Raw genomic sequence first — 121,896 nt, 5'->3', positions numbered from 1 at the left:
CCTAGGCTGCGGGTATCATAAAGTTTGGAGGTCGGCATCCCTAGTAGAAAATGGTCACATCTTTTTAGCGTGACCTTTGTCAGATCCACACTCTCTCCTGCCAGCCACCTTTTCGCTGAGACTCAGCGGCCATAGCTAATGGAAGTCCAAAGTGACGCCGCCGGAAGGACCCTAGAGAAGGACCTTCCCTTGCTTTTCTTCTAACTCCCTAGGGCGCCGCTTGGCGGAGTCCCCAGGGCGGTCGGCAGGCGGCGCTGTGGGGCGGAGCGGGCCGGACCAGCGCGCAGCTCGCCGCGGAGGGTGGACGGCCAGGGCGCCCTATGCTGTTAGGGACCAGGCTCGCCAAGGACAGGAAAATGGCGGCCTTGGGGTCCCCGGCGCGCACTCTGCGAGGCCTTCTGCGGGAGCTGCGCTATCTAAACGCAGCCACCGGGCGACCGTATCGCGACACAGCAGCCTACCGGTACCTGGTTAAGGCTTTCCGGGCACATCGGGTACGGAAGCCGCGTCCAGCGGGCTCCAGGCAGGGAAGATGAGGGGGCGGCCTCGGCATGGGGGCCGCGGGGGTCTCGGGGCAAACGTATCTGCTTTTTTAATCACCTAATCCAGGCCCTGGGCTAACCTGTGGTCTCATCCTCTACTGACCCAGGAGCCGCGTGGGGTGCACCTTCCCAGGGACTTCGTCTCTGCCACCCACCAGGGTGGAGCTGTCTCTGACGATTTCATTGGTTTGTCTGGTACCCAGGGTGTGGAATTAGTTAAGGGGCGGGCGTTGTGTGCAGTCGGCCCTAGGGGTCGTCACGCTTAAAGGGAACCCTTTCCACTTTAAAGTGTTTGTAGGAAGCGAAGGTTTTGTGTGATGGGAATTGGGGTGGGGTGGGGTGTGTGTGTGTGTAGGGGGGTGAGTATAGAGAATTTCACGATTACTCTGGCTCACCTGGAATTTGCTATGTAGACTGGATTGACCTTGAGCTCACATCTGATTGCCTCTGTCTCCTGAGCGCAGAGATTAAAGACAAAATCAATTTTAAAAGGCAGTTTAGTGGGGGAATATTCGAGAGTTCTCAAGAGTAAGTACTGTGTTTTGTTCTCTACATGATTAGCTTGCTGTAAAGCAGGATACGTTTTACTGCTGTAACGAATATAAACATACAGGATGCTAGCTGTCCTGGGGGATACTGTTGTAAAATCCACAGTCTATACCCTCTCAGTCAGAAGGCAATGGAAGATGGGTAATTTTCCAAATGGAGTGGTGATCAATTCTCTGCCTTTTGGACAAGATCAAATGAAAGTGGGGCAGCTAAGGCTCAGGCACAGTTCTGCTTCAGTTTAGGGGAAGGAAACCTAATGTCCTTGAACAACTTTTTTTTCCTCAAGACAGGGTTTCTCTGTGTAACCTTGGCTGTCCTGGAGTCTCTTTGTTGACCAGGCTGGCCTCGAACTCATGGAGATCAGCCTGTTTCTGCCTCCTGAGTGCTGGGATTATTACAGTTGTGGGCCACAGTGCCTGGCAAACAATCATCTTAACTGCTGAATTTGAGCAATGCAAAACCTTAGAACTAAAATTCACTTAGCTTTTAAAAAGTCAATGTTAGTATATGCACACTTATAATTAGGCACTAGCCCAAAAGGCATGTCCCACGAAAGGCTTCACTTACCAGGAGATTGGGATGGATGTGAGGACATCCTACTGAGACTCTAGGTAAGACAAATATAGGAGATAGGGAAATAGAAGGATCCAGAGGGTCCTAGAAACCTACAAGAACATCAAGGCCCACGGGGTCTGCCCAAACTATTGCACTAACCAAGGACAATACAATAGTAAACATTGAACCCCTACTCTGATCTAGCCAATGGACAGGACATTCTCCACAGTTATATGGAGAGCGAGGACTCACTCTGACATGAACTCTGGTGCTCCATATTTGACCACCTCCTCTTGGTGGCGAGGCCTGCCTGATGGCACTGAAAGGAAGAATAATCAGGCTACCAAGATGAGACTTGATAGCCTGTGACCATATAGTGGGGGAGGAGGTCCCCCTCAGTCTTAGACCTAGGGGAGGGGAATAGGGTGAAATCAAGAAGGAGGGAGGAACAGGAGGATACAAGTGATGGGATAATAATTGAGTTGTAATCTGAGTAAATTAATAAAATTAAAATTTTTTTACAAAGTCATGACATTAGGGAATGTGTACTACGAACTTGGGCCAAATATCAAGAATAAGATGTGCCAGGAGGTGGAACACGCCTTTAATCCCAGCACCTGGAGGGCAGAGGAAGGTGGATCTCTGAGTTCAAGGCCATCCTGGTCTACAGATGAGTTCCAGGACAGCTAGGACTGTTACACAGAGAGAACCTGTCTCTGAAAAACAAAGATGTACATGGGCCGCATCTTTTAAGAGGCTACAGTCTACCTGAAGAGCTGTGAAGCAAGACCAAGCTTAGCGTAAATAAGCATCAAGGGTATGGAACCAGTGGACCGTGGTATGAGGAAGAGGTGGTTAGGAAAATCTAGTAGGATCTGGAATTTCCACGTGAATGGAGGAAAAAATAAGAAAATGCATAATTCAAAGGTAAAACCTACAGTTTCAAATAGTTGATAGGAGTGCTGTGGGGGAAGATAAGGTATATACGCCTGCCGTTGTCCCTTACAGAGGTGACATTTTAGTGCCCCTGAAGGGGACTTTGTAGTGGTTTTGAGATTGTTAAAAAGCTGTGTGTGTGGTGGCCCTGCCTTCACGCCCAGCATTTGGGAGGCCAGCCTGGCTTAGAGTTGAATCCCAGGACAACTAGAGTTCCACAGCGAAACCCTGTTTTGAAAAAAACAGTAACAAAAGAAATACCTCAGGGAAACACCATAAATTCGTGTTCAAAAGGTCAGGACTGGGCCAGCCAGGATGTCCCACACATTTCATCCCTGAAGCACAGCCAGGCAGATACATGAGTTCAAGGCCAGCCTTGTCTATAAAGAAAGTTATTAGCCAGCCAGAGCTTCCTTGTCTCAAGAAACCCACCCAAAACAAAACAAAAACAAAAACAAAAAAAACCCCAAACAGACAAAACAACAAAATCAAACTCCCAAAATGCCAAGGCTGATTGTAAAAGGCAGCGGGACAGTACTTGTGTGGCATGCCTGAGACCTGGGCTCCATCTCTAGGGCTGGGGAAAAAGGAAATTTAAGTAATCCCATTTCAGGAGTATGGTGGCGTGGGCCTGTAATCCTAGCACTTCGGGAGGCAGAGGCAGGAAGATCGCAAAAGGGTTCCAGGACAGCCAGGGCTACACAGAGAAATATTGTCTTGAAAAACAATGTCCTGGAACGGCGGGCATGGTGGTGCACGCCTTTACTCCCAGCACTAGGGAGGCAGAGGCAGGCGGATCGCTGTGAGTTTGAGGCCAGCCTGGTCTACAAAGCAAGTCTAGGACAGCCAAGGCTACACAGAGAGACACTGTGTTGGAGAAAACAAACAAGCTGTTTGTGAGGCTGCTCCCCCTTCACCACCATGCCAAGCCCACCGAGGCGCCACCGTGAGCAAGGCCCTACCCTCCTGAACTGAAGGAATTTATCACTGTGATTGATGAGTGTGTGGAGATGGCAGCCAGTGGGCAATAGAACAACATTGGGATGGTGGTCAGACGGGGAAGCAGCATCGTCGTGTGAGAAGCCTTGGAAAGAGCGTAAACAATGTCTGTGCAGCAGAGGTACCCACATCCCTCCACAAAGAGCCTGTTTGATTGTGATGTAGAATTGAGTCGTGTACATTTTTGTGGCACTCAAAAACAAAACCAAACCAACAAAGTATATAAGGCAGGTTTATTCAGGGCATCTCTGGGGCAGGTTGCCTGATCTCACAGGAGGTCAGAGAAGTCACTGTGCAGACAGGGAAACAGAAAAGCTGGGAGTGGGGCAGTGAGTGGCGGAGGGAGGGTGTTTCAGAGAGAGAAAGATAAACAAAATGTGTGGATTCTAGAGTGCAGAGTCTCTGGGGGAGAGGAAGTTTAGGGAGGGGCTGAGGGATGCTGGAAAGAACCTGGTGGCCAGGTTTTTTTTGGTATGGTAAACAGGCACCTTACTGCCTGTCCTGGGTCTGCGTCCTAGCACTGCTGTAGTAAGTACAGCAAATATTACACACTCTAGTGTTCAGATTTTAACCTTGGATATTCAGACTGAGAAAAGGAATTAAGTATGCAGTGGTGCCCAGGGACTAATCTGTGTTCAATTCTTGATGTTCCTGTTCTTTCTCACAACCGTGGAACCCCAAAGTAGTTAAGGACAGAGTGCTAAAACTGAAGCCGACAACAACCATAATTTGGAGTCATCCTGGACACGGATATGGACTTTATAGCTTTTCCCCCTTGGTTTTTCGAGACCATATAGTGGGGTCTGTGTAGCCTTGGCTGCCCTGGACTTGCTTTGTAGACTAGGCTGGCCTTGAACTCACAGAGATCCTCCTGCCTCTGCCTCCCAATTGCTAGGATTAAAGGCGTGCGCCACCAATACCCAGCCAGCATAGGTTCTTAAAGTCATTAGGATCCAGACTTGGCAGATGGTTACATTGTAAAAACAAGTTTAAATAATATGAAAACGTACTTATTTCATATATTTGCATATATTATCTTCATTACTATTGAGTACAAAGCCTTTTTGTTTGTTTGTTTGTTTGTTTGTAGACAGGGTTTCTTTGTGTAACAGAGCCCTGGCTGTCCTAGACTCATTTTGTAAACTACCCTGGCCTTGAATTCACACAGATCCTGCCTCTACCTCCCCAGTGCTGGGATTAAAGGTGTGCACCACTGCTCCAGGTCTAGAGTCATTATTTTTTAGATAAAATCGGTTTCTGATTTTGGAGTTAGGTCTCAGGAAATCCGTATATGCAGGAATGAGCTGACGCTGGAAGTGGGACGATGTCTGGAGGTTATACAAAGCCAGTGCTCCTCGGGGACTTGTGAAGCAGAAGGAGTCGTTTCCCTTGCTCTAGAACAAGGGACTGGGCTCTACAATGAACTGTATCTGTGGTTGCACAGCAAAGTCTACGCTAGCCTCCCTGCTCTCCGGCCCCTAGTCACAAGTACTTGTTAAATATTTCAAAGCCCCATCCTGGCTCCCCTCCTCTTTACCTGCCCCCCCCAACTTCCAGGCCTGTTCCAGCTCACTCAGTTCCTTCTCCTCAGCTACTCATTCTCCTTAAAATCCACTCTCTCTTGCTCTCTCATGGCCCTGGCCATGTCCAATCTGCTACTATTTCCCCCTTCTCTGTTCTAGAGTGTTCCAGATGCCTTCTGGATGTATTCTCTCTCTTAGTCACAATAAAAACCACATGAGGGATATGTGTGTGTGTGTGTGTGTGTGTGTGTGTGTGTGTGTGTGTGTGTGTGTGTGTGTGTGTGTGCGCGCGTGCGCGCGCGCTGGAGAGATGGCTCAGAGGTTAAGAGCACTGACTATTCTTCCAGAGGTCCTGAGTTCAATCCCAGCAACCACATGGTGGCTCACAGCCATCTATAATGAGAACTGGTGCCCTCTTCTGGCCTAGAGATGTATGTGTAGGCTGAACATTGTATACATCATAAATTAAAAAACAACCAACCAACCCATACCATGGAGCGGTCATTTCAGTGCTTTCTTCAATGCACCCTATCACATACAAAAGATTTATAGCATGTTCAAGCTATAGAATACAAAGCAGCCTTAATTTATTTTAAGGGAGGAAAAGCATGCATTCTTTATGTGACAAAACAACAAAGCTGGAGGTCAGCTTTCCTAATTATATGGAGCTCCTAAGAAGGTATTAAATAGAGACCTATGCGCTGGGCGTGGTGGCGCACGCCTTTAATCCCAGCACTCGGGAGGCAGAGGCAGGCGGATCGCTGTGAGTTCAAGGCCAGCCTGGTCTACAAAGTCAGTCCAGGATGGCCAAGGCTACACAGAGAAACCCTGTCTCGAAAAACCAAAAAAAAAAAAAAAAAAATAGAGACCTATGCATATTTGTATTGTTTACTTTGTAGAGAACACATCCTTATTAACTTTTCCTCTGTGGGCATGTGGGTACACTGGGGTGTTGACAGAGGTTCTGACTCTGCCAATTACTTTCTTAGGTCACCAGTGAGAAGTTGTGCAGAGCCCAACATGAGCTTCACTTCCAAGCTGCCACCTATCTCTGCCTCTTGCGTAGCATCCGGCAACATGTGGCCCTCCATCAGGAATTCCATGGCAAGGGTGAGCGTTCGGTGGAGGAGTCTGCTGGTTTGGTGGGCCTCCAGTTACCTCGTCAGCCTGGAGGGAAAGGCTGGGAGCCATGATGCAGAGGCCTCACATGTCCCTTCATTCAAGAACTTAACCGTTTTTACTAGTATGTATTTATCATTAAAGATGTTTAAAGTGTAGCTTTTCGTGTTTATTTGGTTTTTCTTTTTTTTTCTTTTTGCTTTTTGAGACAGGGTCACTCTGTGTTAGCCTTGGCTGTCCTGGACTCGCTTTGTAGACCAGGTTGGCCTCGAACTCATAGCAATTCACCTGCCTTTGCCTCCTGAGTGCTGGGATTAAAGGCGTGCACCACCACACCCGGATTTTTATTTTTTGTTGACCGATTGGCTAGGGAATTAAAATTGGAAATGTTCAGCGAAACCCTGTCTCGAAAAACAACAACAACAAAATTGGAAAAGTCTGCAAGTGCATTTGCTGAGCTTTTTGCATTGGGTTCATTGACACAGGCGCACGTGTGTGTGCTTTTTTACACATGATGGTCCATGTGGAGGTTGACAAAGGGATCTCTTCCTCAAGTGCTTCTCTGCTTTATTTCTTGAGACAATGTCTCTCACTGTTCTGGGAGCTCACTATTTTGAGTTCAGTGGATCTATCTGCCCCTGCTCCCAGCTGGGGTTGGAACCATGCCATGACTATGGCTGTGGGTGCCAGGATCCAAACTCAGGCCCTTATGTGTGCACACTTTTCCCAGTGAGCCTGCCCCTAGTCCCTGCTGTGCTTGGTCTAATTGTATAACTTAGGTGTCTTTTGTTTTGTTTTGGTTTTGGTAATAAAAGGAGAGACAGGCTTAGTGGTCAGGAGTGTGTCTGCTGCTGTAGAGGGCCTGCGCTTGGTTCCCAGCACCTGTCAGGTAGCTACCAGACACCTTCTTCAAGGGGCACAACCCCTCTGCGCGTTCTCTGCAGGAAGCTACACTCAGTGCACCTCCCCCCCACATATAATTAAGACATTTAAAAAAATTATTTACTTATTATTTATATAGCATGGAAGAGGGCACCAGATCTCACTATAGATGGTTGTGAGTGCTTGGGATGGCTGGGAACTGAACTCAGGACCTTTGGAAGAACAGACAGTGCTCTTAACCTCTGAACCATCTCTCCAGCTTCTTAAAACATAAATTTTTGGTTTTTTGGTTTCTTGAGATAGGGTCTTACTATGTAGTCTGACTGGCCTGAAACTGGTGTTGAGCTCACAGAGACCTGCCTGCCTCTGCCTCCATAGTGCTGGAATTAAAGCACTACCATGCTGGGCTCTTAACACAGTTTTTTTTTTTCTTTTTGGTTTTGGAGACAGAGTTTCTCTGTGTAGCCTTGGCTGTCCTGGACTCTCTTTGTAGACCAGGGTGGCCTCAAATTCACAGCGCTCCACCTGCCTCTGTCTCCTTGAGTGCTGGGATTGCAGGCATGTGCCACCAGGCCTCACTTAACGTAAATATTTTAAAATATAAAAATAAGTAATATAAGCCTGTTGACTTATTCTAATGCCATAAATATAATACCCATATTTGTCCTTTGTATTGTCTCACATTGTCATTACTATTGGTAAGCATTACTAAGTTTACTTGTATCTTTCTATATATTTTGTATGCCTAGACAAATAAATAAATATATGGATGGGTATCTTTCTAAAATTTTTACTTTCTTTTTTTTTTTTTTTTTTTTTTTTTTTTTTTTGTTTTGTTTTTTGAGACAGGGTCTCTCTGTAGCCTTGGCTGTCCTGGACTCACTTTGTCGACCAGGCTGGCCTCGAACTCACAGTGATCCGCCCGCCTCTGCCTCCCGAGTGCTGGGATTAAAGGCATGCGCCACCACGCCCGGCTAATTTTTACTTTCTTATTGTATGATATACATGAGTGAATATATTTGTGTGCCACTGTGCAGGTGGAGGCCAGAGGATAGTTTTTGGGAGTCAGCTCTCTCCTTCCAGTGTGATCCAGGGACTTAGTCCTCTGTTCCAAGTAGCTGGCCTACTTGCTGGTCCAGTGTGTCTATCTCTCATAAAAGTATATGGCAAGATGTGGTGGCGCACGCCTGTAATCTCAGCACTCAGGAGGCAGAGACAGGCCGATCTCTGTGAGTTCGAGGCCAGCCTGGGTTACAAAGTGAGTCCAGAACAGCCAGGGCTACACTGAGAAACCCTGTTTAAGGGTTCAATTCCCAGCAACCACATGGTGGCTCACAACTATCTATAATATGATCTGATGCCCTCCTCTGGCCTGCAGGTGTGCAGGCAGGCAGAGCACTGTAGATGTAATAACATAGTAAGATTTAGTGCCCTCCTCTGGCCTGCAGGTGTTCATGCAGACACAACATTGTATACATAATAAATAAATAAATCTTTAAAAAATATTTTGCTTGATTCAAAAGTGTAAAAATATGGGAGATTGAGAACAGGAAGATACAAGTGAGGGGATAACAATCGAGATGCAATCTGAGTAAACTATAGTAAAAAAGAATAATTCCCTGCAAGAAAATATATAATATCCCTGCAAGAATTTCATATGTAACTATACTTAACAAATAAACTGCATAAATAGAAAAACAAAAAAACAAAATGTAAAAATATATACTACAAAAGAGTATAATTTTACTTGATTAAAAAATATGAACAAAGCTGGGAGAAACGGCACACGCCTGTAATTCTAGCACTCAGGGAGGCAGAGACAGTTGGACCTCTGTGAGTTTGAGGCTAGCCTGGTCTACAAAGGACAGGACAGGTAAGGCTACATAGAAAACCTCTAGAAAAACAAAAACAAAAACAAAAAAGACAAATTTTCACATCCTGTTTGTGCAGTGTGTTCCAGTTTTAGTGTATGTGCTGCAGAAGCAAGCACCGCTGACAATCTTTTGATTGAACTAATAAAGCATCCTAAATGATCCTTTCACTTTGAATGTCCTTAATTCCATAAATAGTTATTTTCTATAAACCACTAACTCTTCATGTCACTTGTGCTGTGCTTCTCTCTCGCGCGTATGTGAGGGGTGTCCGCACCCCCACAAGGAAATAGACATAACCTTAGACCGAAGCCATGTCTCAGTCCTCTTTGTATTCTTCAAAGCACTTTCTACTCACATAGCATGTATTCAGTTGGTACTATTGAATTCATGGCCCAGTTACCTCCACTCATTAGAACTGCAAACTGAATAACAACCATTCTAAGGCATTTTCCCTTCTTTTTTGGTTGGGACTGGTCTCATATAGGCCAGGTTGGGCTCAAACCTGAGTCAATGCTCCTGCCTCAGCCTCTTCATGACTGGGATTACAGGCTTGAACCATCATGCCTGACTTAGTTCCTTAGGTTTTGCTCTTACTAGTTATCCCCTGCACAGACTTCAGATATTAATGCCAATTTATTTTCACTAGAACTGAGGTATTTCTGCTCTAAAGCATTGAGTAATAACTTTGCTGTTATTTTGAATTACAAATAAAATCATGTAGCAGGAACCAGATGTTTACCTTTTACAATTATATGGAGGGGGAAAATGCAGTTTTGAACTATAAGCAAGTTAACTTGGGTTAATCTGTTTTTTTTTTTAAGTACGTTTTGTTTTCCTTTGTATTTCTTGTGGTACTGGGGATTGAATCCACTAACTAAACAGGTGCCCTACCACTGAGCCACATCCTTTTTGTTTCCTTTTTTTTTTATTTAAAGGTTTATTTATTTATTACGTATACAGTGCTCTGCCTGCTTGTATCCCTGCAGCCTAGAAGAAGAGGGCACCAGATCACATTATAGGTGGTTGTGGTTCACCATGTGGTTGCTGGGAATTGAACTCAGGACCCCTGGAAGAGCAGCCAGTGCTCTTAACCGCTGAGCCATCTCTCCAGCCCCTTCGTTGAAACAGCGTCTGTCGCTTTCTTAGTTGTATTTGCGTGTGCGCACGCACAGATGTGGAGGTCAGTTCCTTCTGCTTCCAGCCTTGGTTCTGGGACTCAACTCAGGTTGTTAGACTTACACAACAGCCACTTGTACCCACTGAGCCCCTTTGCCCACTTTCAAAACATGGCCTTGTTCAACTTGTTGGTGCTGGCCTTTAACTCAGTGTGACACCCAAGCACTCTGGATATTTGTTCATCTTGCCTCAATTTCCCAAATAGCTGGGATTTCAGGACACCACCACACAAATTGTAACTTCTTTTTTGTTAGGGCACGTTCTCATATAGCCCGGGCTGGCTGACTTATGTGAGACAAAGCTGGCTTTGAATTTCTTCATGCTATTCTCAAGTGCTAAGGTTACAGGCATGTGCCACCAAAGTTGGCTATATATACTTCTTTAATGTTATGAATTCTCAGTGAAAAATTGTCAGTGAGCTTCTACCAGAATGAAGAAAATCTGTATCTAAAACCCCCAAAATTTAAGCAGCTAACATCAAGGAATGAGGACAAGCAAAGCTAACTTCTTGGAAGTAGTAGAATAAAAAACGAATACGACAACATAATAAAGTTCTTTCCAGATGAGCAAAAAATAGAATTTACTAACAGGCTAAACCACAAGCAAACTCTAAAGTAAGCAAGGTAAATTTCTTTCTTTTTTGTTTTTTTTTTAAATTTTACTTTTTAATTAATTGACTCAGATTACAACTCAATTGTTATCCCATCACATGTATCCTCCCATTCTTCCCTCCATCCCACTTTCACCCTATTCCTCAAGGTACGGTAAATTTCTTTAAAAAAAGTAACCGAGGCTGGGCATCAGTGGCACACTCCTTTAATCCCAGCACTTGGGAGGCAGAGGAAGGTGGATGTCTGTGAGTTTGACGCCAGCCTGGTCTACAAAGTGAGTTCCAGGACAGTCAAGGGATACACAGAGAAACCCTGACTTGAAGAACCAAACAAACCAACCAACCGGATTCTTAGTTGGGTAGTGGTGGTGATGGTGGTGGTAGCGGCAGTGGTGGTGATGGTGGTGGTGGCGGCGGCACATGCCTTTAATTTAATCCCAGCATTTGGGAGGTAGAGGCAGGTGGGTCTCTGAGTTCAAGGTCAGCCTGGTTTACCAAGGGAGTTTAAGGACTGCCAGGACAGAGAAACCCTATCTCAAAAAGCAAGCAAACAAACAGACAGCTGGGCGTGGTGGTGCATGCCTTTAATCCCAGGACTTGGTAGGCAGAGGCAGGTGGATCACTCTGAGTTCGAGGCCAGCCTGGTCTACAGAGCAAGTCCAGGATAGCCAAGGCTAACACAGAGAGACCCTGTCTTGAAAAACCAACCAACCAACCAATCAACAGAATAACTCTCGCAGGCCATAGAGTATAGTGTTATATACCTTACAACTCTTGGTTAAAGGGCAAAAGCAGCTGTAGAGAGTAGAATACGTGTGTCTGGCAGTATTCCAGTGAAACTTGAAAGTAACAGTGCTGCTGAGCTGTAATCTCTCAGTACTTGAGAGAAGGAGACAAGATGGCTATTTCAAGGTTATCTTCAGCTACATAGCAAGTTTAAGGCCAGCCCGAATTATATGACACCGTGTTTTCCAAAAGCTAAAACCAGCTGGGCATAGTATTGAACACCTTTAATCCCAGCACCTGGGAGGCAGAGGCAGGTGGATCTTTGAGTTTGAGGGAAGCCTGGTCTACAGAGCGAGTTCCAGGCCATCTGGGGATACACAGTGAGATCCTATTTCAACCTAACCAGCCAACCAACCAAACCAAAAGAGCAACGCTCCTCACCTCAAACCAAACAAGGCAGTGGTGTAGGCTCAGTTGGCTGAACCCTAAACTCAAGAAAACTTCAGGGGCTGGAGAGATGGCTCAGGGGTTAAGAGCACTCTCTGCTCTTCCAGAGGTCCTGAGTTCAATTCCCAGAAACCAGTGGTGGTCACAACCATCTATAATGTGATCTGATGCCTTCTTCTGGCCTGCAGCTGTACATGTAGGCAAAGCATTGTATACATAATAAGGCTGGGCGTGATGGCACTTGCCTTTATGCTGAGTTCCAGGCCAGCCTGGTCTACAAAAGGAGTCCAGGACAGCCAAGGCTACACAGAGAAACCCTGTCTCACCCCCCCCCCCCAAGTTATGTTAAGCATGCTCAAGTCACTGGATTTGGGGCAGTAAGATGGCTCAGCAGGCTCAGACACCTGCCACCAAGCCTGACAACCTTAAGTCTGGCCCCTGGAATTAACATGGTAGCAGAGAATCAGGTCGGAAGGATGTCTTCCAATCCTACACCCACAATGTTGCACAAAAAAGAAATGTTTTTGTTTTTTAATTGAATTAAACCTCACAAACCAAAACACCTGGTCTTTGCCTTATAGGCCAGCTTGGTCTGCATAGTCAGCTCTAGACCAGTCACAGTTACATGGTGAGGCCCTGTCTAACAAAAACCACAAAAAACCATTAACATTCAAACAAGATTACTCAGCATTTAGTATACTTTTCTAAGAATGTGTTTCTCAGAATAGTACTATAATAGTGCATCTCTCTAGAACATAATTAATTTGTACAATTTAATGTAAATAGTTACATTAATTTCCTTAAACATTCTTTTTTCAAGACATTGTTTCTCTGTGTAGCCTTTGCTGTCCTGGACTTGCTTTGTAGAGCAGGCTGACCTTGAACTCAGAGATCTGCCTGCTTCTGCCGCTCAAGTGCTGGGATTAAAGGTGTGCGCCACCATGCCTGGTTAATTTCCTTTTTAAAAAACATTTTTATGTATATAAGCGTTTTACCTCAATGTATTATGTATGTACATATGTGTGGAGGGTGTTCTTTTTTTTTTTTTTTTTTGGTTTTTTCGAGACAGGGATTCTCTGTGTAGCCTTGGCCATCCTGGACTCACTTTGTAGACCAGGCTGTCCTCGAACTCACAGCGATCCGCCTGCCTCTGCCTCCCGAGGGCTGGGATTAAAGGCGTGCACCACCACGCCCAGCTAGTGGAGGGTGTTCTTAAAGGCTAGAAGAGAGAATCAGATCCTCTGCACTGGAGTGAGAGTGCTGAGCTGTCATGAGGGTGATGAGAACTGAAGAGCTTGGGCCCTCGGTAGGCAGTGTTCTTAGCCTCGAAGGCTCTCTCCAGCTCTTGTACAACAGTTTTCAAAGGGATCTCTACGTAGCTGTTTGGAATTGTTTAGAATTTTAGAGTGGTACATGCCTAACCCTAGTGTAGCTGAGGCAGGATGGCAGGTTTCAGGGCAGCTTGAGGTACACAGTTTAAGGAATGTCATTCCGTCCACTGTCAGGTAGCTGCAGTTAGGTAAAGCGCATTACAGAGTCACAGACAAGGAGGCCTCACTAGGGCGCTCTATTCGCTGCTTTGCAGCTGGCTGCTGCTTCAGGCCTTCTCAGCTGATCCAAGGGTTAAAATGGTATAGGTTGTTGGCAACCCCACTGGGCTCACACATCAGAAGAGGGAATAATCTCGGGTCCCAAGACATTCACTGGATAAAGTTTTGTGTGTTGAACCAAAGGGTGAGGAATTTGGATAGGGAGCAGTGTTATAAATTGGGAGGATTTTATGTCCCTAAAGAATCCAGCCAGTTAAAACTAAAGGGTGGAGAGACATGCAATGAAAACACAAACAAAACAAAAACCCCGAGCATCATGACAAATTGGCAAACTTAGTTGGCCTTTGGTGTCCGTCTGCCTAGCTTTGGCAGAACTGACAAATATCTTATTCCCATCCTATGCCGTGTCTCCAGTGTTATGTTTAATATTAAGAGATAAGGCAATAAAATAATAAGATGTCAGGCAACAGATTTATATGAGGTTTATTAAATGAGCACGGGGAGAGAAGAAAAGGGGGAGGGGTACCCCAGAGAGAGACAGAGTAAGAGAGAAAGAGGTAGAGGGATAGCAGTGAGGGGGTAAGAGAGGGAGGGGTGAGGTCTGTCCTTTTATATATTGGGGAAGGCCACAGCCCGTGGCAGGTAAGCAATGGCATCACAGGTAGGCAGACTGAAGCAGAATTCTAAAATTCAGCACTCACTTATTTAACGAGGACAATTTTTCACACAACAGTGACACCCTGTCTCAAAAACAGTCCTCTGAATAGTTGATTACTTAAGATACCATGACTACAATTTGCATTAATTCAGTATGTACTTACATTTACCTTGTAACTGTGATCTCCCATTATTATATTATCATCGATCTGGCATTAGACTAGTTAGGAATTTTAACTCCCCAATCTATGTGCAATTATAACGAAACAGCAAAAACAAAACAAAAAACCTTCCCATTATGTAGAAAGTAGCGACATTTCAGCTTAAAAGAAGCACCGGTTTCGAAAACCAGTATACAGCCTCGGCCTAGGTATTTCTCGTTGGCTCACTTGGGCCTCACGAGGCTGTTATTCGGTTACACCCACCAGCCGTGAGGTTGAGAAATCAGTTATCCAGGGAAGGTCGTAGTTAGCAAGGGGTCGCAGTGCGGGACGACAAGCCCGCCGAGAACCCACCCACGAGGCTATCTATCCTGTGTCCCCAGCCCTGCCGCCGACACGCCGCTCTGCCACACTGGCCTGCCCCAAGTGCTCACTGGCACAGGTTAGAATTTAGACCAGCAGCTTCCAGCTGTCCTCAATGTAGCGAAAGGGTCGGGCTGCCTGCTTTCCAGTGTGCTCATTTCGCGCGTTACTTCCTGGACCTATCGTGTCCCAGTTGGGACACAGTTGGAGAGGAGGTGATCATAAGCCTGAGGTTATAGTTAGGTGTTCTCGGCTCGGGCTGGGGCCTCTCACGGGCTCGCGGCTCCGCCAGCATCGGACCGTCCTTGAGAGCTTCCGACGAACTACTTACTCCGACTCGCTCTAGGCCTGGCACTTGCTAATTTGGAGCTGGGCAGCCAGGGCGACAAGCAGCCCGCAGCGTAGGCTTTGGCGCCTGGGGCCGACTAGGTTCTAGAGTCGGCGAAAGAGCGACATTCTCGCGAGATCTGGGCGCGGGGCGGGGCCGGCAGGCGTGCGCGCGCTCGCCGGCCGTTAAGGCGGGACCCTTCGCGGGAGAGGAAGGGCGGGGCGGAGCCCGCTGGCTGGCGATTGGCCGAGCCCACGGGAAACGACGCGGCGCGAGCAGCGGGCGCGCTCCCGTCGAGGCGACGGCGGTGGCGAGCGGCGTCAGAGCTCGCTCGGGGGGGTGTTGACGGCTTCTGGCGGGTGTCGGTGTCGGGAGGAAGGCGAGAGTCGGCTTAGCCGCTTGTCGCGTCTGTCTCAGGAGCCGGACTGAGAGCGAGGGCGCGAGGGCTCGCTCTCGAGGGGGCTGCCACCTTCCACGTCCACGCCGTCGTGAAGAGCGCAGCCCGGACTCTTCCCCGCGACCCCCTCCGACTCCCCATTAGCAGGGCCTCGAGGCCGCGGCGGCCACCGAGACAGCGCTGCACCTCCCCCACCCCTTCCCCTAGTCCCCCCGCCCGCCAGGGCCCGGTCAGCGCCCCACCCCCGCCCGCCTGCCCGCCCGCCGGCTCCGCCGCCGCCATGTCGGCGCAGGCCCAGATGCGCGCGATGCTGGACCAGCTCATGGGCACCTCTCGGGACGGTAAGTCGCTGCCAGATCCCTGGGGGTGGGGGAGGGGACGGGGCCGGTGTGGGGAAGGCCTCCGAGTGAGCACCGGGGTGCGCGCGTGCGGTCGCGTAAGGGGGGCCCCCCCAGATGGGTAACGTGAGGTTTCCCCCCCCCCACCCCCACCTCCGGCTCTCGTCTCGTCCAATCAGGGCTTGGCAGGCGGGCTTGGGGGCGGTGACCGTGCGGATTGGCGGGAACTCCTGCCAATGGGGCGAGGCGGGGCCTGGAAGCAGAAAGGAGAGTTGGTGCTTTTTGGTGTTGACTTGGCCCGGGGTTGGGAGAGCCCAAGTCTGTCTCGCGTAGTGGGGCGGTCAGGATGGCTGTTGAGTAAGGGACCTGCGGGGCGCTAAGGCCTCCGCCCCCAGCTCTAGCTCCTTCACCCTGGGTTTTCGGATCACCCCTTGCCGCCGACCTCTAGAGTGGGTAGAAGCACCCCCTCTCCCGGGTCTTAAGGAAATTTTCCTTCACTACTAACCCCCAGTTCCAGGGACGCTTCGTCGAGCCCTACAGAATCTTTTTTTTTTTTTTTGTGGAAAATCTGACCCAAACCATGGTTTCTTAGAGTGGGTGTGTTTGGCCCCATTTTGTAGACGTGTTTAGGCCTATTTTTCTCCGAGAGACCTCCATTTTGTAAGACAACTTAATAAAGGTTTTCTTGAATAAATACTGACAAATTTTTACATGTGCCCTAACCAGAACCATTTTGGAAATATGAGGCCCATTGAAATAGAATTGAAGGAAAGAAAGGGCTTTTAAAAATGCAGTTAGAGTTCTTATAGGGCTCTATCTACGTGTTGGATTGTCCTTTGTTCTAGATAGTTTAGTGATGAAATGTAGCTTTTTGGGGATGATTAACCATGTAATTTCAGATTAAAGTCCAGCACTTTCTTAAAAACAAATCCAAATCCTGACTTGTAGAAACTCGTTTAGGCAAGTTTCTTAGTGATTTAAATGCTGAGGTTTTTTTCTTGGACACGATTGAGTTGCAAGAGAAGACATGTAAATTTAGCTTAATTTTAAATCTGTTAATTTGCTTGAGTGCTTTGCCGAAAAAAATACAGGAGACGATAAAATCTATTTCAGCTCTTTTTAGCAACAAGTACAGCCTTCAGAGTATGGTTACGCTCTAATAAAAACTGAATGGGAATTTTTCTTAATAGAGCAACATTAAGATAAATGGGGTGGGTAACAGATTTTATTTATTGTTGTGTAGAGGAGGGAAAATAGGAAAGAAAATAAGATTTGTGTGTAGTAAGTAATCCCTTGAAAGTTAACATTAGAGCCAAGTGCTGTGATGCACACCTTTAATCTCAGCCTTTGGGAGGCAGAGGCAGGCGGATCTCTGAGCTCGAGGCCAGCCTGGTCTACAAAGTGAGTCCAGGACAGCCAGGACTAAAAGAGAAACCCTGTCTGGAAAAGCCAAAATAAAATAAATAAATAAATAAATAAATAAATAAATAAAAACAAAAAAAACCCCTTAACATTAATTTAAAACACCACTGGAATGACCTAACCTTTTATATTTGAGTAAGAATTTTATAACTGCAGCCTGTCTTAACTTTGTTCCTTTTCTATTATGAGTGAGGGTATTTAGAAGGGGCTTCATATAGGAACTTAACAGTTCAATCTTTGTAATAACATTTTAAGAAATCTTTAAGGTTTACTTATGTAGTCCTTTTAATTTGGATGGATGCCATTATTGGTATCTTCTGCATAGATAGGATTTACTTATACTACTGGGTATGTAGTTGGATCAAGGTAACTATGACCTGACAGTTTTCTGAAAGCAGCCCCCTCTAGTATTGTAAAACTGAACCTTTGTAATATGTACATATGCCTATAAATTTCTGTGTAGTCCCAGCAGGAAGCTGGATTTTTAACATTTATTGTTTTGTATTTAAATTATATTTGTGTCTCTGTCCCTTTATTTTTTTTTTGTTCTCCATACCAATTCAACTTATGAATGAGCTCATGTTTATGAGTAAACAACAGTATTTAGTTGAAGTGATTTGATATTCAGTGCTACACTGATTCAGAAGAACTATCAATTTTGGCTTGGTAGGATGCTGAGGCAGGAGGAATTTCAGTTAGTTCAAGGCTAGCCTATGAAACATAATTCTAGGGTAGTCTGAGTTAAGGCAAGACCTTGCCTTAACAAAAAAATATAAAAGGAACAACAACATTTATGGAAATGTGGAGTAAAAGGTTGAATATTTATTCAGGTGTGGTAGTGCACTGAGATCCTAGCTCAATAAAACAGAAAAACCTACTTTTTAGATACCCATATTAGTTCTTTCGTATATGTAAGATAACATAATACATTTCCTTCTTACTGCATATTTAATGAATTTGTAATCTAGGACCTTGAAATTAAATCAGAATAAAAAGTTATCTATGGAAGCTGGGCATTGGTGGCGCACACCTGTAATCCCAGTACTCAGGAAGGCAGAGGCAGGTGGATCTCTTTGAGTTTGAGACCAGCCTGGTCTACAGAGTCCAGGACAGCTAAGCCTACACAGAGAAACTCTGCCTCAAAAAACCAGAAACCAAAAAACAAACAAACAAACAAACAAAAAAAGAAATAATAGTAGTAGTTATCCAAGGATAGGGAAACATAGGTATATCACTGAAAAACACCATGTAATTTGAACCATATAATGAGAAGCCTTGTGTTACACAGACAGCTTACAAAAATGCTGTTTGTTTGGCATCAAGAGGTGGAATTGGGGATCCAGAAAGTGGGAGAGAAATGGAAAAGGTAGGTAAGGGTGGATATTTAAAAGAGCTTTGGTTGATTGGTTGTCCTTGTAGACTAACTGTGAAAACAGCCAAAACAGCCACGACAATTTTGTGTAGTGGTGCCTAAGACAGCAATTACCCCAAAACCTTTATATTGTATTTGTGAAGGAATCTGAAATGGTTAAGGAATTCTGGGGCTCTGGGAAAATGTTGCTCCCCCTTTCCAAAGATTCTTCCCTAACATTTCTAAGAGTTTTTAATTTTAAATTGCTTGGAGATGTAAGTTTGTTGGTTAAGTGTATAATCAGTTACTTAAATCAGCTAATTGTTGTAGGTAACTTAAATCTCGCTAGAAACCCTTCGGAATAGGAATTGCAGTGGTGGGAAAATAGGTCTTGGATTACTAGGCAGTTCAAGAAAGCACAGTCCTTGTTGTGTGGGGGCTTGGACAGTTAGAGGGGCAGCATGGTGGCATTGGGAGGTTGGGCAGGGGGTTGACTAGGAGGTGGGAGAGAAATGCATAAGGGAGATGGGAGGGCCAAAGACAAACTTTGCCTTCTTTGCAATTTTGCCTAGGGCCCTGGTGGTGGCAACCGCCTGTGTGCCACTGAAAATCGTGCCGATGCCTGGCATACTGCATAAATGGAAGCAGGGTACCGCGTGAGTTGAAACATTGGTCACACTATATAAAGTTTGTATATGTGAATCAGTGTAACTCAAACCCATGTAACTGGGGGTCTGTCTATATTTGGAATTTTCTAATAAGTCACAACTTAAGTTAAGGAAAAGAACACTGGGCTGAGACTCAGGAGACCTGGTTTCTAATTAGAAGCTTGGGTAAGTCACATAACCTTTTTGCCTCAAATTAAGTTTATAATTTGTTATATGGGAAGCCAAATAATTTCCTATGTTATACTAAAAATGTTGAATAAATATAATTAGGGTTTTTATTAAGAAAAAAATCACAACTACCCATTATGATGTTTTATCTTAAATTTAAGATTAATTACTTTTAAAATTTTCTTAGAAAAGAGACAAGTAATTTGTTTTTCCTGAACATATTTCAGATGGTAGCAGGAAAGGCCACAAAGGAGTTTAAACTATTTATTTATTTAAATTTGGCGGGGGTGGGGTGGGGGGCGCGTTTCGAGATAGGGCTTCTCTGTGTAGCCTTGGCTGTTCTGGACTCATATTGTAGACCAGACTGGCCTTGAACTCACTGAGATCTGCCTGCCACTGCCCCCCTGACTGCTGGGATTAAAGGTGTGCGCCACCACACTTTGCTCACAAAATTGTAAGAAACATTTTGAGAATTGTTTTTGTGACAGTTTAGAGAAAGCAGTCCAATGTTCTCAGATGGACCATGGTCGTTTTGACTACATTGGATTAATTGTAAAACTGTCCATTGGCACAAAGCTTCTTTGTGAGCACATACCTCTGGCTATGATTCCAGAAAAACTAAGGAGGGTACAACTAATATGAATTAAACAAAATTAGGGTGAACTGGAATACGACCACCTCCCCAGTGATAGGGATCAAACTTGGGGTTTTGCATATGCTAGGGAAGCTCGGAATCACTAAACTGTATCGTTAGGTCTAGGACCTAGACCTAGATTATATCCTAAATTTAGAAGTTTGAAGTTCAGAAAGTTGTTCTGAGGGTACTGTGCTTTAAAATTGTTTTAAGTGGGAGCACAAACCATTTCTGAAAGGTTACAATGAACCAGGAATGATAGTGTATCTTCAAATGTATCTTGGAAACCAACCTAGACACTCAAAGTGTAGATTATAGAAATAAAAATGTGTATTATCATCTGTGATGATGGACTGTTTTGAACAAGCTAAAGTTGGCTACAGCTGGGGATATGTCTCAGTGGTGGTGCACTTTCTTATCATGTGTGTAACAACTTACTGAGTCAACCTTCAGTACTCCAGCCATCACTCCTGCCTCTCCTGAGGGACAAAGGCACTCTAGCGGTTCTTTATCTCCAGCAGGGCTCTGCTGTGCCTGGCAGGAGTGTCAGTCAATTCTCTGGAGAAGTAGGTCATTATTGCTGTGTATGGGGCTTTCCTCTGATCCCAGCATTTGGGAGGTGGGGGCAAGAGGATCAGGAGTATCCCAGACTCAGCTAACAGTTAATTTGAGGTAACCCTAGGCTGCATGAGACCCCATCTCAAAAGGCCAAATCAACAAAACACCTAGAACATATATACATTTTTGAGATAATTTTAGTTGTTTGGGGTAGTAATTTTGCTGAGCTGTACGGTACATCCACAGATAATACAGGATGCTAATCTTTTTTTTTGTTTTGTTTTGTTTTGTTTTGGTTTTGGTTTTTCATGACAGGGTTTCTCTGTGTAGCCTTGGCTGTCCTGGAGTCACTTTGTAGACCAGGCTGGCCTCGAACTCACAGCGATCCGCCTGCCTCTGCCTCCTGAGTGCTGGGATTAAAGGCGTGCACCACCACGCCCGGCCAGGATGCTAATCTTAAGTGCCAACTAATGCGTAGTGTGTGATAACATGTACAATTGAAAGGATAGTCATTTTAGGTAATACCTTAAGAAATGCAGCTCAGAAAGTAATTTACCTATTACTAGTACAAATTTAGTAATATATAACTAACTACATCTTCATTTGTGTAAAACATTACTGCCTTTCTACAAAATTACTGAATCAAAGATTTTTAGTAGTGTTTTTCTTCCCTGTGGATTGTCTTCATTGTAAACTCATCTTTATTGTAATTTGTGTTTCTTGACTTGTCATCAACACATGTATTTTAATTTTCAACTTCATCTTAATGAATCATACTTATATCTTGGTCAGTTGTAAGCTATCCTTTTACTATACTTGGCTTATTTCATTTTAAGTAAAATAGGTATAGCCTTTAATGTACAAGTGCACACTTTTAAAAGGTACTTTTAAAAAATATTTATTATGTATATAACGTTCTGCCTGCACACCAGAAGAGGGCACCAGATCTCATTACAGATGGTTATGAGCCATTATGTGCTTTCTGGAACTTGAACTCAGGACCTCTGGAAGAGCAGCCAGTGCTCTTAACCTCTGAGCCATTTCTCCAGCCCCAGTAGTGCACATTTTTAAAAAAACACAATAATGGGATATTTCTTACGGTAGAACATGTACATCTAAGGCCAGTTCTCCTGTGTGTCTGTAACTATTGGATTTTGTTAGTGTTCAGGCATCTCTAAAACATTAAAAGCTCTGTTAGCACTTGAATAGTGAATCAGTTAAAGTTTCTCACTCATTTTGCATTTTGAACTCTAAATATTTCTATCTACAGAGCAGCCCAGAAAACTAAAATTTTCACCTCATAGAACCCTGTTATCTTGGAATCTCTGCAGTTGTTTAGCACTCAAGTAAGCCTATGTTTCTGAGACAATATTTCAGGTAAAAAAATTTTTTTTTGGTGTATATGCAAGTTCTGTAAGTGGCAAGTATGTTTCTAGTTAAAGTAGGATGTCAACTAAGGATTAAAACAATGTTCAGGATGGGACTACAAAAGCAAGGTGTCGTGGTCATGCTAGGAGTCATTGAATCATCGTTTAGTAGCATGCTTCTTACAGACAGTGAAACCTGAAGTTAGTGAGGGTTTAGATAAACAATGGGGTTCAGCACACCTGTGGTTTAACAATAAATGAAGGTTACTAAATGTGGCTAGACTACATAAATGAGATGGATGCTTCTTAATGAGCTTCCAGATGGACGTGGCGACACATACCTGTAATTCCATCATTTGAGAGGATTACACAGGAGTACCTAGAATTCCAGGTTGGCCTACAGAATAGTAAGAGTTTGTCTCAAACAAACAAAAAATGAACTTGAAAATCTGGAAGGATTACACTTGTAACCCTGGCATTCTACCTACCACTTGGGAGGCGAAGCAGGAAGATGATGAGTTTGAGGTCAGCTTAGGTTATAGATCAAAGAAAAAGTGCCTGAAGCATGTGAAGAAATTATAGACTAAGAAGATGAAAGAAGTTGCAACATCTTGTTGGAGAAAAAAATGAGGGAGTGAAACAGGGTAAGTTTCTGACCGGAATCTTTAGCAGTGTTAGCACACAAAGAGAAAACGATCTATTTGTTTTGGGTGTGGTGGGTGTGGGTCTGTGTATGCAGGTATGTATGCGCAGAGAAGGAAGACCACAGCTTCTGTGTTGTCATCCTGACCACTGACCTGTGTCTACCTGCCTGTGTCTCTGTGCAGGCTGGCAGTATAAGTGTGTTCCAGTGTGGACAATGTTCTTCACATGGGTTCTAGAGCGCAAACTCAGGCCCTTGTGCTTGTAAGAAAAGCACTTTAGCAATGAAGTTATTGCTCCAGCTGTTTTTTGTTTTGTTTTTTAAATCTTGTCTCAAGCAATTCTCTAACCATAGCTTCCCAAGTTGCTGGGACAACAGACATGTACCACTGTTCTATTCCTGTTCTTTTGCGTTTAAATGATCATTTATTAGTAGCTGTTTGGGTAAAAAATGGGAAGGCAAGGCTAAAATAGATGTATCAGTTTTGTAGGATTATTGAGCATAAAAAGGAAAGTAACTTTTTAAAATTAAAGCTTACATGTTTTTTGTTTTAGCCGAATAAGTTAAAGGAATCAGAAAGTAACATGTAGTCCAGTCAATTGAATAAATGTCATATCTTGTTTCTTAATATTTCCCAGAGAAAGAACTTAACTTCTTTTTTTGTAGAAAACACTCCATTGACACATTCTAATTTAGTTGTGAACCATATACAACTGATGTTTGACATATTTGAATCAACGTGAAAAGAATTTAACCAGCTGCCCTTGCTGAATCTTTTGTCCTGTCTCAAGAATATGGTAAATTGTTTGTTTTTATTTTCTTGAGACCTCTGTAGGCCTCAATTTTATATTTTAGAGTTAAACTATCCAAAGCCTTGCTTTTTAGTTAGGGTGGGTGGATATTTATGGAGGATGTATATTGTACCAAGTTTTGTGTTGAATTCTGTCCTGTATTAGGCCCTTTGCAGTTAGTGCTTGAAGTAGGAATCCTATATCTACCAGGATGACCTTCCTGACTTGAGAATGTTAGGATTACAGGCATAGACTATCTCACTTAATTTTATGTTGTGCTGGGTATCAAACTGAGGGCCACATGCAAGCACTTTATGAATAAACACTTATTTGACCAGATATAGGGGCTCATACCTGTAATCCTGCCTAGTGAGAGGCTGGGACAGGAGAATTTCTGTGTTTGAGGCCATCCTGAGCTACAGAATGAAACTGTCTCAAACTCTAAGCACGTGCGCCCCCCCCCTCCCCATTTGTTGGCTAATGTTCTGGGTGTGTCCCAACAGCTGCATTCCTGTGGTTTTTTGAAATTCAAATGCTTATTCTTTAGATGGAGGCCAACAATTTGTGTTAAAGAAGTCTTATGAAATTTCTTTGAATTTTTGTTTGTTTTAGTTAGTTTGTTTGTTTTTTCCTCCCTGAGGCAGAGTTTCTTTGTGTAGCCTTGGCTGTCCTGGACTCACTTTGTAGAACAGGCTGGCCTCGAACTCCCAGTGATCTGTCTGCTTCTGCCTCCTGAGTGCTGGCATTAGAGGCGGACGCCACCACTGCCCAGCTTACTTTAGTTTTGTTTTGTTTTTGAGACTGAATCTGTCTGTATGGCCCTGGAACTTTTTATGTTGACGAGGCTGGCCTGGAACAGAGGTATAACTCTGCCTGTGTCCTTAGTGCGGAGATTGAAGATATTCAGCACCATGTTTGTCTCTCAAAGTTTTGCATACTGAAAATTGAAGAAACCGTGTTGTAGATAAATGTTTCTACTCTTTCTTCCCCCTCCCAGACAGAATTTCTCTGTGTAGCCTTGGCTGTCCTGGACTCTGTTTGTAGACCAGGCTGGCCTCGAACTCACATCGATCCACCTGCCTCTGCCTCTAAAGTGCGGGATTAAAGGCGCAGTGTTTCCACTCTTAACTGGGTTATTTTATTGTTTTCTTGTAGTATTTTTTTTCCTTTTTCTTTTTTGGAGGCAGGGCTTCTCTGTATAGCTCTGGTAGTACTGGAACTTGCTCTGTAGACCAAGTTGACCTTGAACTCAGATCCACTTTTCTCTGCCTCTTGAGTGCTGGGATTAAAGGCATGCACCACCACCACCTTTTCCTCCAACTAATTTTATAAAAATTTTAAGTTGTGTATATACACAGTCTTTTTGTGGGGTGGTGCTTGATATTGGATCCATGGTTTTCTACAAACTGTAGGCAAGTACTCTACTATTTTTGCTATATTTCAGCACCTTTTTTTAAGACAAGGTTTCAGTGTGTATTACCAGTGTGTATATCATCTTATGTAGCTCTAGGCAGACTTTGAATTGTGATCCTGCTTCTCTAAGCAGTTGCCCTTACAGGCTTGTTTCTCAAAGCCATGTTTAAGTTGATTTTAAAAAGATATTTGTACGGGGGGGGGGGGGCGATGGTGGTGCGCTCCTTTAGTCCCAGCACTCGGGAGGCAGAGGCAGGCACATCTCTGAGAGTTCGAGGACAGCCAAGGCTAACTCAGACACTGTCTCAAAAAACCGAGGAAAAAAAATCAATAAAACAGAAAGGTATGTTATAATGATACAGCTAGATTCTGGGTTTGTTTGTTTGTTTGTTTTGAGACAGGGTTTCACAGTGTAGCCCTGGCTAGTGCGGAACTGTCAATGTAGAGCAGGGTGGCCTCAATACAGAGATATGTCAACTTCTGCCTCCAAGTACTGGGGCTAAAGGGGCACACCACTATACCCAGCTTACACTTTTTTTTTTTTCAAGATAAGGTTTCTCTGTATAACCATGGCTGTCCTAGACTCGCTTTGTAGGCCAGGCTGTCCTCAAACTCACAGTGATCCGCCTGCCTCTGCCTCCTGAGTGCTGGCATTAGAGGCGGGCGCCACCACTGCCCGGCACAGCTTGCACTCTTGTCACTTATAATTCTGTATGTTTAAGGTTAGAGTTTGTCATATATACTAAATAGATAATTGCCAAATAGATAACTTTTTTCTTGAGTTAATGTTTCTTACTGTGTGGTAAGTATCTTGTTGATTAAATTGAATGACACCTCAGATCATCTTGTGCCAATTCCATATTCTGGAAAATACTGTTCTAGGTATTCATATATGATGTGAAATTATTTGCCAGTATATATAGCCAGTGTATATCCATGCCCATGAGTAGAAATAACTAACCAGAAATAACAACCATGCCCATGAGTAGAAATAACTAACCAGAAATAACAAAACTTGTGAAATAGGGAGTTTTTGGCTATCTCTAGGGAGATGATCTAGACCTGAAGAATTAAATTACTTTATTTAACTTGGCTTCTCACTTTTCCTTTAGTGTTTTGGTTCATGAGAGTCACCAGGTCTGCAAGCTATCACAAACACAGTGGCAGTGTGAAATGAGAATGCAGCACTAGAAACCCTAAAAAGACCATTATTGCAGTTAATGGGAGGAGACAGGGAGGGTGATTTATCTGAGATCCTAGAAACTCTTAATAATAATGAGGAATTTGTGTCACAATTTAATTTGTAGCATAGGGAATATTTACTACAGTGCTGTTTTGTTTTGCTTTTTTGTTTTAAAATTTGTGTGTGTATACCTGCTTGCCTTGTGTGTACCATATGTGCAGTGCCAGCAGAGGCAGAAAAGGGAATTGGATCCCATGGAAGTGGAGTCACAGGTAGTTGTGACTGCCTGGTGTGGCGTGGGGCATCAAGCCTAGGTTCTCTGCTGGAGCATCCAAGTTCCTTTAACTATTGGGCCATCTTTCCACTCCCCACAGTAGAGTTTTATTTAGTTAATTGTTGGTTGACATACTTTAGGGTACAATTAGTTGATCGCAGTAGAATCTCAACTAATTTCCTTTGTATCCCCAATTCTCTTTAGTCTTTTTTGTTTTTGTTTTTGTTTTTTTGAGATAGGGTTTTTCTGTGTAGCCTTGGCAGTCCTGGACTCTTTGTAGACGAGGCTGACCTCAAACTCAAAGCAGTCTGCCGCCTGCCTTTGCCTCCTGAGTGCTGGGATTAAAGGCATGCACCACCACTGCCTGGCTGTTTTTTTTTTTTTTTTAAAGATAGCGTCTCTCTTTGTTGTCGTGGAAATCCCTGTGTAGATAAAGGTGGCCTCAAATTCACAAAGACTTGTCTACCTCTATATTTTAAGTTATTATTTTTCTTAGAAATTTGAAATGACATGTTACTTTTTTTCTCTGTCTCTTGCCCAAGCTTGCTCAAGGTGGGCCTCCTGCCTCCGCCTTCTGAGTGTTTGTATCACAGGGATAAACTACCAATAATCCTAGAGAGACAAAAAAGCTAATGTTTCAAATATTTATAAACAAACATATCTAAATGACACATTTTTTTGCTACTGACTATACCTAATTTTGAAACAAATCAGCAATATGAATAAATAAGTAGTACCATTTATATTTTGGTTATATTTTAAAACAAATGGCAGTCTCCAGAGGCAACCCTTGTGAATATGATGTATGTTCAATATGACAGGTTTTTTGCTGTGCTGTTTTATTGCCTCAAGTCTCATCTTTCTGACGATGTATTTTTTGTTTTAACTCATTTGTTTTTTAGTAATATCATTTTTCTTCTTTACTTTTTGATTTGGGGATAATTTTCTTGATGTTTATAGTTATTGTTTTGTTTTGAAAAAATAATGTATTTTTATGTGCATTGGTGTTTTGACTGCATGTATGTTTGTGGGTGTCAGATCTTGGAGTTACAGACAGTTGTGAACTGTCATGTGGGTGTGCTGGGAATTGGACTGTGCTCCTCTAGAAGAGCAGTCAATGCTCTTAACCTCTGAGCCTTCTCTCCAGCTCATGTTTTATAGTTTTTGAGCCGTTGAGTCCTATTTGAAAATTTTTTTTTTTTTTTTGAGACAGGGTTTTACTATATAGCCCTGATAGCCTGGAACAGCCATGGGAGTGCTAGGATTAGAGGTGAGCCTCAACCACATCCAGCTCTTTGGGAATCATTTAAATTAATAAATCTACCAGTCATACTGTCTTTGGTTCGTTCCTTTTCTGCTATTTCTTCAAAGTTAGCCTTTAATTTGGGTGTGGTACTTGCTACACATCTGTAGTCCAGCAGTTGGGAAGCTGAGGCAGAGGAGTCATACATTCTAGGTATCTAATTCCCCCCTGCTCTACACCCCTCCCCCCAGACAGGGTTTCTCTGTGTAGCCTTGACTGACTATGCTGGACTCGCTTTGTAGACCAGGGTAGCCTCGAACTCACAGCGATCCGCCTGCCTCTGCCTCCCAAGTGTTGGGATTAAAGGCGAGCGCCACCACCGCCTGGCTCTAGGTACCCAGTTTACATAGTGATATTCTCTGTCTCAAAAGAAAAAATGTAAAGAAGGGGGAAAAAAGATAGCTTCCTTTGCTTCTAATTTTTTATGTAGAAAATTCTAGATAGAGGGCACCAGATAACCAGAATACGAGTGTCACTGTATTAGAATTGAACTGAAACTCTACATCACAATAAAGTTTAGCAAGCTGTATTTGTGGACATAAATGTTAAATTCTGTATAATCTTACTAAAAATATTTTGAGACAGGGTCTCACTCTATAGCTCCTCAGTCTGATCTAAAACTCACTGTAGTACCACTGGCTTCAAGCTTACTGTCCTGCTACCTCAGCCTTCCATGTTCTCCGGCTGCAGGCATGAGGCACTATGCTTGGCTTTGTATGTACTTTGTATTTTAATTCTAAGGCAACATTTTAGGCTTTTGGTAATGTCTCCCTTAAATCTGAGAAATACGCTAATTAAAAAAACCTCAAAAACCTAAAGTAAATGTCCCAAGAATATAATGGCACTAATTTTTGCTATTTGTCAAGACACTTTGCATTGTATAATGAGAGAAGACAAGGTTGGAGCAGTCATTAGAATGTAGTTTCTAGCCGGGCGTGGTGGCGCACGCCTTTAATCCCAGCACTTGGGAGGCAGGGGCGGGCGGATCACTGTGAGTTCAAGGCCAGCCTGGTCTACAAAGTGAGTCCAGGATGGCCAAGGCTAACACAGAGAGACCCTGTCTCGAAAAGCCAAAAAAAAAAAAAAAAAAAAAAAAGAAAAGAATGTAGTTTCTTTAGAATTTCTGTTCTTTTATTTCCATTACTATTATTCTATTAGCATCTTAAACATTGCTGTAAGCCTTTTCTCTATCCTCATTTAAAAATATTTATTTTATGTGCATTAGTGTTTTGCCTATATGTATGTCTATATGAGGGTGTCAGATCTCCTGGAACTGGAGTTACATTTACAGTGTGCTGCCATGTGGGTGCTGAGAATTGAACCCAGGTCCTCTGGAAGAGCAGTCAGTGCTCCTAACCGCTGAGCCATCTCTCCAGCTCCCACTTCATTTAAAAAATAATTTTGTTACATAAGTTTTCATATACAAGTCATCTAGATTTTAAGTTTGTAAAATATCAATAGTTTTTTGAGTATATCCAGCAGCACTGAAATTACTAACTAAATATGGTGGTGCATGTTTGTAACTCCAACAGTTGGAGGGCTGAGACAGAAAGATTTGAGTTTGACACCAGCAGGACTGCATAATTAAACTGTGTTTTCAACCAGTTAGATACTTAGCTTTGAATTTTTTTTTTCTATAATAACCACTGTACTTGAAGATTTTTAAGCTTGTTAAGAGGGGCTGGAGTTAGACTAGTAGCTATTACTGATTGTCAGAGTATAGGTCTATATTAACCAAAGGAGTATGAAGAAATAGCCTTTTCTACACTGTAATAGCCTATATTTACTGAACGCTGCTACTACTACTCAGTGTGACTTTATACATTTAAAAAGAAATGTCTTGGCATTCCATTGGAAAGTTCATAACTTTTATATAAATGTATAAAATATATCAATCTATATTAAATAGTTTCAAAGCATCTTTATTATATTGTTCAGATGTAATTGTGAATTCTTTTATAAAATACACTTTAAATTACTTAAAATTTACAATAGTCAAACAGAATATTCTTATTAAGGTAGCATAAAGAGAGAAATAAGTATTTTAAAAAGTAACTACAGCTGGGTAGGGTGGCACATACCTTTAATCCCAGCACTTGAGGAGGCAGAGGCAGGTAGATCTCTGTGAGTTCAAGGTCAGCCTGGTCTATTAAGTCCAGGACAGCCAAGGCACAGAGAAACTCTGTCTTACAAAACAAAAACAACAACAAAACAAAAAACAAACCAGCTACAAAGAATGGGCAAGGTGAGTCATACCTGTAATTCTAACTAACACTTGGCAGGTGAAAACAGGAAAAGCAGAAGTTGAAAATCATCCTGGGCTGCATGGATTCTAGGCCATCCTTGGCTATATGAGACTGTCTCCAAATGATGATGATGATGATGATGGTGGTGGTGGTGGCGGCTGGAAAGGTGGCTCAATGGTTAAGAGCATTTGCTGCTCCTATAGAAAACCCTGGTTCAGTTCCCACCATTCACATGACATTTCACAATTGTTAAGTCCAGTTGCAGGGGATTCTGTGCCCTCTTCTTACCTCTCAGAGCACCAGGCACAAGTTTGATACATACACATGCATGTAAGCACACATAAAAGTAAAAGCAAAAGTAATTACAAGCTGGGTGTGTTGCTATACATCTATAATTTCAGCACTTGGAGAGGCTAAGATAGGGCTAATAGCCGCAGTTTGAGGCACTTAGCCAGTGTCTCTCTCTCAAAAGCAAAAACTAGTTGCAAAGAGGTTTTTATACATGAATGTTTAAGAACTTACAAAGATAGGTAAGACAAGTAAAGGTGTAAGGATTATACAAGGGTTATCAGATTGACTCCTCAGTATAGTAGTCACTTTGGGTCATTTGAAGACACAGGGTTTAATTTCACACTTCTTAAATTATCTCTTTGCCCTGGAGTAAACTAGAAACTGGCCATAGGTTTTTATCTAATTCCCACATTATTATGTGGATGTGCAGCCTATGTTGGAAGAAAGGGTAACAATAGCTTCTCTCTGTTTAGGGATTCAAGAGAGGTTAGGTAAACAAGAAGCTACTGGTTTTCAATTCTGTTCTTCTCTTTCTAGCTCTAGCTTTCCTATCAGTGAGGGTATGTGGATCTTATTGAGAGAAGAGGGGCCTGCTATGTTCCAACATAAAAGATCTTAGACACATCCACAGATGATGGTGGTGAACACTTTGCTTGTCATACTAGAACATGTGTGAGAGCTCACTCTGTCCCTGCCTCTGCCTTCCTTCATTTATAGCCATGGGATCCTTCCATTGCTTTATATGCTGATGCATTTCCTGATCACTCTGTTCTCCTGAACCTGAGCTCTGAGCTAAATCTGTGCAAAGAAATATTATTGACTGCTTTTATAAATTGCTTGCCATTAATGCCTGATGATAAACAGTGAGATAGGATTCTGCATACCATTAACTATGTCAAGTATTACAAACTTTAAGGTTCTTTTGAAATTAAAATACTAAACTCAGTTCACTTTTGCTAACTTCACAGTTGTTGATCACATAGCATGGTCATCCACTCACAGCTTAAAAAAATACAGGGAGCATCGGAGAGAATGGGTAAAGTAAAATTTTGATGTTTTTAAAATAGCACCTAAATTTATGAAAGTTAATTTGGTTTATTGTTTGTAAGGGAGGGAGAGGGTGGGAGTTATTGAAGGGGAGGGGTGGGTTTTGGGAAAATAGCATGCATGTGTACAATGTCAGATACCACTTAGGCTAAGGTTTTATGTGCTGCTAGTAAAATTTATATCAGGTAGTAGGATCATAATTTCATATTGGGCATTGTAGGGAATTTTCAGAGCAGTATTTGAGTAGTTTGAATAGGAACCCTGTTTTAGAGGAGGTTGGAGGGAAATTGATGCTTCAGCACCACCTTAGGCTCAGTAACTAGAGTTACACAGTATGCATTTCAGTTTTTATTGTATACTTGTTACCCAAGTGTTCTCAAATGTTATAACTTGCGACACCCAAGAAGGCAATGAAGTTTTAATTTTGAAGATAGTTGGTTTTGGTGCTTCTATTTAAGTGAAAAATTTGTGGCCACTCAAAGTTCTAGATCAGATTCCTCACTGGACCTGGTGGTGCAGGCCTGTGTATCATCCCAGCACTTGGGAGGGAGAAGCAGGAGCATCAGAACACAGGCAGGTTTTTATAGTGAATTCAACGATACCTTGAGCTACATGAGACATGCCTTAAAACTAAAACACAAGGTCTAGGTCCTTACTGTAAAGCATTGCTGCCTTGTTTAAAAATGTATTAAATTTTATTTATACACAATAAATATGGATTGAAGAAAGGTTTAAGACATCAAATTTCACCCTCTAAAAATTGTTCCCTGGCTCCAATTTGCTTGTTCTCAGACATATACTCAGCTGTGTGCCAAAGTCAACCCTGTTTACTTCTTGTTCCCTAAACCTTCAAGCTTTTGTAAACTTTGTCAGAGATACTATGCTGGTGGTCTTGAATGCTCCTCTTTCCTCTGAGTCTTAGATGTAGTGTCCAGATTTTGGCTTCTACTTACTCCATGAAGCCATTCCCAGTTTCACCAACCTTTTGTTGGTAGTTCTGGTATGTTCAAAACACTCCTTTGGCACTGGAATTATTCTGTTACTGTTTCTCATATGTTCTATTTCTCTAGTGGAAATGTTGCTCCTTGGGAGCAGAATGTTTGTTTTAAGCTTTCTTACTCCATTTTGTAGCATAGAAGATGTCATTAATAGTTTTGATTCTAATGATTAAGATCCAGGATCATTGACAGGCAATTTTCTCCATTATTTATTAGTTTTTAAATGCCTATGAGAATTTATTAGGGGAATAAACCCAGATTTTTTGTTTTGTTTTTTTAGAATCCAGTGATTAGGAAACATATATAGCATGTTGAGTTTATATTATAGGGATATTTTGTTCATATTTAGTCCCTATTTGTAGTCTTTCTTTCTCTCTCTCTCTCTCTCTCTCTCTCTCTCTCTCTCTCTCTCTCTCTCATAGGTGCTGTTTACCTGGTTTCTTTTTGAAAAGCATGGTTTGGGCCAGATATTGTGACAGAAATAAAAATCACAAGCTTTTCTGTTTTAATATTGTATAGCTAAATTATACTTATTATAAGCCCAACTTTAATAAAATGCTGAACAATTTTGTAATTTTGTAGCCAAATTCATTTAAAAATTTAACTACAAAGTCTCCCTTAGTAGAACTTTTAAAATATCAATGGACAGATCCCCACTTGCAAGTCCCTTTCAAGATTATTATTTTTATCTTGTACTAGTTTTAATATTTCATTAAAATATTTTGATAATGGCTAATATATCTGAAAGCTATCTTTGATATTTTTGCTACAGTTATCAAATGTTTATGCAGTGAGGTATTTTAGATAACTTTTTTTGGGCATATATAGAAGATGATTCCTTCATTATTTTAAAGTTTACCAGGGGCTACTGTTATTATTTATTTGTAATTATTCATGTTATCTGATAGTGTCTTCAGGGCATGTATACTTAGTTATTATACTTCATAATGCAGTTCTTCGCCCCTATCCCCCAAGACAGGGTTTCTCTTATGTAGCCTTGGCTAGCCTGGATTTGCTTTGTAGACCAGGCTAGCCTCGAACTCACAGAGATCCGCTTGCCTCTGCCTCTCCCTTTCCAAGTGCTGAGAAGACAGGCGTGTGCCGCTGTGCCTGGCCTTGATGCAATTTCTTAAGCAAAAATGGGCACCCTTTTAGATGAGATGTTTGATAAATGAAGCTTCTGTAAATTTTAACTTTATTGTAAGACCAGTGATCCATGTTTTACAGTTGACTGAGCTGCCACCATCTCTTCATTACCAAAAAGCTTAGATAGCTGGAGCAGGGTAATTTCTAGATTTGTAAGTGCTCCCCCACCTCCTAAAACATGTATCACTTTAAAGTTAACGTAATCACAGTACAGTTTGAAACAAAGTCTTTCTAGGATCAAAAAGCTTCTGTATTTTTTTTGCTGTCTGGTGTGAGCTTCTGGTAGTTTGGTTATGATATGAGCTTGAGACACTCACTAGTCTTCATTGAAACATACTTTAAAGAAACATTCCTCTGTAGAGCTCTAGTCTTCTTGGGCTTTAGTTATCTTAAGTAACATTTTTCTCTGGGCTGATACTTGTGAAGTCAGTATTGTAAAAACACAAAGCAAGCGAACACTCTGATTTTGTTCACTTTTGTTTTCATCTACAAGAATCTTTACAGTCAACATGTACGTCTAGGTGCTGTATTGAAATTGCTGGCAGAGTCTATTCTATACAAACTGAACAATCTGGCCCCTTGTTTTATTTGTAAAGGTTCAATGTATCTATGCCTGCCTACTTCAATCTGCAAGGGAGTTTCAGAAAGGCCCCGCATTCGCCGAGCCGTGAGTTATCACTAACTTTTCAGATGTGTTAATGAATGTGGACAGAAGCAGTTGTGTTTAAAAGGAAAGAAAAGGCCATCAAAGTGACCTACATTATAGTAGCAGGCTCGAACACTAAATGAATTACTCCAAATTGTGTCACAAATAACCTATTAGAGACTAGCCTCAGAAAACCTATTGTTGAACTGCTCTGAAGCTATGATTTTAGCAATATTATCTTTCTTTAAAACGTGTCCGAGTTGCAAATCAGAATATTGTTAAATCTTCTTAAAACAATTTGAACAAAATCTTACCCCACAGTGTTTAGTTGAATTAAGTTAAGCTCTTCAATATGACTACTTAAAAGGGGTAAAGTTTGAACTTTTTTATTTTATTATTTACATATGGAAATACAGAATTTAAGAATTACTTCCTAGTTGAAATGTTTGGAGTGCTCTAGGTAATAATGTGAACTTCAAAGGTATTTACAATCTCTTTTGGTTTATTTGAACAGTTTTTGCTTCAGTAATTCACCAGTAGGTTTTCATTTATCAGTGCTATCAATTTAAGGCTAAACTACATTTTTAAAGGACTTATCATTCTGCACAAAGGAAACAACCCTGTGAGTTTTTCTTTTATTTCCTCAGAAATTCTAAGCAAAATAGTTGTAACTAACATTTGTATTTTGTTACTCTAGCTAGCTACCTTTCCTTTTCCTAGATTGTTTAACCTTTTGAGTAAATAGCTACATTTGATAAGCAGGTTGGTTGCTTCTGTTGCTTAGGAGTTGTGCTTTTTTTTTTTTTTTTTTAATGAGCACAGAATGTATTTTATTTTGCCTGGTTTGGCAATATAGCACAGACCATATGAAACTTGGAAGTATGGAATCTTTGGAGGTATTAAAGTAACATTTCGTTTAGGCAATGTGCCTTTGTTGACTGGTGTGTAAGTCCTTCTTCCAGGTTTGTACGCTCTTAAACACCTTATTCTGCCCTCTAACTCCTCCCAGCAGCAAAAGGGAGACACTTCAGCTGGAACAAAATAGTGGAAGAAATGGCGTCTGGGGTTCAGTGGGGATTCGCAGTGTGTATGCAATGTTTGCAAGATTACTTTTATGTTTTTCAATTAATGTAAATAATTATAAAATAAATTAGTACTTACTGTCAAGAAGAGACCATTGTATACCAGTAGAAACTCTTGGTGGGTCTGCTGCAAGTTGCTTAACCTCTTGGGGCCTCATTTTTCCTCATCTGCAGTATAAAGGAGTTGGACTTGATAACCTATAAAGTCCATTCCTGCTCTAAAATCCTGTGCTTTTCTGAAGTACTTTCATTTAACAGAATGCTTTGCTTTCCCACTTTGACTATTTATTTCAATTACATTTGCAGTATATATACTGCAACTGCATGTTGTCTAAAATAGTTTTTCTATAGGGTGGTATTTAAAAAACTAATCCCTCCTGGGTTGATTTATAAGTGTGTATATAGATAGATAGATAGATAGCCACACAACAAAAGCTAGTGATAACTACAACTTTCAAAAAATAAACACTGTCTAGTTGTCTAACCTTGAATATTATTAACTTTTCTATATTACAGGAGATACCACTCGTCAACGAATCAAATTCAGCGATGACAGAGTATGCAAGAGCCACCTTCTCAACTGTTGCCCCCATGATGTCCTTTCTGGAACTGTACGTGGTTATTGAATTTTCTTATTACTAGTGTGCTAGAAAAATGAAGTTCTTTCCCCTCCCCCCTTTTGTCAAATTACCTTTTTTTTGTTTGGTTGGTTTTTGGTTTTTCAAGGCAGGGTTTCTCTGTGTATCCTTTCATCCCAGCACTTGGGAGGCAGAGGCAGGTGAATCAAGGCTAGCCTGGTCTACAGAATGAGTTCCTGAACAGCCAAGGTACACAGAGGAAACTCTGTCTTGAAAAAAATAAAAAACCAAACAAAAAATACGAACACTTGTAAATAGAGAACAAATTCAGATGTTATAGTGGGCATTTGAACCAAGTTTAGAAACAAAAGAAAGAAACAAAAGGAAAAAAAAATCTCCATTTACCTCCTATCAGCCATCTGATCCTTAAAATCAGATTGTTACGTGGACCAAATAAGATGTTTATGAAAGCACTTTGAAGATAATAATATAGTTACTTATGTATACTAACTAAACTGAGATGATAAATTCAATGGAGACAATTTTTAATTGCTATTATACCCCTTAGACCTCTAACAGGGGCCACTACTTCACAGGTGCTCATTATCTTGTATGCTCAGTATGATCATTCAACAAGTGCTAAAGAACAAAGAACCTGTGTTGTTGGCTCATAATTTTCTAGTGCTTCCATTTTCAAAGCAACTCATAAAAGGTTGTCTATCAAGTATCATAATATATGAGGTATGTTTCCGGGAAAAGTAAAAGTGATTTACAAAGAATAACAGGCAATAGTCTGAACACATGTTTTGAAAGGAGAATAAATTATATCCTATTTGGAGAACAAAGAATGACACAACTAGAACCAAAAGACTTCTAGGAGAGGATTATGAGAAATGGTGAAGTGGTTAAAATTCTAAAAACTAGTAAAATGCAAAAGTTACTCTGGAGCAAGAAGAACATGACTCTTTGGACACAAACAAGACGTGTTTAAAAAAAAAAATCTTAAGCTGGGTGCAGTGGCACATGCCTGTAACCCCAGCACTGTAGAAGGCAAAGGGAGGAAGAGCTCTGTGAGTCCAGGGGAAAAACCTGTTTCAAAATCATGCTCATTAACACAGTAGGATGGGTTGAGAAGAAAAAAGAGACCAATGACAGAAGAGGACATAAAGATGTTACTATAACCCAGTAGGATCTGCTAAAAGAGAAGGCAGAAGGATCATGAGTTCAAGGCCAGCCTGGGCTACACATAGGCTGGAGAGTTGGCTCAGTGGTTAAAAGCACTTGTTCTCTTATAAAGGCTCCATGTCCAATTTCCAGCACACACACGGAAGCTCACCTCCTTGGGCATCAGAAATGCATGTGTTACAAAACACCCATAGACACAAAATAGTAAAAAAGTAAATTGAAATACATTAAAAATAAAGTTTTAAAAAATACAACAGTCGGGCTGGAGGGATGGCTCTGAGGTTAAGAGTACTGTCTTCCAAAGGTCCTGAGTTCAATCCCCAGCAACCACATGGTGGCTCACAACCATCTACAATGAGATCTGATGCCCTCTTCTGGTCTGCAGGTGTGCATGCAGGCAGAGCTTTGTATATATAATGATAAATAAAAACAAAACAAAACAAAAAAACCCACAACAGTCAAATTATAAAAGGAAAGAGAATGGGGGCATACAGAATACTAAAGAAAAGTAAAAGCAGATGTTAGCGCACACCTATAATCTTACTTCTTTATACTCATTATTAATTTAAAAATTCTACTTGTCTTGTATTTTCTTATACTAATTCTAAAAATCTCAAAAGAATGAAAGACATTCAGATGTGAGTAACAGTAATTTAGGTAAAGCACAAACATAACAAGTACTCTTAAAAGATAACACTGGCAGAACAAAGTGAAAACAGACAAAACACAGAAAACACTACAGGCTTAATTAACCCGCAGAGCTTGCCACCAACCACCCTGTTAGGCAACACTGTTTTCTAAAGCACAAACCATGAACATCTTGCTCGTTATATTTTGAACTTCCTATGCATAATTTAAGAATGCAAATGTTTTGTTTGGTTTTTTGAGAGAAGGTTTCTCTGTGTAATATCCCTGGCTATATTGGAACTCTCTTTGTAGACCAGGCTGGCCATGGCTTGATTTTTCAAAATTGTTTCTCTTTGTGGCCTTAGCTATTCTGGACTTGCTTTGCAAACCAGGCTGGTCTTGAACTCAGAGATCCCGGATCTGCCTCTGCCTCTCTGAGTGCTGGGGTTACAGGCATGTGCCACTGTGCCAGGACTAAAGCAAATGATTTAATTGTGGAAAGTGCCAGAGTATTCTACAGACGAGAGATTTATTATAGATTATAAATGGGTTAGTACAGCAGAAAATATTTAAAAACTATGCATACTGGTGCATGTCTATAATTCCTGCAATCAGGATTATAAACAAAATAAAATTTTAAATTGAAATACAGACACACCAAAGAATTAGTTTATTATCTGTTAATCTGTCACAGTCCTAACTCAAGTGCTGAACTTCCCACAAGTAACATTTCTTGCCTTTTCTTTTCTTTGTTTTTTCGTGACAGGGTTTCTCTGTTTAACAACTCTAGCTGTTGCTCTGTAGACCAGGCTGGCCTCGAACTCACAGAGATCCACCTGCCTCTGCCTCCCAAGTGCTGGGATTAAAGGCGTGCGCCACCACACTCAGTTTATACTTGGAACTTTGTTCAGGCTCTTTTATTTGAGACAAGGTCTCAATATGCAGCTCAAGCTGTCCTGTAACTTTATATTCTGTCTTCAGGCTGACGAAGTGTTGCAGTTCAATTCCGCATATAGGCCAACACACCAGACTTAGGCACTTAGACTTTCAACTGTATTTCCTATTAGGAAATGATAAAGATGTTTCCTATTGCATGTGTCTTGATACTTTTTTATGTTTCGGAGATATCCTCAATTTCACTAAAGAAGAAACCACTCATTTGGACATCTGTGGTTAAGGGTACTCCATGCTTATGAAATAAAAATAATCTGGCAATCTTCATTCTCATTTGCCAGATATTTCTGTCAATACTTAGGCCCTAATTGTGTCCTACCACTAGGAATATCTCTGAAGGGAAGTTACTCATTATATTTCAGCAAATTTAAAAGTTAAAGGATCAGATCATCTGCCAATTGAAAATAAGGGATGGGGGCCTTTCCAAGGGACAGTGACCACCTCCCTGTGAGAACATGCCCTTGCAAAAGATTTCCTTTATCCCTCTCCAGAAGAGAAGAGGAAATATGGAAAAGTACCTGATACAGACCACCAATTCTTACTGCATGGGTATGAAAAGCCCAAGATGGTAGGAAATCATCCCAGTCTCTGGCCATGCACAAACAAGAGACTCCATTTTCCTCTCGCTGTGCGCCTACAAGCAGAAAAGCAAGGCTTATATAGAAGGATGCTCCTCTTCAGGAGGAAGTGGCAATAAAAGCAACCCGAATCTCAAAATCTGTAGAGGAACCATCCCAATATATACATTTTTTGATAAAAATAAGTAAAGTAGAGAGAAGGGGATAAAAAAGGAGAAATAAAAAACAAAAACAACACTGAACCCAGCTTCCTGATTTACATCCATGATCCCAGAACATAGGAGGAGGATGAATGCCAGAACAAGTTCAGGGTTACCGGGTTTTGGTTTTGGTTTTTGTTTTTTTGCTAGCTTGTTGTTTGTTGGCTTGGTTTGGGTTTTTGTTGTTGTTGTTGTTGTTGTTGCTGCCGCTGCCTTTTCGAGAAAGGGTTTCTCTGTGTGGCCTCAGTTGTCCTGGACTCTATTTGTAGACCAGGCTGGCCTCAAACTCACACAGATCTGCCTGCCTCTGCCTCTCGAGTGCTAGGATTACAGGCGAGCACCACCATGACTGGCCAAGACTACCAGTTGAAACATCAGATCCTGTCTCAAAAAACAAAAGCCAACCACCACCAAAAATAGTAGAGAACCTGGGATGTGTCTCAGCGGTAAAGTATTTGCTTAGCATGTGTAAGGCCCTACGGTCAGTCTCCAGCACCAGAAGAAAACAGAAAACAACAACAAAACCAATAGAAGAATGAGGAAAAAACATGAAACAAGACAACTACTTCTGTAAGGAAATCGAGTAAGGAAATCCATTATTACAAATTTAAATTATCAGTCAGAAGTAGTAAGCAATGTAAGGGATGCAGATCTTTTCTAATACTCTTAATTTAAACAAAGTAATTTAGCTGGGTCCTGGAAAAGCTACCGGGTTCTCAGAACTCCTGAGCCCCTCTAGCTCCAGATTATGGTTTTTAATGGTTAACCTGTTCTGTTAAACTCCCATAGTGAGTCTCTTAAGATATTTTTATTTTCTGAATCAGAAAATGACATCATTAAACCATATATCCATGTACATTTGTTTTATATCCTTGTTTCATTCCTCAAGTTCTTAGAGTTGCTTATTTAAACCAAGTATATTTAGTAGTCATGATTTGGGAAACATGGATAGTGCAAAACATGGTCTATTTGTTGAGGGTAAAACAAAGAGACCATTTTTGGGTTTTAGGAAGCTTAGAGTCTATTTGGAGTGATAACATCCATTGGCTTTCAGAAGATAAACTAAAAGCTTAACAGAGTAACCATGCTGTCCTGGACACTCGATCAGGCTGGCCTCAAGCTCACAGCGATTCGACTGCCTCTTCCTCCCAAGTGCTGGGATTAAAGGCGTGTGCCACCAGGCCCAGCTAGAATGTTGTGGAATTTTAAAGAGGAGTTACTGGGATCAGAGATAATTGGGCAAGAACTGTTGGAGAAATGAGTTTGAAATGGAGAAAATAAAATGTAGAGCTGAATTTTTGCCGTTTATGATCTGAATGTTAACAATAGTACCTGGAATAAACTTGTGGAGAATTTAATAAAGTAAGTTCTGTAATTTTTAAAGAAACTTTTCCTTGACTTAGTCACTTGAAATCAGAGTAAAGGAAACATTTTACTTTGTTTCATCAACTTCATTTATAAAGAAGTACCAACAACAGCAGCCAGTGTGGGCTCACTTGGTCTCTGAAGCACTAGTGTTCCTTTTGCATGGTGTCAGGGTGGAGCTTAAGAGGGGCAGAGGCTCTGTAGAGTTGTTTCCTATTCTGTGTGCTTCTATTGGTTCTTCTGTAGTGGCTTGTAATTAGTGAGACTAATTAGTCATGGAAATTGTTAGCCAAGGCTTCCCTTGCATTGCCTGTACAAGGGCTGGCAGTTGTTGGGAGTTTCTTTTTGGGGTTTGCTTGCTTTTTTTGTGACATGCCTGATACTATGTCAAAGCAGATACTTTGTCATGGTGGTATGGAGAGAGAAAAAACTAACCTGGAATTCAGAGAAAGTCTTGTAAAACCTGGTGTCCTTCTAATCCCTGCAGAAATGAAGTTGACATTGAAAATCTTGAAATGGGGATACATCTTACAGCTAACTTTAGAAGGATACAAGTAAAGTAAAAATCTCTTAAAACTGGTTGCCTTAGGTTTGGTTTCTTTTTCTTTCATTTTTTTAAAAAATTTAATCCATTTTCAAGACAGGGTTTCCTGTAGCCTTGGCTGTACTGGACTCTTTTGTAGACTGGGTTGTCTCGAACTCATGAGATCTGCCTGCCTTTGCCTCCCCAAGTGCTGAGATTACAGGTGTGAGTCACTGAGCTCAGCTGCCTTTGTTTTTTACTGAGGACCAACTCAGGGCCCATTTGCTAAGTAAGGGCTCTACTACTGAGCTGAGTCCCCAATTCCAGAAGTCTGGCTTTAAAAGCAAATCCTGGTCTGGCAAAGATGTCTTCCTGGGTAGAGAAGCACTGCTTGGCAGCGAGAGTTCCATCCTCAGCACCCACGTAAAGGGAGGGGGGCGGAACAGACCTCACAAGGTTGTTCTTCCACCTTCACAGGCATCCTGTGACACCCTCCAACTACACACATGAATGTGAACCATGCACACAGAAGAACAATAATGGAATTAAATTTTTTTTTGTTGATGAGCAAATCCTGACCTAAGTAAGAAGCACATTTTGAGAGATGAGTAATTGAGACCATATATCTTAAGACTAAAACATGCAAAAAAAAAAAAAAAAGTCAAAAAGATGCAGCCAGAAGCTGAGCATGGTGGCTCAGCCTTTAATCCCAGCACTGGGAGGCAGAGGCAGGTCAATCTCTTGAGTTTGAGGACAGCCAGGGCTACACAGAGAAACCCTGTCTCTAAAAACAAACAAGATGCACTCAGAAGAGAAAAATCAAGATGTAAGGTTAATTATTACAGTCTAATCTAATTAAAAACCAGAAATAGATTTGTTAAAAGAGATGTAGATAACAGTTTTAAAATTAGTTTTAGATTACACAGATTTATCTCAGTCCTGCCATTGTAAACATTTTTGTTTAGTTACTTGTTTGTTTATTTTAGGATGTTGTATATGTCTTTGTATATGCAAGTCAGGTGTATTCAGGTACCTGGAGGTATCACATCCCTTGGAGCTAGAGTTACAGGCTGCTGTGTGCGCCTGACGTAGGTGCTGGGAACTGAAGGACAGGAGCATTCTGAAAGAGAAGCAAGTATTCTAAACAGTTCCTCAGCTTTTTAATTTTTTTAAAGGTAGTCTTACGTAGTTCAAGCCTTGAAGTTAGATCATCCTACTTTAGCTTCCCAAGTGCTAGGTTTATGGCATGCTCTGTGTAGCTCCTTGAGACAGGGTTTCACAGTGTAGCCCTGGAGTTGACTATGTAGATCAGGTTCACATGAACAAAGATCTTCCTGCCTCTGCCCCCCCATGTCACCACATCTTGGCCTACAACTTTTTTTTTTTTAAAGATTTATTTATTTAGGTGTACAGTGTTTTTGCCTACATTACATGTACACTTGCATGGCAGAAGAGAGCACCAGATATCTTTGTAGATGGTTGTGAGCCACCATGTGGTTGCTGGGAATTGAACTCAGGACCTTTGGAAGAGCAGACAGTGCTCTTAACCTCTGAGCCATCTCTCCAGCGCCGGCCTACAACTTTTTAAACTAGTTTTAGAACTTCTGTGATTTTTCTGGTTATAGCCCAATTATTTATAAATTTTTGTAACTATAAGGAATGACTGTATTTATTTAAATTTTGGGTATCTATACCAGTCCTTTTAAATCTTTATAAAAATCCTCAAAAATCTTGATTTGCTAAATGTATTAGCATTTTTATTTTGGGGTATTATGCAAGATTATTGTTCATATACTTTGTTTCATACATATGCAGGTTATTGGCCAAAAACAAAACAAAACAAAACAAGGTTGACTCAGTCATTTTAGATTTTGTATATAAAACTAGGGCTCAGTCTGGTGCAGTAGATAATTACAATACTGTTCGTTAGCTGGTTTTGTTTCAGCTTTGGGTGCGGGGGATGGGACCCAGCGATGATGACACCAGCTGATTGCTGGCCTCAGATTTGCAGTCTTCCCGTTTCAGCTTTTCAAATGCTGATTGCAGGAACGCCTCACTAGGTGTGCTTGTACTTCTGTACTTTTCTTCCCTCCTTCCTTGCGTCTTTCCTCCCTCCTGCCATCACCCTATTTTATTTTTTTAAATTTGTTTGTCTGTGATGAGATCCTGCAGCCCGAGACTTTTATTTTTAAGATTCGTTTTGATTTTATGAGTATTTTGTCTGTATGTATGACCGTGTACCACATGCATTCCTGCTTCTGGAGAAGGTCACAAGAGGGCATCAAATCTCTTATAACTGGAGTTCCAGATGGCTGTTAGCTACCATGTAGCTGTGCTAGGGATAGAACCAAGTTCTTGGAAGAACAGCCAGTGTTTTTAGCCCTACGGAGCCACCTCTCCAGCCTTAGCTTGAGAGTCTTGAGATGCTGGGGTTACATGTATTTGCTGCCTTACCCAGCATTGTTTCCCAATCTTTAGTTCCACTTTTAAATGCAATTTTTTCTGGGCTGGTAACCTGAGTTCAGTCAGGATTGGTAGAAGTAGAGAATTAATTCCCACATGCAATTTCTTCCCTCTACATATTCATCATGGCAAGTGCTTGTGCATGTAAACAAAGAGAATAAAATGTAATGAAATGAGAAAGGTCTTTCCTGGCCACCTCATTCTAAAAAAAAACCTCCCACCGTATATTGGTTAACATTACTAATTTATTAAGACTAGTTCTTTCATAGCTTTTTTGGAGGAGGGGTGGGTTCTTGTGTTTTGCCTTGAGATTGTCTCATATATGATCCCAGGTTTATCTTGAACTTGCTATATACCTACATCTGTCCTTGAGCTTCCAGTTGTCTTGCAGAGTGATGATATTTTTACCACATCCAGTTTATGGAAAGCTAAGGATTGAACCCAAGACTTTCTGCATTCCAGATATGTACTGAGCAACCAAGTTACCTTTCCATCCCTAACTGTTTGAAATTTTGTGTTTTGAAGGTCCATTAAGTGAAGAAGTGTATTTACTGTATGACTTAATATATATTCTGAAGAGAACTTGATATTGATGAATTTCTATAATATATATTTTCAATGTAATGTCTTTATTTTCATTTTCTTTCCTAGAGAATGGATCTTGGAGAATGCCTGAAAGTCCATGACCTGGCTTTAAGAGCAGACTATGAAATTGCATCCAAAGAACAAGACTTTTTCTTTGAACTTGATGTATGTACTTTGCTTTCATGTTATATTATTTCTTGAAGTAAAATATTTTGACCATGAGCTAGTGTCTCCTCCTAGGAGGGTATCTTTGTGATTATATGAAGGTTAATCTATAGATAAGAGAGTACACTTTACCCCACCTCTGCCCCCAGTGTGTAATGCTGAGATAAAACCTAAGTCCTTAGGTGGTTAACAAAGCCAGCTCAGGACAGTCAAGGATACATAGAGAAACCCTGTCTCAAAAAACAAATCCAAGGCCTTATATATATTAGACAAACACTATCACTGACCTAGCCCTAAATCCTTTTTTGTTTTGTTTTGGTTTTTTGAGACAAGGTTTCTCTGTGTAGCCTTGGCTGTCCTGGACTTGGTTTGTAGACCAGGCTGGCCTTGAACTCATAGCGATCCACCTGCCTTTGCCTCCCAAAATCCCAATTTTTAATATATATTTTTTTCTTTTGTTTTATTTTGATATAGAGTCTGTGTTATTTAGCTCTGGCTGTTCTGGAACTCACTTTGTAGACCAGACTAGTCTCAAAATTCACAGAGATCTATCTGCCTCTGTCTTCCAAGTGCTAGATTAAAGACATGTGCCACTACCCCCAGCTAGAAGAGATTCTATTAAAAAAAAAATCAGCTTATTTTCCCAACAAAAGTAAAATGATTAAGGGAATACCAGTCTCAGCAAATGTAAGCCACTCATTTTTGTTGTACTTAAAGTCTTTAAAAAGTAATCTACTGAATTTTTCCGATAATAGATAACTTTAATAGACCAATTGCTAAATCTCTCCTGTTCTGGGGTCTGAAATGTAAGACCTTATTTATATCAAGCAAGCACCGTATCAGCATCATGTGGTTCTTTTTTTGTTTTGTTTTGGGGTGGGGGGCGCAGGGAATAGGTGGGTTTTGGAGACAGGGTTTCTCTGCAGCTCTCCCTATCTTAGAAGTCCCTCTGTAGACCAGGCTGGCCACAAACTCACAGAGATTCACCTGCATGTGCCACCACTGCCTGGCTTGGGACCATGTGGGTTTTTTTTTGTTTTTTTTTCAAGACAGGGTTTTTCTGTGTAACTTTGGCTGTCCTGGCTTTGTAGACCAGCCTAGCCTTGAACTCACAGTGATCCCCTGCCTTTTCCTCTCTGAGTGCCTGGGATTAAAGACTTACACCACCAAGCCCAGCTGAGACTGTGTTTCAATGTACGGTAAAAATAAATAAATAAATACTGTTTTTTTGGGGGGGCGGTATCAAAGAGTTACAAATGTGACCTAGTATTGTTTTTTTGGTTTTTTTTTAATAGAAGAATTTCTTGCCCGGTTGTAGTAGGGCACTTTTAATCCCAGCAATTATGACGTAGAGGCAGATGGATCTCCCTAAGTTTGAGGCCGTCTTAATCTACAGAGTGAATTCCAGGAGAGCCAGGGCTACACAAACAAGAAAACCCCCTAGAATTTCTTATATAAAGCTAGAGAAACTTTGGTTTAGTGGTTAAGAACATTTGTTTTGCTGAGAACCCAAGTTCAACTCCCAGCACTCATGTTTTATGTTGCAAACATAATTGTAATTCTAGGAGATCTGATGCCCCCTTCTGATGTCTGCAGGTGCCATGTATACAATGGTGCACATAGATATTTGCAGACAAAGGATTGAGGCATGTGAAATACATAGCTGAAAAAGATTCAACCACACTTTTTTTGTTTCGTTTTTCGAGACAAGGTTTCTCTGTGTAGCCTTGGCTGTCCTAGACTCAGTAGACCAGGCTGGCCTCAACTCACATCTATCCTCCTGCTTCTGCCTCCTGAGTGCTGGGATTAAAGGCGTGTGCCACCATGCCCGGCCCCGAAATTAGGTAATTTTATTTAGGTGAAGTTAGCAGCAAATATGTCCTGCTGTTTTTTGTTTTGTTTTAACATACAAGAAATTTTGCTAATGGACATGAAAGTCATCTATAGAAATAGATTTAATACTGTTTGGACATAAGTTACAAAAGAATATTACTGTCAGTTGAACATGTGGTTGCATATTGAGGTTATTTTCAGTCTTTTTGCTGAGTCAAGGTTAAATTTTATAGATAATGCTTAATTGCTCTTTGTGAGAGTTTTAACTATTTATTTTTATGTAATACATTGGACTTTCTCTGGGTTGCACAGCATTGTCAAGACTTTTTAAGGCACTAGTGATAAATGTAGACTATAAGTTTTAATTTTCATTTTTTAGGAGTGAACATGAATTTTCTGATTGATTTTGTTTGTTTGTTTGGTTTTGGGGTTTTGTTTGGTTTTTCAAGACAGCATTTCTCTGTGTAGCCTTGGTTGTTCTGGACTCACTTTGTAGACCAGGCTGGCCTTGAAGTCACAGTGATCAGCCTGCCTCTGCCTGCCGAGTACCGGGATTAAAGGCTAAAGGCATGCGCCATCACGCCTGGCTTTGCTATTTTTATTATTTATTTATTTATTTATTTATTTATTTAGGTTTTTCCGAGATAGGGTTTTTTTGTGTAGTCCTGGCTGTCCTGGAATTCACTTTGTAGACCAGGCTGGCCTTGAAGTCACATCTATTATCTGCCTGCATCTGCCTCCTGAGTGCTGGGATTACAGGTGTGCAGAGCCTCGCTCGGCCTGATATTTTTTTTTTTAATGATTTATTAATCCTTTTTCTATGTGCATTGGTATGAAGGTGGTGGATTCTCTGGAACTGGAATTATAGACAGTTGTGAACTGCTATGTGGTTGCTGGGAATCGAACCCTGGTCATTTGGAAGAGCAGACATGCTCTTAACCATTGAGCACCTCTTCAGCCCTGTTCTGATTATACGTAAGATCATGTATAATCCAGCTATTTTCTGAGTTGGCCCGGCTGAACCAACAATATTTTTTGATAAGATCAATGTTATTTTCATTACTTTAGGATGTTATCTTTGACTTTACATTAGGAAATGAAAGTAGATTTGTGTGTTGTGATTTAGCTTTGAGGAAATTTTTGGCTTACTTGGCTACTTTTAAAGTTTAGTTTGTATAGAATAAATTTCTATTTTTAGCTGGTGTGTACATACATACTAGTCACTTTTCTGTTACTGCAATAAAAACGCCATGACCACAGTAAAGTTTCAGAGGACTAAAAGCTGCCAGGGAGGCCTAGCAGCAGAACAGCAAGCAAGCAAGACAACAAACTGGAAGTGGCTTTTGAAACCTAAAGCCTAACCTGTCGGCATGCTGCTTCTAACAAGGCCATTCCTCGTAAACCTATCTAAACAGGGCTACTATATGGGGACCAGGTCTTAAAGTGCTTGAGAATATGGAGGTTCTTTCATTCAAACCACCACAGTTAATTAAACATTTGTTTTTAAATGCTTTTTTTTTCCCCTTGAGATTTTTGGAGACAGAATTTTTCTGTTTCAGCCTTTGCTGTGTAACTAGCTCTGTAGACCAAGTTGGCCCCAAATTCAGAGATCTGCCAACCTTTGCATCTCAAGAACTGGGAGTAAAGGTGTGTGTGATACCACTCTTAGTTTTAAAGTTAACTTTTGAATTAATTGTTATTTAATTATAAATATTAAATATACCTCATACTAAATACAGCTTTGCTAGACTATTTTCTAATGTAAGCATTGCTAAATTTGTTAGTGGCTTATTTCATCTTTATTGTAAAAATACGAAAATTACAGAATACAAACAATTATCTAAATAACCAGAAATAAATCTTGTTGACATTATAATAGTTTTCCATTGTATGTGTCTGTCTATGCCTGTCTGTGGCCAAAGATTCGCTTGCAGGAATTGGTTCTCTCCTGTATCCTGGAGCTGGAACTTAGGTCTTTAGACTTAGTAGCAATCAAGTCATCTTAATAGCCCACACCCATTTCTCTTTGGTTGTTTTTGTTGTGTTGTTTTGTATTTCTGTGTAGCCTTGGCTGTCCTGGACTCGTTTTTGTAGACCAGACTGGCTTGAACTCACAGACTCTGCCTGTGATCCCTGAGTTCTGGGATTAAAGGTGTGCACTATCACTGCTGCCTTGTTGGTTATATTTTTGAGACATGGTTTTGGTCTTGGTTGTATTGATTTGGTTGACTTGACTTAAGCTGGTCTTCAGCTTGTTCTTTTTCATCCTCCCAAGTGCTGAGATTATAGGGCTGTACCACTAAATTGTTAGTGGGTTTGTTTTTTTTTTTAATTCCTATGATACCATTTTTTTGAGACAGGGTTTCTCTGTGTAGCCCTCATGTTCCTGGACTCACTTTGTAGACCAGGCTGGCCTCAAACTTACAGAGCCTGCCTCTGCCTCCTGAGTGCTGGGATTAAAGGTGAGCGCCACCACTGCCCAGCAAGAATGAAGTTGTTCATTGTTAATTGTTTTGAGGGTTTTAAATTTTGTTTTGTCCTTTGTTTATTTGTTTGTTTTTGGCTCTTTCCTCTGGACATTCTTTTACTTTATTGATTTGAATTACTTGAAACCCAGGGCCTCACATATGGCCTATCACTATTGCGTGTCACAGCCTAGTACATTTCTGTGGTTAAGGCTTCATCCTCTATCTAAAATATAGTTTGGTAAAGATATTTCTGGATAATACTGACTTATGGTGGTAATTGTTTTATCTTAAATTTTCTAGGCCATGGATCATCTGCAGTCATTCATTGCAGATTGTGATCGAAGAACAGAAGTGTCGAAGAAAAGATTAGCAGAAACTCAAGAAGAGATAAGTGCTGAAGTGGCAGCAAAGGTCAGAATTTCAGTCATTTCATTAGTTCAAAGTATAAGGTTTTGTCTGTTTTGTTTTCTTTTGGGTTTGTTGTTATTGTTTGAGATAGCGTCTCTGTTTATAGCCCTGAAGCTCACTGTGTAGACCAAACTGGCTTCAAACTCACAGATTCTCTGTCTCTGTCTTTGTCTCTGTCTCCCAAGTGCTAGGCTTATAAAGTATAGTTTTAATCCATTTCATTCACATTGATTTTTCTTTTTCTTTCTGGTGTTTTTGAGACAGTCTCCTGCCTGGCTTGGAACGCCCAGAAATCTACCTGCATTTGCCTCTCAGTGCTAGGACTAATGAAGGAATGTACCACCATTCCAGGCCCATTCCAACTTTTTGATTTTTCTTTTTTCTTTTTCTTTTCTTTCTTTTTTTTTTTTAGATTTTATTTTACTCATTGTATATGAGTGCTCCATTTGTATGTACCCCTGTATGCGAGAAGAGGACGTCAGACCATATTACAGATGGTTGTGAGCCATTATGTGGTTGCTGGGAATTGAACTCAGGAAGAGCAGGCAGTGTTCTTAATTGCTGAGCCATCCTTCCAGCCCAACTTTTTGATTTTTCAATAATTAAATTGCAAACCTAAGTAGGGAATTCGGTGGAATTGGTTGTACCTACCCAAATGTTAACAACTAATATGACAAAGTAACATTAATAATTATATTTTACTCAGAATTTGCCAATGATGCATGCATTCATCTGTACATAATATATGTATAGTTCCTTCATTTTAAAAAAAATTTCTTTTAAAGGCTTTCCCCCCCCTCTTTGTGTAGTCTTGACTGTCCTGGAGCTCACTCTGTAGACCAGGCCTGGAACTCAGAGATCTGCCTCCCAAGTGCTAGGATTAAAGGTGTGCACCACCACTGCCTGGCAAGGCTTATTATTATGTGTATGAATGTTTTGCTCTCATGTATGTGTGCATAACATGTACGTGCCTAGTACCCTTGGAGGCTAAGTGAGTGGCATCAAAACCTTGAAATTGAAGTTACAGTTGTGAACCGCCAGATAGGGATGTTGGGTACTGAACCTTGGTCCTTTATTAAGTGTAGTAAGTGCCCTTAGCCTTAACTGAAGTATCTCTCTAGCCCCCAGATTCTTGAGTTTTCAACACACAAATAATTCAATACCTGCCACCATAGTTTACGTACTGAAGTAGCAAGGAAAATAATCTTATGGTTGTGGGTCACCATAGTATGAGGGACTGTATTAAAGGGCCACAGCATTAGGAAGGTTGAGAACCATTGATATAAAGTATCTTGTGTCTCATGGATTATGTTCTATGGACCTGTATTGCTTATACAGTATTGCATTGATCATCTGTCACCACAGAAGAGCTACATATAAACGACCTTAAACTTAGTGACTCAAACTTCATGTAATAGATGAGTTAGAGTAAACTTGATAGATCAGTACCCTTGTCACAGCAGGGGTGTTCCTGGCACATGGTTTACAGTCAGCTGGAGGCTGTTGAGCCATGTTTTGAGAGCTGGGCTAACCATGCTCTTTTAGTGGTTGAAGAGAGGCAGAAGCATCACACTCAGTTGTATAGTGTTTTTCCAGCCTTAGTATGTGCTTGCTCTCCTCCACTGCTCTAATTCAAAGCAAATGTATGCTCAAGTTTAGAATCAAGAGTGTGTGTGAGGGTGTGAATGAAAGAAAGATTGAAGATCTTTGGCTGTTAATACAGTCTTTCAGTGATAGACAATTTAATGAAAACATTTTGATAAAAGAATAATACTTCTTTCCTTGAGGAAAGAAATGTCTTGGTAGCACTTTAAGAAGTAACTATTAGGGCTGGAGAAATGGCTCAGCAGTTAAGAGCACTGCTGCTCTTCCAGAGGACTCTGGTTCAATTCCCAGTAACCACATGGCAGCTCACAACTGTCTGTGGCTTCTGTTCCAGGGGATCTGACACCCTCACACAGACATACATGCATTCAAAACACCAATGTACATAAAATAACATATAATTTTTTAAAAAAGATTTATTTATTTATTATTTATACAATGTTCTACAATGTTCTACCTGCATGTATACCTGCACACCAGAAGAGGGCAGCAGATCTCATTATAGATGGCTATGAGCCACCATGTGGTTGCTGGGAATTGAACTCAGGACTTTTGGAAGAGCAGACGGTGCTCTTAAGCTCTGAGCCACCTCTCCAGCCCCAACATATAATTTTTAAAAAGAAGTAATTATTAGCTGGACACAGTGCTGCACATCTGTGATCCCAGCACTCAGGAGGCAGAGGTGGCAGATCTCTGTGAGTTCTAGGCCAGCCTGGTCTACAAAGTGAGTCCAGGACAGCCAGGGCTACACAGAGAAATCCTGTCTTGGAAAAACAAAAACAAAACAAAAAAGAGTAACTATTTTTGGCACACTACTTTGTTAAGATTAGATGTTTCTATTAAATTAAAACTTGGATTTTTGAGTGTGGTGATGTATAATTGTACTTGTGAGGCACAGGAGGTTGGATTGGGAATGGATTTCGGCCTGGGCTATAGCTGTCCTGCTACATAAATCATAAATGGATCTTTTATGAGTTTCTGAGCTATCTTGTGTATGTTTCTTTTTGCTTTTCTTCTTTTCCTATTATGTGTATGTATGTTTTGTTTTAATGTATTTCTCTGTCACACATATTCCAATTCCTGTGAAGGCTAGAATAGAGCAATGGATCTCCTGGAACTGGAGTTAGAGATGGTTGTTAGCTGCAGAGTGGTGCTGGGAATTGAAATTCTCTAGAAGAGCACAGCTCTGTGATCATAACTGCTGAGTCATTTTTTCAGCTCTTCATTCTGTGTTTGTTTCTTCTCTATTTTCCTTTTTTGTTTCGGTTTTCGAGACCAATTTCGAGACTAATTTTTCTGATTAGCCTTGGCTGTCCTAGACTCACTTTGTAGACCAGGCTAGCCTCAAACTCAGAGAGATCCGCCTGCCTCTGCCTCCCTGAGTGCTGGGATTAAAGGCTGTGCCACCACGCCTGACTTCATTCTGTTTTTTATTTATGATCTTTTTTGTCTTCCTAGGCTGAGCGTGTTCATGAATTAAATGAAGAAATAGGTAAATTGTTGGCCAAAGTGGAACAACTAGGAGCTGAAGGAAATGTGGAAGAATCTCAGAAAGTTATGGATGAAGTAGAAAAGGCACGGGCTAAAAAAAGAGAAGCAGAGGTAATATCCCTTTTTTTTCTGTTTTGTTTTGAGTCAAGATCTTATTATGAGACCTGTTTATCCTAGAAACAGGTAAGTAAGGTCTTGATAGTGGTATAATGAAGTGTCAGTACTAAAAGGAATTCACATCAATTTTAGTAATCCTTAAGCAGTTGCTGATACACTGTTGGGTTCTGTTTCAGAATGGCTTTTGGAAAATTGGAGACATTGCTATATTGAAATTTATAACATGTAAATGTAATTAAACCAGTTACCCTCACAAAACAACCACCTGTATACACTGTGCTACCCTTCCTTTTCCCCAGTGATTTTACTTATACCATAGCAGTACAATCTGCTATCACCTTGAGGGCGTTTTCTCATCCTAATTTTATGACTTAGGTCAGAAATCTGACATTGGCAAATAAATTATTTTGATTGAAGTACCCTTTTGTGGTGCTTTGAAAGAAAATGGCCCTCATAGGGAGTGGCACTATTAGGAGGTGTAGCCTCCTGGCTAGCCATTGAGCCCTAGGGATCTATCCACTTGTCGTGAATCTCTTTGTTGCTAGGTAACAAGCACCCTCCACTATGTCCAGCTTTTAAGAGGAGGATACATGCTATGCACTGGTGTGTAGGTCAGCAGGCAGCCTGTAAGAGTCAGTTCTATTCTTCTACCTTGGGTTTTCTTCTACAGTGTGGGTCTTGGGAATTGTATTTGGGTCCTTAGGTTTGGCAACAAGTGCCTTTACTCACTAATCCATGTTACCTACTTTGCCTTCCTGGCTTTGTTTTGTTTTTTTCAACTTTGATTATGGTGATCAAACTCAGATCTTTATGCTTGTAGGGTTAAGTGCTCACAGAGATTTGCCTGCCTCTGCCTCCTAAGTGCTGGGATTAAAGGCATGCACTACTACTGCCTGGCTGTTTTTATCTCTTAATTCTCTTTTAAAGAACTTTTCTATAGATTCTTTCCAGCTATTTTTATCATGTCATCCTAGTCAGAGCTACTTAGAGGCTTAGAAAACTATTTTTAACTGCCTCAAACAAACCAGAATTGTGTCAATAAAGGAAAATAGGATAGTGGATTGGCATATTTACCAATGTGTTGTTTATTGACAAACACCATGTAAAATGATGTGTATAAGTTATAAGTCTGAATATGTTTTTACACAACTTTTAAGGACATTTGTGTGACCATTTTTTCCCTCACTTTTGTTTAGGAAGTTTATCGGAATTCTATGCCAGCTTCCAGTTTCCAACAGCAGAAACTTCGAGTCTGTGAAGTCTGTTCTGCATATTTAGGTCTTCATGATAATGACAGGAGACTTGCTGATCATTTTGGGGGTAAATTGCACCTGGGATTTATTGAAATAAGAGAGAAGCTTGAAGAATTAAAGGTACATTGCTTAAATTAATATTCTTCCCTATATCCTGGTATTAACCTGGTTCTTTTGCTCTCTATCAGTTTTCTTTTGGCTTCATTGACAAAGCATTGCTGTGTAGCTCTGTCTGATGTTGAACTACCGGCAGTTGTCTTTCTCAGCTTCTCTGTACTATAATTACAGTTAGTTTTTGAATTGGTGCTGTTTACTCTGATTTGGCAATATCGAGATCTATTTGAAATGTGTAGTAAAAGGTTTATTTATAATGGTCTATTTAGAATGCCAGAAAACAGAGGGAAAGGTCTTGTAGATATGATTTTTAAGGAATGATCATTAAGGAATGATGGGGGTAGGGTTGGAGCTCAGTGGTGGTATGCTTACCTTTTATGAGTTGTTTTTTTTTTTTTTAAATCATTGTGGGGTTGGGGATTTAGCTCAGTGGTAGAGTGCTTGCCTAGCAAGCCCAAGGTACTTGCTTCGGTCCTCAGCATGAAGTTTCATTCTTTTCTACAATTCTGAATTGTTGACTTGGAAGTCTAATAACTGTAGTACCTGGTAAAATTTTAAATTATGTTAATATTAATTGTGCTACATGAGAAACCAGATATCATTTAAGGTAATGATTATTAAGGAATTGGTTGGTATATTTACAACTGATTTTGTAATTATTACCATTTTAAAGAGAGTTGTAGCTGAGAAGCAGGAGAAGAGAAACCAGGAACGTCTGAAACGAAGAGAAGAGAGGGAGAGAGAAGAACGGGAAAAGCTGAGGAGGTATGTACCCAGTCAGAAATGGTGATTCTGCTTGAAGCTCAGTCTTCACGCCAACACTTCAATATTATGACTTGGAAACACTAGTGAATTGGTTCTGGTCAAGAAAATTTAGAAAATTCTGCCTTTAAAAAATGTTACTATACAGAACTATTTTAATTAAATAATACAGGTTAAACAGTATGTATTTATCCAAAAGGATTTAAGCCAGAAATGTTTCAAAACATGGGGGTTTTGAATTTGGCAAGTCTTACCTGTTTAGCATCTCTAGTTTAAAATCTGAAATAAACCAGAAATCCTAGTTTTTGAGTACCATGGCTTGGTTTTACATTTTTGTGCTAGGGATATTCAATCTTTAACAAGTTTTAGTCAACTGAATTGATGGGATTTCTTCTAGAATTTGTGGAAAATTAAGTAAAGGATGTTTTATATCTTTAGGCAGTATGATTTACAGTAAAACCTTTTACTACTCATTGATTTTTCATATTGGGCTAGATTTGTAATCATAGAACTGTGGCCTTCTTGTTTGGTAGTGGTCTTGGGCCTTGAGCCCAGCTCTCGGTGCATGCTAGGCAAGTACTCTTAATATGCTACCTTCTATGCAAAGGGTTCTCTGTGTTTATTTTATATTTTTTGAGGAAAGATTGGGAGCTTTTCTTTTTATACTGAGTTATTATTTTCTCAATTTGTAGGAGCCATAATTTTTTGGTTTGTTTGTTTGTTTGTTTGTTTTCAATTCAGGGTTTTTCTGTGTAGCTCTGGCTGTCCTGGAACTCACTTTGTAGACAAGGCTGGCCTCAAACTCACAAAGATCCACCTGCCTCTGCTTCCTGATTGCTGGGTGTGCCCTGGGAAGCCATGAAGCATAAAAATCTATTAACTTAATACAACTTAATCATATACAAGTTACATATTAACATTCATTATTTGATAAACTTAGTTTCTTATTCAGAGTGTTTAAAGCATTCTTCTAACTAATTTTTGGCCATTAGCAACTAAAATTACATGACTTAAATGTGGCAACATTGTTTTACAGCATGTTAAGCACTGTATAAAGAAATTTACCTCTTCTTGATTGCATTTATTTTTGAAATTTAAATGCCTTCTCTCAGAGTTAACATACAATCCCTAAAATAATTAAAACCGTTTATTGGTCATGCTAACTTAAAAGTTCTGAACATATTATTTTCAGTTTAGGTGAACTTTATTTTGCATGACATAGCCCACTCTGGGTATGCACATGTGCTCAGACACATTGCAGGTACGTGTGTGTCACCTGCCCAGGACTTTAACTGTGGGAACTGAACTCAGGACACCAGGTTTTTGTGGCAAAGCCTTTCCACTGAGCCATTTCCACTGGCCTGTGTGTTACTGGCGTTTGACTAGGAACTTTTTTTCACTTGAAGGGCAAAACATTGCAATGTTATGTTGTCTGTTTTTAGATGTCCTCTCTCTGTCTGTCTGACTCCTTTTCCCATCTGTCTTTTCCTATATTTTCCACTTACAAAATTTTACTTCAGAACTTATCTCTTTGTTCTTAATGTATGCTGAGGTTCCCCCCCCCCCCCCACCGCAGATTTTTGTTTGTTTGTGTGTAGGTCTGTATGGGTGTGTCTGCATGCAGGTATGTGTAAGAGGACTCTTTTCTGGAATTGGCTCTTGCCTTTTCACCTTATTGAGGCAGGGTTTTTTGTTGTATTCTGCTTTAAAATATATAGTATTTTTATTGTTTTAATAATAATTAATTGGACTGGAGAGATAGCTCAGAGGTTAAGAGCACTCACTGCCTGCTCTTCCAAAGGCCCTGAGTTCAATTCCTAGCAACCACATGGTGGCTCACAACCATCTGTAATGAGATCTGGTGCCCTCTTCTGGTGTGTAGGTGTACATGCAGGCAAAACACTATATACATAATAATAAATAAATCTTTTAAAAATAATAATAATTAATTGGGAACTTATTACTATTGTGAAAAGGTCTCTTTATACCTGGAGCTATGTAGGAAAAACTAGCCTTGAACTCACAGATCTGCCTGCCTCTGCCTCTTGAGTGCTGGGATTACAAGCATGTACATCACGTCTAGCTTACTTGCTTGTTAAACCTAGGTACTATTGTGTAACTCAGGCCTACTGCTTGAACTGAGATAGCTCAAGCACTTGTCACTATGCTTGATTCTAGGCTGCTTTGTCCAGGGATATTGTTCAGTAATCCAGTATTTAGAATAATGTAGACAGCAGTTTTTACATAATGTTGGAATTCTCAATTTAAGATGTGACCGAGATAGACAAATAACCTTTCTGAGTCAGGATGGGGTAGTGGGAGTAGGGGGTTGTTCCTGGAGAGGAGATAAGAGGTCAGCAAGGGAGGAATGAGTTAGGCCCTTAGGGGAATCTTATAGCTGGGACTGACTTGCAATCAGTTGCTTCTCTATTTATACAGGGTTTGAAGAACAAAGACTGACTAATGATTATCCAAGAAGTAAAGATTTTGTCTCTGGATATGTATTTGACTTTTCATTATATGGTTACGGTTACAAGTTCAGTCACAATTAGAAAATAGAAATAGATTTTATTTTTATTACCAGCTCTATAATTACAAATCAAGGAATCTCAAGAAAGTCTCTGCCAAAGCAAGTATTATATGTCAGCCCGTGTTTAGTTTTAAAGCATTTTAAAGCCTATGGCAGTTTTAAAGTATTCCTGACATAAAGAAAATATCTGAGCTGGTCTTTTTATGAATAGCAAATACTAGTATTTAAACTCTTTTAGGTCGTTTGATCATCTATGCTATTAAGTAGGAAAAGTAATCAATCTATCTTATTTACTGAGTTCTATTCCTCCAGGGGTGCACCCTATATAATCTCTTATCTTTAAACTGCATTTTAAGAGAGCTCTAAGAACATTGTAAAAAGGAGCCCTGAAGCTGTAGCCAGTTCTCCTGGCCAGTCGGAGTTTGTTGATTATCTCTTAAGTTTTGTGGTTTTGTTTTGTTTTGTTTTGTTTGGTTGGTTGGTTGGTTTAGGTTTTTGGTTTGGTTTGGTTTTTTGAGACAGGGCTTCTCTGTGTAGCCTTGACTCTCCTGGACTTACTTTGTAGACCAGGCCAACCTCGAACTCACAGCAATCATTAAGTTTATATTTTTAGAGAGCTTAAGCATATTTTTAAAAAGAGGTCTTGAATCTGTTACCAATTCTCCTGGCCAGTTTGCAAACTATTTCTAGTTTTATTTTGTTCCAATTATACTGTTCGTGCTTGCTTAGGGGCAGACAGTCCAAAGAAGATTGCTGTAGTCGTGGCCTCATTTAGAAATATCTAGTTTTGTGCTTGTCTATGGTTATCAGTCTCTCCAGGGAATAAGGAAGATTTCATATAGGGCCAGTAAAGTTAATTCCCTAAAAGTGGAAGGGATAGTAAGTTTAGGACTTTCCTTTTTAAAAAAAAAAGAAAGAAAGAAAGAAAGAAAGAAAAAAAAAGACTCAGCTATAATTTTCTCATGGAAGAGATATAGAATCAATCATAATGCGACATGCAGAAACCAAAACCTAAAAGAGGCAGAATGACAGCCATCACACAGCATTTAGCTCAGCTCTGCTGTGGCTGTGTGAAACAGCTGTGCTGGTTTCATGACTTTCTCTTTTTTACAGTGAATATGGCTGTGCCATTTTTCCCTTTCTGATTTATCAACTTAACGGTAGGCATTAGTAAGACAGGTCTAGGCATAATATATACACTTCAGAGAGCCTACCTCTTTGAACTAAGTGTCACCTATTTTATAACCTAACACTACCACCATCAAATTAAGAACCTGTCATTAGGGGCTGCAGAAATGGCTGAGAGCTTTCAGGGCACTGGAGTTTTCCATAGCCAAATTGAGCAGTTCATAACTACCTATAGCTCCAACTCCACAGGATCAAGCACCTTCTGGCCTCCATGGGTATCCATGTGGTATCCATTTTTAAAAATTGTCAGATTATTTATCCATTAGGTAAGTTCCTTTATGATCCAGCTAGCTTTGGATGATTAGATATGCCAGTTGGGGGCTAGAGGATTAGCATGTGAACTTTTCGGGGACACTTCACACTTACTGACATTTATATTGCTATTGCTCTCTTACAAATGATAGATTAAACTAAGGGGGAATATGTAACTTTCCCCTGGTTACACTAACAGTAAATGGATAGATCATACAGCATTAAACATACTTGAAAATATGCTTAAAAAAAAAAAAAGAAAGAAAATATGCTCACCATTATAGATACACTCGCACCACAAAATACTACTACAGTGTTGTACTAGCCATGGAATTGGAATTGCTTGTTCATTGAGTACCTACACTATACTGGGAAATGTACTGAGTGTGCTATATAAGAATATAATGGTGGGGGGGCGGCTGCAGGCTGGAGAGATGGCTCAGAGGTTAAGAGCACTGCCTGCTCTTCAGAGGTTCTGAGTTCAATTCCCAGCAACCACGTAGTAGCTAATAACCATCTATAATGAGATCTGGTGCCCTCTTCTGGCCACCAGGCACACATGCAGTTAGAACATTATATACATAATAAATCTTTTTTTAAAAAAGGAATATAATCTGGGGCTGAATCAAGCAGTTTAAGAACAGTACTCAATATCAACTGCTCTAGCTCTGGGAATCCACTCTCTTTTGACCTCACACGTATGCATGGTTAATGTGCATACATGTAGCCTTCGTTTTTAAAAATGAAGGAATATAATTTTGGGCCTGGAGAGATGGCTTAGTGATTGAAAATAAGTGCTGCTCTTCCAGAGGACCTGAGCTCAGGCATCAGCATCCACATTGGGCAGATAACAATTTCCTAATGCTTCTAGCCTCTTGAGTCATGCACACCCAAGTTCACATGAAGACGCAGGCACACACACACAATTAAAAACTCCGATTTTCTTTTTTAAAATATAGCTCATGTAAAAGGACAAAGATATAAGCTTGAGATCGTTTTTCTAGGATTCTAGCATGAGATTGTAGGTTCAAAATGGACATTTTTGATCTTGAGACATTTTCATTTGTTCCCAGATGAGAACACAGTGTAAAAGCTATAGAGAAAAGTCGTTTGTTATTCTAGTCTAGGAGCCTCTTATGCAAGTACATGCCTTGTTATTTTTTTTTTGTAAAAGTAACATAAAAGTCAGAACTCAAAAAGAATGTCATTTAGGAGCACATTGTGCCAGTTAAAATTTATATAGTCACTTTTCTAAAAGTAGATATTCTTTTTTTAGGTCCCGGTCACATAGCAAGAATCCCAAAAGGTAGGTACTGTAGAAGATGGGTAAAATAGTGAAGCTGTATATTTCAAATGTGTTTCGTAGATCATATATATATATAAACTCTAATGAGAGTAAAATATTACTGACTGAGCCAGGTGCTGGTGGTGCATACCTAGAGTTCAAGGCCACCCTGGTCTACAGAGCAAGTTCCAGGCCAGCCAGGGCTTCACAGAGGAGCTCTGTCTCAAAAAAAAAAAGTATCACTGACTCTTTTTGTTAGTTCAGGTTTGAGCATTGCAGTTGCTCAGTACATAGACAGAAGTACTGATTAATTTTATCATAGTAAAATAGCATTCTGGTATTAACCGAGGAAGCAAAAAATATTCTATTTCTCTAAAAACCTTTTAAGAATTTAGTAAAAATGTGACAGGACTTTTTTGTAAGGCAATTTGAATTTTTTAAAAAATCAATTTGAATGGTCCATTTAAAAAAAACAATGTACTAGAACTGGAGAGATGGCTCAGAAGTTAAGAGCACTGCTCTTCCAAAGGTCCTGAGTTCAATACCCAGAAACCACATGGTGGCTCACAACCATCTATAATGTGATGTAATGCCCCCTTCTGACCTGCAGGTGTACATGCTGGCAGAGCACTGTATACAAAATAAATAATAAATAAATCTTCTTAAAAACAATTAAAACAGTGTCCTAATATACCTGTTGGAAATACAAATAAGCTAGCCAGCTAGCTAGGGAGTAGTGGTAGTGGTTGTGGTTGTGGATTTGTTTGGTTTTGAGAGTGTGTAGCCTTGTTTGGCTCCAGCTTGTCTTCTGGAACTCCTACTTCTGTCTTCTGGGCTGTTAGGAAGGATTATAGGCATGTGCCAACATACCCAGTTAATTGTTTTTCCAGGCAGGGTCTTGTTTGAGTTCATTTTCCTCCTACTTCTATATTTCTTAATGCTGAGATTACAGCTATGTCTGACCACATCTGGTACCATAGCCTTTAGTGGGGTAAGTGTGCCATGAGCTAACTGTTTAATATATACTTGTCACGCAGTAATACTTTGATTCACTTTGTGTACTACACCACTTAAAGCTTCCTGGTGTAAGTGATAAAATACTTGCTCTTCATACTTGTCAAGTCTAATGTTATGTCTGTTTACTTACTTCATTGTAGCCCAACACGTTTCTTCTATTCCTTAAACGTGCTGAACTTTCCCTCATTCTGGCGCTTCATACCTCGGTGCTCCTGTATGTGCTGACTGATTTGCTGCTTCTCTTTTTCATTCTTTGTGCTCAAGTGCCATCCTGTCAGAAAATCATTTTCTGCCTGCTCTATGTAAACTATTACTACCCATTTCTTCACCTACTTCTCTCCCCCCCCCCCCCCCAAGTTTCTCTGTGTAGCCTTGGCTGTCCTTGACTCGCTTTCTAGACCAGGCTGGCTTTGAAACTCACAGTGATCAATCCTCCTGTGCCTCCCGAATGCTGGCATTTAAGGCGTGCACCACCATGCCCAGCATCATTTACTTATTTCTTTATACTAATGGTAAAGACTAGAGGTTAAAACTTGAGACTTGTTTCTAAACTATAAACTCCCAGCAGTTCAGGGACCTGATTTTATTTTACTATTCGTTCTCTCCTCCCCCCCCCCCCTTGGTTTTTTGAGACAGGGTTTCTCTGTGTAGCCCTGGCTTTTCTAGACTCGTTTCTGTAGACCAGGCTGTCCTTAAACTCCCAGAGATCTGCTTGCCTCTGTTTCCCTAGTGCTGGGATTAAAGGCATACGCCACCACGTCCAGCTAACTTATTTTTATTTTATGCAGATTGGTGTTTTGCCTGCGTGTATGAGGGGTCAGATCCCTTGGAACAGGAGTTACAGATAGTGGTGAACTGCCATGTGTGTACTAGGAATTGAACCCCACTCCTCTAGAAGAACAGCCAGTGCTCTTAATCACTGAGCCATCTCTCCAGCCACCTATTTTACTATTCTTTTTCCTTTCTAACTAAAAAGTGTAAGGGGTTAGGCACCTAGTAAATATATTTGCATGAATAGTTATTTATGTTTTAGAAGAAATAGGTTAACCAGGTCAAAATGAGTGGTTAAACAAAATAGTATTTGATGAAACTTGAGGTGGATCTTATTTATTTATTTTCTCTTTTAGAATATTTTATCAGTGTACGGGTATTTTGCTTGCATGAATATATGTGTACTGCATACAGGCCTGATGTCCACAGAGTTTAGAAGATGATGTCTAGATGATGATCACTAGGCCATCTCTCAAGCCCCTGTTCTTCTTTTGAGGCAGAGTGTCACTACGTAGCCCTGCCTGGTCTGGTCTCCCCGTGTATAGACCAGGTTGACCCAGACTGATAGCAATCTGCCTACCTGTACTCCCCAAAAGCCAGGATTTAAGGCATGTACCATCATCCCTGGTACTCTTTGCTTCATGATAGGTAGGTAGGTAGGTAATTAGATAGACAAACAGATAGACAAGCAGACTGACTCTTTGTCTCATGATAGACAGACACGACCCGGCAGGCAGACAAACATATCTTGTGACAGGTAAATGGATTGATATTTCCCTCATGCTAAATGGGTAGACAAATGAACAAACAGCTTTCTTCTCTAGAGCCAGGTGTCATAGCAAGCACATTTCCTGTACTTTGCCTGTAATTCCAAGTGCTCAAGGAGCAGAAGCAGGAAATCGAGGAGTTCAAGGTAATCCACGTCTATACAGAGCATTTGAGGCCACCGTAGGCTACATGAGAAATACTGTCTAGTTAAAGAAAACATTCAATTGTGATTAGACATAAAGTCTACAATATATGTATTATACCTGGAGCTAAGTGTTTTTTTAAATCCTTCTATAGGGGCTTGTTCTTGGAGAGGACCCAGCTTTCATTCCCAGCCACCACATGGCAGCTCATAACAGCCTATAATTCCAGCTCTTGGGGATCCAGTTCTCTCTTGACCTTTTGATACCAGGCATGCACATAGTGCACAAGCACACATTCAAGTAAAACATCCATACACATACAAATGGAATCTAAAAATAATTTCATGAAAATTCTTTTGTAGCAGCTGTGGTGCCCGTGTCTTCAGTCCCAGCACTTGGGAATCAGGCAGGCAGATCTCCATGAGTTCAAGACCATCCTGGTCTACATGCTGAGACTGTATCAAAATTTTAAAAAAGAAAAGAAAAGAAAAAGTAATGAAATGCTCATTTAAAAGTAAATTCTACCAATTAATGTACTTTTGGGAAAATACTACATTTTTATGGTAACTTGAAATGTTCTGTGTTATTCTGATACTTCTTTCTTTCCTTCCTTCTTTCCTTCTTCCTTTATTTATTTCTCTCTTTTTCTTTTCTTTTTGTTGTTTATCAAGACAGGGTTTCTCTGTGTAGCCTTCGGGCCCTGGACTTGCTTTGTAGACCAGGTTGGCCTCCAACTCACAAAAATCCACCTGCCTCTGCTTCCTGAGTTCTGGCATTAAAGGCGTGTGCCACCACTGCCCGGCTTAGGTACATTTTATATACCATATGATTTATCTATTAAGTTTGTAAGGAATTATCAACACAATCCAGCTTAAAGCAATTCCATGCCCCCCTTTTTTGGGGGGGACATGCTCTAAAGTATCCTAGGCTGCCCATGAATTTACTATCTTCCTACCTCCACCTCATAAATGCTGCGATATAAACATACATCACACATCATCACCTCTGTCATTCTGTTTTTGTTTTTGTTTTTTTCTGAGAGTCAGTCTCTCTCTCTCTCTCTCTCTCTCTCTCTCTCTCTCTCTCTCTCTCTCTCTCTCTCTCACACACACACACACACACACACACACACACACACACACACACAGAGTTTTTGTTAAATGCCCAAATGATATTTGTTTGGCTACATTATAATTTTGGCTTACTGTGGACATCCTGAACTTGGTGGTCAAAATACAATTCAGAGAATGGGTAGTTTATCCTTTAAAAATTTTTTTTCTTTATTTCATGTGCATCAGGTAAATTTTCTTTTTTCTTTTTCAGATTTATTTTTATTTGTTAGTATATGGGGTGTGTGGGTGTGTGTGTGCGCACGCGTGTGTGTGTGTGGGTGTGTGTGTGTGTGGGTGTGTGTTTTGGTTGAGGAGTGCCCTTGGAAGCCAGAAGAGCCTGTTAGGTTCCCTGGAACTAGTATTATAGGTAGAATTACATGCTCATGTTGGGAGCTGAATTTGTGTGTACAAGAGCAACAAGCACTCTTGCTGTCCCCTAAATTTCTTAAGTATTCCCAAAACAGAAAGTTTAAAAATTGGCATGAAGGTGTAATACTGATTGTTGCCTTCATTTTTCTTTCATATTCCTGATACAACTTTTTAAAGGGGCTTCGATGTGTATATGTAGCCCTGGCTGTTTTCAAACTCAATGTGCCATCACAATTTGCTCTAATAAATCTTCTTTTATTACTATTTTGTGTGTGTGTTTATATGTGTGTGTTTGTGAACGTATGTGTGGTATGAAGGTGAGAAGAAGGCTTTGGTATTGTCCTTTATGGCTCCACGGCTCCTGTCTGAACCTAGGGTTTTCTTGGTTAGGGTATAAACTAACAAGTCTCTGTCCTCTGCTCTCAGAGCTGGGGTTACAGATGTGTGCTGTAGTGCTCTAATACTGTAAGCACTTTATCCACTAGCTCCTCCCTAACAATCACCCCCCCCCCCCCGCCTCCATGTAGTAGTAGGGGTGGGTCCTATTAGCCCCTTGGATATTAAGCAAGTTCTGTTACCACTGAGCTACATATCTGTAGTTTACTGGCATAAATTTACACAGTATTGATTGACTTCTGAGAAAATTAATACTCTAGTTTTTATTTTGACATCCTAGTATCTCATAATTAATATATTAGCAATTTATTTCTATATAAATAAATATAGTTTATTTAGGATAGAATTGCCATCAAGTACAGTTACTGAAGAATAACTTCTCAGTACTGTCAAGATGGCCTGATAACTTGAGTTAATTCCTGGGACCTACATTGTACAAGGAGATTCCCAAAAGTTGGTCCTCTGACTGCTTATTATCCTGTGATGTGCATGTACACATAGCACTTTTTCAAAAGTTTTAAAAAATTAGCTGCTTTTCTAAAGAAAAAAGTTCAGTACAAATGAGAGTTTGTAGCCCTAACAACGAAATAATTTTCTTGTAGATCTAGATCCAGAGAGCATCGCAGACACCGATCTCGCTCTATGTCACGAGAACGCAAGAGGAGGACTCGATCCAAGTCTCGGGAGAAACGCCATCGCCACAGGTCCAGATCCAGTAGCCGCAGCCGCAGCCGCAGCCACCAGAGAAGTCGGCACAGTTCAAGAGATCGGAGCAGAGAGCGATCCAAGAGGAGGTACTGAAGTGCCGATCAGAGGATGAGGAGCTACCTTTATGTTTTAGCCTTTTGTTTACTTATATTACTTATGCTTAGATTATTGGTTTGAAACTTGCACCTGATATGTACTCAGTTGTAGGTGTATACATTTTTTTCTGATTGTATGGGTAGTTCATGCAGTTACGTGTGAGCCAGAGTAAAAAATTGGAGCCAGTATGTGCAGAGGTTATTGCTTTTCTTTACTTGGGACGTTGGGGAGGCGGGAGGGGCGCTAATAAAAACAAAAGCTATTTTACAGGCATATAATTTTAGGTACTAATACTCTTGAGGGTTGTGGGGGTTTGTTTGTTTTCCAATGTGTATTAACAAATTCGGGGCTCTGAGAAGTCCTTTCATTAAAAGAATTGTTTAGCTTTGTTTGCCTGTTTTCCACACTTTGGTGCACTTCTAAAGAGCAAACACATTTTACTATGTTGTTTAGTCTGCAGTATAAATCACACATTGTTGTGTTTATCTTTATGTAGTGTGATCTGAAGATTCAGAGTTTTGAGGAAACTATAACACTTTAGTATAGCAGGAAACTTCAAAAGATGCAATTAGAGCAGACACTTCCTGATTATCTAGTAAGACCAGCCAAAGGGTTAGAATGTGGTGGAGCTGTTAAGTCCCCAAAACTCAGGTCACATGATAAGCTTCTGGAGCATAAATTATACATAAACTTACTTTCCCCCTCCTTGACAAGTATTCTTAGGTCTATATAGGAAAAAACACTTGGAGTGCCTAGTTACTAGTCTTACCCTTTCTGTGGCTTACTCCACATAAAGGTCATAGTTGAACCCACAGAAAGCTGGCAAAATCTTTCTTTTAGATTGACTTACTCACTCTCTGAAATCACAAGCTGAGTATAATAGGCTTTCAGTCAACATTTTATTTTATATATTTCTGTCCTTGTTCTAAGTAGCCCTTCAAGTGTGTGTGTGTGTGTGTGTGTGTGTGTGTGTGTGTGTGTGTGTGTGTTGGGGGGGCTGTTTTGGGGAGGGGTCAAGAGGCCAAGGTCTTAGGTATCCCAAACTGCCCTCAGATTTATAATCCTTTAGCCTCAGCTTCCTCTTGAGTGCTGGGATTATAGGCATATGACACCCTGCCTGGCTTTAAGAACTAGATTTCTTTCCCCTGTGCTAGGCTTGTTAAAAAATAGCAAATAATAGTGTATATAAGCAATCATATTCATGTTGCTCTATGGAGTTTTCTGTGTGGGAACATAACTTGACCACAGATTATAAAGTGCTAAACTGGTTATTGTAGGACAAATGATACAAATTTAGATGAGGAAATTTTCAGAATGATTTTTTTTAAAAATGGCTTCAGATAATGATCAGGCTTGAATAAATGGTTGTAATTAAACAAGTAGGAAAATATCTGTAAGCCTCTGTCTCACATTTTGAAACTGGGTTTTTGAGGCTGTCCTCAGTGCAGTGTCTAGAAACAAACTTTTTTTTTGTAATGATGATTCTAAATCTGCACAATAAATCTGAAAGTTGTACAGCTAGGTGAGAAAATCTCTAGATGATTCTTGTGTTGACCTACCCAGCTGTCATTTTTCTTATGTTTATCTTACATGTCTTTATTGGTGTTGGAGATGGGAGGAGTGGGTGGGGAGTCTTGTCCTATCATTGTGTCACTCTGATGCTTCCTGCACTTGTGAAGTTTATTTATATAGGAAAACTTCCCACCGTACTAAGCATGTTCAAAAGAGGATTATTTTTGTAAAACTATTAAAAAATTCTTTTTCCTTTTCTCAAGAGTATTTCATATCTTTGAATTCTAATTCCTTAAAACATCATTGTTTTTTAACAACAAAGCAAATAATTGCTACTTGTTATTTCATATATGTATATCTAAAACATCAAATTATTGGTATATATGTGAGTTTAGTTTTTGATGGTAAAATAGTCCATTAAAAGTCTTGACATTTTGCTGTTTTCTTGCCCTTGCTGTGACGTACTGGTCTCTGCTACAAGTGGGTTGTCTATATGAACCTTGTCTTGGCAACAGTTCCCACAGGTCAGTGAGGACCTTCAGCAACTTTGTGCTTTTTGGGGTATTCTGTCATATAGTACAGATTTCAAGGTCAGACTACTTGGGTTCAGAATTCTCTGCCAGATGATTTAATTATATCCCATTGTCCTTTTTCCTTATATTAAGTAGAGGTAATAGGAATGTTTGGCATATTAGGCTTTCAGTTGTAACACGTAACAAACTGTCTGTGGGTAGGGTATTTATAATCCTTTACAAACATTAGTTCATATCTTTGGTTTTCAGTTATCACTGACCTCAGGGACTTGCCAGCATCTAATGTCATTGTTCTCAGTGATCATTTCTATCATTAATAGAGATTTTGGAGATGGCTTGTATAAACTTGGAATGTCACTTTTTGTCTTTTAAGCATATTATGTTACATGCTTATTAAGCAGTATCTCCTGGAATGCTAACACTCCAGGGGCTGAGGTGCAGGAGGCTTGCCTCGAATTGAGGCCAGCCTGGTCTAGGGGAGAGACCTTGACTCAGAAAACAAAGCCAAAAGAAAAAAGAAAAGAAAAGAAAGAAAGAAAGAAAAAAAAAAGAGGCTTATAGAACCTCAAGTAGAATGCTCAAAACTGGTGTTAATTTTTCAAGCTTTTCTTACTTTAATCAGTGTTGCCATATTTTTATATTATGATAAAGTACTTGGAAACGGTTTATGAGAGGAAGGATTTCTTTTAGCTCACACTTCCAGAGATTGCAATTCATGGCTACTTGTGGATTATTTCTGGGCCCATACCTAGTGAGCCAGAGCACCATGGCACGGAGCCTGTAATGGAGTAAAGTGGCTCACCTATGGCAGAAGAAACAAAGAACAAGGGGCTAGGTACAAGATAAAATAAGACACACCCCTCTTTACCTGTTTCTGTCTGCCAGAATCAGCCTCCTAATGTCTGTTTAGCTATGAACTTCCAGTGCATGAATTCATTGGTTGTACTGTCTTCATGACCTAGCCACCTTTTCTGTAGCACCACCCACCAGTTTCAAGTCTTCAACACTAGCCTTCTGGACTGTCTATCTAACTGCCTATCTAAACTACGATGCTCTCCTTATCTATAAAACTGGTTATAAGTAGTATTTTTATCTTGCCTTATGATTTTCTGAAAGTACTGCTTTCTGTGGGCTAGTAGCATGTAAACATAGCATATTGAGGTCCTAGGTTTAAACTCCAACTCTTAAAAAAGTATTATGCAGGACTTGGCAGTGCCTCTGATCATGATTCTGAACCTTGGTTGAGATCAATTATGTATAAACAAACATTCTGTATCACCTGTAAAGAACTAAATAAATGTAATATTTGTTGTTAATTCATTTTAGGTGTTGAAAGTATATATTCTATGCTAACCAATATAGTTAGATTCTACATAATGTTTTTGTGTTTTGTGTTGTTGCCTATACAATACAAGGGTGTTTTGCTTGTGTATCTTTCTTTGAACATAGGTATGAAAATGGAGATAGTGTAGTAGTAGTATTAGGAACAGTTAGGATTCAAGATGACTTTTTTATAGCTTCCATTTTGGTTTTAATGAATTTACTGGAGGAGTAAAGCAGATTTTTAAATTAGCATATAGTTATATAAAGCCATATTATTATGTAGTTCTCTTACCTAGGTTTGCAAAGTGTTGCCTATAGGTGAAATGTGGCTGAAGCCTCTTCTTGTGCAGCCGGCAAGCTATGGATAGTTCTGCATTTTTACATTTCAAACATTGGTAGAAAAGAAAGACTTCTACACCCTGAGGTTGTGTGTGAGTTATAACACCTCCAATCCGATTGGCAGCCTATTTAGCCCAAAAGAGATGACCCCTGTTTTAATTTTTGGTTTCTATCGAATTTGGAATCTGATAGTTTTCACTTTTAAAAGCTATTACTTCTATATTACTTTTATAGTAAATATATTTTTATTAATTGGAGAAATTTCATGGTTATCTCCAAAATACTAAGACTGTTTGTAAGTCATTGTTATTTCAGGATTTTTTTACCTGTAGCTCTAGCTGTTTATTGCCACCAGTCTTGTTTTGGTGCCCTGTCAGCTATAATACTCTCTTCTATTAGAGACACTCTTCTCAGGTGTATTCTGATCTGTTTCTTCAGCTATCAGAAGCTTAATATTTATCCTATTTTTTCTTTGGAGTTTGGGTGTCCCAACATATTTTGCTCCTCAAATTAATATTTTTCAGATCCTCAAAAGAAAGATTCAGAGACCAAGACTTAGCATCACGTGACAGAGACAGGAGTTCAAGAGACAGATCACCTCGTGACCGAGATCGAAAAGATAAGAAGCGGTTTTATGAGAGTGCTAATGGCAGATCAGAAGACAGGAGGAGCTCTGAAGAGCGTGAAGCAGGGGAGATCTAACTAGCTGTGTCCATACCTTCAGTCCTTAAGCTTCCTATGGCGTTACATGATTAGTTTACAGCTGTTCAGGGTGACAGTAAACAGTCAGGCTAAATGTGTGGTATATAACAATCTGAACCAAACCTATTTTCCTTGATACAGCCTAAAACTACATCTACAGTTTCTGGTAAAACTGAACATACCGTTTTATATAGTAAACACTGATCTCTAGTCTTTCAAGTAGGAGTGATAGTGAATGAATTGTGTTAATGCCTTGACATTTTTGAACATTTGTAAAATAGTCTTCCTCTCTATTCCAAATAGCAGCTTTAAGAATCTTTTTCCTTTGACATTTTTATCTCCAAATACCTGTGCCTCCAACTGTAAGAAAAGGGGGCAGGGAAGCAATATAACTTCTGTTCTAAGATTCTGTTCACATCCATTACTAGTTGATTACAGTTGAGCATTTTTACAGGATTGTGTTTTGTTTGGGGCCTGTTAAGAGTTGGAAGATGAATAGCTATTGTGTTACATACCTTTTGCTTTTTTACTGAAAATTTGAAATCTGACTTGTCTTGATTTTTCTGTTCCATTAAAACTGCTATGCTCAGTGTATTGAGGTGGGATAGAGCAGGGACTGTTTCATAATAAGCACTTGTTTTTGGTGTGTGTGTGTGTGTGTGTTAGAAAGGCTATACTCTTATTGTTTAAAAAAAATGAAGCAATCACCACCGCCCCCATTACACTGTAACTTGTTTAGTAAGTTGTCACTAGAACTATCTGCTCTGAGTATTTCCCTCTATTCTGTAACATCCTAACAGTGCCTTACAAGGCACTAAAGGAAGTAAAAATATAATTGTGGATTCCAGATGAACTGTTGCTCCACCCCACTCTCTTGTTGACTATACTCCTACTTCAGAGCAAGGAAAGATTGGACCTGTGGAAGCAACTGAGAGTCCCTTGTTTGTATTTCTTAATTGACAAGCCTGAATAAAAACAGTATGTCACCAACATAGTGAAACTAACAGTTTCTGCATTAAAGAGTTAATTACTTACTAACGACTACCTAGTATTTAACAAACAAACAAAATACCTAGTATTTTGTCCTTCTAGAATATAGGAGAAACAATAATATAGTAGGGTAAGGTCTCATATAGTCCAAGATGACCAAGAATTCACTGTTCAGTTGAAGATGACCTTTAACTCCTGCCTGATCCTTGAGCCTTTGCCTCAGTGCCAAAATAGATATAACTGAATCCAGTTTTGATAATTTTTCAAGAAATTCAGGGTTGTGGGGCAGGTTCTCAAAATTGATAAAGTTATTTAGCCCTTTGTAAATGTCAAAGAGTGGGCAACTTATGGCCATCTATGAGATACTAGATTTTCTTAGGTTTAGAGATGAGACCTTGCTTCTCTGTCCTTGGCTGGCCTTGAATTGCAATTCTGTCTCAACCTCCTAAGTGTTGGGACTACAGGCACAGACCACCTGGTGTAGTTTAAACTTTTTTTTTTAAACAGCAAAAAGGAACCACAATATGTTGGAATATGCCCATCATCCCAGTGCTGAAGCCCTTGTGAGGCTGAGGCGTGTGCAACTTAAGTTTAAGGTCAGGTTTCCAGATTACCAAGTGAACTCTTTGCATACTTTGTATTATTTCCTTCCACGCATTTATAGAGCTTAAGGAACCTGTCCCCACTGTGGTCCAGTTCTGTTGTGTTTGTAAAGAATGTTTATCTGCATTGCATCCCAGTGGTTTACACTGTTTTTCATAGAATTTTCGCAGAACTTTAGGTTTAGTGCCATGGGTTGTAGATGATAATGAAAATTGGATTTTTATTTAATGTATTAACTAACTTCTAAGAAGCCTGGCATGGCGGTGCATGCCTGTAAGTCCCACCACTTGGAAAGCAAAGGCAGCTTGGTCTACAGCTCCAGTTCCAGGACAGCCAAGGCTGTACAGAGAAACCTTGTCTCGAAACAACAACAACAACAACAACATTTTACAGCTGGGAGAAAAAGCAGCTTTCTGAGGTAGACATTCAGCGGTTGTAAACTTATAAACCACTGAAACACATCCATTCATCTGGTAATCCGCTGCTCTTCATCTCCCCATCAGTCTTATCTGCTGTAACATTGCTAATTGCTTTCAAAACAAAGCTTCACACTTGCTTGTAGTTCCCAGCACTGGGGAGCTGAGGCAGGAGGGTTGTCACAGGGTCAGGTCCAGCTTGAGGTAATACTGAGTTTGTATCGTTATTTGATTCTGCCTGGTCTTTGTGTTATTTTAAGGGTATTATTTATTTATAGGAATGCTGGCATCTCCTTTGAAACATGGTCTCTTTGATGGGAGGTCACAAATTAAGTTAGATTGCCTGGCTAGTGAGCCCTCACCTCAGAGCACTGTAATTATAAACATGAACTACTATGTTGACTGTATACATGGGAGCATCAGAAATGACTGGGACAAAGCCAAATGAATGAAAGAATAGATGTATATGGTACCACCTATTTCCGAAACACCTTTGTTAGTCTTCATGAAAATAATCGTAACTAAGTTGGGGCGTAAGTTATATATTTTTTTAGGTCCCTAAATTTCCCCCAAGAAAGTTTGATATAAATTACTTGAAGGTGGAGTGAAGCACTTGCCTCTCCTGTATGATGCCCCAGTTTAGTTTCTAGCATTCTCCCAAAGTGTCGGTCAAGTGAGGGAGCTAGGGAGCTAGCATTACTCCATATTACAAGGTTGTTGGAAAGCTGAGGTGGGAGGGTTTCAAGTTTGGCATCAGCCTGAGCAAACTTTAGGCAGTGTTTTTTAAATGTCTTTGAACATTCTGTATCAAAATCACAAAGGGCCCCATCTCAAAACTAGGCCTGTAAAGAAACTAAACCGAAATTCTAATTTATAGAAAATAAGATAAGCCAGGCATGGTGGCGCACGGGAGGCAGAGGCGGGCGGATCGCTGTGAGTTCGAGGCCAGCCTGATCTACAAAGTGAGTCCAGGACAGCCAAGGCTAACACAGAGAGACCCTGTCTCGAAAAACAAAAACAAAAACAAAACAAAACAAAAAAGATAAATTCAGAATATTTGTCATTTTACAAAACAGCTGGCTCAATTTCTCCAGAGTTTTAAGTAAAAGGAGAATAAAGAAATAGCCAGTAACCATGTTTGTAGTCTAGCTAGATCTGAAGAGATTTTTGACTAGCTGGGCATGGTGGTTCATGCCTGTAATCCAGACACACGAGAGGCAGGAAAATTGCCATGATTTTGAGGCCAACCTGGGCTACAATAGGCTACCCTGCCCTAAAAGAGAAAAAGTAGAGAAACTGGGAAATTGTATGGACTGGAAAGAACTTGTTAATTTGTGTAAAATGTGTAATGTTAATTTGTATTACGTAAGAACATCCTTATTTTTAGTATTTATGTAAAACTTGATATCTGATACTTATTTTTCAGATGATTTGGTTGTATGTGCACACATACATAAAAATAGTGTAAAATGTTAAGTATTAGACTTAAGCGTTATGAATGTCTATTTTCAGTTGTGATTTTCAACTAAGCTACCACTTTAAACCTTTTTCTGGCCTGGCTGGGAAGGTGGCTCACTCAGTACATTCCTACAGTGCTGCAAGCCTAAGGACCTGGGGTTGGGTCCCGAAATGCCATGCATGGTGGTTTCAACTCATGGCTCTGAGGCTCACTCACCAACCTGACTAACCAACTGGTGCGTCTCAGGCCAGTCACAGACTCTGCCTCAAGAAAACAAGATGGATGGCACTGAGGGTGACTTCTGGCCTCCACCCAATGCATCTGCACACACGTGAGCACAATCTAAGTGAAAATGCTCTAACCTGACAAATGCATACATGGGTGTTTTAAGGTTTCTCAAAATTTTGATCTCTGAACATTATCAGAATCACACAAAGGAAATACCAGTAGTTAGACACATGAAAAAGTTATGAGGCGCCACTACATACTCAGACAGCAACATCAAATGTTAGTGGAGATGAGCAACTGGAACTATTTATACTGAAAATAGCACAGCTGCTTTGGCAAAGGGAACTCAGCAGCTTCTTAAATTAGACATGCACTTAACCATAGTTAGTTGCTGGTACACAAAAACTGGGTAGCAGTTGTGTTTGCAATAAACCCAAACTACAAATACTTGAAATATCCATCAATTAAAAGTCAAACAAATTGTGATACATCCACATGAGAAATTAAGAAGGAGCCAGCCCCAGAAGAGAACCCTGAACAGTTTTCTTGATGTGATTTAGAACAGGCAAAAGTATCCTGTGAACTTTGCTTCAGCATTGGCTGCTGAGCAGTGGGCCTTTTAGGGTGCTAGAAATGTCCCATACCTTGAGCAGCAGTCGTTAATGTCAGAAAGTACTCCTGTGTACTGGGCGTGGCAGTATGTGTAAGGCCAGGCTGGGTTACATTATGAGATCTTGTCAAAAATTGCTCCTGAAATACATGATTTTGCACAAGTCATATCTCAATAGATTTAAAACCAGCTTAATTTTTTTTAACTTGAAAAAAAATTTACAATGTTTTCTCCTCCCATAAAATGCTTATTATATCTAGTGACTGTCCCTGTGCATGCATGTGTGTCACAGGGTATGTATGGAGGTCAGAGGGCAACCTGAGGGAGCTGAATCTCTTAGCATGTGTGGGTTCACACAGATCCTCGGGGTAGTGGCAGTACCCAGAGTCTTCTGACCAGCTCACATACAGGCTCTTAAAAACCAAGTAGTATGGTCTCTAATCTTGAGTAATGTAGTTTCTGGGGCTTGAGCTGTTGCCTGGCTTGAGAATTTCTGGGTTGTATCCTCCATAGCACCCAAGCCTACAGAACATGGTCTGGTTCTCCAGAAGCACCAAGAGAGGGTAGCTAGCTCAGTGTGAGTCTACCTATAACCAGGACTTAAGGGACAGTGAGTCACATTACCTCAGATGACCAGAGCTGCTGCTCGGGGCTTGTCAAGAGCTTGCAGGCTAGCTTGTGGAATAGGCTGTGGTGAATGATGCAAACCATGCAGCCTGTAAGGCCCGATTGGAAGAACCTGAAGAAGTTGCTTAGAGAATTCTGCCATACAGACCAGCAGCTGAGCTATTTTTCTCTGCCTTCAATTTTGTAGAAAAATCAGTGTTAACACGAGAAGCCAAAATTTGGGGAGAACTTACCTCTGCAATAATCGCATGCTTACAAAGAAGTGAAAAGATACCATAGAAATCATTCCTGAATTTAGTCTTGGCCAGTCCAAAAAAAAATCTTTTTTGATAAAAATATAGAAATAAGGGTACTTTAAGAATGTGAATACGGGAGCTGGGCATGGTGACGCACGCCTTTAATCCCAACACTTGGGAGGCAGAGGCAGGGATCGCTGTGAGTCCGAGGCCAGCTTGGTCTACAAAGTGAGTCCAGGACAGCCAAGGCTACACAGAGAAACCTTGTCTCAAAAATAAATAAATAAATAAATAAATAAATAAATAAATAAATAAAAGTGAGTACGGGGCCGGGCACGGTGATGCACGCCTTTAATCCCAGCACTTGGGAGGCAGAGGCAGCCAGATCTCTGAGTTCAAGGCCAGCCTGGTTTACATAGGAAGTCCAGGACAGCAAAGGCTACACAGAGAAACCCTGTCTTGAAAAACAAAACAGCAAAAAATGTGAATATGGGGACTAGGCGGAGGGCTCAGGTTAAGAGCATGTACTTCAGGGCTGGAGAGATGGCTCAGAGATGTTTTTCCAGAGGTCCTGACTTCAATTCCCAGCAACCACATGGTGGCTCACAACCATCTATAATGAGATCTGGTGCCTCTTCTGTCATGCAGATGTACATGCAGGCAGAGCACTGTATACCTAATCTTAAAAATATGTACTGCTCATGAAGAGTACCAGGGTTTGGGTTTCCAACATCCATGTCAGGTGTCCACTGGCACTGCCCTAACACACATGTAATGTATCTTTTCAACTGTGAGTACAGTTCCAAGTTTATTTATTTATTTATTTTGGTCCTTGAGCTGGCCAGATATGCTTTCACTTGCTGGGCAAGCCTGATGACCTGAGTTCAGTCCCCACAATCCACAGTGAAGAATAATTCACACCCAGAAGTTAACTTCTGTGACCTCCTCATGCCCAAGATGCACAGCCACCATTACAGTAATCTCTAGAGACCAATCCCCTCTAACTCATTTCTGTTTCTAAGAGACAGCAACACCAAAAAAAATCTGTTTTTGAAAGCCATTTGTGTTCAGTTAAGAGTACAGCTTGAGGCCACGTGTGGTGGTGGACACCTTTAATCCCAGCACGCTGGAGGCGGAGGCAGGTGGATCTCTATGAGTTCAAGGTTACACAGAGAAGCCCTGTCTCAAAACCCCAAAAACAAAACAAAAAATGCACCTTGATGAGTTTTGCTTTGTAGTACATATACTACTTACCCCAATTAAGATAGAACATCCTAGAATGTTCTCTAAAGTTCTTCGCTGGGAATTAATCCCCTCATCTCCAACGTAAACATTCTAGTTTCTGTTTAAAAGCAATGTCTTCCTATTGTAAAGTGATATCCCTGCTGCAGTTTCTTGGTTTGCCAATTTTGGACAGCAGTAGTTATTCAAAATGATGAACCAGAAGTTTCACCTGTTAGCTTGCTTCCTCTCCAATTGCAGGTAAAACATTTACAACCCTGACCATACCCACTTGGTCACTTTCTGACTCTTGAAGATTCGAAGCTTGGCCAGACAGTGGTAGTGCACTCCTTTAGTACCAGTACTCAGAGGCAAAGGCAGGCGGATCGCTGTGAGTTCAAGGCCAGCCTGGTCTACAAAACAAGTCCAGGACAGCCAAGACTACACACAGAAACCCTGTCTCCAAAAAACAAAACAAAACAAAAGATTCTAAGCTTGACATCAGATATGCTTGTCAGCATCAACATGTGATTACAAAGGGTACCCAGGCAGGGGAAGCTCCAAGCTGGTAGGTACCTGGGGACTGGCTCCTGAACTTGTTACCACAGAAAGAGCTTGAGGGCATGATGGAGCATTTGGGAGATCGAAGTAGGAGGATCAGGAGTTCCAAGTCATCTACCACTTATTTTTTTGGCCAACAAGAGATGGATGAAGCACAGGATGTTAGTTAGAGGGACTTAGAAGTGAGAAAAAAGTCGAAGCCTGGTTGGTGGCACAGGCCTTTAATCCCAATGCTCGGCAGGCAGAGACAGGTGGGTCTCTGAGTGAGTTTGAGGCCAGGCTGGTCTACACAGTTCCAAAACAGCCCTTGTCTTGAAAAAACAATCAAAGTGCCAGCTACCCAGTGACATTCAGCAATTCACATACTCCATAAACTTGACAAGTTGGTCCCATTGTTGCAAGGCCTCTCTTCTCTTATTTCTGCCAAAATTATCTCCATGCTCACACTAGTTCAGTCTCTGTTTGAATACCATGGGTGGAATTACCAATAGTCATTTTCAAAGCTGGCAGTTTTCTGGGGAATTAATCTTAGGTTGTGTGTTTATCAGTAGATACTTACAGGTTACAGAAGTAGCTCAGTGATACAGTGCTTGTAAAAGTGTAAAGACCTGAGTTTAAACAGAACTTACATAAAGCCTCGTGTGGAGGCTCCTGCCATGAGATGGGTGCAGAGAGGAGCCCTAAAAGCCTGCCAGTCAGCTAACCTGACATACACACACACAACAGTGAGTAACAGATCCATGTCTAAGAAAGTGGAAGGCAAGGACTGAGCCCAGATTGTCCTTTTACCTCTATGGTGCACCCAGCCTACATTCGTGTGTGTGCACATTTTTACATGGATGTGCACACATACAAAAGATAGTTTTGTTTTTTTGTTCTTTTAAGATGTAGCCATATGTGGTGGCACACACCTTTTATCCAGCACTCAGGTGGCAGAAGTAAGTGAAGATGAGTTTAAGGCCAGCCTGGGCTATATAGTTCTGAGGCAGCCAGGAATACAGAGACTGTCACAAACAAACAAACAAAAATAAGTTTTAAGAGTATGAGTGTATCCCCTCCATGTATGTTAGGTGCATTTCTAGTCCCTGGGGTAGTCATAAGAGGTCATCACCATCTCCTGGAACCAAGTTCAGATTATATTGCCACCATCTTGGTTCTGGGAAATAAACCAGGTCCTCTGCAAGAGGAACGAGTGCTCTTAACCACTGGGCCAGTCCCAGAGCTGTTTTTATATCTGAGCATAATCAATTGTAAGGCAGTACCACCGTTGCTCTTTTCACTGTAGGTGTTTATTCAGTTTTTATGTGCTTCTTTGACATATCCAGGGTCTACCCTCTTCCCCTCTGCTGCCCTGAAATCCTTTATCCTCTTCGGGTCTCAGCTTTGGGATAGCCTGGAAGATTCCTACTGTTGAGAGTGTACCGTGGCTTGCTGTCCTGTCAGGAGACTCACCCTTCCTTCCATTGTCATTGTGGTGTGGAAATTTCCACTTTGGGTGCAGTTTGACTTGATTCCTTTCCACAGTTCAGCAATCACAGAGGTAGCACTTCAGCCTGCCTAAGATGCTAGAGTCCTTTCTTGTGACTAGATGCCTCCAGCTTAGATTGTCTATCTCTTGACTTGAGGACAGGTAAGTTAAATGCTTCTGGTGACAGTGTTACTCTAGTGAGGGAGTGGCCCAAAAATAAAGGTGGACATGTGACAAGAAGCCACTCCCAAGTCTCCTTTTCTGCTAGGGCTATTTAGAATCTGCTGTTGTTTCTTATCACCTAGAGGCTCACTTAACTAATTTACTTGGATATGGTAGGAATTTAGATGTGCTAATACAGGTAAGTACATCAGAGAGCACAGGGCAGGAGCTGTTAATGTAAGAAGACAGATGGGTTTCCTGGCTGGAATTGCCTAGCAGTGCAATTTGGAGCCCCCAGTGTTCTTGGGGTGTCCTTGGGTTTCCACATGTGTGTGTTAACCTACAGGTTCATGTGCATGGTGAGAAAGTGCCTTTGCGTTTCGAGGCCGGCCTCTCTCCAAAGCATATGTTGTCCACCGCTGGTCAGAACTTTGACAGGGACTAAAGCATGCCTTTAAACCCTGAGAGGTGGAAACTGCCATCTCTTCATAAGCAGGGTTGCTTGATACCTTTATTCTCAGACTCCCTACAGATATTACAAAGCTCTTTATTTTTAAAAAATAATTTTATTACATGTATCATGGTGGCAAGTGTCATGTCACAGCAGTTTCAGATGTCAGAGGGCGCATGGAGGCTAGTTCTCTCCTTGCACCATGTGGGACCTGGGAATTGAACTCACGTCATCAAGCTTGATGGTGAGAGCTTTTACCTGCTGAGTGATCTTGCCAGCACTACATTTTAAAAACTATGATGTGTGTGATGTATGTGTGTGTGTGCAAGAGAAGGGTCAGGGCTTGCGTATGTGTGGCGGCAAGAGGGCAGCTTTGTGGAGTCAGTTCTTCCACCTCTACATGGGTTCTGGGGCCAGATTCCAGTTACTAGGCTGTGTGGCAAGTGCTTCTATCATGCTGCCCACCAGATCTCTTTTTATAAAGAGACAAGTCACACTTGATTAGCCATACAAGTAGCCTCATTTTTATCTGACTGCACAAACACACTATTGCCAAAAAGGCCACATGACAGGTACCGGGAACTGGAACTTGCATAGATTGGACAGGGACTCAGTTCAGACCAGAGGACAATCCCGATCCTAAAGCCGCTGGTTTCATTTACTGGTTGCTCATCCAACAGCTTGCAAAGTGGACAGACTCAAAAAAAAGCTGTGCTGATTCTAAGGATATGGGTTCTCTAGATTTTTCTCTTGACTTTGCCATGGCTGCTGCTCCAGATACCCGTGAGCGACAAAGGCAGGAAGCTGAAACAAGTTCATTCTCAAAAGGAGTGAATTGAAAATAAATGCACCTCAACACTTAGCCAGAGAAGCATCAGGGAAGAGTACCTCGTGACACGAATATGACACGAATATGTAACAGCTTGCGGAAGGCCTTAGGGAGCTGGTAGAGGTCACCCCAGGGAGTGGGGCGTGACTGGATGTCCCAGCGATGCTCCCTCAGTATGTGATGGTGTCTGCAAATACTTCGGCTGCTTTTCTCACTGCTCCAGTGAAATATCTGACAAAAGCAACTTCAAGGAGGAAGAGTCTGTTTTGGCTCCCAGTTCGACAACATGGTTGGCTGGAGCATAAAGCTTCTGGTCACACTGCTTTTTGCAGTCAGGAAAACCCCAGAGGGGTGAATGTTTGTGCTCAGCTGATGGACACCAGCCCATGGAATGGTGCCATTCACATTTAAAGTGGGTCTCCCATCTCAGCCGGACCCAGACATTCCCTCACAGGCAAACCCAGATGCGCCCCCCCCCCTTTTATTTTATTATGTGTGCCTCCACAAGGCTCCTCCACCCCATTTCATGTGTATGGGTGGTTTTCCTGCATGTATATCTGCAGCATGTACATGCAATGCCTGAGGAATCCACATTGTCAGATCTGGTGGGGTGGGGCTGTCCTGAGAGTTAACAGGAATCAAACCCAGGTTCTCTGGAAGAGTAGCCAGTGCCTTTACCCACTGTGCCATCTTCTGACAGCCCAGACTTGTGTGTGTACCCCATTCCCACACAAATACACCCATGGTAGCCAGAAGAGAACGTCAGATGGCTGAGAACTGCCCAGTGTGAACACTGGGAACTAAACTCATGTCCCCTGCGAATGTAGCTCATGCTCTTAATGAATGAAGCATCATCCCAGTCACTCACGCAGATGGTGGGAGCCTGCAAAGGCTTTGACCAGCATGAAGCAGTCTGGAGGCCTCTAATACTGACATAGGATTGTGAAGGCAATGGGCAGCCAGATCCCAAGTGCCAGGACGTGTTGGTAGGTGAGGGAAGGAGATAGCTGGACTCTCTTTACAAATTCAGTATTGAATATCTATTCCTGACAGATGCTACAGTAACAGTAGTCATAACTCACCTCGTGGGGATGATTCTTCTTGTCTACCATGGACTCACAGTTTAGGGATAGAAATCTCCACCGGCAGGGAAGCCTGCCATGAGCTATGCTCATGTTTCAGTTGCTGGGGTTGAATCTGGGACCTAAGCTACGTCTCAACAGGAAGCTGCATTTTAGATTTTCCAGTGGGGGAGGCACAGGGCCTTACAGGAGAGTCACCTTTCTGGCGGGCCTGAGGAACACTAGAAGAGGCAAGCTTGTGAGCACGGAAGAACTGAATGGACTTGCTGTGTTTCCTAGGTCCCTGCTCCCCTCTCCTCACATAAACAACAGAACCCAGAGAGTCCTGATGGCAGTTGCTGCATTTTTCTTGCAGCTTAGAACCCACGCTGGCTCCTTGAGAAAGGCCTGGCCCTCCACCTGGTTCCCTTCTCCCCATAGAATATCGCCTCCCTGCCCTGAGGCCACACCCAGGTAGGCATCCTTTTCTCCTGCTCTGGCTCATCTCCTGGGAACTTTCCTGCCATCACTTTAAGGTGACTGGAACAAAACACATTGCACTTTTTTTTTTCTGCACTGGTAGGTTGAACAGGTGAGGGGTTACCAGCCAGTCTCAGATTTTGATGTGCAGCTCAAAGACCTAGAAAAAACCAACATGGATCTGCTCTGTCAGTCTGGCTTCATTTACTGACCTAAGCGGTATGTCATTCCATACTGCTGTCCACACTGCTGTCCTGGCTGTGCTCTCAAGAGCTTCAGTAAAAACCAACGTTGGCAAATGTGTTATCAGGCTACTACGAGTTAGCGCCAGGTCTGCCTGTGATGGTGGAACATGGCTACATTGGTGAATCTGAAATTATTCATGCTTACAGAGCTGGAGAAATCATTTTTAATCTCACCGGTAGGTTGAATGGGTGTGTACTGAGCAGATTCGATGCACAACTCAAAGACCTAGTCAAACAGACAAACACAGACTAATCTGCTCCCATCACTGTCAATTTGTTTTCATTGTACCGGCCTCAGCCGGCATCATGGACCATATTAAAAACAAAACAACAAAAATAAGACAAAACACAAAGGAGGAGAAAATCCTGGGCTTTTTCTAGTAAAGTAAATCATATAAGTAAAATGTCTTAATGAGGGGGAAAAAGTCAGTCCTCATACTTTGCAAAGAGTGCTCTCACCACTGTGCTGCCCCCAGGCCACAGTCAGTGTCTTCCTTGCCCTACTATGGGGTGGGTCGGCCTCCTAGTGAAGTGTGAAGCCTGTCTTTGGGCTCAGATGCCCGTGCATAGATTTGTACTTTAGAGACTTCCTTTCTGTGAGCAGAGCTGTACAATAATAATTACCTTGCTGGACTCAAGTCCCACAGATTTTTAACGTTTTTTTTTATTTATTTATTTATTTATTGTGTATACAGTGCTCTGTCTGCATGTACACCTACAGACCAGAAGAGGGCATCAGATCACAGTATAGATGGTTGTGAACCACCATGTGGTTGCTGGGAATTGAACTCAGGACCTCTGGGAGAGCAGTCAGTGCTCTTAACCTCTGAGCCATCTCTCCAGCCCCCGGGTTTTTTGTTTGTTTGTTTGTTTGTTTTAACTGTAATTATCAATTTTAAAATGCAGCAACTGTGGAAAATCTATGACTGACTGGAAAAACAGTGACACAAAACTTGGAGATTACACACTTTGGAAGTCTAGTAAAAACAAACAAAAAAAAATAAAGCCAAAACTAGGTGATGGTGATGCACACACACTTTTCGCCCCAGCACTTGGGAGGCAGAGGCAGGAGGATGAATTCAAGGCCACCCTGGTCTACAGAGGGAGTTTCCAGGACAGCAGCACCAAACCTCCCACCTCCCATTTCCTTCCGCAGTCTAGCCCCATGCTTCACAGGAACGGCTGCTGGCCAAGCTGGGCCATTTTCCTGACTTCTAACCAGGCAGCCCTACCTTCTCTGCCCTGCCACAATCAGCTGGCTGGAAGCCCTTCTCCCCCCGGCCCCACGCTCCATATGCTGGCCTTCAGGTAAAACTGTCTGCCACGCTGGTGCCAGCTTGTAGGTCAGGAGAGGCACTCTCCCCCTTGGTGCTGACCACCACTACCAACTGCTTCCTCTCTGTCTGCTGTGCACCTGCCGCCTGGAAACGGCACTTGGAACAGACACAGCACCCCTAGAACCCTAGACTGGGATCCACCTCCCCAGCCTTGCCCCCAGATTTGTCTTAAGGAAAACATAACGTATACAGCAAGCAGGTCAGCCTCTGCGAGGAGCCCCTGAGAAGCCAAGGCAGGACGGGAAGAACCCGAAACCTAAGTTGCAGGGGAGATGCCAGGGCATTGGAGACATGGGAATCTGCTAGGAAAGCTGGAACACTAAGTAGAGAAGGTGAAAGGATCTGTGTGGGGTGCAGGGGCCAGGGCTGTGCCTGCTGGCGCTTACATGGGAGCTGTCGGTGCCTCTGATGATGGGCACGGAGCGGCAGAACTTAAGATCTGCTCTGATGTGTTGCAATCTTGCACTGGTCTAACCTCTCCTGCCTAGTTTCCTGTTTTACTCTCTTGAAGTGGGAAACGTTACTCTGTCATTTCATTTTAGAAGTGTGTCACTTGTGTTTAATTTGACAGACGCTCAGGCTAAAAGTTTGCTGAGAGTCTCAGGACAGTCTTTGGACTTTTGAACAGTTGAGCTGAATGCATTTTGCGTTTGTGTTAGCCGTAGGCTGGGTGTGGTGGAACACATCTGTAATCCCTGGACCACACAGTAAGTTCTGTGTGCTCTGCTATGAGAATAAAATGTTCCCAGCTCGTAGTGCTGGATTTAGGGGTGACTGCAGGAGCTTTAGGAGGTGGAGCTTGATTTGTAGAGGTATGTCAACATGACAGACCTTTGAAAGTTGTTCCCACCCTGGCTCCAGCACTCCCTCTGCTGCTGAGAACTGGGCAGCCCCACCACGGGCAACCCTCTGAATCGGTGAGCCTGCTTGCTCACTTTGGCCTCTTTGAAGTTCTTTCTGTCAGGTGTTCTGGCCACACCAAAGCAAAAGCAATGAACACAGCTCCAGACATGGCTACTACAGGAGACTAAGTCACTTCGTTCCCCTTGTACAGACCCAGGGTCTGGGGGAGCTGCAGTCCAGAGCCATAAGCCTGCCTTGTTCCAAACCTCCACAGTTCCAGTCTGGGTGGTCCTCACTGTCTTCCGGGAACCTGCAGTGGGGGTGAGGAGGAGAGAGAGAGAGAGAGAGAGAAGACACTCAGGCTGCTGGGCCTCGTCTCCTGTGCAGGCCCAGTACTGTGTCAGTCACTGCACAGAGGTAGGGAAATAGCTGGAAAGAGGCCCGGCCATATCTCCCACTGGTGAGCTACATGGTGGAACCACTGAATTCCTAAGCTGCAGACCTTGTATCTGAAAAGTAGCTATGGCAGTTCTGCCTGGATAATGTGTTGGGGACACACCAGGGTTGGAGTGAAAGGACAAACCAATGCTAGCCCCCCTTGGCGAATGAGTCTCCTATTGGTACTGAAAAGGAGGCCATAGCATAGCAGAGGGGTGGGGACCCAGTTACTCACAGTTGGGATGGCAAGGGGACCCCATCAGTCCAGTGCCAGCCTTCGGGGCCTCGTCGAGCCCCCACCCAGAAGCCCTTGGTGATCTGGTATTTTCTTAGGAAGTCCTGAGGGAGAAATGCAGGCAGTTAACTCTTTACATCTCTGCACATCATGGCTCACTAGGGCATCCATTTCCCCTGAGGCTTCTGCAGGGTTCCAGCATACCCCTCCAGGAAGGAATCAGCTCACAGTTCTTGGCAGAAGGTGTCCTGGATGCTTGCTGTGTGGCCTGGCACTGTGCATAGGCTTGGGGACCAGAAACTAGAGCCATCCCATCTCAACCCCTCAAGAGGAAGTGACAGGAAGCACACAATGACAATACAGCCGCTCAGAGAAGACAAGGCCCTGGGCCAAGTTATGAGGCTCCCAAGCCAGTAGCCAGGTAGCAGCCAGCAGCCAGAAGGACTGGTTCATAGGGGCCACCAGGAATTAAGGTGTGGGGGAGGTATGGGGCAGATTAATGGTGTCGTTTCCTGCAGGAGCAAAATTACCTTGCACTGGTTCAGCAGTGTTGAAGCCATTACAAAGGTGAGTGTGGGGCTCTGGAGACTGCTCAGTGGTTAAAAGAGCTCACTGCCAAACCTGATGAGCCGATTTCAACCCGAGACACACATGGTGGAAGCAGAGGACTAACCCCTCAAAACTCCCTCCAACCTCCACACACACACATTGTGGTTTATGCATGTATGTGTCCCCCTTCCCCCAATAATAAGATGCACTAAAACCGTGCTGTGACCTTAGCAAGAAGAAACAGACAAAACGTATGCATGAATGTTAACATAAGGAGCAACAGAAACCAAGAGTGGTTGTGACAGAGCCAACATCGAGAAATTTTCTTCTAAATACTTGTCCTTTTGAAGTAGCCTCTCACATTGTAGCCTTGCCTGGCCTGGAACTCACGACATCTTCCTGGGTCTGCCTCTAGTCTAGAGCACTGGGATTAAAGGTGTGTCACCACATCCAAGCTGGCCCTGAATCCACTTTCTGAGAACTAGGAAATTACAGGAGTGTCCACCAAGCCCACTTTATATTACTTTAAAAAACAAGTTAAAAAAAAACTAAAATAAAAAAATTTGAAACATTAAACAAAACAGGGCTGAATAACTGGTGGTTTGAGAGTAGCCCCCATAGCTTCTTTTATTCGGATGCTTAGTCCCCTGCTGATGAGCTGTTTAGGAAGGGTTAGGAGGTGCAACCTAGTTGGAAGAAGGGTGTCCTTGTTGGGGGCCATATCTCTGGAAGAGAAATTTGAGGTTTCAAAAGTCCATGCCAGGGGCTAAAGAGATGATGGCTCAGCAGTTAAGAGCACTGGCTGCTCTTCCACAGGACCAGGTGTTGGTCTGATGTATTTTGATGCTAATTAATAAAAACAAAAACCCGTCACACCTGGGCTGGGCAAATGAGATTGGCATGGCTAAGGTTCCCGGGCCTGCGGAGAAGACCCAGAGAATCTTGGGAAGGAGAGACAAGAGAAGACCGCCATGGGTTAGATGGAAAGAGAAACACTTGGCCGGCATGGATGGAGATTTGGTCCAGATGAAGAACATGAGCAAGTATTTGGGATCATGGATGGGAGGCAGCAGATGGCATGGGATTGGGGCAGGTATGGGATATCTGCCCCATTATGAGTAGTTTAGAGGATTAATGTTTGCCCTGCCCCAGGTTAACTAAGGCTATTTTAAAATATAACAGGTATCTGTGTCTTCATTGATTGCTAGCGGGTTGTACTGCCATAATAATTATAGGCCTGATAATACACATTACTAGGCATACAGGTGAATTAACAACAACCACCAGGGTTCAAATTCCAGCACCAACATGGTAGTTCACAACTGTCTATAATGTTAAGATCTGACACACTCTCACACAGACATACACACAGGTAAAACACTAATGCACATAAAATAAAGGTAAATAATTTTTTTTTAAAAGCCAAATAGCAGGCCGAGTGTCTGCCTGTCTCTGCCGCCTGTGGATTAGAATGTGATGCTTCCAGCTACGGCGACCCCACCGTACCTGTCTGCTTGCCACCATGATCACGGACTGCGCCTCTAAAACTGAGCAAGGCCCCAATTAAATGCTTTCTTTTGTATGAGTTGCCATGGTCATGGTGTCTCTTCACATCAATGGAACATTAAGACAAAACACACACACACACACACACACACACACACACACACACAGAGATTTGTGTGCTTGCATATGTGTGTGCATGTGGAAAAGAACAAGACAAAACGCTACGGTTTACTTGTGTTTCAGAGCACCGATCCTATCTATATAGGGAGAGGTGTTTCCAAATTGGATGGTTAAACTCATCCCTGTCCCCAAAACTGAGGAGTGTTGTTCTGCCCAGGGTTCAATGTGCCTGACAGTGCTGAGGGCAGGGGCCAGGCTTCCTCGTGGCTGTTGTAACACAAGATGGCCATTTCAGGAAGCTGGAAAACCCTTCCTTCTTGGCCTGACCCCAGCTCCACACACTGTCTAGGGATCTACCTCAAGTGTCACAGAGCCTGTGGTCCAGAGGAGGACAAGGCTTTATCTTGCCCTGGCAGCCAAACTTGGTATGTGTACGAGTTTCCCAGGTGGTAGTGGTTTGGGAGGCATGAAGTCATGGGGAGCAGCTGAGGCCTGGTACTGTGAGGGGAGAGAGGCCCCTGGTGAATGTGCAGCCTCAGTTGAAGTAGAAACCAAAGGATTCAAGGGGCCATGGAGAGAAGTTGAGGCTTGACACATGTGGCAGGGTCAGAGTATCCAAAGAAAGCCCAGGAGAGGTTAGGTGAAGGTGCAGCCAAGTTGCAGTGGGGAACCCAACATTTTGGAGATGTCAGTACCGTGGGAGCTGGCCTAGGCCTAGGAGACAAGATGTGTGTGCTGTGAATGTCAGAGCCAGAGAGGTGGGGCCGCTCAAGCCCTTTGGAAACCAGACTGAGTAAATCCTAGACATCCGACACTGAGCTTTTTACATAGTTGGGGTTGGATTTTTGCTTTGTTCAAATTGTGACTGTGCCTTGGTTCTTCCTTTTCTGGCGTAAGAAAATATTTATCTTATTTCTTTTTTTTTTTTTTTGGTTTTTCGAGACAGGGTCTCTCTGTGTAGCCTTGGCTGTCCTGGACTTGCTTTGTAGACCAGGCTGGCCTCGAACTCACAGCGATCCGCCTGCCTCTGCCTCCCGAGTGCTGGGATTAAAGGCGTGCGCCACCACGCCCGGCTCTTATTTCTAATTTTATAGGTTCCTGAAGTCGGGAGACTGAACTTTAAAGAGACTTGAGTTTTAAAGACTGAACTTTTTGTTGTTGTTTTTTCAAGAGAGGGTTTTCTCTAGTCCGGCTGTTCTAGACTCACTTTTGTAGACAAGGCTGCCTCAAACCCACAGAGATCCACCTGCCTCCTGGACAGCCAAGGCTACGCAGAAAAACCCTGCTTTGAAAAACCAAAATAAGCAAGCAAAATAACAACAAAAAGCCTGCAGGCAAGTCTGTTGGGTATTTTCTTGATTAATGGCTGATGTGACTGTAGGACTGCTACTCCAGGCAGGTTGTCCTGGATAGCATAAAAGCGGGCTGAGCGAGTCATGGGAGCAAGCCTGTAAGAAGCACTCCATCATGGCCTCTGCATCATCAGCCCCTGCCCTGACTTCCCAGGATGATGGACTACACGCTGTAAGGTGAAATAAACCTTTTCCTTCCTCCCATGGTTGCCTTTGGTGATAGTTTTTATCACAGCAATATAACCTTAACTCAGACACACACACACACACACACACACACACACACACACACACACACACACACACACACACAGAGTTAATGATAAGGTTGGAGAGGTGGCTGGCGCAGTCTTTGGTTTCCAGTATTTCTATCCAGGGGCTCTGACCTCATGCGCACCTATACTCAAATGCACAGACACACACATGTAAATAGAAGTAAAACTTTTAAGCTGAGTGTGGTGGTGCATGCCTGGACTCTCAGCACCCAGATGGCAGAGGCAGGGAAGTCTGAGGTAGCTTGGTCTACATAGATCCAGGCCAGCCAGGTCTACATAGTGAGATTGCTGCAAGAAGGAAGGAAGGAAGGAAGGAAGGAAGGAAGGAAGGAAGGAAGGGAAAAGAAAAAAAGAAAGAAATGCTCTGGTCACAAGGCACTAAGTAATTTCTGAGATGCTTTGTTCCCCAGCACTCACCCAGTACCTGACCCTTGCACACCACTAAACATGCTCTGTTTTCTATACCACATGGGTCTCTCCCAGAAAGCCCGGCTCCTGAGCTCACTGTTAACTGGGTAACCCAGGCTGGATGGGACCATCCTAGCTCGGACACCTGCTATCTGGTCCCTGTTCTTGTCACTACTCCTTTGGGCCTTGGTGACAGTGTGAAGGATTTGACCTACGTTCCTTCCGGGACTAAGACACAGGAATCTGGGGTGACGCGTGCCCTCTCCTAGCCAGCCGTGCTCACCTGGGTGTGGTTCAGCAGGGGCAGCGTGGCATGGTGTGCTAGGCAGAATGCCCGACTGCCCTCCCAGTCTTGGGCTTCTTCGGAGAGGTAGTAACAGTGTTCCTGAGACCACATCCAGCCTTGAGGGCATGGCTGGCACCTGGCTCCTGAAAGCAGAGATCCGTGAGTCAAGCGGGGATCCTAAGGAGCTATGTATGCATGGATATACTGAAAAACCCCAAACCTGCCCATGACCTTGGCTGAGGGGGTGAGTCTACTGGTAGGGAGCTGGCAAGGCTCCAGGTGGGAAGGGTAGTGGGCCCAGAGAGCCCTGGGAGGGCTGTACAGCTTTCACACCCGTGCAGAGTCCCCCTGGATAGGGGCTGGCACTCTCATTACCAGTCAGGTCACAGCTGTGACTGAAAGGAGGCAAGGGTCAAGCTTCCTTCTCTTTGTTAAAAAGGCCTATCTTCTCACTCTGGTCTCAGAGGTGCTATAAGTACAGAGAATGGAATACTATACCGCCTCTCGAGGCCAGTACCACAATGGCCACAGCGCAGACTGCCAGCAGCACAGCCATGACCACCAGAGCCCAGCGCAGGGACTTCATGTACTGGGGCAGGCCTGGAGAGGGAACAGAAAGGCAAGTAAGTTATAAGAGATCACCCAATCCCACACCAGGGCCCCCACCCCACACCTCCCACATACCAGCTCCATGGTCACTGGCAGGCGGATCACTGTGAGTTCAAGGCCAGCCTGGGCTACGAAGTGAGTCCAGGACAGTCAAGGCTACACAGGGAAACTCTGTCTCAAAACAAAACAAAACAACAACACAACAGGGAAGCAGTAAGGGACCAATACATGTTAGTGCACAGTTTATTGTCCCCAGTTTATTTTTATTTTTTCCTCTGAGACAAGGTTTCTCTGTGTATCCCTAGCTGTCCTGGAACTCATTCTGTAGACCAGGCTGGCTTCAAACTCAAGAGGTCTGCCTGCATCTGCCTCCCAAGTGCTGAGATTAAAGACGTGCACCACCACCCCCAGGTTTCGTACCCATTTTATACAGTCCAAGATTCTCAGCATAGGAAATGGTTCTGCCCACAAATAAGACAGGGCTTTCCATATCAAGGAACACAATGGAGGTGATCCCCATAGGCTGCCCTGAGGCCCATCTTCCTGCCTGACAAGGTCAGCTGTCAAACCATTGGCCATCACACCTGGAAAGCCAGAGTGGAAGACGGAGAGTGAAAGGCCACAGTGGCCATGTCTGCCCCCCATCAGAGGCACAGCAGCTCTAGTGCTCACCCCCATGAAGCCGTAAAGCCTCTGAAACCAGATTTCTCAGGACACAGAAGCTTGAAGCGCTATAGCAAAGAGCAAAGCTCCTCCTCAAACCTGGCTGTGTGGGCCCTTAGGGTCACTTCTCAGGGATAAGGGGCAGCAGTGAGAGCATAATCATGTGAGCATAAGAAGGGTAAGAAAACAGTTTGTCTCAGAAAAACAAAAGAAAACAAAAAACCCTATATCAAAACATAAAGATAACCAGGTGTGGTGACGCACGCCTTTAATCCCAGGCAGAGGCAGGTGGATCTCCGTGAGTTCGAGGCCAGCCTGGTCTACAAAGTGAGTCCAAGACAGCCAAGGCTACACAGAGAAACCCTATCTTGGAAAACCAAAACCAGCCAACCAAACAAAAACATAAGGATAGTTGGGTGTGTGGTGGTTCATGCCTTTAAACCCAGCACTAGCCAGGTTTAAAGGAAACAAAAGGTTTTTCTGCAGCAGGATTTTATTTGAAAATAATAACTGAGCCAGGCACAGTGGCATATAACTTTGGTCGCAGCGCTTGGGAGGCCGATCCCTGTGAGTTCCATACTAGCCTGGTCTACACAGCGAGTTCCAAGACAGCCAGGGCTATGTAAAAAAAAACCCTGTCTTAAAGAACCATAAAGGAATAATTGACTTAGAAAAACAGTGTGTGTACTCTTATGTGACGTACTCACAGATATGAACAAGAGTCTACAGAGATGAGAGTTCTCCAGGTTTAATCATAAACACTTGGTGTCACTCAACCTCCAAGCCTCAGGACCCTTTCTTTCTCTCTCTCTCTCTTTCTTTTCTTTCTTTTTCATTTGTATTCAGCGATCAGAAGTGCATTAAAGGGATGAACGAACCTTGAAAATATATTAAGCCAAAAAAGTCAGACAGCCAAGTGTGGTGGCGCAAACCTGTCATCCCAGAATTCAGGAAATAGAAGCAGGGACATTACCACTTTTTAGACCAGGGGCTGGAGATGGCTTGAGAATTACTGCCACCCTTCCAGAGGACTCTCAGTTCCCAGCACCCACATGGGAGCTCACAACTACAGTCTCAAAGACTCAGAGGCCGTCTTCTGGCCTCCACAGACACCGGGAACATGCCGCACAGACATAAACACAGGGTGAGAGAGGCTAAGTCCAAGCCACGATCCAAGGGAGAAGCATTCACCACGTGGGGCTACAGCCCTCTCCTCTCAGCTCAGCTTTACAAACTCCTCTCCCTTCTGCCAGCTGCCTGAACAGTTGGTAGAGTAAATTTGCCTAACATGCTTGAAGCCCCAGGTTTTACTCCCAACACCACATAAACCAGGTGTGGGGGCACATTCTTGTAATCCTAGTGTAGAGGGATTTTTGTTTTGATTTGTTTTGTTTGAGACAGGGTTTCTCTGTGTAACAGCCCTGGCTGGCCTTGAACTCACCAAGATCCACCTGCCTCTGCCTCCCAAGTGCTAGGATTAAAGGCGCATGCCACCAAACCCAGCTTGTAGAGGGATTTTAATCCAGCAACATCCTGGAATAGACTCGCCTTTAGTACACATCTTCAATCCCAAACAATGGAGGTAAAGTTAGTTGGTACAAGGAAGAGTGAGTTTAGTGCAGGTCAGCAGAGACAGAACGAGCCAGACAGTGAGAAGGAGCCAGAAGATTAGAACAGATTGCTAGCGTTAGTTTGAAGCCAAGCAGAGAAACTCAGTCAGAAGCTGAGAAGCCAGTTGGAATCAGTCAGCTTGGAGAGACGTCTGAGTCAGAACAACTGCGTTGAACCAGCCAGCCAGAGTTCAGAAAGAACTAGAAAGGGTGAGCTTATTCAGCAGGAAGTCTCAGAGGCTGAAAACGTTCTAGGCCTAGATTAGATTGTATGGAGGCTAGAAGCTTCCAGGACTAGGCCTATGCTAGGAAAGCCTCAGAGAGGACAGTTACTTCAGGTGAAGAAAGTTACTTTTACACCCTAGCACTGTGGAGGTGGAGACAAGAGAATCAGACGTTCAAGGTAATTCTTCAGCTGTATAGTGAGTTTGAGGCCAGCTTAGCATACATGACACCCTGTCTTAAGATACGTCTCTGGGCCTTCAGCACCGTTAGTAACAGCTCCTTCAAGGTGCCTGCCCAAAGAAACAAAGGACTAGACCAAGCAGCGATGCTTGCAACCCTCTCCACAGTGGTGTGTCCTTCAAGTTCACACGGGACTGAGAAGCAGTTGGCCCGTGACATCTGCCAACCAGGATCAGGTAAGTCACAGAACCTGGCTTAGACTGCCTCTCCTGTTGCGATAACCTTCCTGATCTCCCTCCCAGGAGGGAGCATTTAGCAGAGTTCCTCATCCAAGCAGGAGCCTGCATTCCAAGGCTGTAGCTGCAATTGCTACTTTGTAAGTTTTCTTCTACCCTTTCAAGCCCCTAACATTAGATAAGAGGGGGTAGGCGGGAAGGGTAGAGAGGAAAGGAAAGAGACCTCTGAATAAAGCCAGGGGTCAGAGAGGGGAAAAATTAACATTAGACTCTGTCCTGATGATTAGGGGCCTCAGGTCCTTGGAGGGGCGGGTGGTGGGGTGGTGGAGGGGAGTGGGAGGTGATATCTACTTTCTTCTTGTTTCTCTTTGCACATGGCTACTTAACATACCACAACCAACAACCCAACACGCCTCTCTGAGCCCTAGTATTTTAAATACCCTCTGAAAAGTTCCCAGAATTCCAAATGCCACACAATCACAAAAACTATCTACAGCTGGCAATATCATGCCTCCACCAGAGCACAAGGCAAATCATAGTCAGCTGTTGTGAAGAAAATTCCTTATCTCCACACTTGGGATTAAAACAAAAACATTCTTATAATTTTTATTTATTTTTGACACAGGGTTTTTCTGTGTAGCCTTGGCTGTCCTGGGCTTGCTTTGTAGACCAGGCTGGCCTCGAACTCACAGTGATCTGCCTGCCTCTGCCTCCCTTGTTTTGTTTTGTTTTTTATTTAATAATTTTTCCTTCCTTTTTTTTTTTAATAGAAACCAAAATTCTCACTACATTTCTCTCTGTTTTAAGCCATTAATTATGCTGTGTGTAGTCAGGAAATTGTCACAGTTTCTTTGCAAATGACCATATTTCCCGAAGTTGAAGCACCAGGCATTTTGATATTGGAGACCTCTAGCTATAGTTTGACCTATGATATTAGCATAGTACACATTAGAACCGATAATGGTCTATCCCTTGTCTAATCGCCTATAGGTGCTACACACACCTTTAGTGGTCTAATAACCTTTTTGCATTCTGCAATGACTCAATTAGCACTTGTCTGGAATTAGGGTCTGAAATCTTTGTAAATGAGGTAGACTTTTCCCCTGGCTCCTCAACTTTGTCCCAAGCTCTTAAAGCCACTAAGTGACACTGTCTATAGTACCATCATCAAATTGAATCTGTTCTTGTATATCAAAGTAGTGCCCTTTACCCAGCAACTTTTCTCTTACTGTATTCACTCCCCTCTATTTATTTCACTCTTCAATATAGGCAGCGTCTTCCCTCCACCATGTCAGCCACTTCATCTATGGACTGCTCTAGTACAGCTGTCACCAGCCCCTTCCTCTAGTCTGGGGGAATAATTCTATTCTGAGTACCCCAGTGAATTAGAATCTGTTTCACATAAGGCAAGTGCATCCCATATGAAACCATAGCCTCTTTAAAACGCCTCAGATCTATCATTTCTATAAAACACCGTCCTACCCTGTATAACCTTGTGCCACACCACTAGCATTCATATGCAGTACCACTACTGGGAAAGATGATGGTGGTGATTTCACAGCCCGAGGCCACCCCTCCTCTTACTCTGGTGGCGTGGTTGGTTGGAGATTAACCCTGTCTCTCAAAAGGGGGGTATAAAAGAGGGCTGTTTCGTCAGCTTTTCTGACCTGACCATCCTCCAGCACAGTTTTCCCACTGTCTCGCTCAGTCACTAGGACTGAGTCTCTTTGTTCCCCCTTTTCCAGTGCTCCGTTTCCGGTTGCCCCACCAATGCCGCAACCCTTTCAGAAAAAGAGAAAGAGTGCTCCCTCTTGTGCTTTCCCACTTCAGCCTTTGCTGTTGCTCTTTCTTAGGCCCTCCATTTCTACCTGAAAAATATCCAGCTGCCCAGCCAGTCTCCCAACCTTTTTTGAAACAGAATATAGAAATAAGAAAAAGAAAAAAAGAACAAAACAGAAAATCCCTTCTGGGAGCAAAGCAGGGGATATCCCAGCAGTAGCAGCCTAAATAAAATTTTTGTTGGTGTCTTGAAAACAAAAATCCATCCCTTTGTCCCTGCCATTTTCTCTACAGCATCTGAAATAAAATTTCCCATTCTGCCTAGCCCCCATGTCTGGGTGCCCACTTGTAGCTTGGCCTTTATTACTTTGTGCGTTCTTTCACTCTCTATCCCTGCCTTTTAGCCCCTTATCACTAGACAGGAGAGAAAGAAGTATAGAACAGAGAGGAAAGAGATCCCTAAATCATGGCAAGGGTTGGAAAGGGGGTGACGTTGTTGTTAGACTACTTCCTGCTGATTAGGGGGGTCAGGTTCCTTGGGGCAAGTCTGATCCTTGCTATCAGGATTTCTAATTATTTCTCCTCCTCCTCCTCCTCCTCCTCCTCCTCCTCCTCCTCCTTCTTCTTCTTCCTCCTTCGACAGGGTTTCTCTGTGTAGCCTTGGCTGACCTAGACTCAATTTGTAGACCAGGCTGGCCTTGAATTCCGAGATCTGCCTACCTCGGCCTCCCAAGGGCTGGGATTAAAGGCGTGCGCCACCACGCCCAGCTAATTTCTTCTTTTTCTTCTTTGTGCACGACTCCATAACAAACCTCAACCAACAATAGCCAACAACCAACCCAACTACCTCTCTGGGCCCTAATGTTTATATACTCTCTACAAAGGCAAATCATAGCCGGCTGCTGTAAAGCGGCCCCTATCCCCACACTTGGGATTAAAACAAAAACATGCTTTTCTCTGTGGAAGAGCGAACAATCCACCATCCGGTTACCCCTCAGGATTGTGGGAGAGATCTCCGTCCTCCGGCTAGCTTAGCTGTACCTGGCCTCTGCCATCACTTCTGTCTGCTGGGGCCTTCTTCCACAAGACTGTGGGAGCTTAACAGCTAGGAATAAACCCAGCAATGTCACGTCAGCACTGTTTCTTTTATGAATCTGGTAACAGAGCTGGAGAGGCGCTCGGTGGTTAAGAGCACCGGCTGCTCCTGCAGAGGACCTGCAAGGTGGCTTACAACTAACTGCCTTTAATTCCAGTTCCAGGGGACCGGACGTTCTCTTCTGGCCTCTCTAGGCACCAGGAACATTCAAGTGGCAAACAGACATACAAGCACATACTCTTTAAAATTTTACAGCAAATACATATTTCTACAAGATTTATTTATTTATTTATTATGTATGTAGAAGAGGGCATCAGATCACATTATAGATGGTTGTGAGCCACCATGTGGACGCTGGGAATTGAACTCAGGACCTCCGGGCAGTGCTCTCAGCCTCTGAACCACCTCTCCAGCCCCAAATATAAATATTTTAATAAAAAGCTAGGGCTGGTGTAACATCTCCCTAAAGATGTCCATGTCACCCCTAAAACCAGTGACTACACTAGGCCATTTGGGTAGGAGGAATTAAGGTTCAGATGGAGGTTGCTGGCCAGCTGACCTTGAAATGGACGCTCTCCTGGTCCTAGTGCAACCATGAGGTTTCTGATGTTCCCTAGAGACATCAAGTGTAAGGGAAACTCACAATAGCCATGGTGAACTCATATCCAAACTTCAGAAAACCGCTCACAGAATTCTAAACGTTTTTAGTGATTTGAGTCCGGGAGCGCTCCCCCCATCTGAGGACCCCTGGGTAATTACTGGCTATGGCCCTGTCTTTCCACAGCTCCAAGTTTGGGCCGTCAGCTTGCTGAGCAAAGGCATTAGCCCCGTCAGGCCTCCCTGTTCCCGCCAGTCTCTAATAGAACCTCTTCCATCTCCAACCTCGGCCGGAAGTGATCCAACCACGCGGGAGCCATTCCTCACTCAGGACTACTACAACCGTTTTTTTTTGGGGGGGGGGGTGTTATACTTGTTAGTGTTTTGTCAACTTGGTACAAGCTAGGGTCATCCAGAAAAGGGGAACCTCCCTTGAGAAAAATGCATCCATCACACTGGCAAGTACAGACTGAAGACAAGACTGTACGGTAGTTTCTTAGTTACCACGGGGCGCGGGGGAGGAGAAGCCATGGCGCAGGTGGTGGCAGAGTGGCATAAGAAAGCAAGCTAGCTGAGCAGAAGCCAGTTAAGCAGCCTTCCCCAGTGGTTTAACGTCTGTTCCCGCCTCCAGGTTCCTGCCTTGACTTCCCTTGATGAAAGATAAACTGTGCCCTGGAAGCCAAATAAACCCTTTCCTCCCCCAAATTGGTGTTGGTCAGCGTTTTATCACAATAAGAGAAAGCAAACGAACACAGGCTCTTTCTGTAGCGCTAGACTCACCACTTCTTCACAAAGCAAACCAAACACCACGCATGCCCCAGTCCCCTGGCTCGGAGCCAGCTCAGTGTGTGCTGATGGGTGACCCTCCTCAAAGGCGCAGAGAAAGGAATCTGGCCCTTGGAAGTGTACCCAAGCCATCACTGACACGTGATCCTGAATCATCTCCCCGCACCCAGAGTTCCTTCCACGTCTACTTCTCCAAGCGGCTGCGAACACGGAGAAGAAAGGAGAAAGTTCCCCGGGGGGCGGGGAGGGGCAGGATCCTGGTTTGGTTCTCATTAAGTCTGGTGGCGCATGCCTTTATTCCCACCACCACTCGGGAGGCAGAGGCAGGTGGATCTTTGTGAGTTCGAGGCCAGGACACAGAGAAAGCCTCTCTCGAAAAACCAATCAACAACAACAACAAAATAAAATAAAATAAATAAAAAAAGAAAGAAAGAAAAAAAAAGGAAAAACCAATCAACCAACAACAACAAAGAAGAAAGAAAGAAAGAAAAGAAAAGAAAAAGAAAAAAAATTCTGAGACTGAGGAGCAGTTGGACTCCCTGGTTAGTCTAATGCGCCGCTGAGCACTCACCTATCAGCGCGATGGCTCGGGGTAGTTTCTTGCTGTCTAAGCCTGCGCGCTGCAACAGCGCAGCGTCTTCTTTGGCCAGCCCGGGCTCCTGGCAGCGGCAGCGGCAGCGGCAGGCGGGGGAGACAGGGCAGCCCTCAGCGGGTCCCACCCGCTCGGTCGAGGCCGCGGCAAGGGGCGATCCTCGGCCCCACGTAGAGCCTGGTGACGGGGCGAGCGGCAGCCGCTGGAGCGTGGAAGCCGAGCGGCGGGCGAAGGCTGGCGATTCCGGCACTGGCACGGTGAGGAAGCGCGTGGACGGCGCTGGCGAGGGCGCGCGACTAGCCCCAGCCGCGCCCACGGGCTTCACGCGCACGTCCACCTGCAGCTCCACCGGCGCCCAGGAGCCGGGCGCGGGTTCTCCAGACGCCGCCCAGGGCTGCAGCTCGGACTCGCCGTCCCGGGGCTGTTCGGCCCACGAGGGGCTCGGTGACGGCAGATCGCGGCTGCATGAGCCCGGGCGGCGGAAGGCACCGTATCCCAGGCTGAGCGGCGGAACGCGCGGGGAACCGGACAGGGCGGGAGGCTGAGGCACCTCTGCGGAGAACTCCTGCAGCTCCGCCCCTGCCGCCTCCCGCCGGGTCCCCTCCGCCCTCGGGCTGTCGTTGGGAACTCCGGGTTGTGTCGCCTCCGTGGCCACCTGAGGCTGCTCCATTTCGGGGCTTTCCAAGGGCTCTTCTGGGGACCGGACCTCGGCCTGGCCTCCTTCAGAGGCTTCCCGGGTCCACTCCATCCCGCGCGCCGAGACCCAGAGACTCGCGGAGTCTAGGTGATGTCTTTGCCAGAGGGAGTCCTGGCTGAAGTTGCCAACCACACCCTTCACTAGAGGACCTCTGTGATTGGCTGTGGCCCCGCCACTCAAGAGCCCGGCTCTAAAGGGCAGCGGCTCTAAAGGCAGCTGGGGGAACCCGGGCGTGTCAGATTCCTTCCTTTCCTTCATCCCGGGCCCCACCCACTTCTCCCGTAGGCTCTGGGCCGCTTGTGGGTTCAGTTGGGAAGCGATTGGCTAAATCGGCTTGGACTTCAGAAGTATCAGAGGAAAGAAAAGGGATGGTGGCACAGTTTGGAAGAGCAGATACAAGAGGTGGGTCAAAGGTGAGCGGTGGTAGTGCATGCATTTACAGAGAAACCTCGTCTCGAAAACCAAACCAAACCAAACAGTGGTTTGCTTCAGTTAAAAACGATTTCAGGTGAGCAAGACGTTTTCATTCTGGAGTTCAAACTCCAACATGAGACATTGTGTACCCTTCTTATTGTATCCTGTCCTTTTGCTGTACTTTAGTGTTCTAGTTTCATTTCAGTTGCTGTGATGAAATATCGTGACCTCCCCCCATCCCCCGCACCCCGCCCCAGGGGAAAAAAAAAACAACTAGAGCAGAGTTTATCCCAGGTTATGGTCCATCACTGAGGGGAAGTCAAGGCAGAAATTCAAAGCAGCTAGTCACATCACATGCACGGTCCAGAGCGTACAGAAATGAGTGTATTCATGTTCCTTGTTTGCTTGTGCTTAGCTTGACTTAACTTACATAGTTCAGAACTCTCTGCTTAGGGAATGGTGCCACCCACAGTGGGCTGGGGTTTTCTACACCAATTGCCAATCAAGTCAGTCTCCCACATATATGCCCACAAGCCATCCTGATGGAGATAATTCCTCAGTTATCTTCCCAGGTAATTATAAGTTGCAGTGGGTTAACATTTTAAGACTAACCATCGCAGTAGCATATCCTTTACTCAAATGCAAGTAGCAGGAAGCACAAATCCTTCCAAGTCTTTGAGTCCCTCTGAAATAAGAGCCAGGCTTTTCTGCTACTGCACTGCAGCTACAATAGCCCTGGTGCCAGAGGCCATTTACAGCTCCTGTGGTGGAACACCCTAAGCTGGGTGAGGGTGAGGTACCCAGATCTTCCGTGGAGATGAGTCAGATGCTAAAGAGAAGAACAAATGCCCTTCCTCTCATTCTTCTCTCACTTTCCCTCACGTTGAGTTAGGCATGGAAGCTCAACAAGCAGCCATGTGGCAGGTGGGTAGCATCAGAGAAAGAGTGAAAAAGACCAGTGAGGGCTGGAGGGATGGCTCAGAAGTTAAGAGCATTGGCCACTCTTCCAGAGGTCCTGAGTTCAATTCCCAGCAACCACGTGGTGGCTCACAACCATCTATACTGGGCTACCTCTTCTGTCATGCAGGTAGAGCACCCATATACATAAAATAAATACATAAAAACATAAATATTACAAAAAAGAAGACAAGGGAGGTCGTATCTTTCTGAGCCAGGGCTCTCAGGGGGTCACATCTAACACAGCCTCTGGTTCCGTATCAACTGTTCAGAAGGCTGGGACTCTGGGAAGGGAAAACACATTGTCGCATTTAAGGGAACAATTGTTTCTCCCATCTCTTTAGCATGGTCTAAGGTCAATCAGCCCTTTTGAGGGGATGGTTCTATGGCCAAATGATCGGCAGGCCCAGCTGTAGGCTTTGAACTTTTACAAACCTACTTTATTTGGGGTTCTTTAATGCCTACACCTCCCTTCCAACCCACCTACCCTAGACAGGAGAGAAGAGAGGTTAATGGGGACAGGAGACGTAGAGCTTTTTGGATTCAGGTCTTTGGGCGAATTCCACTCTTCGTCATCAGGACCCCAGCAGACCAGTTAAACAGCAAGCCAGCAACTCAGCGAAAGCGACTGCCACCACAGCAGCTGGAATACAGAGCAGCAGCCGGAACCCAGAACTTTGAAGTGTTCTCTGGAGCTCTTCTCTCTAGGAGCGTCTTGAAGTGGAGCGATGAACAGCCAAATGATAGGAAGTGATGCAGAAGGCAAAACCCAAAATTCCAAGTCTGTGGTTTTGGGCTCATTTCTGTCTCCCCTCAGAGTCCCTACTAGGATGTTTATCAGCTGGCAAAGACCGTGCCCCCAAAAGAGGCAATTCCTCTAGCAGACAAACACCACACTTCCTCTCACAAGTCTTTTCCAGCCGACAAACACTGAATGTCCTCACACAAGTCTGTTTCACATCCCACACTTCGGATCAAAACAAAGATATGTTTACATCCACTACATATCAATTCCAACAGACCCATTAAACATCAAACCGACAGTGCAACAAAAGTAACTACAACCACAACGGCCAAAACCCAGAGCAACAGCAGGAACCCAGAACCGCAAAGTGTTCTCTGAAGCGTTTCTCTCTAGAAGTGTCTCAAAGCAGAGCAATAAACAGCCAAATGATAAAAACAAAACAAAACAAAACACCAAGCCTCTACCTGTTTACATCCACTACACCCAATGGATTAACTCTTATGTTTTGGACAGTTGAGAGCGTTAGGTCTCCACCCAGGCCAGAGGTGCAGTCCATCCTTTGACAGGAGAAGCTTTGAGGAGAAGCTTTCCCCCAAAAGGCTTCAACAGAGCCTGATGGAGGCTACTGTAACATCCTCCATGTGGAAGAGGAGGTAGGTTGAAATTGGGGGATGGATAGAGACCCTTTCCATTGTGAAAATCTAGAAGCTAATGCTCCAAGATGGTTGGAGATTACTGTCTAGACTGGGGTGTTAGTTACCCCATAAGTATGGCCTCCAGGCAGGGTGCTTCTTTAGGAGGAGGTAAGAAAGCAGAAAACCAAGGGCACCAGAGGTGCTGCTTTCAGGCCCCGCCCCTGCCCCCGCCCCCAGCTGCCTCCAGTTCTCCTGGCGAGTGATGTTTGGCTCTGTGGTCTCCTGGGTGTTTATGCTCTCTAACCTTTACTGCTGTTGCATCTACACAGGTCTTTATTTTCAGTGCTCTGCCCCCTGCTGGTGAGCATTTGAACGGTTACTGTGGTTAAGTACCTCAGTGCTGCGCATGCTGTGGGTCTGACTCCGTCACATTCTTGTACCGTGTTTTTTTTTTTTAAGAGCGCATCTCTGCCTATCTCAGACCAGATTCAGTCCAGTGGAACCGCTGAGCTGAAGGATGGTCACAATGTCACATGTGGTGGGGGGTGCCAAACGACCCAATAGAGGCTGGGCAAACAGTACGTAAGGACTGCCCCTTCAGCCTCGCCAGGGCCCCACGTTGTTAATCTCCTTAGCTTTTAAACAGCACATGGGTGAAAATGCTGAATTTTAATGTGCATGTCCTTAATTATGCATGAGCGTGATGTTCAATGTCTTTTCATTTGTTAATGGTGTTCCCGAGAATTGTCTGGACCAGCCTCATGACCCCTTGAGATCCCCTAATGCCAGTTACAGGTGGCTGGCTGGTTCCAGGAAGTGGCCCAGCAGGAACCCTGGCCATACCATGGAGTTCACTGGTCAAGGAACCCTGATGGTATCTGGTTTGTCTGATTAGACAGAAGAGCTATGTGTGAGTTTACCATAGCTCGAATCCAGAGAGGAACAAACATGACCACTTGAATTTGCAGCTATGTCACCTCCCTGGGCATCCTAAGCCATCCTAGGCCAAGGCACACGCAAAGGCAAATAGGCAGTTCCCTCCTAGCTGGTTCTCTGCCATGGTGCCTCCTTAGCCTATGGTCCTCCATCTGCTCACAAGTTTAGAGGCACCCGTGCTAGTGTGACACCTCCTGCCCCATGGCCCTCGGTCTCATCCTCAAAGACAACACTGGGTGGCCAACACGCTCATGGGTTTGTTTTGTCACTTAATGCTTGCCTCTGGCTCTCTAGAAATGCTCGATGTGGCTGTGTCTGAGATCAAGGTCTGACACGCCCTTCCTGCTTCTGGGATGATGTCACCCAGTGGCTCAGTGAACATTTGCTAATAGTGACAAACAGGCAGTGGGCCGGGTGCTTCACATGTGCCATGTCCCGTTCCTCCTCTCTCTCTCCTAGTTTTTAGTTGGAGCCCTTAAATATATATAAACAAAGGCATGCATACACACAAAGGAATAAAATAAATCTAAAAACATTAATTTGAATCCACTCATGTGAGCCAGGCAAGTTGGTGCACACCTTCAATCCCAGCACTCGGGAGGCAGAGACAGGTGGATTGATGTGAATTCGAGGCCAGCCTGGTCTACAAAGTGAGTCCAGGACAGCCAGGGTTACACAGAGAAACCCTGTCTCAAAAAAAGAGAAAAAAAAATCTACTCATGCATTAACGGCTTCTCCTGGGAGTGGCTTTGTTATAAAAATCAAACTATTTCTGGCATGTTTTCCTTCTCCACCATGTTATGACACAGCAAAAGGCTCTCACCGGTGCCCAGCAGGTGCTGGCACCAAGTCCTCTTCATCCCCAGGCATGTCATCCCATGCTGGCTGCTCTGGTTTCTGCAGGTCCTGGGCTGGTGTGGAGGGAAGGCCCTGGCCGGCCCCTCAGCAAATCAGATCCTACTTTCAAGTTTCTTCAGGCGTGTGATGCCCGAGCCCACCTCTCGCAACTCTCAGGGGTGCTTGTTGTCAGTTGGGAGCCATATGGCAGTTATCACTCAGAAAAGGACCCACCGACAGGGAGGGCTGGGCCTCCGAGAGACAAATGAGTCTATGGTAGAGGCCCAAAAGGTGGCTTCCCGTCTGATGGGCCAATGAGGCAGCCATGGGCTTGAGAAAACATTCCCACTGCTGTGCTCACGGAAGCTTGCTGCAGGCCTGGAGAAGAGCCACACACAGAAGCAGAAAAGCACTCCTGAGTCATGTGCATGTTGGAACACATACCCCCCTTGTTGGAAGCCACACCCTGGTTACGGTTGGGATATGAAGTTGCCTGCTTGAAGGTTCATGCGTTAAAGGCCCAGTTTTCAGGTGCTATTGGATGGTGATCGGATCCCTAGAGTGCTAACTTTATCGTTGGGTTAATTGATTGATGAGTTCATAGCTGAATGCGCCCTTAGGAGATGGCCCTGGCTGGAGAAAACAGGTCACTGGGGACTACCCTTTGAAAAGTACTGCCTGCCCCTGCCCTCCCTCCCAGAGCTATCACGAGGCGAGCAGCATGTTTGGCCACAGCCGTCTCTCACCATGATATTCTGCCCTTGCCTCACGCCTAAAGCCAGGGACCTAGGCAGTCTTGGACCGCTACCTGTAGCACTGTCCTCTTCTGTGGGTGAGGAGATCCCTCCTCCCGAATTCCTTCTGATCCCAGCTGCTTTGTCTTTCTTCCTTTGGAAGCTTCTTGCACAGAGAGCAGAGGCCGTGCCGAGTCCCTCCAGTCTGTGTGAACAGTCCCTAGTTTGTTCCGGGACCTGGGTGATTGGGTTCATCTGCTTAGTTTTCAGGTTAACTGGCTAATGCACAGGGGAAGTTGGAGGGCTCATCTTAAGCCGACTAGTTATTATTCCTGCTTACTTCTGGCGTCACTGATAGCAGACAGGGTGCATGCACCCTGAGGGCCTCAGTGGGTTGAGGCCCGCTCAAACTCTTTTTCTAGAAGTGGTGTCTGCATCTCACTGAATGGCTAGCCCTCGGAAAAAGATTCGAGTCTCCCTGCAAAACCTGATGCTCCATTCAAGACCTCATTGTGCAGAGCTTGGGGGTGGGGACCCAGTTCATTGCAAACCCAGTCTCCGGTTCCACCTGCCTCTAAAAGGTTGGCACTTCTAGAAGTTGGCTGCTCTGGGGAGGGTGGACACCAAGCTAGATGGCAGGCTAGAGACGGTGGACAGCCCCAGGCTGTTTAAGACGAAAGCCTTGGCAGCTCCAGAGAGCTGTCTGGTTTGTACTTGGCTGTCTCACGCTGAGCTGACTTGGCACGTGGTGCCTACTGACCGAAGCCCTGGCCAGTATTAATCCTGTGATAGCTTGTTCCTGTTCTCAGCCTCTGCCGCCATCACAGTGCAGGGGATTGACTTCCTTAGATGGGTACAGCCATGACAGGAGCCCTAAGTACTGACGAAGTTGTTCAAGTGACAGAAGGATGGTCTCTTTAAAAACAATCAAGAATTTATTTATTTATATTTTATATGTATCATTGTTTTGCCCGAATGTACATGCACCATGTTGTTGTGTGACAAAATACTTCCTGGGAGATACAACATACATGCCTTTACTCATTCTAGATAGGGAGCCCACGACCAGCCAAAGAATGAAGCACACCAAAGCCCAATTAATTTAGTAAACCAATGAGTTTTATTGGGTTTCCTTACAGGAGCAGAAATGACTCAAAGACTGCATCACCAAGGTCCACCCCCATACTACAAAAGCTGGGATCCTGGAGTCCACTGCATATTCTGCAGGCAAGCCAACAGATCGGAGACGATGGTCTAAACCACTTCTAGGCAGCTGGGCCGGTTTCTGCTTGTCCCAGGCCACTGATCTGGTCTCGGAGTCTTCTTTGCAACGTGGCTTGCAGCTCAACGCTGCTCCTTTGAGAGGCACTGTCAGCTCTTATTGCTTGCCCTGGCAGAGAAGGACACTAGCCAAGCTGGTAGGTTTCAGGGACTTCCTGAAGGTGTTTTGTGTTGGTTACCTTCCTGTCTAAGGAGCTTCCCTGAAGGATAGAATGTTTCAATCTCAGGGAAAACTGTTAGTCAACACATGTGTATGCAGTGCCCCCAGAGACCAGACAGGCTATCAGGCCCTCTAGGACTAGAGCTACTGTTCTCAATCTTCCTAATGCTGTGACCCTTTCACGCTGTTCCTCATGTTGTGGTGAGCCCCAACCACAAAAATTATTTTCATTGCTACTTCATAACTGTAATTTTGCTACTGCTACTGTTATGACTTGTAGTGTAATGTAAAATCTGATGCTTTTCGATTGTCCTAGGCAACCCCTGTGTAAGGGTCATTCGACACCACCACCCCAAAGGGGTCATGATTCGTAGGTTGAGAACTGCTGGACTAGAGTTAAAGTGATGAGCTGCCATTGTAGTGTTGTGAACTAGACCCGGGTCTTCCAGAAGAGCGGAGAGTGCTCTTAATCACGGAGCTGGTTCTCTAGCCCCTTAGGCGGGGGTGGGGGGAGGGAATGGGGGTGGGTGGAGGGGGGGCGTGAGGGTGGAGGGTGGGGGTGGGGTGTGTCTTCCGTGACCACTGTGACTTCCCGGGGACACCTACCACCACAATAGCACTAGAATGCAGAGGCGCGATTGATAGCTCAGCCTGGAGTTGTTCTGGGAACCAGAGGAATGACCTTGGCTGTTGGAGACAGGCTTGAGAAACCAAGACTGGGAGAGTGGCGGATACGCATCAGTACCAGCCTTCCAGAGAGATCGCACGGTGGTCCGCAGAAGTGTCCCAGGTGGGCAACACAGAAGCTGGACAAAGTTAGCCTCAGAAGCAGCTTAAGGGCGAAGAGGTTGCTTTGGCCAGGAAGGGATGGAGTCCATGGTACTGGAAGGGGGTAGCATAGGCTCCTCACATTTTGGCAAGGTAGGGAGCGGAGCTGGAGGGGAACCCCGAGGCCCACCGCTAGTAGTGTAAGTGCGCCACCTAGAGGCCACATTCCACAGCCTCCCGCAGCGGCACTGTGGCTGGTCGAATCGTAGGGAGCAATTCATACTCAAACGGTCGCTCTGCGCTTTTGTGAAAATGAGAAAAAGAATCTCTGTCGCGCACCTTCCTGATCACAAAAAAACACATTAGAAAATTGTGCTTTCTCCCAGCAAACAGGCCTTCACCAGCAAGCTTAGCTTTGTTATCAGGTCAGAGCTGAGTTCCAGATCCCTGTGGTCCCCAGGGCAGAAGTCTTACTCACGGAGCATCTCACACAGCCGCACGAAGCAGCTTTGGTTAGGTGCTGTTCTCAGCTTGCATCCAACCTCCTCCTATTGATGCCTTCACCACGTGTGGGTACAAGACGAGTCCCATTGCTCAAGCAAGGCATCTGCAAAAAATTACCGTAAAGATCTCTCTTGGTGAGTACCAAAGGAGACGGGATCCTGGTCTCCTGCTGTTTGTGGTGAGCGCGAAGGCACTTGCTCTTTAGGTCTGTGTGTGCTTGGGACAGGAGGGAGTAGTGGGGTGAGGTGGCTGTAGCAGTTTTAGGGACCAAGAATCTTGAGTCTGTAACAAGCGACGGCTCAGGGAAGGTGGGAGCCCTCTGCCACCTGCATCCCGGAGCAGGCAATGCTGAGTGTGGGCCCTCTGGACGGTCCCCAGTAGGGCAGTTACTAGGAGGCTTCAGGATTTTCAGGCTTAGAGTGGTCAAGGAGGGCAGGGCCACCAACCACGCCCTTTAGTTGGGGTCTACCAGCTGGCTTACTCCCCACTATCAAGCTGTTTGCATAAACCAGAAGGTTTCATCCAGATAGAGGTGCTTGCTCGTCTTCTCCAACTTATCGGGATGTCGCGGTGCGCCCTTCTTGTCACTAGAGGGCGGCCGTGTGCAAAGGGAAAGCGGAGTGTTGTGTCTGGTCCACAAGAGAGTGAAAACAAGAATAGGCCATGATAGTTTTCTCACATAACCAAGCTAAGTGGGATTACATCTTGCATAATTAAATAGTAATTAAGAGTAGGTAAATTAATAGTCATAATAGTAGTTGTACTAACTCTGCATGTTTGAAAGCTTTATGCATGTGTGCGTGTGCGCACATGCACGCTACACACACACACACACACACACACACACACACACACACACACACACACTATCCTCTATTGACTTATCTTACTTCTCCTACGCTTTACCTCCCAATAGTGCCCCACACAGAGACTCAAGCCTTTTTTTTTTCTTTTTGGTTTTTAGAGACAGGGTTTTTCTGTGTAGCCTTGGCTGTCCTGGACTCGTTTTGTAGACCAGACTGGCCTCTAACTCACAGTGATCTGTCTGCCTCTGCCTCCCGAATGCTGGGATTAAGGCCTTTTAACTGTGTGCTTTGGGGACTGCCATGGTTTGGATGCGAAATGTCAACAGAGTATTGGCCCTCACTGCAGCCACAATGGGCTGTCACGCTGTAGGCTACTAATCTGACAGGCTGTTGGGAGGAGATGGCAGTGAGGCATCTTCTGGGCCTAGTTCTTTCTCTTTTTAATTTATTTTTTATTTTTACTTTTCTGAGATTTTATTTATGTGCCAATAGAGGAATGATATAATCACACTTGTGGTAATTCCAGATTATTTTATATAAGGAGTTCAGATAGTTACAGAAAGTATTAAATAATTTCTATTTTTAATTTTAAAAAATCCTAACCATTTATTTTTTTGAGACAGAGTCTCAGGCAGTGCAAGCAGTGCAAGGATAGTTTTATTTTTTATTTTATTTTTAAAAAAGATTTATTATTTTTTTTATTATTTATACAGTACTCTGCCTGCACACCAGAAGAGGGCCCACATCGAATTATAGATGGTTGTGAGCCACCATGTGGTTGCTGGGAATTGAACTCAGGACCTTTGGAAGAACAAACAGTGCTCTTAACCTCTGAACCATCTCTCCAGCCCCCATGGATAGTTTTTAATTCACATTCCTCCTGCCCCTTCCTCAAGTGTGAGGATTCCAAGTGTCCTACCATGCCCAGTGTATGAAGTACTGGGAATCAGACCAGGGCTCTTTGCATGTGAGGCAACCATTCTACCAACCGATCTACAGCCCAGCCTAGCCATATATTAAAGCATTTAGAAGCAATATGCAGTATATTATATTTGAAAGAAAATTTACTTAAATAACATATGTGTTGTTTACCAAAAACAGCCTACCCTCAAATCTGTTCTGTAATAAGAAAACCTGTATTTATTCCTGTTGTTAAAAATACTTACTATATCAGATTTGGTTTTTCTCCTCAGCTGCTGTGATCTGAGCTTCCTGCCCCTTGCAGGTTCCTGTTACCCTCTGGGAGAGGCTAATGCATGAGGCAGCGGTTTTTGGCAGGATTATTACCGAGGGCATCATTTTCACCCAGAAGTCAATCTCTCTCTGCAAGAACCAGTTTTTTTGGACTGCAGATTGTCCCTCAGGAACTGCTAAACATAGCTCCCCTGCAGCCTGGTCTCCAGGGCAGTCACCTTCTCCCTCCCTCTCTCTCACTGCTATTTTTTAATTTGTTTATTTTATGTGTATGGGTATTTTGCTTGTGTGTATGTCTGTGCACCACATGCATGTGTGAGAAGGCGTGGTGAGCCATCGTGTAAGTGCTGGGACCTGAGCCTGGGTCCTCTGCAAGAGCGACAAGTGTCCTAAGCCACTGTGCCATCTCTTCTGCCCTGCTGTTTCAGTAGACAGCAGTCTTTCTCTCCTTATATGAGTAACCCAGCTGACCTACTTTTCTTCCTTTGCTCCACCCCTTCCCTCTTCTCCTCTCCCTTCCCTTCCTCTTCTGTCTTCCTCTTCTTCCTCCTCTTCCTCCTCCTCCTCTTTCTTCTCTCTCTCTCTCTCTCTCTCCCCCCCCTCTCTCCCTCCCCCCCCCACCAATTCAGTCTTTCTTTTCCCTGTAATTCTGGGATTGTAGAGCTGGGATCTGTTATAAGCTAGGAATGGGCTTTTCCATTGAACTGTACTCGTCCCTCAAGCAGTAGCCTGGATTTTCTTTGGGGACTGTTTCTTCCCATTTATTTTCTTCTTCTTCCTCCTCCTCCTCTTCCTCTTCCTCCTCCTTCTCCTCTTCTTCTTTTCTAGTCTTTCTTTCCTTTTCCCTTTTTCTTTTTTGTTTTTTTTTTTTTTTGAGACAAGGTTTCTCTGTGTAGCCCTGGCTGTCCTGGAACTCACTCTCGGAGCCAGGCTGGCCTTGAACTCATAGATCGACCTGCCTCTGCATATGCCTTTAGTGCTGGGACTAAAGACATGCGCCACCAACGCCTGGCTCTTGCCACTTTCAATCCCTCAATCTGGGTAGGGACAGCCCTGACCCCAATTCCAGGGTTGGTGTGTGATCAAGGCCTTAACCTCAGCCACTGGCACAGGAGAGAGGGTGTATGTGTGTTGGCTAGTTTTATGTCAACTTGACATCAGCTAGAACCAACCATATGAGAAGAGGGTCTCTGAACTGAGAAAATGCCTCCATACAGTTCACCTGTAGGCGAGTCTGTAGCGCATTTTCTTGATTAGTGAGTGATATTGGTTTGCTGAGCCCATTGTGGGGGTTCCATGCCCAGCCAATGGTCTTGGGTTCTATAAGAAGGCTGGCTGAGCAGTAAGCAGCATTTCTCCGCGCCCTCTCTCAGTTCCTGCCTCCAGGTTCCTGCTTTGAGCGGCTGCCCTGAATTCCCTCACTGAGGAGTGTGGCCTGAGAGTTGTAGAGTGAGGTAAAGCCTTCTCTCCCCACGTGGCTTTTTGTCATGGTATTTTCCTCAGCAGCAGAAAGCATTAACTAAGACAGGGAGTGTTTGATGTGCCATGCTGGCAGGACCCGGATTTGTCTGAACTCTTTGTCTGTCGCAGATTCTGGACATGGGAAGGTGCAAGTGTGGTGTCCCAAAGGCCACCTTGCACTGTGTGGAGGCCTGAGAACGAAGCCAACACAGAGAAGACACAGGCCGATGATGGAGGAGCAGCATATTGCTCACCTCAGTGGCAGAGCCTGAGTCCACCTGAGGCTGTCCCAGCTCGCAACTGTGAGAGCTGATGTGCTCCTCCTTTGCCTCAGCTGGTATGGTCTGTCTCTCTCGTGCTAATCCTGGAAGCATCTTGACAGCATGAGCTAGCATGAAGAATTGGCTGGCTGGGGGTTGCAAGTTAAACTAAAACACAGAACTAGACTGGCCAAGCTGACGGAGCGAGGCAACATCCTTCTGTTCTCGGCCGGCAACAAAGTGGTTCATGCTATATGGTGACGAAGCAGCTCATGGCTCTCGCACTCATAACTAACATGCACCCAGGGGCCTGAGGGAGCTAAGTGGGCAGAGTCGAAGAGCTCCTCTTGCTACTTCCATAAGAGCAAAGAGACAAATCTAAGGGCTGTGCTGATGCCTGTTAACTGTGCAGTCCTGAGGACATTATCCTAGCTGAAGTGCGCTGCCCCAGAAAACGCGCTGTGCAGTGTGGTAGGCTATTCACCCAACATGGTTTAAGCCAAAAGAAAGTTCTTATCAGCAACCAACAACTGCACTGGGTGTTCGGGATCCCAGTGTAGCACTGAGGCTTTCTCAGAGTGAGCGCTTAGCTACAAAAACCATGTTCTGGGTTGACGTACTGGACAGGAACAGTTAGCCAGAAGCAGCACTGCAGAAGCCAAAACAGCAAGGTTAGTTAGTGCCTTGAGAGACTTTCCCAGACCTATGGGCTTTGATGGATTAGGTCTTTGTTTTCCTTTTGGCAGGTGGTGCTCTCTACATGTTGAATTTTACAGCCTGAATGGTACTTCCATGATGGAGTCAGTTGTGCTAAAGTCTGGGGGCCTGTTACATGTAGTTTCACTGGCATAGATGAGGGACCTAGACTAGTCGGATTCATGGAGACAGGGATAAAATGGTGGGTACCAGGGCTTGGGGTAGGAAGGCAGGAGTTGTTTAATGAGTGCAGAAGTTGACAAGGCAAAGAATGTTCAGGACATGGCTTGTGGAGACGGCAGCGTAGGGCACGGATGTGCTGAGCAGCACTGAGCTGGCCAGTTAAAGAGTGGTAAAGATGGTACATTTCTATTTTGCGGTGTGTTTGGCTACAGTTTTACAAACAGCACAAAGCAAAGAGAAAAAAAAATACAGCTTTGTTAAGAGCAGTCTTTCTGCATGTGGCCTGCAACCCAAGATGGCTCAGGGGACAAGCTAAAGTTACTATACAAAGGAAAAAGAGAAAGCTGGAGCTTAGGGGATAATGGTCATTATTAAATGTCTACATCGCCTGTGTTTTTCACACACAAATCCATCTACTTGTGACACAGAGGAGAGAAGGTATGTGCTGTGTGTGTGTGTGTGTGTGTGTGTGTGTGTGTGTGTGTGTGCATGTGAGTGTGTGCGTGTACACGGAGCACCCATACACCTGCTCATGAAGGCTGGAGGACAACTCTGGGTAATTCTTCAGCAGCCATCACTTATTTTTTTAAAAGATTTATTTATTTATTATATACACAGTGTTTTGCCTTCATGTACACCTGCAGGCCGGAAGAGGGCATCAGATCTCATTATAGATGGTTGTGAGCCACCATGTGGTTGCTGGGAATCGAACTCAGGACCTTTGGAAGAGCAGCCAGTGCTCTTAACCACTGAGCCATCTCACCAGCCCAGCCATCACTTATTTTTAATGGAAGTTTTGTTTTGTTTTGTTTTTTCTTTTTCTTTCTTTCTTTTTTTTTTTTGGTTTTTTGAGACAGGGTTTCTCTGTGTAGCCTTGGCTGTCTTGGACTCACTTTGTAGAGCAGGCTGGCCTTAAACTCACAGTGATCCACCTGCCTCTGCCTCCCAAGTGCTGGGATTAAAGGTGTGCGCCACCACACCTGGCTTTTATTGGAAGTTTTGAGGGCACTGGAGAAATAGTTCAACTATTCAGAGCTTAGGCTCACACTTAAATGGAAGGGTCTTTTTTTTAAAAAAAAAAATTATGTTTGTTTTTATGTGTGTGTGTGTGTTCATGTGAGTATATGATACAGCACACATGTAGAGGTCAAAGAAAAACCTGTGGGAGTCAGTTTTTTCCTTCCACTGTGTGGGATCCCTGGGATGAAACTCTTGGCCATTAGATTTGGTGCCAAGTGCCTTTACACACCGAGCCATCTCACCAGCTCCACTTAGAAACTGTTGAGATAGAGTCTCTCATTGGGCTGGGCATGCTGCCCAGTGAGCCTTAGGGAGCCCCTTGTGCTGAGACTACAAGGGTACACCCCCACACCAGGTGGTTTTTTTTAAATGTTATAGAAGAATTTATGAAATAAGCATGGGGGAGAATGAAAGGGGGGAGCGGCGCCCCAGAGAGAGAGAGAGAGGAAGAGAGAGAGGAGAGAGACTGGTTTTTGTTTGTTTGTTTGTTTTTTGTTGTTGTTGTTTTTATGTGGCCTGCAATCCAAGATGGCTCAGGGGGCAAGCTAAAGTTACTATACAAAGGAAAAAGAGAAAGCTGGAACTTAGGGGATAATGGTCATTATTAAATGTCTACATCACCTGTGTTTTTCTCACACAAATTCATCTACTTATGACACAGAGGAGAGAAGGTATGTGCCATCTGTGTGTGTGTGTGTATGTGTGTGTGTGTGTGTGTATGCACGCGCGTGTTCTGGGGGTCACACTCAGATCCTCATGCACACAAGACAGAAACTTCAGCATTTTGTCTACGGAGCTACCGCCTGTACAGAGGAGGAAATTAAAGGCACAGGGAGGCTAAATAGAGAAACCCTATTATGGCTTGAGTGTGAAGTATCACCCCAGGCTCGTGTTAGAACACTCGGTTGTCAGCTTTGAGAACTATTTTGGGGACTGTGGAACCTTGAGGAGGAGGAGGGGGCAGCAGCTAGCTGGAGGGCACTGGCTACTACTGGCTTGGGTGTTTTGGAGGTTACAGCCCCTGGTCTGCTTCCCACTCAACCAAGATGAGGACCAGCTGCCTCATGCTCCTGCCTCTGTATTGCTGAGCCTCTTCCACAACCATGGTGGCAGATACCCAGAAATGACCAACTCCCACCATCCCCCATCCCTTAAGTTGCTTCTTGTCAGGTGTTTGGTCACCAGTGAAGCAAGGGACAGGGCTGGGATGTGACCTAACCCTAGCATCTGACATCATAAGCCCTAACAGCTAAGCCTTTCTGCCTTTCCGCCCTCACTCTTCTGCCCAGGTCTCCAGAGTCACATGCCCAGCCCTCCGGATGAGCATCCATGCAGCAGCTCGGGCGGCCCAGGCTCACATCACAGGCCAGGGCATCTCTGGTAACAGGCACAGCCAGCTCTGGGGCTGGAAAATGTCTCATCTGTGAGAACTTGCTTTTGTGGACGATCCCTCTGCCTGCACCTCTGGGGTTGCATGTCAAGGGCAGACTGAGGGTAAGGATGCTGCTGAGTCACCACCTGGCTCTGAAGGAAGGTCAAAGGAAGGTGTCAAGAAAGACTCAGATCACGGGGAATCTGGCCCAGAAGAGCCAGACCAAGGTGTGGTTGCCACCTGTTAGGGAGACTTGTCCCAGCAAGGAAAGTCACAGGCCAGAAAAAGCAAAAAACAAACAAACAAAACACAGGCAAGCCCTCTTGGGGTGGAAGAAGACACAGGCAAGCCCTCCAAAGAGGAGGTCTTGACTGGATAAAGCATTTCCTCAACAGGAGGTGGCACTTCCTGTTTCAGTGCCTGCCCAAGAAAGGAGGACCTTAGGGCCCCATGGCTCCAAGGACTGTGTCACTCAACTATACTCACAGGGACTCGGCAGTAAGAATTTGATTGTCCAAATTAATTATCCAATAAGTAAATTGTGTAGGTTTATATGGTACAAATAATGCTTTTCTTTTTCTTTTTTTCAAGACAGGGTTTCCCTGTGTAGCCTTGGCTGTCTTGGTCTTGATTTGTGGACCTGGCTGGTCTCAAACTCACAGAGATGTCTGTTTCTGTTTTCCCAGTGCTGGGATTAAAGGCATGTGCTGCCACCACCTGGCCCAAATAATGTTCTGATACATATGTATACAGTTTGAAATATTTGAGTCAACCTAATTTGCATATCAATTCCCTTACTTACTTATTTTTTAAAAATTGTATTTATTTATGTACTTTACGTGTGAGTGCTCTGTCTGCATGTATGCCTGCATGTCAGAAGATGGCATTAGCCCATTATAGATGGTTGTGAGCTGCCACGTGGTTGCTGGGAATTGAACTCAGGACCTCTGGAAGAGCAGCCAGTGCTCTTAACTGCTGAGCCATCTCTCCAGCACCCTTACTTTTTCGTCTTTTAAACATTTAAAAGATAGTTTTACTTATTTAGTTTATGAGTATGGGTGTTTTGTCTGCACACATATCTGTGTACTGTGTGTGTGCCTGGAGCCTGAGAAGGTCAGAAGAGGTCGTCAGATCCCCTGGAATTGGAGTTATAGATGTGGGTGTTGGGAATCGAGCAGCCAGTGCTCCTAATTACTGAGCCATCCATCTCTCCGACCCTCACTACTTACTATGCTTGGTGAGAACACTTCAAAATTACTGTTTAGTCTGTGTGCGTGTGTATGTGTGTGCAAGTGCGCAGGTGCCAGAGGGCAGCCTCAGATGCCATTCCTCAGTAGCCATTTTTTTTTTGATAGGGTCTTTCTCTGACCTGGAGCTCTCTAGGTAGACTAGGCTGGCTAGTGGGGCCCAGGCAGTCACCTGACGCCTTCTCCCTGATGTTGGGATTATAAGTATTTGTTATCACATCCAACTTTTATTTTTTATTTTGTTTGGTTTTGGTTTTGGTTTTTTGAGACAGGGCTTCTTTGTGTAGCCTTGGCTATCCTGTACTCACTTTGTAGACCAGTCTGGCCTCAAACTCACAAGGATCTGCCTTCCTCTGCCTCCCAAGTGCTGGGATTAAAGGCGTGCACTACCACGCCCAGCTCACATCCAGCTTTTAAATAGGAGTCCTTGTCCCTACAAGGGCTTGGTACTTTGGTACCTACAAGGTACCAAGTGAACTATTCACAGCCCCTCCTTCTCTTAGCAGTTTTCCCCCTCCATTTTTGTGTGCATGTGTGTGATGCGCATGTGGGGTGTGTGTGTGTGTGTGTGTGTGTGTGTGTGTGTGTGTGTGTGTGTGTATGTCTGAGGTTGATGTCTAGAATTATCCTTGATTGCTCTCTCACTTTTTTCAAAGAGACAGGACCTCTCAGGCAAACCCAAAGCTCTGTGCTATGCCTAGTCTGGCTGGGCAGCTTGTCTTGGGGGATCCCTTGTCTCTGCCTTCTGGCGCTGTTACTATACAGCTCCCCTGGCATTGGGTTCTGGGGATCCGAAGCCTTATCTTCTTGCTTATGCAGCAAATGCTCTATCCGTTGAGTCCCATTCCTCTCAGCAGTTTTGAAATCCAGACTTCACCGTGATTCGCTGTCGGCATCCTGTGTGATCAAGTTCAGAACACAGCTGTGTAAGGCAGTGGTTCTCAACCTGTGGGTTGTGACTCCTTTGGGGGTCAAGTGACCCTCTCCTGGGGGGGTTACCTAAGACCATTAGGAAATACAGATATTTACATTATGATTTATAATAGTAGCAAAATTACAGTTATGAAGTAACAGCAACCACCACACGAGGAAGTGTATTAAAAAGGTGCAGCATTAGGAAGGTGGAAAACCACTGCTCTAAGGGAACTTTTGTACTCCTGACCGAGCAGCAACTCTCTACTCTCTCCAGCTCCTGAGAGTGTGATTAGGGGCAGTCAGAGATTAAACCACATCACAAGCATCTTCCACTTCTCCAGGGGACTTCTCTCTGCCTTGGTTTCACATTTCCTCTCTTCTTAACTTAAGGTTCTCTCAGTGAATGGCCTCTTTACACTTTGTTACACATGGGCTGCTCCTGGACCACTTTCTGCCCGCAGCGAAGACCTGTCTGGTGTTCTGTGGAAACGTGGAGGAGACACGGGTAGTAGAAAGGCATCTCCTAGGTGATTTGCTTGGGTTTTGATGGGTGCCAGTGTTGGAGGAAGGCAGCATGACTTCTCAGCCCTGTCCAAAAGGGAAAACCCTCAATCTCTATATTGGCACGGTCCTCACCCCTATGGACACTCATCTCCCGATGGTCCCCTTCCTTGAACACCTCCCCACAATCCATCCCTTATCCCTGCCTTGTAAGTGGTAAGGAGACCCTTAAATCTTATTAGGACGTGTTTATCTACAGGATCTCATCCAGTGAGAGACCTTCTAACAGCTTGTACGAAGTGCTTGACATTAAATGTGCTGTTTCAATCAGACATTGTGGCCTGGCAGTTCAGGCCTGTCTCATGTGCATGTTTTTTCTTCATACAACATTGTATATTAACAATATAAATGTTCGGGCTGGAGAGATGGCTCAGAGCTTAAGAGCACTGACTGCTCTTCCAAAGGTCCTGAGTTCAATTTCCTAGCACCCACATGGTGGCTCAAAAACATCTATAATGTGGTTTGGTGCCCTCTTCTGGCCTGCAGATGTACATGCAGGCAGAACACTGTACATAATAAACAAACAAATAAATAAATAAATCCTTTTTAAAAAATAGGAATGTTCACTAGCATCAGAAGAGGAGTTGGTTCTCAGCTCTTCTGGAAATCCGGGGCACACTGACTGGAGCGGTTGCCTCTCAGCAAGCTGAGCTGACTCCTCCTCCAGCGCCGTCTGTTTCTGGAGGTTTCAGCTTCGCAAATCCGTGTTCTCCATGATCCAGCCAACACAGGCCTCCCAAAGGTGTTCAGGGCTCATAGAAAGAGACAGGGCAGGCTGGCGGCAAGACAGCGGGCTGAAATCGACACTAGTCATTTCTTTTTGCACATCTGCAAAACGTAAGCCGTTCTTTCAGCGGGCTTTGCGCCTCTTGCCTGCAGGACTTTGGTGGGACTGAGAACAAGGCAGCCAGGAAAGAGGCTCACCTGTACTACCGATATAAAGGTGCTGAAGGGCTCGTAGAGGTGTTGGGTTGGAAAGGAGAGAGCCCGGGAGGTGTGTGGTGAGGTGAGGGGTGGTCATTCTGTCTGGGAGCGTCAGAGATCTGGGGTTTCTCAGGGTAGCAGGGCCCACCACTCAGTGACGTGCTACTGAAGTGGCCACGGGGCTGGGTGCCCGGGAGAGGCAGAGTCCCCGCAGCACACAGCCATGGAAGCGCAGCCAGCTGGGCCGGCAGAAAGGGATGGTCCCTCATAAGCCCTTGGGGACTTTGAGGCCCCTGAGAAGGAAGGAAATGGAGGGTAAGCGAGCACACACCTCACCATGGATGCCTCTGGGAACGTTATGTGACCAGCAAGAAGACAATCCAGAGGAGTCACACGTAAAACCCGTGGGTGCTGGGGGGCAGGGTAGGTCGGAGTGTGATTCTTGGGGGTGGGGTTCACTTTGTGGCTGAACCTTCTAGAATGAGACCGTGGCAATGGCATGCAAGCTTGTGAGTACCTTAAAGGATGATGAATTGTAGACTTGAAATGGTAGTAAAATTATTATTATTAATTTTTTGGAAACAAAGTTCCATGTAGTCCAGGCTGGCCTTGAACTCACTAAGTCACCATGGCTGGCCTTAAACTCAGGCCTTCACCTTTCAGGTGCTGGGATTACCAGCAGGCCCTGCGTACCCTGATCTGAAGCATGGCAAATCTAAATTATTGTCTAAATCGATCTAAAGGAAAAAAAAGTTTTAAAAAGCTGAAATGGAATTTCCTATCACCCCGGTGGGACGGTGACCCAAAATTATCCTTCAGCTGATTTAAAAGAAGAAAAGGAAACGCCTTCCCCGGCCCTCATCTCTGGGTTTGTGGGCCAGGAGTCACAGTTACATAACACTGGAAGAAGAGAGTCATATTCTGAGATACAAGAAGGAACACGGGGCACCTGGCACCTAGGGCTGAGCCTCTGAACAGACAGCAATGGGAACCTGCCCTGAGGGACAGGGACTGGGCTGGCCCAGGTGTGGGGCATCGGTCCCTAGGCATCTGTTTTCTTTAAAAAAAAAAAATGTTAGTGTGTGTGTGTGTGTGTGTGTGTGTGTGTGTTGTAGGTCAGATAATAACTTGTGGGAGTTGATTTTTCTCCTTCCGTCATATGTAATTGAACTCACGTCCTCGGCCTTAGCAGCAAGAGCCTTTGCTAGCTGAGCCATCTTGTCACCCACCCGGACCTCTGCTTCTCATGCACGCTTCAGTTCTGACCAAGCATGTTTAGCAGCGTGTAACGTAAAGGTGGGGGACTCTGGTGTCCGGTGCAGGAGTCTGCATCTGAAGCACTTGCTGGCATCCTGCTGCCCTTGTAGGCCACATGGAAGCCCCACAGTATTCACACATGCTTGCTCTGGGGGGCGGCTGGTGCAGAGGAGGGCTGGCTTAGGATCCCGGTTTCTCATGAGTACCACCTCAGTGGCTGTGGCCGTGTCCTCTATGGTCTCAGCAATCTCTCACTGGCCGAGGCCTTGTCTGAGTTTGGGTACTCCAGAGGAGCTGATGTAAGGATTTGAGATCAAGCAGGTTTGGGGGCAGGGGTCCCAGAGGCATTTGGAGGGGATGAAGGGGTTCCACCAGGGATTTGAGGACTTCAAAGGTTGGATCCTTGTCGTGGATCAAGCCCTGAAGTCCACTGGTCAGGGCTGGAACCCTGTTCAGTCAGACACTGTGTCCTTCTCATTCCTGTTAGCCCAGCCATTCACAGCGAGAGCCTCTTTGCTGACCCCCACCCCACCCCACCCCCCACCCCCCCACCCCCCGCTCCAAAGCAGCCTTGCACCTGACTCCAAAGTTAATTTCCCTACAATTGTGATCATTCATCTAATCTGCTCTAATGTCTTTGATGCGTCCTGTACCGATGTGATGGGGTTTGCAGCTTTGAGCTTGGTGCCTCCCCTAGGCACTTCTCTAGAGAGGTAGAGAATGGTCTCAGAGCCAAGGGAGAGAAAATGGCCAGTCTTCACCCAGGAGGCTTAGGAGGTAATGGCTCCTGTGCCTGTCATCCACTCTCCACCTCCTCCTAACACAACTCCTGAATCACCACCTCCACCCCCCCAACCCCCCACCCCTACCCCACCCCACCACCACCATCACCACCATCATCCACCCCCCACATCACCATCACCATCACCACCATCATCCACCCCCCACATCACCATCACCACCATCATCCACCCCCCACATCACCATCACCACCATCATCCACCCCCCCACCATCACCATCACCACCATCATCCACCCCCCACATCACCATCACCACCATCATCCACCCCCCCACCATCACCACCACCATCACCACCATCATCATCCACACAGGATCTTTAGATCTGACTGCCCTTGAACTTACTATATAGCCAAGGCTAACCTTGAATAACACCCAGTTACTAGGTACCAAGGGATGGAACCCAGGGCTTTGTGCATACAAGGTGCCTTAGTTACTTTTCTATTGCAGTTCCAGGGGATTAGAGTCCAGGGTTGCCATGGCCCAGAGCATGGTAAGAGGGAGGCAGGCATGGTGCTGGAGCAGTAGCTGGGAGCTTACATCTCATCCACAAGCACAAGGCACGTGAGGGAGGAGGGAGGAGGGAGGGGGGGTAGAGGGAGAGAGCACTGATAATGGCCCATGCTGGAGCTGAGGCTATGGTAGATAGATCCCTTAAGGTCAGGGTAGAAATCCAGAAAGGTCATGGAGAGCACCCGGCCTCTCATCTCTGTGTCAACCCTCATATCTGCTTCAGAAACCACATGGTTGCTTCAGAAACTCCCTTGGCCTTTTTGGTTGTTATTTCTTGAGACAGGGTCTCACTATTGGCCTCAGTCTATGTAGCTCACCCAGGCTAACTTCAAACTTTTGATGCTCCTGCTTCAGCTCCAAGCAGAGTGACAAGCGGCTTGGGCTCCCTGGGGGGGGGGGCACCTCACTGGGGAGGGTGTCACTACTGCTTGACAAGTTCCTGAAGCGTGGCTCGGTTGTGATGGCACGTACTTGTAATCCTAGCTCAGGAGAAGCTGCTGGGGGCTAGCCTGTGAATTTCAGGCCTGCCAGAGCTACATAACGAGACCCAGTCTTAAAAATCCCGAAGGGAGCCTGAGGGATGACTCAATAGGCAAAGTGCTTGCAGCACCAGCGTAAGGAACTGGGTTCAGATCCGCAGCTCCTATTGTAAAACCTGGATTGGTGGCAAGCATCTGAAAACCAGTGCCGGCCAGAGAGAGACCGATCCACGGAGCAGGTTGGCCAGCTCAGTCTAGCTGAATTGGTGAGCCCCAGGTTTCCGTGAGAGACCTTGTCTAAAAAAAAAAAAAAAGTATCAAGTGGTGGTGCACTTTAATCCCAGTGCTTGGGAGGCAGAGGCCACTCTGGTCTACACAGCTAGCTCCAGGGCTGTATATTAAGATCTTGTATTTAAAAAAAGAAAGGAAAGTGGAGAATGAATATACCCAGTGAAGACCTCCGGCTTCCACTTGCAAACGCAGACGTTCACACATAAGCCAAGTCTCTGAATCAGAATAGATAGGTTTGCAGCGATGCTCTCTCTATCTTGTCCCCTTGGACCTTGGCTTCTGCCGTGCTTCTCTTAGCGTCTGAGAATCTACGGGGGAGGAGGGCAAATCAGAGCCCCCAGCGGTCTGCTCTGCCTCTAGGGCACCCCAGGAGCCGCCTTCCCAGGGCCTTGTCCAGGGAAACACCCCCACTTTAAAAGATGCCCAGCAGCAGGCTCGGGAGGAAGGGCGCCTCGGCTCACAGCTGTCCCAGCCTCCCGCGCAGCCGGAGCCGGTGGCTGGGTTGGTGACCTGGGCCGTCCTCCCTCCCCGCAACCCCGCCCGCGGTCGCGGCTTCCTTGCAGTCCCGGCTCCTCCCCCGCGCGGGGCTCGGCGCGCAGGCTGCGGCGCGCACAGCGGGAACCCGAGCGGCTTGGGCGCGGGGAGCCGGGCTCAGCCCCCGCCTGCGGACGCCGGGGCCCGAGAACACCAAGCCGGCCTGGGGGGCGCTCGGGGCGAGCGCGGCGCCGACTGCGCGTGGGGCCGGGCCCCACAGCCGAGTGCAGGAGCGCGCGCTCGTCGCGGCATGGAGCCTGCCCGGGAGCCCCCCGCGCGCACCCGCCCGCCACCCCCTGCAGCCCGCCCGGCGCCGGCTGCTCCCAGGCCGCGCTCTCCAGCGGAGGCAGAAGCCCGTGGCCCAGAGGGGCTGCTACGGAGATCGGGGTCAGGCTACGAGGGCAGCACCAGCTGGAAGGCGGCCTTGGAAGGTAAGCTCGCCCCCTTCCAACCCGGGTTCCCGACTCGGGACCTAGGAAGTGGCCAGTCACCTTGACAGCTCGCGGAGGGGAGGCCAACTCAGAGGATTCATTCGTTTTGGGGTAGGCAGATGTCACTATGGGAGGGGGAAGGGGCCCCTGGGGACCACCTCTGGTCACTGCCTTTACCTGTCTTTGCTGCCAACTCCCCCTTTGACCTTGGAGCACGATTCATGCTCCAAACCTTAGTTGGGTCCGGTGTGAAGCCGAGAAAAAGGGTGCTTCATAAAAGCAAACAGCAGGTACCTAGGTGATACCGGCACACTGTCGGGATGGGAGGGGCCTACTGCTGGTGATGGGGCTGGTGGAGAGGAAACCACTGAGGCCCTTCCTAGGGATTTGGGGATGCCATCTATTCCTTTTTTTGTCATACTGGCTCAGGGAGTGACCCGGGCTCTCCAGGATACAGTGAGGGACAGTTCCCAGGCTCTTTTAGGAAACTTGAGTGATGTTCAGGAGATGCCGGAGTTGGCTAGAGAGAGGGTCGCCTTCCAGATAATTCTCATGCTCCTACCCAGTCGGAAGTAGGTAACATTAAGTAGGGACAGTCAGAGGAGGGCATCCCAGAGTGGGTGATCTTTCAGGGGCGTGGAACAAACAGGGGCGGTGCGACAGCAGGTGGCTGAAACTAGCCCGTCCCTTGTGGATAAGTGAACTGTAGGGTGCTGGGTACTGATGAGCGTGTAGGGAGAGAGAGAATATGAGATGGATCCATCTGAAGGACCAGCGAGGCCAGGCTACAGAAATGTTTTGTTTGAAAGAGCCGGTGAGGGTTAAGACAGCAGATGTGTGGGGGAAGACCCGCCTAGGAAGGCTGATCAGTGAGGAAGATGGGTGGTGGCCTGGAAGGAACAAAGTTACCTGAGCCCAGATGGGGCAGCAGAGTATGGAGGACGTTTGGCTGAAGGCTATGTGTCGAGACAGGGCACTGTCTGTGGAGGGCTATGCAGACTCTGAAGAAGCTCAGTAGTGCTTAGGAACCACGGAGGTGAAGACACAGCTTCCCCAGAAGCGAAGCGTGCCAGCCCAGAGGCTTGGGGGGCGGCGTGGGGAGTAAAGGCCAGCCAACCGTTCTGGGATGTGCGTTTTGTGTTTTCTGGTTTTCCATTGAGTTGTCCCTGTGACATAAGCTTGCCTCCTACCAAAGCCATTCTTTTGTAAGTATTTGGTTGGAGATTTCTTTTTCTTTTTCTTTTTCTTTTTCTTTTGAGACAGGGTTTCTCTGTGTAGCCTTGGCTGCCCAGGACTTTGTAGACCAGGCTGGCCCCGAACTCAGAGATCTGCCTGCCTCTGCCTCCTGAGTGCTGGGATTAAAGGCATGCACCACCACACCCGGCTTCTTTTGTAACTATTTAAAAGGGTCAGATTACTAACATTTACCCTTACTCACATGGGGTAATGTGGCTGGCTAGCTCTGGCTTTACCTCTGGCCCTGAATACTTTGACTCTTGTTCTTCTTGCCGCCAGTGTGGCTGCCTGACCCTGCCCATCAGCTGAAGAAGAGGCCACACACTGGGCAGGAGGAAAGCAAGAAGCTCTCTGTGGTGGTCCAGCGCATCACGGTATTTGGCATCAGCCTATAGTCCA

The 121,896-nt window shown here is 43.9% G+C and overlaps 4 protein-coding genes across 14 annotated transcripts in view; 3 read left to right on the top strand and 1 right to left on the bottom strand.

Moving 5' to 3' along the window:
* Nucleotides 1-246: 246 nt before the first annotated feature.
* Nucleotides 247-6,381, top strand: FMC1 (formation of mitochondrial complex V assembly factor 1 homolog). Its single transcript, XM_084785546.1, has 2 exons — nt 247-494; nt 6,094-6,381. The coding sequence occupies exons 1-2, from the start codon at nt 321-323 to the stop codon at nt 6,295-6,297; spliced, it is 378 nt and encodes a 125-aa protein (XP_084641672.1). The 5' UTR covers nt 247-320; the 3' UTR covers nt 6,298-6,381.
* A 7,844-nt stretch (nt 6,382-14,225) lies between these two features.
* On the top strand, nt 14,226-70,271 carry LOC311599552 (putative RNA-binding protein Luc7-like 2). Of its 10 annotated transcripts, none has more exons than XM_084785537.1 (14): nt 19,110-19,161; nt 21,804-21,910; nt 23,210-23,340; nt 31,013-31,080; nt 33,832-33,902; nt 35,480-35,574; nt 44,088-44,186; nt 48,788-48,898; nt 51,959-52,102; nt 53,305-53,481; nt 54,149-54,240; nt 59,484-59,513; nt 64,671-64,862; nt 69,104-70,271. In XM_084785537.1, exons 5-14 carry the CDS (start codon nt 33,845-33,847, stop codon nt 69,279-69,281), a joined length of 1,176 nt encoding a protein of 391 aa, XP_084641663.1. In that variant the 5' UTR covers nt 19,110-19,161; nt 21,804-21,910; nt 23,210-23,340; nt 31,013-31,080; nt 33,832-33,844; the 3' UTR covers nt 69,282-70,271. The 10 variants fall into 10 exon arrangements, with proteins under 10 accessions (XP_084641655.1, XP_084641658.1, XP_084641657.1 ...); XM_084785536.1 differs by lacking the exon at nt 19,110-19,161 and adding an exon at nt 19,186-19,338; XM_084785535.1 differs by lacking the exon at nt 19,110-19,161 and having other exon boundaries at nt 19,402-21,910.
* Nucleotides 70,272-81,078: 10,807 nt separating this feature from the next.
* On the bottom strand, nt 81,079-97,665 carry KLRG2 (killer cell lectin like receptor G2). Its single transcript, XM_084785528.1, has 5 exons — nt 96,630-97,665; nt 88,776-88,877; nt 88,275-88,420; nt 83,782-83,885; nt 81,079-83,418 (listed from the first exon to the last, which is right to left on the bottom strand). The coding sequence occupies exons 1-5, from the start codon at nt 97,603-97,605 to the stop codon at nt 83,298-83,300; spliced, it is 1,449 nt and encodes a 482-aa protein (XP_084641654.1). The 5' UTR covers nt 97,606-97,665; the 3' UTR covers nt 81,079-83,297.
* A 22,192-nt stretch (nt 97,666-119,857) lies between these two features.
* The window catches only part of CLEC2L (C-type lectin domain family 2 member L), a 16,379-nt gene continuing 14,340 nt past the window's right edge, over nt 119,858-121,896 (top strand). The window contains exon 1 of one of the 2 annotated variants that reach the window (XM_084785544.1): nt 119,858-120,261. In XM_084785544.1, the coding sequence (XP_084641670.1) occupies nt 120,081-120,261 (181 nt within the window). In that variant the 5' untranslated portion in view covers nt 119,858-120,080. The remainder of the gene's footprint in view (nt 120,262-121,896) is intronic. The other variant, XM_084785545.1, reaches the window with a different exon arrangement.

This window comes from Acomys minous, assembly GCF_964271855.1.
Source record: "Acomys minous genome assembly, chromosome: 6".
NCBI classification, from domain to species: Eukaryota; Metazoa; Chordata; class Mammalia; order Rodentia; family Muridae; genus Acomys; species Acomys minous.
This window is presented reverse-complemented; position numbering and strand designations above follow the sequence as displayed.

What these genes read in the sequence shown, in the direction of transcription:
- LOC311599552 (XM_084785529.1), top strand. Translation starts at nt 19,124, where the DNA reads ATGCCTGGCATACTGCATAAATGGAAGCAGGGTACCGC. An exon ending in AAATGGAAGCAGGGTACCGC is followed by an intron (nt 19,162 to 33,831) that starts GTGAGTTGAAAC and finishes TTATTTGTAAAG; the next exon opens with GTTCAATGTATCTATGCCTG. An exon ending in CTAAAAAAAGAGAAGCAGAG is followed by an intron (nt 52,103 to 53,304) that starts GTAATATCCCTT and finishes ACTTTTGTTTAG; the next exon opens with GAAGTTTATCGGAATTCTAT.
- KLRG2 (XM_084785528.1), bottom strand. Translation starts at nt 97,605, where the DNA reads ATGAAGGAAAGGAAGGAATCTGACACGCCCGGGTTCCCCCAGCTGCCT. An exon ending in CCGAGCCATCGCGCTGATAG is followed by an intron (nt 88,878 to 96,629) that starts GTGAGTGCTCAG and finishes TTCCCTCTCCAG; the next exon opens with GCCTGCCCCAGTACATGAAG. An exon ending in CCCTGCTGAACCACACCCAG is followed by an intron (nt 83,886 to 88,274) that starts GTGAGCACGGCT and finishes TTTCTCCCTCAG; the next exon opens with GACTTCCTAAGAAAATACCA.
- FMC1 (XM_084785546.1), top strand. Translation starts at nt 321, where the DNA reads ATGCTGTTAGGGACCAGGCTCGCCAAGGACAGGAAAATGGCGGCCTTG. An exon ending in AGGCTTTCCGGGCACATCGG is followed by an intron (nt 495 to 6,093) that starts GTACGGAAGCCG and finishes TTACTTTCTTAG; the next exon opens with GTCACCAGTGAGAAGTTGTG.